At 34.5% G+C, this 124,847-nt stretch overlaps 4 protein-coding genes, 1 long non-coding RNA gene and 3 pseudogenes across 35 annotated transcripts; 2 read left to right on the forward strand and 6 right to left on the reverse strand.

The window, feature by feature from the left end:
- Positions 1 to 45,193: 45,193 nt before the first annotated feature.
- Positions 45,194 to 54,597, reverse strand: LOC146896638 (putative disease resistance protein RGA4). Of its 2 annotated transcripts, XM_085731569.1 has the most exons (4): positions 54,326 to 54,597; positions 53,950 to 53,997; positions 50,674 to 53,486; positions 45,194 to 45,502 (listed from the first exon to the last, which is right to left on the reverse strand). In XM_085731569.1, exons 1-3 carry the CDS (start codon positions 54,421 to 54,423, stop codon positions 50,678 to 50,680), a joined length of 2,955 nt encoding a protein of 984 aa, XP_085587695.1. In that variant the 5' UTR covers positions 54,424 to 54,597; the 3' UTR covers positions 45,194 to 45,502; positions 50,674 to 50,677. The 2 variants fall into 2 exon arrangements, with proteins under 2 accessions (XP_085587695.1, XP_085587694.1); XM_085731568.1 differs by lacking the exon at positions 45,194 to 45,502 and having other exon boundaries at positions 50,496 to 53,486.
- Positions 54,598 to 58,171: 3,574 nt separating this feature from the next.
- On the forward strand, positions 58,172 to 58,991 carry LOC146896639 (uncharacterized). Its single transcript, XM_085736329.1, has one exon. It carries the CDS (start codon positions 58,172 to 58,174, stop codon positions 58,919 to 58,921), a length of 750 nt encoding a protein of 249 aa, XP_085592455.1. The 3' UTR covers positions 58,922 to 58,991.
- A 4,371-nt stretch (positions 58,992 to 63,362) lies between these two features.
- Positions 63,363 to 66,556, reverse strand: LOC146896640 (disease resistance protein RPV1-like). The gene is made up of 5 exons (XM_085736330.1): positions 66,194 to 66,556; positions 65,986 to 66,137; positions 64,749 to 65,850; positions 64,282 to 64,557; positions 63,363 to 64,166 (listed from the first exon to the last, which is right to left on the reverse strand). Exons 1-5 carry the CDS (start codon positions 66,554 to 66,556, stop codon positions 63,363 to 63,365), a joined length of 2,697 nt encoding a protein of 898 aa, XP_085592456.1.
- Positions 66,557 to 66,627: 71 nt separating this feature from the next.
- LOC146896641 (disease resistance protein RUN1-like) lies at positions 66,628 to 90,568 on the forward strand (annotated as a pseudogene). Its single transcript, XR_015023125.1, has 7 exons — positions 66,628 to 66,668; positions 77,547 to 78,003; positions 78,546 to 79,639; positions 79,964 to 80,233; positions 80,352 to 81,131; positions 82,041 to 82,713; positions 90,313 to 90,568. The product of XR_015023125.1 is annotated as a disease resistance protein RUN1-like (transcript).
- Positions 83,810 to 85,255, reverse strand: LOC146896642 (F-box only protein 8-like; annotated as a pseudogene).
- Positions 85,367 to 88,414, reverse strand: LOC146896643 (lupeol synthase-like; annotated as a pseudogene). Its single transcript, XR_015021501.1, has 7 exons — positions 88,289 to 88,414; positions 88,112 to 88,168; positions 87,867 to 87,913; positions 87,522 to 87,665; positions 86,324 to 86,494; positions 85,597 to 85,677; positions 85,367 to 85,513 (listed from the first exon to the last, which is right to left on the reverse strand). The product of XR_015021501.1 is annotated as a lupeol synthase-like (transcript).
- Positions 90,569 to 94,227: 3,659 nt separating the features above from the next.
- On the reverse strand, positions 94,228 to 94,668 carry LOC146896644 (uncharacterized). Its single transcript, XM_085736332.1, has one exon. The coding sequence runs from the start codon at positions 94,666 to 94,668 to the stop codon at positions 94,228 to 94,230; it is 441 nt and encodes a 146-aa protein (XP_085592458.1).
- A 2,238-nt stretch (positions 94,669 to 96,906) lies between these two features.
- Positions 96,907 to 106,594, reverse strand: LOC146896645 (uncharacterized). Of its 28 annotated transcripts, none has more exons than XR_015023315.1 (13): positions 106,390 to 106,594; positions 105,659 to 105,775; positions 103,983 to 104,112; positions 103,759 to 103,830; positions 103,266 to 103,363; positions 102,789 to 102,932; positions 102,570 to 102,698; positions 102,328 to 102,448; positions 100,579 to 100,701; positions 100,376 to 100,462; positions 98,016 to 98,084; positions 97,542 to 97,620; positions 96,907 to 97,042 (listed from the first exon to the last, which is right to left on the reverse strand). It is a non-coding gene; the product is annotated as an uncharacterized LOC146896645 (long non-coding RNA). The 28 variants fall into 28 exon arrangements; XR_015023318.1 differs by having other exon boundaries at positions 103,239 to 103,363; XR_015023314.1 differs by having other exon boundaries at positions 103,292 to 103,363; positions 103,899 to 104,112.
- Between the last annotated feature and the right edge of the window lie 18,253 nt (positions 106,595 to 124,847).

A 124,847-nucleotide genomic window follows, 5' to 3' on the forward strand; every position in this document is an offset into this window, starting at 1 on the left:
AGGAGGAGAGGCCTATCAAGGACCTCTTTGTTGATGAGCACATCTTAGCTTTTACGATGGTGCCGTGGTTCGCGGACTATGCGAACTACATGGTGGGTAAGATTATTCCTCTTGACTTTAACTCCCAACAACGTAAGAAATTCCTACATGACTGCAAGTCATATGTGTGGGATGAACCATTCTTGTACAAAAGGGGGGTTGATGGTTTGTTAAGAAGGTGTGTCCCCGATGATGAACAAGAAAAGGTGTTGTGGCACCGCCATGACTCCGGCTATGGGGGACATTTTAGTGGAGATAGGACTGCCGCAAAGGTCCTTCGGTCAGCTCGTTTTGGCCTACTCGTTTAAAGATGCTTTCACCTACGTTAAGAAATGTGACCGCTGCCAACGCACAAGAAATATTTCAAAAAGAAACGAGATGCCACAAAATCCCGTGTTAGAAGTGGAAATTTTTGATGTGTGGGGGATTGATTTCATGGGACCATTCCCATCCTCATACTCAAATATGTACATTTTGGTGGCGGTGGACTACGTTTCTAAGTGGGTAGAAGCAATTGCCACGCAAACCAATGATGCTCAAGTAGTGGTTGCCTTCCTTAAGAAAAACATTTTTTCAAGCTTTGGGGTTCCTAGAGCTTTAATTAGTGATGAAGGCACCCACTTCCTCAATCGAAAGATGGAGGCGTTGTTGAAAAAGTACAATGTGCATCATCGGATTGCCACACCCTACCATCCTCGGACTAGTGGACAAGTAGAAGTGTCCAATAGGCAAATCAAGCAAATTTTAGAAAAAGCTTGTGAACTCGTCCCGAAAGGATTGGTCTCTTAAGCTTGATGATGCCTTATGGGCATATAGGACTGCCTTCAAAACACCTATAGGTATGTCCCCTTTTCAAATTGTTTATGGACAATCTTGTCATTTGCCCTTAGAGCTCGAACACAAGGCTTTGTGGGCAACTAAGCTCCTTAATTTTGATCTTTTTAAAGCAGGTGAGTCTAGAATTCTTCAACTCCATGAGTTGGATGAGTTCGGAACTATGCCTACGAGAATGCCAAAATTTATAAAGAAAAAACAAAGAAATGGCATGACAAAAAGATTCAAATTAGGGAGTTTAGAGAAGGGCAACTTGTTTTACTTTTTAATTCCAGGTTGAGGTTGTTCCCCGGAAAGCCGAAGTCAAGGTGGTCCGGCCATTCAAAGTGGCGAAAGTTTATCCGTATGGTGCTATTGAGGTACAACACCTAGATTCCGACAAGACCTTCAAGGTCAATGGACAAAGACTCAAACCATACTATGGGGGAGTCAGAGCGTTCAAGAGAGTCCATCTCGTTACAACCCACTTGAAGAAAGAAAAGTGGACCGTCAAGCTTAGGACGTTAAACCGGCGCTTGATGGGAGGCAACCCATCGTAGGTATATTTTCTTTTCGTTATCTTTGCATTTATTTTATGAAAATGTGGGCACTATAGATTTTAAGTCCCACACAAAAAATTCAGAAATTTCCTTTTGAAAATGTCAAAAATCGGTAGTCGTTTTTCACAAACGGTGACCAATTTTTGACACCAAAAAAACTTTTTCTAGTCTAGAAAAATCGGTAGCCGATTGAAAAAAATCGGTGGCCGATTTTCTCGCAATTTTTTTGTACAGTTTTTCTCTTAAAAAAAAATAAAAAATTTAATCGGTGGCCGATCCAAATCCATCGGTAGCCGATTTTGAAAGAAAAAAAAAAGGAGTTAGTCACCGGATTTTTCGGCGGCTCGATTTTTTAGCATTGGTGGCCGATTTGGAACGAGCCGGCACGCGCGACTCACACACACGAAATCGGTGGCCGATTCCTTCCCATCGGTAGCCGATTTCGTCCCTCTCTTTTAATACCCGGCCATTCTTTCCTTCATTCTCAAAGTCCAAACTCAAAGTTATGCCGTCCAAACTTCCATGGGTACCGAAAATTGGCCTTCTCACTTCATCTTCACCATTCAAACCAACCTACACCTCAAATCTTCATCCAATCTTCATCTTCAATCTTCATAAACCATTCACCAACCCACACATCTCCATCTCTAACCTCACCAACTCATAAACCCTCATCAACACCACCACTACCCATCACCCATAACCTTCACAAATCACTTAACCACACCACAAATCTTCATCTAATCTTCATCTTCAACCATTCTCTAACACCACAAACCCACAAATCTTTATCTCTAACCTCACAAACCCATAAACCCTCATCAAAAATACCACTACCCATTACTCCTACACCTTCAAAAATTCTTCCCAAAAGCACAAATCCAACACAAATCATTACCTATAATCAAACCCACACACCTTAACCATCAAATTTAACCCAAAACTCTTCAATTTCATCAAACCCTCACTTTACCCCCAATTTCACATACCCATTCAATTCATCAACACCCATGGCTAAAACAAGGAACCAAGGACAAGAACCACCACTACCACCCACAAGGAAGAGGAAGAGCAAGAAAGATTCTCGCTTCCTCCTCTCAACCACCACCATCAAGCCCTCCACCTCACCCACAACCCATTAACCCACCACCTTACCGACGGTTTGTTTCCGACGAGGCCGAAGAACGGTACAAAGCAATTAAGGGGAACACTTTTACCAAGGAGAGGGGATTCGATTTTGAGACACTCACGCGGTATCCAATTTTTGCCGAAAAGGCGAAGGGTTGGCAAGGAATTGTGGACATGGTAACCGTTGAAAGTAACCAAAGTATAGCGTTGGAATTTCGGCTAACGCATTTGTTGGAGGAGACAATGGTAGGCATGCAATGGTACGAGGAAAGAAGGTTAGTTATGATGCTAATAACATAGCAAGAGTTTTGGGGCTAACTAGGCCGGCCGAGTGTGGTGTTATGGTTCGAAGATAAGAGTTAGGAGGGGCAAGAAATGCAAATGATTGGGATGATTTACTTGCTGGTTTTATGAGAGAGGGGACTAGTTGGAAGGGAAGGGGAGGAAATCCTCGCCGGATTGATGTAGTGGATTTGCTACCGATGTACAAAGCATGGGCGTCCTTCATTCTTACTACTATTGAGCGGACTTCGGTAAGGCCGAGATGACACGTGCTCGATTTTATATTCTATAGGTTATCCTCTCTGATGATGATATTGATGTAGCTAAGTTGATGTATGAGAGTTTGAAAGAGCTTGTGGGTAATTCCCGGTCCACCGCCGGACATTGCCGTGTTTGATTAATGCTCTTTGCGGGACAAACTTGTTCCTTCGAGCTCGCTCGATATCTATCTAACATCACGGCTTCCAATTTCAAACAAGACTATGGTATTATATGAGAGGGAGCAAGAGAAGTTTGAGCGCGAGCGGGCGCGACAGATGGCACAACGGGGTCGGCCTCGGATGATGGAGGAGGATCGGGCACACCGGATACCGCAGATGCCTCGGGTGCAGCCACCTATGATGCGGCGGCAGCAGGGATACATCCCTCCACACTTTGCACATTATACTTATGCTATGGCCAATCGGGCCATGGATATCTCATCCCGAGATCGGATGCCGCCACCAGCCTTCCATGAAGAGTTCATTATTGTAGCCGATGACTATCGTCGTGGTCCCGATCCCATAACTAATGCATATAACAGCATTTGCAAGCCCCGAGGACATGGAGAGGTACTTTGATGAGGAGAGGGCGAGGGGAGCCGCCAGAGAGGCTAGCATCGTAGAGGAGTATTACCGGATTCAGCCGAGCAGCCCTAGTACCGAGGAGCATCCACATTACTACCCATTCCCATCATCGGGAGCGGGGAGGATCACATTGACTTGGGCACCCGGTCTAGCCCAAGCATTTTATCTTGTTTTTCGGTATTTTTATTTTTGTTATTTGATTCGGTACTTTGTTTCGATTGTATTTTGATTTGAACTTGCGTAGTGTCCCTTATTTGTACTTGTTCTTGAACTTGTTTATTATCAATGAATTTGTTTGTTTCGTGTGACCTATTCCGGTTTAGTAACGTTGATTTGATGAAATGATATTCGAAAGTTCAAAAAGGAGGAGTGACTTGGTTCTTCAAAGGCGAAGTGTACGGCGTTGCTAGGTAGTCACAACTCCCGTAAATCTCGGCCATAAGGTTCATTGCCAAACTTTGTTTTTCAATTTACTTATATGATAGATTAGATTTCCATGCAACTACATTTCTAGAACTTGCATTGTTTCTCTACCGTTGATTGGTCTTTGTCATTTACACACCGAGGCAAAAGTGCTTGGTCCCGTGAGCCTTTTTGAAGCCTACCCTATTTTGTTTACTTTTGCTTTATCCATTTTAAGCCAATTTGAGCCGGTAGGCTTAGAACTTTTGTTCGGTGACAAACTACAAATGAAGCCTAGAGCCTTTTAGGATGATTAACTCGAAATTTTATTTTTGAGTTAGGGTATGTAGAATGTTGCTAAATGATAAGTTTGGGGTTGCCTTTGGAATTTGCAACCTAATAAGTTTGGGGTGGGGTACTAGAGAACAAGAAAGGAAGAAAAAAGAATGAAAAATACACACAAAATGGTGTATCAAAAAGTTTGAAGAAAAAATGAAAAAAAACAGAGAAGAATGAAATTGAAAAAAGGGACACACGTTGCTATATCCGAGTAAACTTCAAACTCGAAGGGTCCCAAGTTTTGAAAATGTTCTCTAGGTACCTAGAATCATTATTTCAAAGGGGAATTGGGGGATTGAATTTTGTTTATCACTTGTAGGAATGTCTAACTCAAATTTTGTGTAGCCTACTTATCCAAATATATCCCACCTTTTACCTAAGCCCCGTTACAACCCTAAAGACCTCAAAAGTGTGTAATGACTTTGACTTTGATTAATGTTTAGAAACTTTTCAAGCGTATCGTAATATGTAGACCTGCATGTCGACCGGTAGAACCCTATTTCATAATTTTTGCGTGGAGTTGTGAATTGGTGGATGCGAACAAGTCAAACTAGCTCATCTTTAGCTAGAGGGAGATTGAACTTTTGGGTACTATCATTTCATCAGTAATGTTATTTTACCGTCGTTTGTCACCGTTGCAAGTAAATTCGTTGAGGACAAGGAATAGTTCAAGTTTGGGGTTGTGATGACACCTTGTCATCTTAGTTTATTAGGCACTTTTTATGTAATGTTTGGATCATTTTTGATGTAATTCGGGAGCTAGAAGCCACAAAGGAGGAAAAACACAAGTTTGAGGAAGTCGAAATCGGTCACCGATATTTTCAATCAGCCACCGATTTTGCCGCTGAACTTCCAACTTTCAACATTGGAAAAATCGGTTACCGATGGCCGAAAATCGGCTACCGATTACCCGCATGTTACGGATCGCTATTTTGGGCTTAAGTGGGCAATCGGTTACCGATTGGATGCCATCGGTAACCGATTTTTGACGGCTATATTTAAAGGAACTCGGTCTCGTACCGAAAAACACGATTTTTTGGAGATCAAAAGGCATAGAAACACATAGGAGAGCGATTTGGAGCGACTTGGAACATCATTGAAGGAGTTTTAACAAGGTTTATTCATGAATTCACCTTGTAATTCTTCTTTTATTGTTTATTGCTTGATTATGTGTAACTAAACCCTCCTTTGTTGGGGATGAGTAGACCTAGATGAACATGTTTATTATGACCTAGTTTATTTTATTGATTGAAATTCATATGATTGTTTCTCTTATTTCCGTTCTTAATGCTTTTTATTGTGCCGGCCGCCTTTAAATTGATTTACGGTTTATTTTGTGATACGAAAGTGGAATTGATAAACGCTTTGAAATAAGATATCCTTGCCTTTGTAATCTAGGAATAGATACAAACCCTTGGAATCATTAAGAGAATTCTTGTTCGTTAATGCTTAACCCTAATCTTCAAATTCACAAAGGAATTAGGGATTATTTTAGGATTAAAGATTTTGTCACTAAGGAATTAGGGCAAGAATAAATTAGATAATTCGGTAACAATCATATGTGTCGATTCAATAGTTGAGACTAAGTTATTAGCTTTTCATGGTCATCTAGCGAAACTCATCCCTAGCATCTTTCTCCCATTAATCTTAATCACTTTATTTTCCGTTATTTTCATTATTGCACTAAAAACAAATCTCGTACCTTTTTGTTCAATTAAGTCTTATATACAATTCAATAGTATAACGCAATCCTCGAGTTCGATACTCGGTTTTACCGTTTTAACTTTACTACTTGAACGATTTCGTACACTTGCGAAAATCGCCATCAAAGCTTAGGTTAGAAAGAGTTTACCAAAAACCGCTTTTTGGAAAAGAGGAGAACAAGAAAGAAGAGAAGAGAAGAGAAAATTCAAGAGAAGAGGAGAAGACCTTAGGAAAGAAGAACGTTGCCGCCGATTCGTGAATTAATCTAAGGTGAGGGTGAGACTATCTTGCATTAATATTAAGTTGTTAAATCATTAGATTACATCTAACAAGTTAAATCATTAGATTCATGGGTGGCTGCCCCTTTTCATTAGTACTTAGCTTCGTCCCCGTACTTAACATATGATGTTACATTACGGTATCAAGGACGATGTCATAGAAAATTATGTTATGTGTAACGCCCTCCTTTTATTTAATTATTTTTATTAAGTTAGAATCTATTTATGTGATTTATTTTAAATATGTGAGGTGCTAGTATTTTATTAAGTGACATTATTCTATTATTTATTAGAATATGAGAATTATTAGTGTAAGTAGAATTGGAGGTTAGAATAGAAAGAAGAATAAGTTATTGGGCCTAAATAGATTTAGGAAGAGTGAGTAGTATTATAAATAAGGAAGCTTAGGTTAGAAAGAGTTTTTACGTTAAACCGCTTTTGGAGAAAGAGGAGAAAGAGGGGAACTCGTAGAGAGAGAGAACCCTACGAACGAAGAACGCCGCTTTTGATTTCGAAAAAACAATTTAAGGTAAGGGCGAGACTATCTTTCGCTAATATTAAGTTTGTAGATCATTAGATTGCATCTAACATGTTTTAGGATGAGTTTGTGAGATTATGAGGAATTAGGGTTTGAGTGAGAATTGATAATTAGATGATGGAAAGCTGAATTGATGTATGGGGAAGTCTCTATTCACATGAGGGTTGTATGAACATATGGGTAGTGAAGAGTTTTGTTTTCCATTGTTTTCATGATCTTTTAATGAATTCATGTTAAATTCGTGTTCTAATTTGTCGTTGTGATTTTGAGTATATTTCTTTCTCTCTTAACTTCACTATTATCTAATTACTTATTTCACCGTGATTTACATCGGTTAATCAGTGTTGTTGCATTTTTTTTATCACGGGAAAGAATTTGCACTGTTGTTATTCATTCCAATCTGCCATATGATAAACTTGACTATGCCTTATTTGTTTTTTTATTAACTGGCCGTGTTTTATATTTTGGTGGTAATAACTGATTGTGTTTTATATAGTAGCATATATTATAGTCTATATCATATAGATATGTATGTTGTTGTTGCTTACTTGTCCGCCAATGCAATTTTCTTTGACCACTATGCAAATAAAGTTTATTTATTTGTTATTATGTAATTTTTGGCAGCTGCATGTATGTGACCTTATAAGTTCGTGACTATTTTAACTGATAGTTCGAAAAAAATATTCTGAATTAGTCACTTTTGATTTATAAGTTTAATGTATTCATGCACTAATCTCTTTTGCTTTATCCATATTTTTATCGTGTAACTTTTAATAAAGATTAATTAAAATCAACATTCCCTTTTATTGGGTATATATCTAATTGAAATATTTGGTTCCAATTCATGAATAAGTTTTAGGTTGTGCTCATGTTTGATCTAGTACAATTATTATGAATAATGAATTATTTGATGAGGTATATTGATGTGCTATTTAATGATGTAGTTGTTTTATTATTTGACGATGTGTTATATAAAGGATGTGATGTTTGACGATGATGCTATTTAAAGATGTGTAGTTGTCGAGTTATATAAAGATGTGCATATGTTGCCGTCGATCTTATTTAAGATGTAAATGTCTGTCTAAGTCAAAGAGTTTGTTAAGTCGTCGAGTCGTTATGAAGTCATCAAGTTGTTAAGATGTTATGTTGTCAAATGTTAAGATGTCATAGATGTTCATGAAGTTTCTAAGACGTAAGATGTTGAGTCCATGCATACTCATTTAAAGATGAGGGCTCATGCCCCGGAGCTTTTGCTCAACCACGACGATGGAGCTTTTGCTCAACCACGACGATGGAGCTTTTGCTCAACCAGAGACGAGGGCTCATGCCCTAGGAGCTTTTGCTCAATAGCGACGAGGGCTTATGCCCTAGGAGTATATTTATGCTCATAAGCGACGAGGGCTTATGCCCTAGATTGGTACCACATGCATTTGCATTTTCATGATGATTCAAGATGGTTTAAGACGTTAAGAGTTGCATAGTCGAGTCTAGATGCATTGTCAAGTCAAGTTGTTAAGTTGTGATGTTTTAACGAATTACTTTGTGATGCCTTTTAGTAAGATGATATGTGACGATGATTGTGACTGCTATATGATGATATATTGCTAAGATGAAATGATGATGTCTATGTATTTGATTGTAAATGTTAAATTATAAGATGTTTATATTGTTAAATGTAATTTATGATTTATGAGCTTAATATTATTGTTTGAGAAATCTCACCCCTTTGCTTGAAAATGTTGCTCTTCGTATGGGTAACTTGCGGGTAACCAAGATTAGTTGCGGTCGTGAGTGGACTCCTCACAAGTGTGTGTCTTAGGTGCTCGATACGTAACGGGATGGGAATTTAGTTGTTGTTTTCTATTCCTTACGTATTATTTTTGAAGTTTTCAAGAATTATTGTTGAACTAAGATTTATGAGATTTTATGTTGAGGCCCTTGTGCCAAAGATTATTTAAGATGTTGAAATAATTTCCGCCGCGAAGTTTTAGATATTACATTGTTGGATTTTGAAGGATAAATTATTATTTATTCCATTTATGATTTTTAAGAAATGTAGCATTCCGTTTAAGTTGTTAAACTACTGATTTTTATTAAGAAATTTTTACGTTGGGGAAACGGGGTGTTACATTATGGTACGGTACCAACGTCTATGATTCTTAATATTATGAAATACTATATGACAATCATGACATTCATCTAAACTATTTTGTTACCTATTACCGTCAAATATTACTTGAGATCTCTGATCTCTTATCTCTTATTTATTAAAGTTAAACTTGGATGCTAATCGTTGCCCTAATTTTAACCTAAATTATACGCTTACTTTTACCGTATTACCCCTGTTTAATTAAACCTATTTAATTTAATTAATTTAATCAATTTAATCAAAATCTTATTTTCAAACGGAGAGATCTCTTATCTCTTATTTATTAAAGTTAACCCGGACGCTAAATGTTTCATCCTATAATCGTTGCTCCTATTTTCAATTCATCGTTGCTACTTTGTTTTTACTAAACAGAGTCCATCCTATAACAGCTTTCCTCCTATTTTGTTTCCCTGCTCCTACTTTGTTTGCAAGATAAACAATAACAAATATATATACTACTAAATCTTGAGGTGTGGCGGTACTTGAAATTTTTAGAAATTGCAACTTTAGAATATAATTGTTCTTGAATGTATGATTTAGGGTGTCTCTATCACCCCTAATTTTCCAAATGTTGTTGGCTTCTACTTGGAAATAGGAATAAAACTTAATAGACTGATCAATTCAATATGCTATATTTATTATAATAAAATAATATGAGTGGATGGTAATAAAAAAGAGAACATGAGTGGACCTTTAATTAAAAAAATAAAATTTAATATAAGTGAACCAAGTGGATATGAAAGCATGGGTGGCGAACGATTAATATGCACATGAGTCCTATATGGGCCCTATATATTTCATGGGTGGCGGCTGCCCCTTTTCATTAGTACTTAGCTTCGTCCCCGTACTTAACATATGATGTTACGTTACGGTATCAAGGACGATGTCATGGAAAATTATGTTATGGTACGGTACTAACGTCTATGATTCTTAATATTATGAAATACTATATGACAATCATGACATTCATCTAAACTATTTTGTTACCTATTACCGTCAAATATTACCCGAGATCTCTTATCTCTTACTTATTAAAGTTAAACCGGATGCTAACTTGTTGCCCTAATTTTAACCTAAATTCTACGCTTACTTTTACCGTATTACCCCTGTTTAATTAAACCTATTTAATTTAATTAATTTAATCAATTTAATCAAAATCTTATTTTCAAACGGAGAGATCTCTTATCTCTTATTTATTAAAGTTAACCCGGAAGCTAAATGTTTCATCCCATAATCGTTGCTCCTATTTTCAACTCATCTTTGCTACTTTGTTTTTACTAAACAGAGTCTATCCTATAACAGTTTCCTCCTATTTTGTTTCCCCGCTCCTACTTTGTTTGCAAGATAAACAATAACAAATATATATACTACTAAATCTTGAGGTGTGGCGGTACTTGAAATTTTTAGAAATTGCAACTTTAGAATATAATTGTTCTTGAATGTATGATTTAGGGTGTCTCTATCACCCCTAATTTCCCAAATGGTGTTGGCTTCTACTTGGAAATAGGAATAAAACTTAATAGACTGATCAATTCAATATGCTATATTTATTATTATAAAATAATATGAGTGGATGGTAAGAAAAAAGAGAACATGAGTGGACCTTTAATTAAAAAATTAAAATTTAGTATAAGTGAACCAAGTGGATATGAAAGCATGGGTGGCGAACGGTTAATATGCACATGAGTCCTATATGGGTCCTATATATTTCATGGGTGGCGACTGCCCTTTTCATTAGTTCTTAGCTTCGTCCATGTACTTAACATATGATGTTACGTTACGGTATCAAGGACGATGTCATGGAAAATTATGTTATGGTACAAGCATCAACGTCTATGATTCTTAATATTATGAAATAACATATGACAATCATGACATTCATCTAAACTATTTTGTTACCTATTACCGTCATATATTACCTTCCATATGACCCGTGCATTAGCACGAGTCGATGGTCTAGTAAATTTAATTATTATTATTTAAAAAGTAAAATGTTCACTTTCTCTTTCCCATCTACGATGCTCCGTAATTTAGTTGTTTCATCTTTGCCAACCATCCTTCTCCTTCATTGTCTTCTTCCAACTAGATCCCGCTCGGTCTCACATCGTTGCCCATGTGAATTAATCCATTTCTCACATGGTCATATTTATCCGACCTTCCTAGCTGGACTACCACACACGAATGAAGAAAATAATGACACGGGTAGAATTAATAGACAAAAACGTAATATCCTTGTGGGTCAATGAAATGCAAATTACCATTGAAAAAATTTGAACAAAGAAACCATAAATGATAGCAGTAGTTTCAATACTCATTAACTACAAAATGCAGGGTTGAGATTAAAAATTTTGTCGAAGAAAAAGCAATCTATTTAAGCACTAATTGCAAAATACATGGGAAGGGGATGAAGAAAATCAAGAGTGGGAAAAGGGCGAAGAACAACAGTGAGAATGAGGAAGAGTGCATGTTAGTTTTTAGTGGGATATTTTAATCTCAACCGTACACTTTGTAGTTAATGGTTAAGATTTATTCTCGCATTCTCATATAAAATAGGTATTTTCATATGATATGTCCTTCCGTATAATATAGTGTTAATTATGTTTCGCATCTCTATAAATAGGCGCATTTCCAACATTAGTCCTTACTTTAATTTTAATAAATTTTTGGTCCCCAACGTTTTTTCCGTTAACAAATTTGGTCCCTACTGTCAAAATTTTGCTGACTTGACAAACGGAGCACGCCATGTAGATGCCACTTGGGATGATGAATTGACTTATTTCATGAAGTGGCATGCCAATGTCATTAACATTTTAAAAAACTTATTTAAATTAAAAATCAAATATTTATTTTATTTGTTAATTAAACAATTAAGAATTAAAACTAACAAAAAAAAAAAACAATTAAGAATTAATATAAGAAAGCTCATCACTTCATCTTCACGAGGAAGATTAAAACCCCATCTAACACCAACATCATCACACTCACTCAGCCACCATCACTTGAACCCAACACCCTTCATCAACCGCAATCATCTTCAAGAGAGTTTCATCTTTGCCATCACCCTCAATTTGTTAACCCTCTTCTCAAAATGTTTTTAGAAAAGGAAAGAGATGGTAAAAAATGACAAAGAGGAAGGGTGCATGTGCGAGACGAAATGGGATCAGACGGCCTTCAAGATAGCGCAATTGTGGCTTGATCGGAGACAGAGGGGGAGCCACCTTCAGCGGCGGTGGAAACTGCAGATCGGAAAAATATTAGGGATTTGAACATAACTCACCATCAACACCACCTTCAGTGTCATTCAAATCCACTTAAATTGAAACCCAGTTGTTAGTAGTGATACTCTACAGGAACAAATACGACGGAAGCATTGAATTGAAACCCACTTGGCAAAACTCTCCACTTTCAAGATTTTGGCACTATTAACCCTTTGTTTCGGGAGGTCTGATTGGGTGTGGTAAGATGGTGCTTAGTTGCTGTTTCGGCTGTTTGTGCTGCCTGTGTGTATTGGGGTTCTGCGGCCTTGTATTCTGGCCTTCAGTGTGTTAATTTTTCATTTTTGTTCTGTACTGGTAGTTTGGAATTTGGTGGCCTGTGCCTTTTTTCTCTCCTGTATTGGCTGTGCGCTCTCTTTGTCGTTCTCTTAAATCCCTAAATCCCCAAACTTTGATTTTCTTCTTCACTAAACTATGAATTGGGTTTCATCAATTTTTTCTCCTTCTAATTTTTGTTTTTAGTTTTGAGTAGTAGGTGTGTTGAGTAGGTTTGGATAAGTTTGTTAAAGAGACTGAAGATTAGGGTGAGTAGAATCTCAGTTGTTTGATGAAAGGTGTAAACGTTTTTTTTTATTAATTTTAAATTGTTTTATCATTAAATAAAGTATATATTAGATTTTAATAATGCTTTTTAAATGTTAATGACATTTGGCATGCCACGTCATGAAATAAGTCCATGCAGCATCCCATGTGGCATCCACGTGTCTATCTCTGTTTTCCCAATCAGCAACAATTTAACGGTAGGGACTAATTTTGCTAACGGCAAAAACGTTATAATATATATAGGGATCTCAAACATAATTAACCCTATAATATATATTCCTGTTTTTCAATTATCTTTTATTGATTTATTTAAGTATAAAATGGTCTCTATTCCTTCCCCATCTATGGTAATTTCCTACTTTCTTACTTTGGAATGAGGAGTAGTTATATTTTTTTGTGATGAACAAAAGTTATATAAAGGAGGGTAGTTTATCGGATTTGATTTCCTAATCCTAAAGTCTAAAAGAGACTCAACAGCTTCAACCAACCTAAATGGTAAGTGTCAAATTTAGGTTATTTTGATTAGTATTTATTGACTTGTTTTACAAGTTATCTATTAAAAACTCCTAATGTTTTTAAAAATATTCATATGATTAGAATTATAGACCAGAATGTGGCTATTTCACGTTACTATTTGTAGGATTTTGACATGATTACAACTAAGCAAAGAAATGTAGCATAAGTACATTCATTGAACAAGATAAAAACGAGCCAATTTAGAGAGTTTCAAAGAAAATTAGGCAAGGACCTTCGTTGGACGAGCCAAAGTCAGAGAGTTTCAAGCTTGTGGATGTTTCTGCATCATCAATCATCTCTTCTTTGTTAGTTACTCCTACTATGGGTAACTAAACTCTCTTTGTGTATGAAATTAAATGTATCTAGAATTGTAATGTATTACTCATAATATGACTATTTGTATATGATCTATGAATTCAAGATAATCTTTGGCTTGAATATGTGTTTAATGCTAATGTTGACGAGCACTCTGCAAATGATATTTGGATTTAGCAAGTTCGAGACATCGACTTGTTATCAAAGGATCTGTTTTAAATCATGTATAGATGTTAATGTTTAGACATATGACATATCCTATGAGAATGACTATTTTATATGAGATAATGAGAATAATTATCAACTATTAAATTTAAAATAGATGGTTGAGATTAAAAATCACAAATAAAAACTCACTTACCTCTCCTTATTATATCAAGGGTTAAATATGTTTTTGGTCCCTATAAATATGTCAACTTTTCGTTTTAATCCCTCTAAAAATTTTCTTCAACTTTTGGTCCGTCTAAAATTTTCCATCTTCACTTTTGGTCCCTCCTTTAAAGTAAACTCATATGTAAAATTCATATTTTTGAATAAAATTTTGCAGAAAAATTCATAATATTATAAGAATCTCTCCTAAAAAAAAGTAGAATTTTTTAACAAAACATGAATTTAATATGAATTTTTATATTTTTGATGGTTAAAAATTCATATTTAATTTGTGTTTTGTTAAAAAATTCTAAATTTTTTGAGAATTTTTCTTTACAATATTCTACACATTTATGCACAATTTCATTAAAAAATACTAAAAATATCTTAAAAATAGGGACAAAAGTAGTGATTGAAAATTTTATAGGTACTAAAAGTTGAAGAAATTTTTTAGAGGCACTAAAACGAAAATTTAGTATATTTATAGGGACCAAAAACATATTTAACCATTATATCAATTTTTTATTACCTTTTCATCTTCTTCCCCGAGTCGGGATTTTTGTTACCATCTCTCTTATGACAACCACCTCTCTCTCTCCAACTTTTCCCGTTCATTGCTAAAGAAAATGAAATTAATATTAAACTAATTAAATCATCTCAAATGCATAACCAATTGAATTCGATGGAGAAAACGATACCGAAACTTAATTTGTATAAAAGAATATTAAACTGAACTAAAAAAATTGTTTATACAAGTGAATTCGAATGCATATACAAGTGAATTTGTATATTGGGATAAATCAATTAAATTGAATTAAAAAATTGAAAATATTCGGGAGGATGAGATCTAGGATATGAAGAAACCTTCGGATGAATGAATCGAAGGAGGGAAGAGAGTAACATAATTTTTTTTGTTTCAAAGCGGAGAAGAAGAAAGAAGAATCAATCTTCACAGGAGATTGAACGGTACAATTGGAGAGAGGAGGTTGCGGAAAGAGAGATGGCGGCATAAATTCGATTGTGGGGGAGAAAAAGGTTTAAAGATAAATGAGTTATGAGAATTGATATAATAAGAAGAGGTACATGTGTTTTTTTAAATGTGACTTTTCTCAATCATATATTTTTAATCCGATAGTTGATGGTGGCATTTAACATGGGTAACCTTAAAGCTTTCCGTTCATGGAAAAGTTGTGTTTTGACCATAGATATAATAAGGCTTAAATATGAATTTCGTCCCCGTAATATAGGCGTGTTTTGATTTTCGTCCCCGTAAAAAAAAAGTTTGAATTACGTCCCCGTAAAAAATTTTTTGTTTGAAAATGGTCCCCGGGCCCACCGTAGCGCCGATGTGGCATGGCATTCACCACGTGGCGATTCTTGGTGCAACTTTTGCCACGTGGCACCGACGTGGCGTGCCACATAATATTAAATTTTAAAAAATATTTTAAAAATTCTGAAAATTGTTTTTAAAATTAAAAAATATGAAAATAATTTTAAAAGTCATAAAAAATTACCCAAAAAATTCTGAAAATTATAAAAAATTTCCGAAAAATCTGAAAATAAATTTAAAAATCATAAAAAATTTCCAAAAAAATCTGAAAATTATAAAAATTTTCCAAAAAATCTGAAAATAAATTTAAAAATCATAAAAAATTTCCGAAAAATCTGAAAATAAATTTAAAAATCATAAAAAGATTTCAAAAATTTTAAAATTTATAATTTTTAATTTCGAAAACTTAAAAATTTTAAAAAATTTCGAAAATTTATAATTTTTAAAAAAAAATTGAAAATTTTCGGGATTTTTCAGATTTTTAAATTTTTGAAAATTTCGAAAATTAATTTTCGAAGAATGTGAAAAAAAATTCCGAAAAATATAAAAAAATGTGAAAATTTTCGAAGAATGTTGTAGCTAAGAATTAATTTTTTTCCGAAAAAATTTTAAAAATTAAAAATTCGAAAAAAATAAATTATAAATTTTCGAAATTTTTTTTAATTTTCAAAAAAAAATTTAAAAATTATAATTTTTTTCCGAAATATTAAAATCAATTTTTTCTAAAATATTAAAATAAATTTTTTCATAAATTTTTTATTTTCTGAAATATTAAAATCAATTTTTTCTGAAATTATGAAATATAATTTCTGATTTTTTTCTGTAATTAATATATATATTCTGAAATTTTTCGAAAAAACTGAATATAATATATTAATTTCAGAATATATATTATATTTTTCTGAAATTATGTTTTTCGAAAAAATTTAATATATAATTTCCAAATTAAAAAATCTATTTTTCGAAATTTTTTTATGATTTTTAAATTTATTTTCAGATTTTTCGGAAATTTTTTATAATTTTCAGATTTTTTTTCAAAATTTTTTATGATTTTTAAATTTATTTTGGGATTTTTCGGAATTTTTTTATTGTTTTTAGATTTTTTATGATTTTTAAATTTATTTTCAGGTTTTTTTAAATTTAAATAAATTATTTTCAGAATTTTATTTTTATTTTTTATTTTTTAATTATGTGGCACGCCACGTCGGCGCCACGTGGCAAAAGTTGCACGGTCGGCAAGAATCGCCACGTGGCCAAACCCTTGCCAACTCAAATTTGAACGGTGGGCCCGGGGACCATTTTCAAACAAAAAAAAATTTACAGGGACGTAATTCAAACCTTTTTTTTGACAGGGACGAAAATCAAAACGCGCCTATATTACGGGGACGAAAATCATATTTAAGCCATATAATAATATAAATATTCAATGGTTCGAATCTTTTACTTGCAACCCTTACTTTGCTTTTTGGTTCTACAAAATTTTCAAAAATTCAGACCCCACCTTATCTTAGTTTAATGTAAATTATTTAATGGGCCAACAACTTATATAGTTATGGGCCTATATGATTGGAAACAAACTAGCCCGAATGAAAACAATATATTAACACCCCCTTACAAGTTTCGTAATTGAAGTGTTTGGTAAAATTAGCGGTTCAACTAACTAATAAACGTAAAAGGACATAATAAAATCCACAAAAATTGATATTTAAAATAAATTGTTTTACAAAATATTTAGAAACTTAAAATTTAGTAATTTAATATATATTTTATATATTATTATTATCAAATTAATTATTTTCCCCTAAAGTTTTATTTTAAACTTTTATTCATTTAAGTTTTATAACGTGACAAAAAAAAATGTTTCTTTCTATCCATTTTAAACTATAAGCCTATGAACAAAATTATAAACTATAAACTTAATAAAAAGAATGTTAAATTTGATTGAAAAAGAATGTTAAATTTAACTAACAAAGAAAATTAGACGTAATTTTTTTAACTAACAAAGAAAATTAAACGTAATTTTTTTTATACGAAGAAAGGTTGGCTTTGGTTGTGTTGTTCTTCGGCCTTGTTCTTCGCATTATGTTTCACACCAATTGACCCCCCACGTGACTCTCTTTCTTTCATTAAATGAGAATTGATTTTTATTTTTCCGGTGTAAGAAGTAAATTTTATTAAAAGGGGGTGTGATACCAACTTCAGCTTAATATTGCATTATAAGTTGTTTGTCCCTTCCAACAAGCCAAAAATAAACAGATCAACCGCCACTGTGGGTCAAAACACAACTTTCCCATGGTGGGAAAGATTTCAAAGTTACCCATGTTAAATGCCTATTGATAAGTATTCTCGTCATTTTCATATAAAATAATCATTCTTATGAGATATGTCACACTACTAGAAAAAGCAAAATTAGAGAGGAAAATTAGTGACGGAAAAAATAAAATTCCTCACAAATTCTTTGGTCGCAAAATTTAGTGACGGAATTAGAGAGGGATTTCATGTTTTCCCTCTCAAAATTTCCCTCACTAATTTTTGCTTTTTTAGTAGTGTCATCTCGCCTAGACATAGGGTTATGTTTATATTCATAGGGAAATCTTAACTAGCCCTTGTGTCACTTGTTAAAGAATTATAAAAGGGAATTGTCTTGAAAATTGTGTATTATACTTTTTGAAAGATAAAAAAATGTTTTTTTTTTTTTTGTGATTTTTTTCTTTCTAATTTTATGTCCTTAACTAGTGTCCCGGGGGGCACGGGTTAACAAGACTCATATTCATATTCAACTATTCGGTCAAAAGTCATTGAATCAATCACTATGTTAAAATCACTTTTATTTTAATTCGTAACAAACGGACCCTATATCCGAATCATATAAAGTATACATTCGGTTAAGAGAACCATTAAATGAGAATTACCGAAGTCTAATCATAACACAACTCTCTTTATACTTATTAAATTGTTATTTAGAATTTTGTAAACAAACAAACTTTTCTTGACTTGATTTAGAACTTCTACAATTTCAAGAATGATCTAAACTAAAAGCGGTCTATTCATTGTGTGAGTGGATACTAAAATCCACTCTTTATCACTACTAGATCGCCGACCCGTGCGCCGCACGGGTCTTATGAGCTGAAATATTTTGATACTCAATAAAACGTAATATTTTGGAATGGAACTTAAATTATTAAACTACGTAAAGAACATTACCAGAGTCACAAAATGTATCGTTTGGTGAAATATCATATCGCCAACCAAGAATGTTACAACAAAATACATAATAGGAGGTATTACACATTTCAAAATACTTCTTCATACATGACGTTAGACCGGATGCACGGGAAACTTTAGTATTAATTAAATTAAAAATAAAATATTTTATATTTAAATTTGTTTGATGGAATTTAAGATAAGATTGGTAAGTATATTATAAACTTGAAATTTCAAACACATCACATCAAAATAAGATAATTTTTAAGCTCCATGATGTATCTAAAATAAATTTAAAAAGTCATAGCAAAAGATGTGTAAATAATAGGGACGATAATGATAATTGTGTTCTATAGATGTTGGTGTTCAAAGATGAAAATACCTAATGCATATAAATTGGAAGGGAGAAAGAATGATCCAAAAGCACAACAGAGAAAATCAAATACATGTACGTACTTGTTGTATACATTAGAAGTTATGATACAAACCGGAGAATTGGTCTACAAATGCAACAAATTTACTTTCCTAGAACTGTTCAATGAGACATATTTAGCAAAAATGTCGAAAGAATTAGGGCCCACACGTTAAAATATTGCATGAGAATTATAGTATCAATCAAGTGAGTTGTAAAATATATTCTTCAAGCAAATAAAAACATTTTTTTTGGGGTCCTATAAATGTGAAATTTATAGTAACTCTTGCGAGAAGATAACAGAGAAATTACTCCCGCAACAAAGCAATACAACCATGATTTTTCGTTACAATTTCTATGTTCATAGCTCTAAAAAATGTGACTGTCCAAAACCAAAAGTTAGTAGTTAATATATATGAAAAATGCAAAATCATAAAAAGTTTACCTATATACAAAGAGATACTCACAAACTAAGGACAATGCCTAATGAAACTATCCATGCAAAAAAAAAAAAAAAACAAAACGAGAAAATGACAATTATATTGATAAGCACAAAGAGGAAAAAGTTTAATGTTGTAAAAAAAACAAACCACCGATGTTGATATGTGAGGATTTTCATACAAATATAATGCTCAAGCAGCCAATTATAGAAAATTGAATCTAAGATTTCGAAATTCTACTATGCGGTCTCATGATGATCCATTATACAAAGAAGGTAAAGAGTTAAAACATAGTAGAGTGTGGTTGCATGTGCAAGTAAGTAAATAATTAGTCACTCTTTAATTGAAAATAAAAACACCAACCTATGATCATTATTAATCAATACCAAAAAAAAAAAAAAGGAACCGTAGTCACATATAGATGCTTCCAAAAATAGTTGCAAAACCCCATTGCCATAACGAGTTGGAGATAAACCCGGCAGATCTCTTGCCCAATTTTTACGCAAAACATACACAAAAGAACTTACTAACCAAAATAGATGTTGCATATGAAGCGGACTATGCAAAATATACACAAAAGAATTTATATAATCATTAATCTCCATGTCCAAAAATGCACCGAACTATGTATAGTTGACATCGGATCAATTATAGTTAACCAATTATACATTATTTTCTCTTGTCAATTTCTCTTTGATCTCCTTCAATTTTGAAATTCCATTAGTTGGAAAGCTGCAGGTAATTCAACTGTTGAATCCCTTATTTTAGGTCTAGAGCAAGATCCATGTTTGGGAGCTTCTCAAATACCCGACTTCCATTAGGAACGGAACCCACACTATCAAATCAAATGAAACATAACGAAATTACAAAGTATACAAAAAAATCATATGTTTTCATGAAGTGAAAAGTCAAGCACAACTCAACTCACATTCTTTTTCGGGTGAAAATAGAAGGATGAAAAACACAACATCATGAAAAAATAATTATCTTTTTCGGGTGAAAATAGAAGGATGAAAAACACAACATCATGAAAAAATAATTATGTATTGTCTTATTAGATAAAAGTAGAGAAGAATACAAACATAAAAACAACACTAATATTAGCTTATTGCATGCATTCTTACAACATTATCATGCAGATGCTCAAATGAACTATATAAAATTCTTTTAAGAGAGTTAAAATACTGTTATCCCAATGAACAACATCATTCTGAACTTTGGTATTAGAATATGATGAACCACCATGAACTTTGGAACTTTGATCTATAGAATATGATACCGTGAAACCCGGTTGCTTAGTTTCGGCGAAGCGGCAATATCACGTAAAGGCAAGATGCCAATCATCCCTTTCTCTTCTCTTTGCCACAGTTCTTGTTCCACCAACTTCACACTACATTCATTAAGGAAACAATCTCAGAATCCACTATTACAACATTTTTCGTGAACAAAAAAAATCACTTTTTTAAACAAAATAATCACTTTCTAAAAACTTTTAATGCCCTTGATACATATTTTCCACAAAAATATCGGATATGAAACAGAAAGATTCATAATGTCAAAAATACAACGACAAATTTTACTAAAATTGATATTCAATAATTGTATGAAGTAAATTAGCATAACTAAAAAGATAAAAAAAAAAACACAACTATATCAAATTCATCAATAAGCGAGAAGATTTTATTTTTAGAGAAACCATACCCGGATGGTTCAAACCATGATTAATGAATAGCCGCAATCATGAGAAATAAATCTCCATGAATTACGTACAACACCAAAGAATCCAGACCGGATTGCGGCAAAAAAAATCAACCACTTTCCTCTCGCTTTCTCATCTCAATTGAACAATCACATTGACATTCACAAAGAGGGACAGCCACCGTATTAGCTTCCTCAAACCCGGCGATCAAGAAATATGATCAACCACACTCGATCTCATTCATTTTAGCTTCGTTATGATGTCAATTCATTTTCAGCCATGCAAATCGCGAGAGAGAGAGAGAGATATGAATATAAAAAATTTCAAAACCTAAACAGATCGGTGCATAACCCCGCAAAATCACGTTTATTCAGTTCAATCTAATTACATAAACAATCAAAATCGAAATGAAAAAAAAATTGAAAACAAAATCTTCGAATTGAAGAACACACTTATTCAGTTCAATCTAATCACATAAACAATAAAAATCGGAATTTTTTTTGAAAAAAGAATATATCCGAATTGAAGCTACATGAAGAACACACATATTCGTTCAATCTAAATGCATAAACAATAAAAATTGACCAAAAAAGAATCCGAGAATTGAAGAACACGAAGATTATTGAACCGCACCGATCGAAGATTTTTCGGAAGAAATCACGGAATTGACCGAAAGCAAATAGCAAACCGTAATTAAAATATGTTGTGAGATACGAATTGCTATCATCTTTGCCGGAGAGAGGAGGCGGTGGTTCGCGGCGGCTCGCGGCGGCGGTGAGGGATCGTAGATCCGAACTCGAATTGGTGAGATGGTGGGAAGGATGTGATTGATTTCATGCAGAGAGAGGAAGTGAAGAGATAATTTGGGGTATGGATAGATGGAGCGATAGCTCTCTTTCCTCACATTTGATGAGAGAGAAATTGAGCATTGGAAACTATCACGGTAAACAAAATGCTAAAACCAAGTTTAAGTTAATAATGGCAAGGCAAAATTTGAAATTCAAATATAACGAAGGAGGGAAGGTTTTTAGGGTTAACCTAATTGGCAATTAATGCGGCAAAATTAGAGGCAAAGTTGTAGGGTTAAGCAATTGCAATGCGTAACGGCTTTTAAGAATAAGGGATATTTGTAGAATTTTTTAACCTCTACCTTGCAATTTTGTTTTCTACATACCGGGTAATTTTTTTGGAATTAAAATTTTGATTTCACTCTTTAAATGTTTAAAGATGCGTAAAATTAATTTAATAACAAATAAATATTTCTCTAAAAAAACAAATAAATATTGTTTAGTTCATGATTATGTGTTTAACTTCGGGATAACAATGGGTACCCTATGGGTAGGGTACTACGTTGCCCTTCCCCATACCCGCATTTGTAAAAAATACCCGTACCCGTTCTCGTACCCTCGTGGGCAACAACTTTAGTCCCCTTCCCCATACCCTATGGGTACCTAAGTGCCCATACCCGCACCCATTACCCACACTTTAACTATGAAATGACAATAAAAACATCACAATTGAAGTAAAACTACAAATTCAAATTTTTTAAAATTAACTCATAAAATAGTACGATCATAGTATTTTGTCAAATAAAAAACATCCAAAATATCCCTAAAAAATTGTACACCGGCATGATGGAGTTGTTATTGTATTAAGAAGTTTTTTGGTTTAAGTTTAGGTTTAGGATTAAAGAGCTAAATAAATAAATTAATTATACATCAAAAATAAATAAATTATTTATGATATTATATAGATATGTATATGCGGGGTTGCGGGTCTAGGCGGTATAGTACTGTAACATCCCGCTCGTTAGTTAATGGAAATATTTTATGATATGTCACTTAATACGAGTTAAGTATCGTAGACGGATGTAGCACGCTTGAGGCAAGGGCAATTTGGTAATTGCGCGGGAAAGGATATTTATTTGGAAAGGCACCAAAATATCTTATTTTCCAATCTTCTTTCTCTCTCTCTTATGCCAAAGACTTTCTTCTCTCCTTCCCTCTTCTCTCTCACGCCCCCTTTCTTCTTCTTTTCATCAATCTTTTGCAAATCTTCTTCCTCAATTAGCAAGGCTCTAATCCTTGTCCTTTCAAGATAACATGGTCATGTGGAAGCTTGGTTTGGCTTAGGGTTTGGAAGATTGGTTGAATTAATAAGTTAGGGTTTTGGTGAGGAAGCTTTGGGTTGGAACCAAATGATCAAGCAAGGATCATGAAGCTTTATATTGCAAGGAAACAAAGAGAAAGATGGAAGAAGTGGGATTGATGAGCTTAAGCCATGGTTTTGTGTTGAATCAAGAGCTAGGGAGTTGTCATGCTTGAGCTTGGAGCTTGGAGCTTGGAGCTGTTATGAGAAACAGGCTAGGTGAGTTCCATAGATAGAATACCCACCTTTGGGTTTGTTTAATCTTGTGAGGAATAATGATTTATGTTAGTTTGGTTTTTATGAAACTTTAGTACCCCAAGCCAATCCTAGTTGATTATATGTTAAAAATTGCCATGAGTTAAGTTTAAATGATGCTATACATGTTGTTGTATGAGTTTGATGCATTACAGGGTCGAATTGGACGAGTTTTGGGTCGAAAATGGCGAAAACCCGTAGCCGAAAACACCGAAAACGCAACAATCGCAGCGCTGCGCCTGTACAAGGGCGCTAGGCGCCCACACACAGGGAGCCAGCGCTAGGCGCCCCAACCCTGGCGCCAGGCGCCCCAGACAGGACAACCTCCGCGTTGTTCTGCGTTCGGGTGCTTGGGGGCAGTCGTGTGTGGGTCCGTAGCGATCGTTTCGAAGTGTTCTTTCACTGTTTTCACTTATTTTTCTACTGGAACAAGTTTGGCTTTATCAAATCATAGAATTTATAAACGGCTTGAAACTTGGGTTTATGGCATTTTCGGTCTCTAGTAATTAATGAAACTTTGCACGCATCGTCAATTGATCCTTGCATCATTAATCATGGCAATCTTAGCATGTATTACAAGGATGGCTCAAGAGAGTTTTAGCCGAATTATTCGGGTAGCAAGGAACTAGGCATGGGATGAAAGTAGAGCCTTGACATAGCTTGTCAAGAACTAGAATAGTTAGAAGAGAATAGAATGCTAGACATGAGTAGTATGTTTGAATAGACACGAAGTGATATAGAATATTATCTTCGCATAAGAGCTAAGTGTCATACGAGTATGGCAAGACGTGAATTGATTAGATATCTCTTCACATAGAAGGTTAAGCAATCACATAGTTTACCTCTAGTCGGATCGTATAGACATCCGGGGTAAAAGAGATAGCTAGTAAAGATTTAATACTCATGCATATATTTAGACCAAGACTTTTAAGTTAAGGTGCCATGTCTCTTGTGTCCACACTAGGTTGGTTCAAGAGGTTTCCATTAGGTGAAACGGGGATTAGCCGTAAGGAACCCGCATGTCACTTAGTAAGCAAGAGGTAGTGTCGTGTCTCTTGTGTCCACACTAGGTTGGTTCAAGAGGTTTCCATTAGGTGAAACGGGGTTAGCCGTAAGGATCCCGCACGTCACTGCAGGAGTGCCGTTGGTTATACCTTAGATAGGTTTCCATCGGATAGATAGGGAATGCGCTCGGGGTTACTCCACTCGGGGCTTTCCGTAAAATGAACTCGTATAATGTTTGATTGTTAAACGCTAACTCTATGAATGAATCTGACCGTGCATATTTATTAGATATATTATGTCATGTCATAGAGCCTTGACGTAGATCGTCAAGAATTAGTAGAGCCTTGACGTAGATCGTCAAGAATAGTAGAACATAGACGTAGATCGTAGAAACTAGTATGATAGCAAGATAAGATACGTTGTTAGAAACATCGTATTATGCATTAGAGCAAATAGAGAAAGATATGCCGATGACGGTCTTAGGTTTCCCCTAACCGTCCGGTTTAGAATTGTGTCATGATTATAGTATGTTTAGGCCTTGATACGTAGAGCGTATTCTTGGCATCGCGGTTTTAGATTCCCTCGACCGCCATGACACATATAGGAAGTGAAGCCTATAACGGTGAGATAAGACTATGACGGCCCTAGTATGCACGACCGTCTAAGTATGCAAGTCCCCACACACGTATAATCAACCGTCGGGTTGTATTTTAGACACGTGGTGACCGTAGGTTTCCCCGAGGTTGCCTATAGCCTAGGATTTAGGGGAACTCACCGAGACATTATGTCTCATCCCAATCCTTATTTGTTTCGTATAAACAGGTTGGATTAGTAAGCTAGTAGCTGAATGGATGTTACGACAAGTGTTCGTTCGTACCCGCTGCAGACAAGATGGTTAATCAAGGATGCATAGAAAAGATGAGTTGTATTATTATGTACGAACACATTTGGTTGTATATATATTCATTCGTAGTTGTTTTGTTGTAAAATTTTAATGTATCCAATACTAAATTTAACGCACGTGCTAGACATTCTAGATACGTCTAGTATGGGTGTTACATTTGGTATCGGAAGCGAGTCGATTCGGATCGTGCCTTGGGTCATTAAGTTACAACAAAGGTAGTGGGACCATTGGGTTCCAGGTAAATGTTCTAGTTGTTGTTGTTAGTTGAGCTTGATCAACTCAATTTAGTAATCGACGATTAGAATGGATGCCCGAGAGCCGAATAGGACCCCGGAGGGACGAAGTATGTGAAGAAGATGCACCGGAAAGTGTGAACTTAGAAGCAAGAACTCAGAATGAGTATTAGTAAGAAGTTAATCGTGCCGGTAGGTGGTCGGTGAACTAAGCAAGTAGAAGTATGAATCCTCCGGGAATGTAAGGAAATGTTAAGAAAGGATGTTTAGACGGCGTTGGGTAAGTTGTTGTTGATACTTCATATACCCGTAAGTGAAGAATATGGAAATATTTTAGTAGGACCCGAAGCTTCGCAAGGGTCGTAGTTAGTACGGAATTGTACTCCGTAACGTAAGCGCAAGGCTACAAGATAGATAGCAAGTCGACGTAGATTGACGGGATTAGTAGACTCGGGATTAGCGTTATGTTATTGAGATTATGGACTTGAATGTTCAAAGTGAACAAGGTTCTAGTGTTCGGGAAGCTACGTTAAGCGGTAACGCAGGAAGTAAGCTACTCGTAGTAGAAAAGGATTCGGTGAAAGTTTTATGTTATCCGGAATGAGGCATTAATTTCTAAAGTGCCAAGAATTGTATCGAATTAGGTTGATGCTTGCCATGCATATGTAGTAGGATATTTTAGATGTTGGGAATGACTGATGTGCATTGATTTACTTGAGAAATAAAAATTTATGCAAAGTATGTTTTGAAAAATTGAGTTGAAGAAACTCATCAATAGCGAACCGGAGCGAAATTTTTCGGTTCGTCTCTAGGGAATGCGGTGACTATTGGAGAGTTGTCTTCACCATCTTTTATGCAATGAGAAATTGTTTTTTTTTATATATCGAGTGACGAATGCATATCACCTCCTAAAGTTTTCAAAAGAGAAAAAGGCATGGGCAACCATCGACAAAAATCGATCCGGTTTAACGTGACTTTGGAAGTTAATGTGTCAAGAAATAAGAATGAGTTTGGACCAAGAGTTTAGAGGCACCAATATCTAGAATGGAAGTCACAGATGTGAAGGCATAAAGTTAGGAGTTAAAGTGATGCAGAGTCATATGAAATCACGAGGATTTTGGATTTCGCAGAGTTAAGAGTACCCCTCGAATCTATGTTTTGCTTGATGAACTTGTGAAGGCTCGTTAGGATGCTAAGTTGTAAAGTTTACATGATTTTAGAAAGACATACGCATATGGGTGATTGAAGTTGATATTTTTGAAATTCAAAATGAAATTTTGTAGGTACCGGTTTGTTACGACTCGTGTAGTTTGGGCTAAACTCACTAGGACTAAGATTTGATGACACATACGTGTTATCAACTCGTCTGGGATTTTAGAGTAACGATTGGGACCTAGATTCGGTATATGTTTTATATATAGTTGTAAATCATCAACGTCAATGACCCGTGTGCTAATTTACGAAATTTTCTTAGACGTAAAAATTAACGAGCAAACATAGGAAGGATTAAGCAAAACATAGTATGCGAGAGACGAAGATACAATGTTAGATGCATAAGGAAGTATGTCCGAGTGCAAGATGAGTCTACCATGGGATGTTGTGAGAGCGTTTCGTGGAATAGTAGTTATGTAATAGCGAGAGATGTGCTCCTTGAGTTAAGTTGCTCAAGGATAAGAGTAAGCATGACATTGATATGTCCAGAGGTAAGTTTCCACGAGATTCAATCTTACCAACAAAGAGTAGAGCGAGGTTGCAGAGTAGCATGCAACATAGAAGTATTGAGCGAGTTCAAGCGAGACATTAATGTAATAATAGAAGAAGAATAAAGTTTATTCGTCTCGACGGATCGAGTAATGGTTGATGGCAACCGATGGGAATCGAGTAGCGCAACGGAAGTTAATTAATTAATTAAGTTGCGAACGGTAGCCATGGAACATGGAATTTTGCGGTAAGAATCTTTGTGAAAAAAAAAATGTTCGAAATAGAGATACCATTTCGGTGAGAAGTATTATGTGGAAAGCGAGGAGTTCTCGTTATGTTAAGTAAGTATAGATGCTTATGCAGCCGGTAATGATTAAAGTAAAAGTTTAAAGAAAGCATCTTCACTCGGGTAAGATGAGAAAGACTAGAGTTAACACAAATGAATTAATCGAGTTGCGTTTTGGTGATGTCTAATTCGTAGAAGAGCCGTTGGTTAGTCGAAAGAGTATATGCTATGTTAATGGCGTACGATTGATGAGTTATGCTGACGAAGTACATACCCTCTTATACCATGCTTGTTAAATGATAACGATACCTTCTAGAATGGTGTCAAGCCATGATTTTATAACTTTTAAGGATAAAATTGGTATTGAGGAACTTGGGAACGATGTTTATTTTAAAAACATGAAATTTCACATTGTTAAACCGATGAGATACGTCGTAAGCGGGTAAGCTCACTTAAAACGTACGGACTTCGGGAACCGGCTTATTAGAGACAAGTGTGAAGGAGAGTCATAAAACCTTTTTTTCGTATATAGAGACTCGTCCCGTGGTTACCGTAGTACTAGTATAGACTCGCTTTAAAATGATATTTTCTAGTCATGCATCTATTCGTTCCAGGAACCTATGTACCAAAGTTTAGAAACTCTTAGAAACAAAAGCTAGAATGAGTATCGTTATTAAATAACAAGCAATGGCGCTAGAAAGTATGCCAATACTAGAAGATAGAATTTTATGAATGACAAAACCCATGTGATACTCATGTCGTACGAGATGCACAGATTTGTGCTTAGAATGTCCAATGCAAGTGTAAATGGACTTAGTAGAAAGTTTTAAGAGCGTGCAAACGTCAAGATTGGTTAATAGATTTTCAGGTGAATCGGTGTATATGGTTTCACTTCTTCATACCAAGTTAGACAAGTTACCCACCGGATTCGGGTGCAAGAAGACCGTGAGAGATAGAAAGGTTTCTTAAGATTTCGAAAAGAGAAAATAGATTTGCTGAATCATCAAGATGAGTAGCATCATTAAGAAGCATAAATCGCAATGTGCGGTAAAGCATTAGGTATGCATGATAAGATGTATACATGGAAGATGTGTTAGATACAAGTAAGCACCGCAGGCAACCTGGATATCGGTAGAACCCCCGAGTTTAAAGGAAAATCCCGAGTGATTTAGATAGAGAAAAGTTACTTAGATGCAGAGTTCTGCTAAGCGAGAGAAGGGATAGATCCGAGACAAGCAATCCTCATGTAACAAAAGTTAGTTTTAATCACTATGTTCTCGAACGCTTCCGTGATTTTGATAAAGATAGTAAGATTGAAGAGACCATATTCAATCATATGCAGAATAAGAAAGAGGAAGAATTACATGTATTGATAAGGAAAGTATGCTTCGAAACTCTTCGGAGTGATGCCGATCGATTTGGTATAACCGAAACCAAAGAAGGCGGGTTCTAGTCGCGGCGATTGGTAGTCGATCTCTAAATTTCGAGGACGAAATTTCTTTAAGGGGTAGAGTGTAACATCCCGCTCGTTAGTTAATGGAAATATTTTATGATATGTCGGCTTAATACGAGTTAAGTATCGTAGACGGATGTAGCACGCTTGAGGCAAGGGCAATTTGGTAATTGCGCGGGAAAGGATATTTATTTGGAAAGGCACCAAAATATCTTATTTTCCAATCTTCTTTCTCTCTCTCTTATGCCAAAGACTTTCTTCTCTCCTTCCCTCTTCTCTCTCACGCCCCACTTTCTTCTTCTTTTCATCAATCTTTTGCAAATCTTCTTCCTCAATTAGCAAGGCTCTAATCCTTGTCCTTTCAAGATAACATGGTCATGTGGAAGCTTGGTTTGGCTTAGGGTTTGGAAGATTGGTTGAATTAATAAGTTAGGGTTTTGGTGAGGAAGCTTTGGGTTGGAACCAAATGATCAAGCAAGGATCATGAAGCTTTATATTGCAAGGAAACAAAGAGAAAGATGGAAGAAGTGGGATTGATGAGCTTAAGCCATGGTTTTGTGTTGAATCAAGAGCTAGGGAGTTGTCATGCTTCGAGCTTGGAGCTTGGAGCTTGGAGCCGTTATGAGAAACGAGGCTAGGTGAGTTCCATAGATAGAATACCCACCTTTGGGTTTGTTTAATCTTGTGAGGAATAATGATTTATGTTAGTTTGGTTTTTATGAAACTTTAGTACCCCAAGCCAATCCTAGTTGATTATATGTTAAAAATTGCCATGAGTTAAGTTTAAATGATGCTATACATGTTGTTGTATGAGTTTGATGCATTACGGGGTCGAATTGGACGAGTTTTGGGTCGAAAATGGCGAAAACCCGTAGCCGAAAACACCGAAAACGCAACAATCGCAGCGCGGCGCTCGTACAAGGGCGCTAGGCGCCCACACACAGGAGCCGGCGCTAGGCGCCCCAACCCCGGCGCCAGGCGCCCCGGACGGGACAACCTCCGCGTTGTTACGCGTTCGGGTGCTTGGGGGCGGTCGTGTGTGGGTCCGTAGCGATCGTTTCGAAGTGTTCTTTCACTGTTTTCACTTATTTTTCTACCGGAACAAGTTTGGCTTTATCAAATCATAGAATTTATAAACGGCTTGAAACTTGGGTTTATGGCATTTTCGGTCTCTAGTAATTAATGAAACTTTGCACGCATCGTCAATTGATCCTTGCATCATTAATCATGGCAATCTTAGCATGTATTACAAGGATGGCTCAAGAGAGTTTTAGCCGAATTATTCGGGTAGCAAGGAACTAGGCATGGGATGAAAGTAGAGCCTTGACATAGCTTGTCAAGAACTAGAATAGTTAGAAGAGAATAGAATGCTAGACATGAGTAGTATGTTTGAATAGACACGAAGTGATATAGAATATTATCTTCGCATAAGAGCTAAGTGTCATACGAGTATGGCAAGACGTGAATTGATTAGATATCTCTTCACATAGAAGGTTAAGCAATCACATAGTTTACCTCTAGTCGGATCGTATAGACATCCGGGGTAAAAGAGATAGCTAGTAAAGATTTAATACTCATGCATATATTTAGACCAAGACTTTTAAGTTAAGGTGCCATGTCTCTTGTGTCCACACTAGGTTGGTTCAAGAGGTTTCCATTAGGTGAAACGGGGATTAGCCGTAAGGAACCCGCATGTCACTTAGTAAGCAAGAGGTAGTGTCGTGTCTCTTGTGTCCACACTAGGTTGGTTCAAGAGGTTTCCATTAGGTGAAACGGGGTTAGCCGTAAGGATCCCGCACGTCCTGCGGGAGTGCCGTTGGTTATACCTTAGATAGGTTTCCATCGGATAGATAGGGAATGCGCTCGGGGTTACTCCACTCGGGGCTTTCCGTAAAATGAACTCGAGATAATGTTTGATTGTTAAACGCTAACTCTATGAATGAATGCTCGACCGTGCATATTTATTAGATATATTATGTCATGTCATAGAGCCTTGACGTAGATCGTCAAGAATTAGTAGAGCCTTGACGTAGATCGTCAAGAATAGTAGAACATAGACGTAGATCGTAGAAACTAGTATGATAGCAAGATAAGATACGTTGTTAGAAACATCGTATTATGCATTAGAGCAAATAGAGAAAGATATGCCGATGACGGTCTTAGGTTTCCTAACCGTCCGGTTTAGAATTGTGTCATGATTATAGTATGTTTAGGCCTTGATACGTAGAGCGTATTCTTGGCATCGCGGTTTTAGATTCCCCTCGACCGCCATGACACATATAGGAAGTGAAGCCTATAACGGTGAGATAAGACTATGACGGCCCTAGTATGCACGACCGTCTAAGTATGCAAGTCCCCACACACGTATAATCAACCGTCGGGTTGTATTTTAGACACGTGGTGACCGTAGGTTTCCCCGAGGTTGCCTATAGCCTAGGATTTAGGGGAACTCACCGAGACATTATGTCTCATCCCAATCCTTATTTGTTTCGGATAAACAAAGTTGGATTAGTAAGCTAGTAGCCGAATGGATGTTACGACAAGTGTTCGTTCGTACCCGCCGCAGGACAAGATGGTTAATCAAGGATGCATAGAAAAGATGAGTTGTATTATTATGTACGAACACATTTGGTTGTATATATATTCATTCGTAGTTGTTTTGTTGTAAAATTTTAATGTATCCAATACTAAATTTAACGCACGTGCTAGACATTCTAGATACGTCTAGTATGGGTGTTACGGTACCCTTACCCGTGCCCATACCCATTTAAATTTGTGGGTATTACCCGAACCCGTGCCCAAACCCATAAATGCGGGGTTTTACCCTACCCATTGTGGATATTTTTTGCGGGTACCCATAGGGTCCGGGTTCAATTGCCATCCCTAGTTTAACCGATGTTTTACGTGCTAAAATGACTCAATGTCCACAAGGTCACTCGACTCATGTCTCGAGGTTTAAGATAAAGTATTGAAAAACAACAAAAAAATGACTATAAACAATTTTTTTTAAGCAATAAAAAATAACAACTATTTATTAAAAAGTTACATCTGTAACGCTCGTCTTAATTATTTAATTAATTCAATGAAGTTTAGAATATATTTATAAATATATTCTTATATGATTTATGATTTAAGTGATTTATGAGGTTTACGTGATTTTATGAGAGGTATATGATTTTGTGAAGTTGTTATGTTGGTGTGACTTATTTTATTATTAAATAAAATAAGATATGATAAATAAAATAAAAATATTAGAAGTTGGGTTGTGAGGTGAGATGAGTAAGTTTAAAGGTGAGTAGAGTAACATGAAAAGATAAATAGGGCATACATAAGTTAGTAACACAAGACGTACGTTTTTGGAGAAAAAGGGAGAAAAGTCGAAGAGAGGAGAACTCGAGGAGAGCTGCGATTTTCTCGCAATAACCGAGTAAGGGTGAGACTAACTTTCAATATAATTAAAGGTATGATTCGAAAAATGAATTTAGCATGATTAGGTTAAGTTTTTGTGAGAATTGAAGATTAGGGTTAATGACCGATTTGAGGAGTGAACCATGAAAAGATGTTAGATTGATGTAAAATTAGTGTACGGACCTTAGATATTACCTAGGGTGATAATTAGATGCTAATTGGATGAAAGAACCATGAGGATAGATGAAAAGTTGTGATTTTTAAGTTTCGGCCGTACCGACATTCATCGCTCGCAACCGCGAGCAACAACACTCGCAACCGCGAGCCGCAACCCATCGCTCGCCACTGCGAGCAACATTACTCGCAACCGCGAGTAAGACCATGAACTCACAACTGCGAGCAGCATCGCTCGCCACCGCGAGCTAGACCATTGAGCTCGCCATTGCGAGCAAATTACTCGCCATTGCGAGTTAAGCCGTTAGTTGCCCAAAATCTGTTTTCCATGCGATCCATTCGCACGTGTAGTCATGAATTGATCTTAGAAGTAAGAATGAGGGTTGTTTAGGATGTTTCCAGATGTTACGAAGTCCGCTTATATGACCGAGATGATTAGTAATGTTGCATGAATAATGTTATGATGTTTTATGATATTTATGTTGATGTAATTCATTCCTTAAATGATGTTGAGACATTCCAAAGATCGTTATATGTTGTAAATTTGTTGCTGTTCATTGCCGCCGACCTTTAAAGTCTTGAAGTTGCATGAGTCGGTCTAAGTTGTAAGAATTTAAGAAGTTGTCCATGATTATGGAATTGTATAAGATGTTCACGTTGTTGTCTAAGTTGTAGGAAGATTGAGTCCATTGCATACTCATTAAAGATGGGGGCTTTAGGCCCGGCGGCTTTATGCTCAAACTACGTTGGGGGCTTTAGGCCCGGCAGCCTTTATGCTCACTTGTTGAAGAGCCTAATTACGCTCATATAAGTTGCCGAATGGTACCACATGCATTTGCATATCAAGAAGTTTCACGATGGTTTAAGTTGTTAAGTTGTTAAGAGTTGCATTGTCAAGTTGAGTCGTGTTGTTGAGTCAAGTGCTAAGTTGAACATGATGTCTTATGATGATTATAAGATGATAAATGATTATTGTTGTTGATGTTTATGATGCGCCGATAATGATGTTTGTTTATGATTTGATATGATGCTATGTGATAAATGTTTGATATGTTAATAATGTTTTATGTTGTTAAATGCATTTTGATGAATTATATGCTTAATTTATTGATCGTGAAATCTCACCCTTCGTTGTAACGTTGCCCTTATGTTGGTAACGCGCATGTAATAAAGACTAGAGGCGTTCGTGAGTGGACTCCTCACCGTGTCTAGGTGCTCGATACGTAACGGGATGGGGCTTGCCTTCTTATCTATTCCTTACTGTCTTTTTATGAATAAATGTTGAACCAAAGTTTATGAGATTTCCTAATAAGACCTGCGTGCCAAGACTTTTATCATGTTGAACTATTTCCGCCGCGTAGTTTCAGATTTTATGATGTTAAAATTTGAAGGATAATTATTATTATCTATCTTATGATTTTCAAGCGTATGTGACATCCCTTTTATGAACTAAATACTCGATTTATGATGAAATTTTTATGTTGGGAAAACGGGGTGTTACACATCCTCCGGTCACTAATATAAACAAAAGTTAACATTTTAGATTCATTCATTAAATGTTGTACGTGGTCTATAATAAAGACCACATACATCATTAATTGAATGAATGTGAAATGTAAATTTTTGCTTATAATAGTGATTTGGAGGGTGTATATCATTACTTCATCCGTTCCTTTTTAACTCGTCTCTTTTGAAGAAAAATGTGTTCCTATTTAATTGTCGGTTTCTAAGTTCAATGCATTATTAAATGTTGATTTACCAATGTTACCTTTAGTTATTTATAGCAAAGAGAGAAATATATGAAATTAAATATTAAATGAATAAGACTATTATAATAAAAGTATAAATTATTACTCCCTCCGTCCCTTTTTATAGGAGTAGTTTACAAAAAAAAATTGTTCATAAATATAAGATCATATACAAATTTCTAGATGCATTAATTACTTCTTTCCAAATATACCCTTATTAATACTAACAATTTGTCTCGGTATATGAAAAGTTAACATTAATATATATTTAATTAAGGGTAATTTAGTAATAGTCACACACATTTGAGACAACTTTATTGTCCAACAACTTTTTAATACATGTGATTTTTGTAAACTAGTCCTATAAAAAAAGACGGAGGGAGTATATCGAAATATTATAAAATACACAAATTTCAATACAAACTATTTTAAATTTCTTAACATGTGTAAATTTACACATGTTAGAAAAACTCTTAAAAAAATGAAAAGCAATTTTTTTTTAGGTTTAAACGCACTTTTCACCTCTTAAGTTTTAAAGTGTAGCGATTTTGACCCTCTATTAAAAAAATGGCCAAAAACCCCCTCCTTGTTTAACACATTTTGAAATAGTAGTCCTTTTGCTTAGTTTTGACCAAGTGGGGCTACCACACAGGAGTAGGGTTGGGAATAGGTCGGGCCGACTTACAGGGGCCTACGGCTTGGCCCGACTCCGACCCGACCCGACTCCGTTTATGAAAAGGTTAGGCTTAGAATTTTGAAAAAAACCTATTTAAGTAAATAGGCCAGACTTTGGTTATAAAAAAAACCTACGAAGCATGATAGACCGGGCTATTTATGCATATTATTAAAATTAATTTATAATCTATATTAGAATAAAAATTAAGAAAAAAAACTCAAATAATAGACTTTTTAAATAGGCTTGGAAGCCTTACGGTAAAATAGGCTTTTAAGGTATTATAGCAATAGACATGCCTTACGATGAAATTGGCTTTAAGGCCAATTTGGTTTATTTAGAAGTATATAAAATTTTGAATATTTAATGACAATTATTTTTGACCATTATTTTTAATAGATGACAAAAATCACTACACTTTAAAATTTAGGAGATGAAGAGTGCATTTAAACGAAAATTTTACTTCTAGATCAAACGACGTGAGGGTGATACGCTACCGAAGCGCTTTTTTTTTAGTAGAATACTAAGCGTGTGTTTGGTTGTGCGGTGGAAAAAATTGATTTTGATAGAATTGATTTTGTAGAATTGATTTTTGTTAAAAGTGAGTTGAATGTAAAGTGATTTATGTTTGGTTACCTTCAAAACAAAAGTGATTTGTATGAAAAATATTGTTTGGATGTTTTGAGTCGAATTGCTTTTAGATGTGTAAAAGACCAAAATGGGCTTGTATATGTATGTATATACATCAAATTTTACATTTATTTAGTTTTTTCATCCTTCATTTTTTTTTATTAATTGACAATAAAATTACTAGATTAATACTCCCTCCGTCTCTTAATGTAACCCCCTTTGCATTTTTCACATTTCTTAAGAAAAGTTGTCAGTCTAATTAATGTGTCTGTTTTGTGTATTTATATTACCAAATTGTCCTTTGTTTGTATGTGTATTTTTTGAACAACTGTTTGTATGTGTATTAAATTTGAAAAGGGGGTTACATTTAGGGACAAAAATAAAATCAAATGGGTGGTTACATTAAGGGACGAGAGGAGTATTATCAAATTTTACATTTATTTAGTTTTTCATCCTTCATTTTTTTATTAATTGACAATAAAATTACTAGATTAATATTATTGTTAATCACATAATATTCAAATAAAAATACATGTAGGGAATATATATTAAACATGAAGTACTCATTAAAATTACAAATGGATAATATAATATAATATAAAGTGCAATACAAATTTGAAACATTACAACAATCATCGTCTTCATTTGATTCTTCATTCCAATAGTTCATTTTGCAATGAGATTTGGCTACCGTCAAAGGTAAACAATTAGTAATGAGATTTGTCTACTCGTCAAAAATGGCGGGGCAAAAAATAAATCTTAACAAGAGGTGGTAAAATCTAAAACAACTTCCCGATAAGTATGATCCGTTTAATGTTCCCGGTAACAATTAGTAATGAGATTTGGCTACCGTCAATCATGGCATTACAAAAAACATAGCTTCATGATATTAGCACTTCAATGTTCCAAATAAGTATGATCGAATCGTAATATAATATAAAGTGCAATACAAATTTGAAACATTACAACAATCATCGTCTTCATTTGATTCTTCATTCCAATAGTTCATTTTGCAATGAGATTTGGCTACCGTCAAAGGTAAACAATTAGTAATGAGATTTGTCTACCGTCAAAAATGGCGGGGCAAAAAATAAATCTTAACAAGAGGTGGTAAAATCTAAAACAACTTCCCGATAAGTATGATCCGTTTAATGTTCCCGGTAACAATTAGTAATGAGATTTGGCTACTCGTCAATCATGGCATTACAAAAAACATAGCTTCATGATATTAGCACTTCAATGTTCCAAATAAGTATGATCGAATCGTAACATCCTGCATCGCTTTCAGGATTGCCAACTAACCCCACAAACCAACACGAGTCTTTTCGGCATGCTTTGTCCTCACTCACATGCTTACGGAAACTTCCCGTAGGTCACCCATCCTAGTACTACTCCAAGCCACGCACGCTTAAGCTGTGGAGTTCTTATGGAATGGGCTACCGAAAAGAAGATGCATCTTGTTGATATGGGTAGTACCTAACAATTCTTATAAGCCTTCCTTCAACCATGTAGTCCAATACCTACACGGCCTCCGGATCCCTCTCATTCCGATGTGATTCGGTTCCTCTTATTAACGTGGGGTCATCCTTACGGATAGTGCCCGTTCCAACCGGCGGGAACCTTTCGTATCCAACTTGCGGGATATCGAAAGCCACGACGTGGGTGTTACATGCCCACCAGGCTTCCGCCCGGTTCGTCCCCGAACCACACCGTACCGGGAGAGGTCCGCTCGATACCATTTTGTAACATCCTGCATCGCTTTCGGGATTGCCGACTAACCCCACACACCAACACGAGTCTTTTCGGCATGCTTTGTCCTCATTCACATGCTTACCGAGAAACTTCCCGTAGGTCACCTATCCTAGTACTACTCCAAGCCAAGCACGCTTAACTGTGGAGTTCTTATGGAATGGGCTACCGAAAAGAAGATGCATCTTGTTGATATGGGTAGTACCTAACAATTCTTATAAGCCTTCCTTCAATCATGTAGTCCAATACCTACACGGCCTCCGGATCCCTCTCATTCCGATGTGATTCGGTTCCTCTTATTAACGTGGGGTCATCCTTACGGATAGTGCCCGTTCCAATGGCGGGAACCTTTCGTATCCAATCCGGCGGGATATCGAAAGCCACGACATGGGTGTTACAAGAACAATAATTCCTAACACAATTCTATATCAATAACTTCGGTTCCAAAAGATAAACACTTAGTCTAATCCATTCAATGAATCAGGAGCTATCTTGAATGTCAAAAGGTAAGTAATTAGAAGTTAGTCCATACGAACCCATAAAACCAAGAATTGGACTTTGATAGATTTTTCCTTGGTTTGAAGATAGTTTAAACTCTATGCATGAGTGTGGAAAACAATATGCCATTGAAATGTTATAGCAAAAAAAGATGCCGTAAAATAGAAGATCAGGCTAATACTAATAACTATAAAACTCGCAAAAAAAAATGCATGAGTCTAGGACATCTATCTATTCTCACCGCTAAAACAATTTCAACATTTGAATGCGAATGAATCCAAGACATTCTTGCCAAATGATTCATTCGGTGCTTAAATTTGTCTACTCAAACCATCAACGATGTCTCAATCCACAAACATAAGAAATCATGGCATTGCAAATAACTATGATCGTAACAATAAACCACCAAAAGCTGGACCAAAAAACCAAGAAAACCGAACCAAAAGGGTGGTAAAAACTGAACAAGAAAACCGCAAATCGAGCCAAAATACCATTTAAAACCGAACCAAAAAATAGAGCTTATATATAACCAGTTAAAACTTAAATATAGAGCTTATGGAGGATAAGTGAACAACAAATCGAAGCAAAAATCACAGACATCTAAAACTTGTTGAGAGTAAATATAAAGCACTCACACAATGCAAATAATATTCATCAATCTCATTATCTTTTGATGAAAAACATAGAAGCTATTTTCAAACTCCATCAATATCATTAATATTTCAAGCAAAAAAAAATAAACAATCATAACTAAGGTCAAGGAAAACAAAAGAAATAAATTGTTTTTTATTTAGGCATTTTATCAAACACATCAAATGCAATGTTATCAAAACTGAATTAATAGACAAAAGATGAGTGTTTGAGCTTACCCTTGAGTATCAAACACCGCAACTATTTGGCCATTTGCTTGTGTTCATTTTCCGCGTGTTTAAGAATGAAAGAGTGACAAATGAGCCAACCTATATAAAGAGGTTTGTATGAACAGAGAGTAACTACATAGTTAATGAATTCGATTAGATGGAAAGTCATGAGGGAGGTGAAAAGCAAGACAAATTATTACATAATAAGGAAGAAGAAGATAACTTGCGCGGCAAGTTACCTAGTTAGCTTAGGGTTTAGTTTCAATCGTAGCATGCATAGCTTTCTTATTGTATGCTCTCATTTACATATAAATAAGTGCGTAACCAACTATTACAATTAATGGAAAATCACTTTCTTCATTCAACAGCTTTTAGTTTCATGATATGGTATCGGTTTCTCTCTCCTTAGAGAGTTTGTTACGATCCATTTTCCGATTCCTAACCGTTTCCGCCATTGAAGTTTGAAGCTCAAGCTTCCTCATTTCTTCTATTCTTCTCCTTTTTCACTCGATTCGTCTGTTTTGCACGAATCTTCTTGTTCTTGTTCTCAATTTCTTCATTGAGATTTCTTTCTTCATTTTACGTGCGTGATTCGTTGCAATTTTTCTCAAATTCATTTCTCGCTTTTTGTATTGCTTCGCCATGGTTCGCAATCAACAAGCTAGTCAAGATACTCGAATCTCCCTATTACGTTCATCCTAGTGAAGGACCTCACTTTGTGTTGATTTCTCCTAAATTTGACGGTTCCAATTATCTTGCATGGAGCCGGTCAATTCAACGTGCTCTTGGTGCTAGGAACAAGCTTTCATTCATCAATGGAACTTTTCCTGTTCCCGATGATGACGATCTCAACAAAAACGCTTGGGAACGTTGTAATCATCTAGTTTAGTCATGGCTTATAGCCTCTGTTTCGATTCAATTGCTCAAACGGTTGTTTTCCATGACACCGCTTTTTGAAGTTTGGCAAGATCTCAAGGAACGTTTTTCCAAAGTTGATCGTATTCGAATTGCCAATCTTCGTTCCTCCATTAACAACCTTAGACAAGGATCAAAGTCTCGTTTTGGAATATTTCACCGAATTGAAAGCTTTATGGGAAGAGTTACATTCTCATCGTCCTTTTCTCGGTTGCACTTGCCCCGTTCAATGTAGTTGTGCCGCAATGCGTGCTAACAAGAATTACAGAGTGGAGGATCGGATCATTCGGTTCCTCACCGGACTCAATGATCGCTTTTCGTTGTGAAAACTCAAGTCCTTTTACTTGATCCTTTACCATCTTTGAACAAGGTTTTCTCTTTAGTGGTTCAAGAAGAGAGTAACAATGTGTTGATTCCTTCTCTTCCTTCTATTGAAGATGGTTCTCGCTTTGGTTAATACATCGGATGCAAGAAGACCTCAAGGTCGTGGTAGAGGCTCTTTCAATAAGCCTTCTTCCGGATATTGCACTTTTTGCAATAGATACAATCACACAATTGAGTTTTGTTATCAAAAACATGGTTTCCCTAACAAAAATCAAGCTCCCGCTCGATCTCGGACAAATGCTACTTCAAAGACAAGCTTCGATGTTAGTAATGCTTACGGTGGTACCGGTTTGGCTCGGGATAAGATTGATCAACTTGTGTTATTGCTTCAACAAGCAAATTTGTTTGCCTCGGCTCCCAATGCTTCTCCTGGCCCCACCACCAATCATATAAGTGCCTCTCCTCAAATTCATTCCGGTCACATTGCTTCCACTTCTTCTGCAGTATATTCAATGTCAATTCCTCGCTCTTTACCTAATACTTCACTTTGGTTACTTCGATTCGAGGTGCTAATGAGCATATTTGCACCACATTGTCTCTTTTTGACTCCATTTACACCATTAAACCTGTTTATGTCACTTTGCCTAATGGTTCTAATGTCACTCTCACTCAAGCCGGCACTATCATTTTCAGCCCTCACTTTTATCTTACAAATGTCTTATATTCTCCCACATTTACTTTAAATCTTATTTCGTAGCTAAAGTGTGTCAAGCTTTATCTTGTGTGTTTCATTTCTCTCGCTAATCAATGCATTATACGGGACAAGAAATCCCCGAAGATGATTGGTTTGGCTAGTCAACATGATGGCCTCTACAAGTTTCATAGTTCTAGTTTATCTTCTGTTCACGCTATTTGCGGTACAATAAATGCACCTAGTGCATCTGTCTCTTCAATTTCTTGTAATTCAAGTCATTGTATTCTGTTAAAGCCCTTTGGCATTTTAGATTGGGACATTTATCTCATCAAAGAATGGATAAAATGTCATCTTTGTATCCCTCTATTACTAATGATAATAAAGCAACATGTGATATTTGTCACTTTGCAAAACAAAAGCATACTCCTTTTACTCCTAGTATGTCTCATGCCTCTTGCAATTTTGAACTATTACATCTTGATATATGGGGTCCTCTATCGGTTTCTTCTATACATGGTCATAAATATTTTTTAACTATTGTTGATGATCATGGTAGGTTTTTGTGGACTATTTTACCGAAATCCAAATCGAAGTTTCTCATCATGTCAAGTCTTTTATAACCATGATCAAAAACCAATTTCATGTTACCCCAAAATTTGTGAGAACTGATAATGGTCCCGAATTCATGCTTCATGATTTCTATGCTTCTCATGGCATCATACACCAAAAGTCTTGTGTTGAAACTCCTCAAAAAATTCTAGAGTTGAGAGAAAACATCAACATATTCTTAATGTTGGGAGGGCACTCCTTTTTCAATCCAAATTACCATCTTCATACCGGTCTTATGCTATTCTTTATGTTGTTTTCCTCATTAATAGAATCATTACTCCTGTTCTTCAACATCAATCCCCTTTTCAAGTTTTATACAATCAATTACCCGATCTTTCATCTTTGAAAGTGTTTGGTTGTTTATGTTTTGCTTCTTCTCTCCATGCACATAGAACTAAACTTCTCTAGAGCCGTAAAATCAATCTTTCTAGGCTACACATCAGGTTATAAAGGTTTTACTTTGTTAGACATACACTCTAGGGAAGTATTTGTGTCAAGACATGTCATTTTCCATGAACACATCCTTCCCTACCCTAGCAATCCAGATTCTATTACTTCCCAATGGGAATATTTTTCTTCTACTACTAGCAAACCTATTTCCACTTTGCCGTATGTTGTTTCCATTCCTCCTCCCATTATTGATGATCCTCCTCTTCCTTTTCATGACACTCTGATATCCCTTCACCTACCCCATCCGAGTCCGTTCCACTTAGAATGTCAACCGAAATTTAACCACTCCCTCTTATCTTCAAGATTATGTGTGTAATAATATTCATGCATCTCCTTATCATATATCTAAATATGTTTCTCATAATAATCTGTCGACCAACACTCTTCTTTCATTTTTTCCATACATTCAAATCCCGAACCTACATCTTTTACCGAGGCAAATAAATTTGAGTGTTGGAGACAAGCTATGCAAGTTGAGCTTTACGCTCTTGAGTCAACCGGTACTTGGAAGTTGGTTGATCTCGCCAGAGCATGTGAAACCTATTGGTTGCAGATGGATATATAGGGTTAAATATCATGCAGATGGGTCCATTGAAAGATATAAGGCAAGATTGGTAGCTAAGGGATATAATCGGATTGAAGGGCTTGACTTCTTTGATACATACTCACTAGTGGCTAAAATGACAACGGTTAGATTGGTTCTTGCTCTAGCTTCTATTCATTCTTGGCATCTGCATCGACTTGATGTCAACAATGCCTTTCTCCATGGTGAATTGCAAGAGGATGTTTACATGACATTGCCTCCTGGTGTTTCATCCTCTAAACCAAATCAAGTATGCAAGCTACCGAAATCCCTTTATGGCCTCAAACAGGCAAGCGAGAAAATGGTATGAGAAATTGACTTCGTCTTGCTTCAGGAACATTATATTCGGGCCACATACCGACCATTCCTTATTCATTAAGCAACCGCATCATCTTTTACCGTGTTGCTAGTATATGTTGATGATATTATACTAGTGGAGACACTTTATCCGAATTTGATCATATCAAATCCATATCGCATGCTTCTTTCAAAATCAAGGATTTAGGTCAACTTAAATATTTTCTTGGCCTTGAAGTTGCTCACTCTAAGCTTGGTATTTCATTGTGTCAAAGAAAATACTGCTTAGACCTTTTATACGATTCAGGCAACATTGGTTCCAAACCCGTTTCCACTCCATCGGATCCCTCCATCAAACTTCACAATGATTCCTCCCTCCTTATGAAGATATTTCTTCCTACGAAGATTGGTGGGCGGCTTCGTATCTCACTACTACAAGGCTCGATATCACTTTTGTTACACGGCAATTAAGCCAATTTCTATCTAAACCTACTCGGACTCATCATCAAGCTGCTCTCGAGTTCTCAAGTATCTTAAAGGTTGTCCTGGCAAGGGTCTTCATTTTCCCGAAGTTCTTCTTTATACTTGCAAGGCTTCTCTCGATGCCGATCGGGCAAGATGTATTGATACCAGAAGATCCATCGGTGGCCAATGCTTCTTCCTTGGCAATTCATTGATTTCTGGAGAACCAAGAAGCAATTGATCGTATCCAGGATCTTCTTCGAAGCCGAGTATAGGGCATTGGCTTCGGCAACTTGTGAACTTCGGTGGCTCCTCTATTTGCTCGAGATTTACATGTTCAATGTTCCAAGCTTCTGTGTTATTTTGTGTTAACCATAGTGCTTTACACATAGCGGCCAATCCAGTTTTCCATGAGAGAACTAAACATTTGGACATTGATTGTCACATAGTCGGGGAAAAACTTCATGCGGGCATTCGAAGCTTCTTCCCGTCTCTTCACAAGATCGGTTGGCGATTTCTTTACTAAACCTCTCCTTCCTCAACCTTTTGCTATATTACTATCCAAGCTGGGTTTGATTGACATTTATCAACCTCCGGCTTGTGGGGGCTATTACATAATAAGGAAGAAGAAGATAACTTGCGCAAAGCAAGTTACCTAGTTAGCTTAGGGTTTAGTTTCAATCTGTTGTAGCATGCATAGCTTTCTTATTGTATGCTCTCATTTACATATAAATAAGTGTGTAACCAACTATTACAATTAATGGAAAATCACTTTCTTCATTCAACAGCTTTTAGTTTCATGATACAAATCAAGGGCAAAAAAGAGATTTTGATGGAAGGCAAACTGCGGTTGAAGAATCGATTTTCGAAGCTAGGAATAGCGACTTCACCTAGAATTGATTTTGAGTAGGGAACCGTACGACATGTCATCACGTTGGGAGAGAACCAAACAACCCAAAATCGCTTTAAGTGAACCGGAAGTGCTTTTTGGCTTTTTAACCGTGCAACCAAACACCCACTAAAGCGCAATTTAACCACGGTACTACCATACTTAAATTTTTGAATTTAATGACACTTCGTTTAAATTTATTGGGTCATTCATTATTGTGGTCAATTATTGCATGATGTAGACTTAAATATGGTTTGTTTTGTTTGTAGTATGACATATAATAATTGAATTATACTCCATTTGATCAATGATTATAAACAAAAAAATCTCTTTTTTAGATTGTTGAATAATTGACGTATTTGATATATACTATATTGGTTATTCAATGAAACTAAAAATATTTTTTTCTTCTTATAGTCAATGCACCATATCTCATGCTTTACATTTCCTTTGTATTGTAACTTTATTACGGAATGTTTTTATAATATTATGAATCTAATCATGCAATTGTGTAAGTTAAAATTAATTGCTTACTATTTATATTTATGCAGTTTAATAATTTTAAGTTAAATCTCAAGATTACTATATAATTCTAATTAATTAGATAGTAGTCACGATATTTTGCAAAAGTTTCAAACCCTTACGAATTTAAAAAAAAAAAATCGTAAATTATCCCCTAGAAATTTTCCAAAAATTGCAAATTGGTTCCCATTTTTCAACTTTAATTTTACCCAAAACTAATAAAATTTATAACAGCAGCCCCAAAATTAATTTATAAAAACAACCCAAAAATGTTGACTAATGTTTTTATTACTCTATCCAAACAAAAACATTTAGAAAGGAAGGCAATTCAATCAAATCTTTGAACTTAAATTTCCAATTACCTTATCCAAATATTATCTAAAGTTCATTCTACGGTGCATCAATTGGTATCGGTATTTCAAGTATGCATCAATTATGAATATTTTTTCCACCTATGATGTCAAATGTAAATAAGACAATACTACTTTCACGCTAATCATGAACACAGTTCCAAAACCACCAATGGAACATGGAATGGAAAACTTAATCAATCAGCTTCTTATGTGCAAGCAAGCACATTATGATTAACGAGACAAAGAAAATCAGCAATAAACTGTCAATAAATTTTAAGTTTTAGCATGTTTAGTAAGAAGCAATTAAGGTAGCACTCTGCACATTTTCATGCATCTCAAGTCCTGCGTTTAATTTTTTACACATTTGCTGTCATCTCCGGCAAACAAGATCATCTCCTTGCCTGACAAGGTCAACCACTAAAAAAGGCTCGCATTTCTTTTATTGAGCAAGCCTAGACAATTCCACTGTAGGTATTTGTTTAGCACAATAAGAGAAACCCTGACAAATAATATTGAGGATATTGTTAGAACCCAAAGACACACTTCACGTGCTATTGATTTATCACAAAATATATAGAATTAAGGTTCAAATAGTATTCACGATTGAGAAGCTAATAGACAGCCGATGTATGCTTTTTATCTAGGATGTATCGCTTATATCACACAATTCTACTTGTTGTCTAATATCTTATTGATTAGTTTATGAAACGATTAGTTTTTTTTTTTTTAAAACCGGGTATCCTTCGTGCGCACAACTGCAGGGATTAATCTCGGGATTAATCTCTTAAGTCTTGTGGGACCCAAATGAACGACAAACTCTCCCTAAGGTTTTGTTTGGGAGTTTGGAGGGATGGGGAAGGAAAGATTTGAGGGGTGGAAAATATGAGAGAAAAATGTAGAAATCTTTAAAAAAAATTAAAAGAGTAGTTTTTTTAGAGAATGATAAATTAATGCATATCATTACTATATTTTTAATTTTAAAAATATTATAACAACATAGAGTAAATTTGAATAATTCATATAAACCCTTCAAAACCTCCCAAAACTCTCCCCTCTCATTTTCCTCTATTTCTTCCACTTGCTCATTCGTTTTTTTCCAAGCGTTCCCCTCCTTTCTCCTCCAAACTCGCAAACAAAACTTAAAAGTTTGAACGTTGATACATGTCCAAAACTGTATTTGAATCCAACGCCTCGGTAAATGGTTAGTTTTATGACTAGCAACTTAGATATAATTGTTGTAGTTTTTAGGGATGTCAATTTGCACTTGAAAATGGGATCTCCAAAGGAAACACATCTCTCACGTATCTGCTCGAACGGGGACGAGAGAAGAAAATCACCTCAAAGGCACTTCTGAGACGGGGCCATGTCCCGTACCCACCTTCAAAAAGATTATAGGAATACCATTTTATAGTGTTAGCAGAGTGGTAAGAACATGATTTTACAACCTCAAAGGGTATGTTCAAATCCCACCTAAGACGGCTGTAAAATGGCTACGCTCATAGGTATGGGTTAGCACGGATAGTTGGACCATCCGCATGTACTAGTTGTGACTTGGGTTCAAATCGGTATGCTTTAGGTAAGTTTTATCATAAACCATTACTGAGCTTAGGGGTTCTCCCTAATCTTACATGGGGTGTGTTTCATCTTGTCTAAATTTGTATCTATTTAATGAAATATGTCTACTGCCAGTCTGCCACCTTGGAATACAATAAGAAATTTTTTAAATAAAATAATATAATACTAATTCTATTTTCATATGTACTGGTCTCAACAAATATCTAATTTTATTTATTCTAGTCCATCAAAAAATTTTGTTTGTTTTTAGTCCTTACGAATATACACTTTTTTGTCTTTTCTCCTGGTTGTTTTGTTTTAGTTTATGCTAGAATTGGTCCTAGAAGTATGCAGACCATATTGATTTTAGTCCCTCAAAGGGGATGCTAATTTACACCCATCCCAAAACACTAAGGTGCAAGTTAGCAAGTTACACTCATCTAAAATTATTAAGGTGCAAGTTAACAACCTACACTCACTTGATTATTTACATTCATTTTTATAACTTTTAGCAAATAATTTGCACTCACCTCACCGATATACACCCACTTTCATCATTCAACATGTTTCCTTAAAAAGTTTGTCTCACATAATACTAAAAAAACATGTAATTTTTTTAAATCCAATGCATGGTAAAAATAAAATGCAGACACATAACAAATTTTTTTTTAAATCATAGTGTTAACATAAAAAAAAATCTGCAACTAGCCTGCATTTTTTTTGTAAAATCAATGTGTCATTAATTAAGTAGAAAAAAATAAAAAGCTTTGGTTGATATTTTTTTGTTTTTGCTACAAAAGCTTCAATTGATTTTTTTCCACAAGTTTATTATAAAAAAAGCTTCAGGCTTAATCGATAAAAAAAAAATTATTAGTGTCTTTGAATATGTATGTAGGCTTCATTTTACAAAAAAATATGTATGTAGGATTCACAAATCAAAAGCGTGACACTACCAAAAAGATACAGCACTACCAAAAAAAAAAATCAAAAGCGTGAAAATAGGAAACAGTTACGTGTTTTTTTTTTAAATTAAAATTGACAAAAATATCCTTTCATTTTAAGTGACATATAATAGTGGAGATTAGTTTTTTGGTAAAACGTGTTGGTGCAAGCTCCTTGCTTACACTCAACCGATAAGAGAAAGAGAGAGTTCAAAACGTTACGAACTATGATGAGAATAGAGAGGATGAAGAGGGTTTTGTTTATGGTGAAAATTGTGTAAAACTATTATTGATTATGATACAAGACACTTAGTTATATCAATCGAATACAAAAAAGCACTTATAGGCTAAGTTGAGTAACTTGCACTACAAGTCACTAACAAACTAACTAACTAGTTAGTTACTAACCAACCAACAAACATAGTTGGATTTATCCACAACAAAAAGCAAGTGGGTGTAGCTTGCTTTGCACCTTAGTGTTTTGAGGTGGGTATAAATTAGCATCCCCTATATATATATATATATATATATATATATATATATATATATATATATATATATATATATATATATATATATATATATGGACTAAAATCAATATTGGTCCGGTTGAAATTGTCTTCAAATTGTGAATGTGTGAAAGTTACAAATCGTGACACAATTTGTGGATAAGGTTGTCGTACCTTGGGTCGTACGTTACGAATCGTGACACGATTTTGACGATTACAAGGTACTATTTAAGCGTATCAGTTCATTTTTGAAGTAGAGCCGAAAGAGAGAGAAACTTGGGTTTACAAAGGAGATAACTTTAAGGTTAAGTTTCTTTAATTGTAGTGAAGTTTTCTTGGGTTTGGAAACATTGTAAACACCTAGTGAGATTTCACCATTGGAAGGATCAAAAAGCTTCCCTTTGTGTTTTCTCCTAGGATTCATTAAGAGTGTGGGTGACTTGAAAAATGGGTAGAAATTAGGTTTTGTTCTTTGTGAGCTTGCAAACTAATTTCTTGTAACCCCTTTGTACCACTTTCATCTTAGTGGATTGGAGAGATGCTCTCTCCCCGAGTATGTCATATTGGACCGAACTAGGTTACCATCTTGGTGTGTTTGTTTTCTTTCTTGCTTTCTTATCTTTATTGCTTTTGATCATGTTTGTGATGTTGCTTTACACTTAGATTTAGGTCTGTTTGTTGTTCTTCTTTGCTTGAGGCTACTTTATCCATTGATTACTACTTCCTTTACTTCACACATCTTTGTTTTTCATTGGTGTGATTTTGTCCGAATTCACAATAGGCCCTTGACCAAAATTTTTTTTTTTTGATATTGACCCATATTAACCCACTTGGGATGGCCCGAGACCATGGAGTGTGCTCATCTCAATGTCTCATGTTCGATTCTCCCCGATTCCAATTTCGGTGGCTAGTTTGGCTTTAAAAAAAAAAATTTGGCCCTATTACATAGACTAAGTCAAACAAAAATATTACATGGACTAAAACAAAACAATGACCAAATGAAAATTAGTATATTTGAAGCGACTAAAAGCTAAAAAAAATAAAAAGTGCATGGATGGTTGACAGTGCCACTTCAGATATATGACCTGAAAATTTATTTATGTAAATGGGAGACATCTTTCACTAACAAGCAAATTTTGTAGGGTTGAATTAGGTCTATCAAAAATTACAAGATGGTATATTTTAGGGACATGAATTACATGTAAGCCTATTAAATAATTAGTTTTAAATTGTACCAAAACACACTTGAAAATGATATTGTAGTTATTTCTGTGTAAACCATGTTTGCTTATTTATTTTTTGGGTCATGCTAACTTGTGTCCAAAGGGGACAAGTTAAGATTCTAAAAAGGAATTAAAACATAAATTTTGTATTGAAAAATTTAATTTTAAGCTTTTAAAATATTGAATGCACAATTTCCAACATTATGGTTCTATATTTTGCTTTTTAACTTGTGCCCTCTGGATTATTTTAATTTTAGCTACTTAGTTGGGAGCTTTAAGTTTTCTATCGTAACTAACAATTGCAGCTAATTTTGAATTTCCTCTACTATATGAGTTTGCATTGCAGAGAATAGTAGAATTATAAATAATCCACAGCACTTTCTCTGAATATAACTCTTATATATATTTGCTCAAAAAAAAAACTCATATATATATATATATATATATATATATATATATATATATATATATATATTCTTCCTTTCTATGAAAAATGGGGCTCATTATTTGTAATTTGAGCCCCATTTCCATGTGAGTTGGGGCTCAAATCTTCAAGGCCCCCTTAAATTGACAGCTCTATTCATAAATAATCCACAGCACTTTCTCTGAATATAACTCTTATATATTCCTTTCTGTAGTTGCATTTTCTATTGCAATACAATTTACGATACTATCTTTCAGGAAAATAAAAAGGAAACGAAAAAATCATATAGTGGATTAAGGAAAATTCTGTAATAAAAACTGCATGCAAATATCATCATAGGAATGAGAAGTAGAAAGGGGAGAAAGTAGCCAAAAACAATCTAAGCCAAAAAACAATCTAATTTATTTATTTATTTTTGCATATTTAAATCTAAATAACTATTTATAACTAGTTAAAGTTTTATCAAAAAAACAAGTGAAGATAACGACCAAACTCAAAGTACCTAAATAAGTGATGCATAATATTATGAAAATCCGGCAATTTAAGAAGGTCTTCAGTATCTCAAAAAAAAAAAAAAAAAATTGCTATCAAAAGATGCTACAGAGATACAGCAGATGAATTATTGATTCTTCCCATTTTCATTGGCCAAACCAGAAGTTCTGTTTTTTCATTATTTTGCCATTTTCACAGTTAACATAAACTGCTAAAACAGCAATTTAAAAAATCACCTTCAACTTAAAAATGCAAATGAAAACGCTTGAATAAGTGAAGAGAAGAAAATACAAGTGTGAACTATTTTTTTTAAGATTTATCAGCTAGAAAGAAAAGAAATGTGAATGAATTGAAACTAGCAAAAAAGATTTCATTAGTTAAACAAGTAAATGCAATAATTACTAAAGTCTCAAGGCAATAAGGGAAAAAACAGAAATAGAAAGTAAAAACATTATCCTGGTTACAATACTGAAAGCCATTTACTTTTGAAAATCCGAAAAATAATTGTTTGTAGAAGTAATGGGTACCTTTTTAATGAAGAGATGATAAGATTATCTTTGGGACATGGCCAATATTGGGGCAAGTTTCACAATTTTGCGTCTGGCATTTTTCAACTAAGATAGGACATCCAATGATTTCTAGGGTCTGTAAGTTGGTTAGACAAGGCATTCCTTCAGGCAGTGATGCCAAATTAATGCAATCATACACCCTAAGATGCCGAAGCGATGAGAGATTGCATATCCAATCTGGCAATACCTCTAGGTCTTCACAATTATGAAAGGCTATTGTTAGTAGAGAAGGAAGACACTTGACGTCATACTTAAACCAAGTTTCGATTTCCCGTAATGCTTGACATGAAAACCAATTAATTTGAAGAAGCTGGAGAGAAGTCAGATTTTGCATCCAAACATTTGGGATACTTTTCACATCCAGTCTCGCTCCATCAATGTGCAAGGATTTGAGCATGGAAAGAGGAGGGAAGTCATTCAAACTTTTTACTGCTACTGTGTTCAATGTTACTACCAATGTTTCCACCCCACTATTAGACAATTTCAACCCGTTCTCAAGATTTGGAAAGGTAGGCATACAAGTCAACATCAGACATCCTATGATTGATAATTGAGAAAGACGAGGAAAGGGAGGCAATGAAAGATTTTGTGAACAGTTAGTATTGTGGAAACCATCGCCCATCCTCCGCCATCCCTTCAACTTGTAACAAAGCTGCAAAGAAAGGCTCTCCAAAGATGGAAAGAATGCTGAAGTAAAATCTTGCTCATAATATATGTACTCCAGTTCTTCAAGGAAACTTATATGAAGTGACTTAAGGAATGGGAGGCGCTCCAACGGTGGGAGATACTGCAGACTTCCGCACAAAAAGAAAGATATTTCAACAATATTTGTGAGTGGAGAAAGCCAGTTTGAAAAAACCATCCCTTCATATAGCCAAACGCTCCATTTAAAAAATCCAGATGGTGTCTCATCTCTGGAAGCTTCCCAATCAGAGATGTGAAGGTTTCTCAATTTGATTAGTTTTGATACAACCGTTGTAGAAATCTCCACCTTTTCATTAGGTGTCAATATTAGTGTTTGTAAGAAAACAAGACAGCTAATGGATTTGTGAAGACTTCCCAGTCCTCTGCAGTGCGATAAGTTAAGATACCTTAAATGTTTCAAATTTCCAATTGAACCAGACAACTTGCTTAAAGAACAATATGACAGCTTCAGGACACGTAAGTGCTTGAAATTTAAAATAACTGACAATTCATCCCCATTCAATACCTCCTCCTCATTGGAAGACAGAAAAATCAAAGTTCGCAACCTGCTTGCATCTAATGAGCCCAACAAATGAACTGCACTGGGTTCCAACGATACATGCATGGGTTTTTGAACATATCTTTTTGCCTCGCTTTCCATGTAACAACAGTCATTGCCAGCTACTTGCGTTGCAAGATCATGCATTAAATCATGCATTTTGAAGCTAACAATATCACCATCTTCATCCACTTTTGCATCTTGGAAAAAAGACTTCATCAAGAAAATCTTCACGAATTCGTTTCCAACATCTTCCAGGAGTTGTTTTTCATCTGAGCATTCAAGATAACCATGTGCCATCCAAAGTTGAATCAATAGATCCTTCTCGATTTCCCAATCCTTAGGAAATAAAGAGCAATAAGCAAAACATTGTCTCAACCGAAGCGACAAACTTTGGTAACTCAATTTCAGGATGGACATGATGCTTTCTTTGTCTTCGCATAATTCCCAAAAGTCGCCTTGTAAGACATCGGTCCATTCGCTTTCTTCCCTTGTACTCTGTAATAGGCCTCCCAATGTTCTAATTGCTAGTGGAACTCCCATGCATTTTTCTGCTATTTCTTTACTAGTTGATTCAAGTCTTTGAGTCACTCCACTGGTTTCATTCCCAAATGTGATTTTCTTTAACATATGCCAAGATTCATCTACAGTTAAACCATTCAAAACATAGAGGCTGCTTGCTGACACAATTTTACTACGAGTTGTCATTAAAACCTTACTATCTTCAGCACCACACATCAAATAAGTTTTCAATTGAGTCCATTTTTCATGACTAACATTGCAAATGTCATCCAAGACTAGCAAGTACCTTTCAACAGTTAAATTCTCACGAAGTGTATGTTGTATGTAATCAAATGATAACTTGTCATCAATTTTGCTATTGATTAATGATTCCAACATTTTCTTCACAATAGTCTTGACATCAAAGTTATTAGATACACATACCCACATTTTCTTTTCAAAATGGTTTTGCACTTCCACATCATTATATATGCACTGAGCAAGAGTAGTCTTGCCTATGCCTCCAATACCAACAATAGCAATTGACGAGATATTTCCACATGGTTGCCTCAAGAGATTTATAATCTCATTTTTATCATTTTCTCTTCCATAAATATTTGATTCTAACAAAAAAGAGAAAGAGTTGTTCCTAAAACTATCAGTTTGTTTGACCACCACATCTTTTGGGCTTAAATTCAATTTAGCCATTTCTTCCACCACATCATCAAAGTTTTGTTGTATTTTTTCAAATTTAAGAACCATTTTTTGGTGAAGATAAGTATGTTTTGAAGATAATGAACGAAATACCCATGTCCTTTTGTATTTCATACCTTCAATAATAAACTCATCTAGCAAGTCATCCGCAAGAAGAAGCACATCTTTGAGCCTTGTTATCCAATTTTGTTCCTGTTTCTCCTGGGCATCAAGGAGCACAACTCTTATGCATTCAACAGAGTTCTTAAGCCTTTCCAACTCATCCATAACACCATAAATCCGTCCATGTTCACAAAAGGTTGCAGAAGCCAACCTATTAAAACAAAAAAATTAGTGCACTAATTAATTGTTTTCATTTCGACACTTCTCTCCTATTCAAAAAAATAAATTGTAAAAATATTTGTATATGCTATATATGATAGGTATAATATTTAGGCTTAATTGCAGAATTGGTCCCCCTATTTTAAAATTCGAAAGTCTTGGTCCCTCCGTCATATTTTTGAACTATAAAAATATGATGTGATAAATTTTAAATGTCGTGGAATATGATACGAAGATAGAAAAAGATCAACATCATTGAAATTGTAACTAAATTCTCTTAAAAACTTCATTGAAAACATATCCTATCACAATATTTTAGACAAAATATGTGATAGAGGGACCAAAATTGTCGAATTTTAAAATAGAGGGACCAATTTTGCAAAATGATGAAAATAGGGGGACCAAAACTGTAATTAAGCCTAATATTTATTATAAAAAAAATAAAATGTATTCACCTGTCAAGGAGGCTTTCGGCCACAGCATATGGAATTTGATCGGCCATCCTTCAAAGAGAGCAGAGAAGACAAAATGAGGTGGTGTCTAATATGGGGAAATGGCAAGCTTTGCTAAACATGGGAAATACTTGTTTTCATATCAAGGATTAATGACTTATAGTTATAACCTATATCTGAGTTTTCAGTTTATACACACAATTTTTCATATTTACAGAAAGGATCTTAATGAAATAAAATTTTAAAAATAAAACATGCCAAAAAATAAAGGCCAAATGAGATGGATTTAATTATTGAAAATGGAATATTTTCATTCAAACAACCAATACTCCTAAATAAATTTTAAAATACTACTATCAAATGCAAAATATTTTTTTACCTTATGTTGACATCAACATCATTCACCAAAGTCCCTTTCTCATCAGCATCCTCTGATTGATTCAGAATTTTCTTGTATCTTTTACTTGCTTCATCCATATCCCTTTTATTATCACACCTCGAGGGACCACCTTTAGACTTAGCATCAACATCAACTTCCGTAGTAATTGACTGGTCATATATTAGATAGACAGCTGTCTCCTTTACAATCAGCCCATGCCCCAAAGATACAAATATCTCCGCATTGTCACCAGGTCCTAGATTTGATGTTATGTTCTTCCAATCTTCGTCATTGAAGGCCATTATTGTATCCCGCTTGTATATGTGAACAGTGAGTTTTGTATAATTAATTATCAAAACACTAGCGAGACATTCAACTTCCATGTTTTCAGATGTTGCTGAGTAAACAACGCGTAAAGTTATTCCCTTCATGCAGTGAACACTATCCTCAGGCACTTGCAAATGTACTGAAGGTCCTTCACCTGTATAGGCTAACCAAGAGGGATAGTTGTCACCCGGAAAGTCAAATTCACCAGAACCATTGGTTGCTAATCCCTGTATCATGAGCATATGGTAACTTAATTATGTAATTCTACTATTCTAATGAAGTTTTGGTGAATGTCAAACCAAATTCCAAAAGGTTAATAGGTTTAAGAAATTAACAGTGTACTACATAAAGAAAAATATAAACTAAGAATATAAATAATATCTTATAATATCTTTGATATACAGCATCTTAGTTCATGTTCTTAGATCAGTATCTTAGATTATCTCCTAGGATTAGTTTCATGGATTAGTTTCATATTTATCAGTATCTTAGATTATCTCCTAGGATTAGTTTCATGGATTAGTTTCATATTTATCGGTTATTATGGTTATTATCTTAGATTATCTCCTAGGATTAGTTTCATGGATTAGTTTCATATTTATCAGTATCTTAGATTATCTCCTAGGATTAGTTTCATGGATTAGTTTCATATTTATCGGTTATTATTGTTGAAATTTGGGGCCTAACTCATCCTTACAAAACCGGCTTGTAAGGTTATCAAGAGTCATATCTAACCGATGTGGGACTAAATCCACCCCCTCAAAGCCAAGCCAACATAACACAAGGCACCTGGGGGCAGATCGCAATTAAGGCAGGATTACCAACGCACCCCCTCACACTCAGGGCGGGATTTCCAACAATCATCATGACTTATTTTCAGATTTATGTATTTATTCAGGATTTGGAGTCTTCAATGCCTAAAAATAGGGATTAGAGCTTAGTATTTTGTACTTTGAAAATTGTTGATATTAACTTGACTTGAGACAAAAGACTAAGTTCTAATCCCTAAAGCCTGGTTCAATCCTCTGTGACCTTTCTCGTCACTTTCTGTCACTATTCTACTGTCGTGTTCACAAATCTTTGGGAATGTAGTAATAGTTGTATTCAGAATTTATTTTACCAAACCATCTTTTTCTTCTTTGTTTCAACTAGTTGTCTCCTTCTGTCGCCACCATGTCATCCTTTTCTCTGGCATGTTTTCAGCTTTTCGGGCTCTCGAGCTGCAGTCACCTACGACAACTGTTGTCACTGTCAAATCTGGCAACAATCACAGTCACTTGCAAGGGTCTGTCATCACAAGCACAATCTACACAGGCATCTGCCCCTACAGTGGTTGCCAGTGTATCAACTGCCATGGGAGCAACCATGGCTATGCCAGTTTCGACGGAAATGGGAGTAATTACTCCTGTAACCGTTCCCACAACTGTTGCTGCAGGGACACAACCAGAAATGGGGACTTTTGCGCCTCCATTCACTGCTGGTATGCACTTTCTGATGACATTTTCCAATGAAACCACCACAATGTAGATCGTGGTGAACCGATCTGCCTTGTCCTAGAATCTCACACCAAGTGCATAGCTAACGCGCCGTCATGTACTAATCTCAGCCGCTGCCACTTCAACCTTGCATAGCCGCATATGAAGCGATGTTTCCAGAAGATTCTTTCTGTGTTGATGTCGCCTCTTTCTCCTCTGCTAGGATATGTTCTTGTTTGGCTATGGTTTGACTATGAGACACGACTTAATATTGTTACTAACGCATTGCTTTTTATTCTTATGTGCTTGTTATACAATTCTTTTGTTTGAATTATATCACTATATAAGTGGCTTATATTCCCACCGACGATCATTTAGTGGTGACTCTTTTCCCAGAAATGAATCATATTAGTGGTGATTTATTTTCCTGTTGATGGTTACTTTTGTTGGTTATCACTCACGCTAGCCCAATAATTCGTCCCAATAACTTCAACAAGGTTGCTGTCCATTTTCTCATGTCAGTCCACTCGCCTTTCATATCGTCTTTATGATTCCCACTTAGAGAAAAGTTTGACCATCTCTATCCATAAGATCGATCTATAATAATTACATCGTTCAATATCTACAAGGGTTTTATTGTCTAAGACTTGAAAATGGGGGCATCCTCTATTATAGCTGCAGAGCATTATCTGTATTGTGCCCTTTATTTCCTACTGGCTCTACCACACAGCCATATGCTTCAATTGCTGCAAGTGCATCTTCAGACATTTGTCCTGTTTTTCTTAGTCATCCTAGCTCACTCATCATCCATCTATTGCTTTCTAAACTGATTTGGGTTTTAGTATCTCGACTGCAAGTATTATATAATTTTTATTGTTGTTCTATTTCTGGAAATCACTGCAGTTCTATTTCTGACTCCATTGCTTCAGTTTTTACTTTTCTTTATTAACTCATTATATCCTTTTTTGATAATTATTGGTTTGTCTGATTTATGTGATAGGTGATAAACTCCAAGGTTTTCCTTGATTTCGACAATTTAAATCACATGCTGATTGAGAGATTAATCATTTCCCTGAATCCCTGTTGAGGTATTTTTTCTCATAACCCTTTATATTCTATTCGATTACAGCTCGGTATACCTCATAGATTTTTCATGTCTGTCCTGCTCAAAAACTCGTACTTTTCACAATAACAGATGTTATAGTTTCTCTTTGTATACAATTCCTCCTACAGTTCTATGAACTTATTGCTCTATGTGGATGAAGTTTTATTTATTAACATTAACTGTTTCTACCACAGATTAATCAGAAAATTAGAGAATCCCATTATTTATTTTTTCTTGTCATGCATTCTCTTTAAAACATTAGGCTCTGCACGGTCGTCAGTTATGTAGAATACCTTGTTTGCTTTGCTTCACATTGTCGACTCTAGCAACTATATAACTTCTTCCTTGATATAAATAGTAATGATATAGTAATACTCGATGTGGGTTCCTACTAATATTGAGAGAAAAGGAACAAGTGAACGACAGACATTACCAGTTTAATTGTCCACTAAAAAACAATCTCGGAACTCAGTTCTTGTGTGATAGTAGTTACATAATATGTCCAAAAGCTTATAGCACTAAAAAAAGATTTTACAGGGTAACAACTTGTTAGTAGACCTCCTATTAAAAAGGTGTATGTGAGGAATAAGTTTAAAAGCCCAATCAATTAGGCCCAATTGAGGTGGCTAGTTTTGCTTTAAATAGAATAAGAGTGACATTTTTAGTGTCATCAGTTGTTTTATGGTTTGGGTTTGGTTTGGGAGATTCTAGGCTCTGTCCCAGAGGTTGATTAATTTCCAGCAGTTACAGATTGTAATCTCTATCAGTTCCATTCCTTTAATTATAATAAATATCTCTGGGCTATTCAACAGATAACAAGAAATATAGTAACCTTCTCAGTATACCCTTTTCATATTCTGTCATATTATTCTATATTCTATCACTGGTATCAGAAAATCGATCCTATTCCCCATGTGCATGGTCCAAACACGCTCACAAATGGAAGCAAGATTGGAATTTCTGGAACGAGCATATGAGGATTACAGGGCCACGAGTGAAGAGGTAAAAACCTTGCGAAAACAACTGGAAGTGCAACAGGCTGAAGCACAACGTAGAGTGGAAGAATTAACTGAAACTGTTAACGGTTTGTCAATACGCCGTGAACAGGGATCGACGCAGCAGATTCATAATCCAGATGACAAATGGAGGAAGTTAACAATTCCAATTTTTGAAGGAGACGATGCTTTTGGCTGGACAAGTCGTGTGGAGCGCTACTTTGAATTGCGACATGTAACTGAAGCAGAGAAAATTCAGGCAGCCATGGTAGCTATGGAAGGAAAAGCATTGACGTGGTACCAATGGTGGGAATTTTGCTCTCCTAATCCCACATGGGAAGATTTCAAAGCAGCACTTCTTAAAAGGTTCCAACCTTCTATGCTCCAAACTCCTTATGAATTGTTGTTGAGTTTGAAACAATCAGGGTCCGTGGAGGAGTATCGTGCACAATTTGAATTGTACGCCGGTCCATTACGTGCTGCAGAACCAAAATATCTCAAGGGGATTTTTCTGAATGGCCTCAAAGAGGCTGTGAAGGCGGAATTAAAATTACACCCGGTCTCTACCTTGCCGGAACTGATGGATTTTGCTCAACGCATTGATGAGAAAAACACTCTATTGAACCCAAGCAATTCTCATGCCCCAAAAACAGGCAGTTTCACGAGGAACTTCCCTTCTAACCGTACTTGCTAGTACATCCATCACTGCTGCTGCCACCGCTGATGCTAATACAACATCTCAATCAGCACCTTTTCGTGGTCGAGTATTTAAGAAACTGACCGATGCAGAGTTGCAGAACAAGCATGCTAAGGGTTTGTGTTATCGCTGTGATGAAAAATTTTCACCAGGTCATAGGTGTGCAAACAAGCAATTGCATACACTCATTTTGGAAGGGGATGAGGACGAGGCTGACACTACTAACCAGATATTGGAATCTGAAAGTGCGATTAATTCTCTTCAATTATCTATGTTTAGCATGTCTAGTCTTACTTCCAAGAAAACAATCAAATTATGGGGGGATTTGTTGAACCATAGGGTGATGGTGTTGGTGGATTGTGGGGCTTCTCGTAACTTTATTTCCTCGGTTTTGGAACAGAATTTGGACTTGCAGTTTAAACCAAATTCTTCTTTCACAGTTGAAGTGGGTGATGGAAGGAAGATTCCGTGTCTAGGGGTGTGCTCGAGTTGACTATCACTCTTCAAGGATTGCAGGTTCAACAAGATTTTTATGTATTTGATTTGGGTAATGTGGATATTGTACTAGGTATGGAATGGTTAGCACAGCTTGGCGAGGTTCGTGCCAATTTTAGCGATTTAATTCTCAAAGTTCCAACTTCATCGGGTTTTCATGTTTTGCAAGGGGATCCAACTTTGTCAAGAGAGCCAGCTTCTCTAAAAACCATGTACAAAGCATTGCAAGCTTCAGGTGACGGTTATTTATTGCAAGTTCAGGCGGTTTCTGACGTATCTGACCAACACAACACTGTTCACACTTGGTTAACAGAAGTTTTGAACGATTTTCAGATTGTTTTTAAGGAAATTCAAGGGCTGCCACCATCAAGAACACATGACCATGCCATTGTCTTACAGGAGGGTGCTGCAATCCCAAATTTACGCCCTTACAGGTACCCTCATTACCAAAAGAATGAAATTGAAAGGTTAGTGACTGATATGCTTAAGTCCGGGATTATTCGGCCTAGTGTCGGTCCATTTTCAAGTCCTATCATACTTGTTAAGAAAAAAGATGGGGGTTGGAGATTTTGTGTTGATTATAGAGCTTTGAACAAGATCATTATTCCTAACAAGTTTCCTATTCCGATTATTGATGAGTTATTGGATGAATTGGGAGGAGCAACCGTGTTTTCTAAATTGGACTTGAAATCAGGTTATCACCAAATTCGGATGAAGGAGGAAGACATTCCGAAAACTGTTTTCCGCACTCATGAGGGTCACTATGAATTTATTGTAATGCCTTTTGGTCTTTCTAATGCCCCTTCCACCTTCCAAGCTTTGATGAATGAGGTATTGCGTCCTTATTTACGTAAATTTGCTTTGGTTTTCTTTGATGATATATTGGTGAATAGCAAGGATGTAGAGCACCACAAACACCACCTTGGGGCTGTTTTGGCTTTGCTTAAAGAGCATCAGTTAGTAGCCAACTATAAAAAATGCACATTTGGCCAACATCAATTAGAATACCTTGGTCATATAATTTCAGCTCAAGGCGTTGTTGTTGACCAAAAGAAAGTGGATGTTATGCTTACTTGGCCAAAGGCCAAAGGATTTGAAATCGTTAAGGGGATTTCTTGGCTTGACCGGCTATTATCGTAGATTTGTTCGTGATTATGGAAGCATAGCCAAACCTCTTACTCACTTGTTAAAGAAAGACAACTTTCTTTGGAACGAAGAGGCACAACTTTCGTTTGACACTTTGAAGAAGGCCATGGCTGAATTACCGATTTTATCCGTTCCAAACTTTTCAATTCCATTTGTGATCGAGACTGATGCTTCTAACACAGGTTTGGGTGCGGCACTAATGCAGTAAGGCAGGCCAGTGGCTTTTTTGAGCCAACCATTGTCCGAGAGAGCCCAAAAAAACCGGTCTATGAAAGAGAATTGATGGCCATTGTGTTTGCAGTTCAAAAGTGGAGACATTACTTAATGGGCAACCATTTCATCATCCACACTGACCAGAAAAGTCTGAAATTTCTGCAAGATCAACGTGTATTGGGTGCAGATCAGTTCAAGTGGACTTCTAAATTGATGGGATTTGATTTTGAGATCACTTATAAGCCTGGCAGTGACAACCGAGCTGCAGATGCTCTCTCTCGTCGCATGACGTATGCAGCTATTTCTAGGATTCACTTTGCTGATTATGAAGAATGGGAGGCCGAGGTGATGCATGACAATAAATTACAGACCATTATTCATGATCTCATTGCAGATGGTGCCAATCATCCCAATTACTCTTTTCAGAATAGGAAGTTGTTTTACAAAGGGAAATTGGTATTGCCCCGTAACTCTTCCAAGATTCCAACTCTTTTGCAAGAATATCATTCTTCCCCAATTGGTGGCCATTCCGGATTCTTTCGAACATGCAAAAAATTGGGAGCTTTAGTGTACTGGGAGGGCATGAAAAAGGATATTCAGCAGTTTGTGGCCTCTGTGAAATCTGTCAACAAAATAAATATCAAACTTTGTCTCCGGCAGGTCTGTTGCAACCTCTTCCCATTCCTACTCAAGTTTGGAAGGACATTTCTATGGATTTTATTGAAGGGTTAACACGGAGTCACGGTAAAGACACTATCTTCGTAGTGGTGGACAGATTTACAAAGTATGCACATTTTATACCTCTCAGCCATCTATTTACGGCCAAATCAGTTGCTGAGGTCTTTGTTCAAGAAGTTGTACGTTTGCATGGATTCCCTGCCACTATTGTTTCTGACCGTGACAAACTCTTCCTCGGTCATTTTTGGACTGAATTATTCAAATTAGCAGGAACCAAACTCAAGTTCAGTACAGCTTATCATCCTCAAACGGATGGTCAGACAGAGGTGACTAATCGGTGTTTAGAAACTTACCTCAGATGCCTAACCGGTGCTAAGCCTAGATTATGGGTTAAATGGTTAGGGTGGGCTGAATTCTGGTTCAACTCAAATTACAACAGCTCCACAAGAACTACTCCCTTCAATGCTTTGTATGGTCGGGACCCTCCTCATTTGATTAAAGGTACAACTATTCCTTCATCTGTGGATGAGGTTAATAGAATAACTGCGGAAAGAGACACCATTCTTCATGACCTTCGTTCTAATTTGCTGAAAGATCAAGATCAGATGCGCACCTAAGCAAATAAACACAGGCGGGAGGTTTCCTACATTGTTGGTGATTGGGTTTATCTCAAACTTCAGCTATACAGACTCAAATCTTTGGCTAAGCGAATTAATGAGAAGTTGAGTCCTCGTTTCTATGGTCCTTATAAAATCATCAAAATTATTGGACAAGTTGCTTATCAATTGGATCTCCCTCCGGAAGCTAGAATTCATCCTGTTTTCCAAGTATCTTTGTTGAAGAAAGCTATAACTCAAACTGTCAATCCTCAACCTTTACCGCCTATGCTTTCAGAGGACTTGGAGCTGAAAGTGGAACTAGATTTTCTCAAAGATGTGCGCACTACTGCTGGCAGCCAAGTAGAAGTACTCATCAGCTGGAAGGACTTACCAAACTTTGAGGCAACTTGGGAGTCTTATGATGTTATTAATAATCAGTTTCCACTCTTTCACCTTGAGGACAAGGTGAAACTTTTGGGGGGAGTATTGTTAGTAAACCTCCTATTAAAAAGGTGTATGTGAGGAATAAGTTTAAAAGCCCAATCAATTAGGCCCAATTGAGGTGGCTAGTTTTGCTTTAAATAGAATAAAGTGACAATTTTAGTGTCATCGGTTGTTTTATGGTTTGGGTTTGGTTTGGGAGATTCTAGGCTCTCTAAGTCCTAGAGGTTGATTAATTTCCAGCAGTTACAGATTGTAATCTCTATCAGTTCCATTCCTTTAATTATAATAAATATCTCTGGGCTATTCAACAGATAAATAGAAATATAGTAACCTTCTCAGTATACCCTTTTCATCAGTGGCGGGATCTTGAAATTTTTTTCCGGGGGTGCCAAATATTTGAAGAATATATATTAAACAGTTTCAGAAAATATACATCATTGTAAACTGGTGTGGTGGTAGTATTGCCATGTTTGATGCAAGGGGATGCTGGTTCGAATCCTACCAGGACCTTTTTTTTTTATTAAAATAAGAAAAATTCGCATAGAATTATAAAAAGCAAGGTGCCAGGGGATCGAACACGCGACCTTTAAGTCGCTGGGGGGACCGCATAACCGCTGCGACGACAATGCTTTAGTATAATGGTATGCATAATATGAAATTTATATAAAAGCTGGGGGTGCAGTGGCACCTGGGGGTCTCTGAAGAGATCCGCCCCTGCTTTTCATATTGTGTCATATTATTCTATATTCTATCACAACTAATCTAAAATATTGACAAGGCCAAAGTATTGAGATATAAAGCATCGGTATGTATATGCTACATTATGTGGAGCTTTAGATTAAACATATTATAATAGATAAGGGTTAGAAAAGCCAAGAGGACAGGGAATGAACCTGTGATATGCTTTTGCTAAGAGTATCGATAACTCTGTGGAAACTTCCCACTCCAATCAAAGGTGATCTGAAGGAAAGATTTAAGATTTGTGATGCATGTGATGCTTCCACTTTGCTAAAACTAACATCAAATTGATCAGCAAGAATTCTTTGTAATTCCCGAGTAAGTTGAATCTTAGAGCGGAATTGTACCCCAATAATTCTCAGTCGTAAAAGCCTGCTAACCAATGGTGATAGAAAGCCCAAGTTATTTTTCTGTACATCGATAGAAGCTAGACCATATGAAATGTTCCAAAATGGGGAAATACGGGGTAGCGATTTCATGGTTGGTGACATCCAAGACCAGATTAGAGAAGGAAAAATATCATGTGATAATCCTTCATATCCACATAGGGATATATGTCTGATGCTTTTTGATCTTACTATTGCAAAGGGCACTTTTGTAACCGCTGTATTTTTTGCAACCAGTGTTGTCAAGGATTCCATCTGCTCTATGTCTTCTTCCAACTTGCCAATCTTCAAACAACCAGAAAGGATAAGAGTTTTCAAAGATTTCAGTTTATAGATCTTCTTTGTAAGATTTCTAAGACCTGCACAATCCTTCAAATTTATCAGAAGAATTCTATTGAGATCTCCAATGGATGGGTGTATTTTGGACAAACATGGACAATCCTTCATAATGAGCTTTTCAAGATTTGGTAATTTTGAAAAGTCTGGGGCTCTTTTCAAGTATTTTGAATGACTTATATTGAGAATTTTCAGATTCACCAGCACCTGCAAGAAAATAAATGTTTCAAATAAAAATTAGAGAGCAATGGAAAATGAAATGGTGGCAATAATAATAATTGTGATTAAATTTTCGATTCAAAAGAAAATGTTAATATTATACCTTGGTTTTATTCCATACTTTTTTAATGTTGCTGTGTTTTAATTCAAAAACAACTAAATTTCCTTGACGAAAGTCATCGGGTATATAGTTGAAGGTAAATCCTTGCCAATGGACCCATGTAAGTTTTTTAGAAAGGTTCCCATAATCTCCAGTGAGGTCAACACGATCAAGTTGTAGAAGTCTGAGTTTCCGCATCCTCTTGAAAGATTTAGTACTGAAGCAAACTCTTTCAGTTCTTGGCGACTTCCAAACCAACCCCTCTACAGCTTGTGTTCCCTACATGTGAGGAAAACATTAAACTAATGGGAAACCTTTTTCTTTGGCTAGAAACAAAGTGATGTATAAAGCTACGGTGTTGCAGCCTAAGCACACTTCTAAGGAACATGGCAAGGAACATGGCAAGGCAAAACAGTTAAGAAACAAATAAACAGTCTTATGGTATTGATAAGGGTGCTTAAAGTTCTTACAGAATTTTCAGTCAAAACATCATGTACATCCTTGTGAAACCACAATCGACTACGCTCCCCTGGCTCTATTGGTGAACTTTCACGAACAATTTCTCTTCCCATGTCTCTCATTAAACCATGCATTCCAAGCTTGTTATTCTTCTCAATTTTTACAAGGCTCCGCTCTATGAGGGTAGGTATTCCAATATCAGCATGAAGTCCACAGCCATTTAGTACTTTTGTAACATCGGTTCTGTCCTTGCCGATAAAGAAACAACATATGTCAAGAAATATATCCTTTAGCGTATAATCATCCAAACCATCATAGCTTATTCTCAGTTTCTTTTGCACGTGATCGTGGGGAATTCTCTCTAACTTCGATAGTACGCTTATCCATTCTTGTTTTGTCCTGTCTTGTAAGTGAGAACCAAGGACTTCAAGAGCAGCTGGTAATCCTCCACAATAAGTAACCACTTTTGTAGCGAGTTCACTAAAATCTGCTATTGGACTTGGTTGTTTAAAAGCATGCCAACTGAAAAGCTCAAGGGACTCATTTTCATCCATTTCCTTCACATTATACGCAAAATCGACCTTAAATGATCTAAGCAGGTGTAGATCTCTGGTTGTAACAATTAACACACTTCCTGGATGAAAGAATTTAGGATTTGCACATAGCGCATTTAACTGCTCAAATGTGGTCACATCATCAAGTACAACAAGTACCCTGTGATACCCAAATCTTTCCTTGATCTTGCCTTTCCCCACTTCAATGTTGTGTATCATCACATTTGTGTTCAGGATATCTGAAAGAAGTTGTTGTTGTAAATGAACAATCCCGCCATTTTCCCTTTCACAAAATTCTCTAACATTTCCAATGAAACTTGTATTTTCAAAATTCCCATGAATTTGATTGTAGATGGCTTTGGCTATGGTTGTTTTACCTGACCCACCCATTCCAAAGATCCCTATGAAGCAAACTTCGCTTAATTGATTTTCAATGAACTCGGTAACTTTTTGCACACGGGACTCCAGTCCAACTGGAAAGTCGGCAACAAACAAGGTAGTTTTGTTTAGCAATCTCGAAACTTTCTCAACAATTTCCTCCATTGGTTCAGTTTGATTCCTTGGATGGTAATAATAAATATAAAACACATAGAGTGAGTATACAACATACAACGTCAAAAAATATTCTTTATATTATGAAGGAAAAAAAAAACCAAACAAACCAGCAAGCAAAGCTATAAAAGTACTGATATACCTGTAACTGTTGACAACCCAACCAGCCAAATCAGCAGCTTGGGTGAGTGCAGTCCTCCAACCCAACAGCACATGTTCCATCTTTTCCTCTGCTCCTGGACGGAAGTATACTTTTGTTGCAGTATCTCTCAAAACTTGCCCAAAATCACCACTCTGATGTCGTACAGTGGAAGGGTCAACATCATAAAACACAGGAAAAACAAGCTGGCCATGAGTTCTGCGGCATTCCAGAATTTTTCAAGCTCGCTAAGGCACCATCTAGATTCAGTATAGCCTTTGGAGAAAACAATGAAAGATATACGAGACTCTTCTATTGCTCGCAAAAGTTCTGATCCCACCTCGGCTCCCATGCGAAGCTGATCGTCGATGAAAGGTTCGATTCTGGCTTTTGTGAGAGCAGCATGGAGATGAGAAACGAAACTGCGAGTGTCTTGTCCTCTGAAACTGATGAACACGTCGTGCATCGATCGAGAATCGGAGGATGAAGAGGAAAAAGAATCGAGAGAAGAAGTTTCGAACGAATCCGAAGAAGAATCATCAAAAAAATCGGAAGAAGAGTCGAAAGAAGACATTGTTTCGATTCGAATGGAACACGGGAATTGAAGTCAACGCTGAGAAGATACTAGATAGATAAGGTAATGAAATGCAGAGGAAAGAGAAACAGCTACATGTTCGTCTTGTACGGCATTATTATTAATTTTAAAAATGCAACACGTGGAACGCGATGGCTTCAACTAACTCTCCCATGGTTATTGCCAAAAAAGAATCCAGTGGCTCATGTTAAAGGAACTTAAATGAAAATTTTGTATTGAAAATTGTATAAAAAAAATTTTAAAAAAATTAAAATTAATGTTTTTTAATAAATATTTATCATTTATCAAATTGTGTTTTTAGCCACAAGTTAGTATGATTTTTTAGAAGAAAAAAATTGTGTTAACTAGTATATGAGAGGTAAGGAATCTATAAATATAAATTATGTTTTGAAAATATAATTAAATATCCAATTGGTCTCTTAACTTGATTTTAAGTATTGGTTTGGTCCCATAAGTAATAAAAGGTCAGTTTAGATCCTTTAACTTTATTTAAAGTATTGGTTTGGTCCTTTCGTTAATTTAATTCAAAAACGTTAAGTTTAAGGACCAAACTAATACTAATTAAATAAGTTAAGAGACCAAACTAATATTAATTAAATAAGTTAAGGGATCAAAATTTAACGTTTTTTTGAATTAAATTAACATAAGGGATCAAACCATTACTTTAAATAAAGTTAAAGGACCTAACCGGACTTTTTATTACTTATGGGACCAAACCGATACTTGAAATCAAGTTAAGGGACTAATTGATCATTTAAGCCTTGTTATTTTTTATCAAATAATAGGCTAAATTACACCCGGTCCTTTAAGTTTGAAGATTGTAACAAATTGGTCCTTTAAATTATTTTGGTTACACATAAGTCCTTTAAGTTTAAAGTTTGTAACAAATTGGTCCTTTAAGTTATTTCGGTCACACATAAATCCTTTAAGTTTGAGATTTGTAACAAATTGGTCCTTTAAGATGGTGTGGCGAAGGACTAAATCGAAAATGTTTAGAGGATTTATGTGTGACCAAAATAACTTAAAGGACCAATCTCTTATGTAACACCCCGTTTTCCCAACATAAAAATTTCGTAAATAAATCGAGTATTCATCGTAAACGGAATGTCACATTTCATAAAAATCATAAATTGAATAAATAAATATTTATCCTTCAAAATTATTCACTTAATCTTTAAAACTTCAGCGGAATTAGTTCAACAACATAAAAGTCTTTGGCACGCAGCCTCATCATAAAAGTCTCATAAATCTTAGTTCAAAAATAATTCTTAAACTTCAAAAGCAATACGTAAAGGAACGAGAAAATAGTATTAAAATCCCCATCCCGTTACGTATCGTAGCATCCTAGACACGATGTGAGGAGTCTAATCACGAACACGGCTAGTCTTTATTACCCGCACATTACCCACGGTCGAGGCAACATATACGCGAAGGGGTGAGATTTCACAGTCAATAATACTAGGCTCATAAATCATAAATTACATTTAACAACATAAACATCTTATAATTTAACAACTATAATTAAACACATAAACATCATCATTTATCTTAACAAAATATCATCATATAGCGAATACAATCATCGTCACATATCATCATACTAAAAGACATCACAAAGTAATTCGTTAAAACATCACAACTTGACAACTTGACTTGACAATGCATCTAAACTCGACTATGCAACTCTTAACGTCTTAAACCATCTTGAATCATCATGAAATGCAAATGCATGTGGTACCATTTTAGGGCATAAGCCCTCATCGTCGTGGTTGAGCAAAAGCTCCATCGTCGTGTTTGAGCAAAAGCTCCATCGTCGTGTTTGAGCAAAAGCTCCATCGTCGTGTTTGAGCAAAAGCTCCGTCGTCGTGTTTGAGCAAAAGCTCCATCGTCGTGGTTGAGCAAAAGCTCCAGGGGCATGAGCCCTCATCTATAAATGAGTATGCATGGACTCAACATCTTACGTCTTAGAAACTTCATGAACATCTTATAACTCCTTGACTTAGTCCGACACTTACATCTTAAATAAGACTCGGCAATATATGCATGGACACCAAGTAATGACTCAACAATGCACATCTTTATATGACTCGACAACTACACATCTTTAAATAGCACCATCGTCAAATACAATATAGTTAAATATCACATCAATTTTTCATAGTTAAATAACACAAAATATACACAATCAATTAATTTATGATAATATTAGTTGTCGATTTATTAAGATCGTGTTCCAAAATCATCCTTAATTTCGCTCCTCTGTTAGCATATTTCTAAAAGTATATTAATCTTTGAATTTAAGGCATTAGCTGAAATTCTTCTTTAGGAATTCAATTGAAACATATCCTATTAAAATAAGATATATCACACTCTGCTAGGGTCGTAATAGAAATAACTATAAAAAGGATAGTAAGACTTATTTAATCAAGGTCTATAAATTGAAGTTAAAGTGGATGGTTTCCATTCTTCTACTACTCATCTATAGTCCGCTATAATTCTAACTCGGCAGGTACAATTTAAAAACTAATTTACATCAATATAGATCATGTTCATGAGTGCCTACCCATACCTAGAAGTAACCAAGTCTTCTTGTATTTACCTTTACCCATACTATATGTAAGAGTGAAAACCAATTACTCTCACAATTGGAAAATTCTATTTTTATTAATTAAACCTTCGTACCGGAAGAATATATAGTTAACTTGTGTCCACTAAAAGGAAAATCTGCATGTTTCCTAGTCTTACACGGTATTCAATTACATTGAAATCACGTAATGACATTCTCTCCCTAACTTTTACAATTCGCACTCGTACATATGGGATATCCTATGATATATCCCGATATTTCCTCTAAAACCTAATTAAAATTTATAAATAATTCTACAATGATACACGGGTTACGATTACCAATTCAACGTTTTTCTAATCGACAACCATCACAAACAATTTGTTAAACACAACATATCATAACAATATTTCACTCACGAATTTAGCACATAAAGTAATGAATTAGGAGACAATAATATATCCTAAATCACAAGCAAATTAGAGAACGAATTTAACATGAATGCATCAAAAAATCATGAAAAACAAATAGAAAACAAAACTCGTTCACTATCCATATGATCATACAACCCTTATGGTGAATAGAGACTCCCCTTACAAACTCATCCTAAAGCATGTTAGATGCAATCTAATGATTCATAGACCTAATATTAGTGAAAGATAGTCTCACCCTTACCTTAGATTGTTTTTCCGAAATCAAAAGCGGCGTTTTTCGTTCCTAGGGTTCTCTCTCTCGAGTTCTCCTCTTTCTCCAAAAAGCGGTTTAACGTAAAAACTCTTTCTAACCTAAGCTTCCTTATTTATAATACTAATCACTCTTCCTAAATCTATTTAGGCCCAATAACTTATTCTTATTTCTATTCTAACCTCCAATTCTACTTACACTATTAATTCTCATATTCTAATAAATAATATAATAATGCCACATAATAAAATACTAACACCTCATATATATAAATAAATCACATAAATAAATTCTAACTTAATAAAAATAATTAAATAAAAAGGAGGGCGTTACATCTTACAAACCTCAAATTTAAAGGACTTATACGTGACAAAAATACCTTAAAGACCAATCTGTTACAAACCTCAAACTTAAATGACCCTTTTGGTGTAATTTAACCCAGATAATAATTACATCATCATCAATGCCACTAAGACACCTTTTAGCATTCTCCTATTAAATTATTGGGGTAGTAGTCACTTTGATCCCCGAATGTGTAGCAAGTAGTCATAATAGTCCTTCAATATATCAAAATTCTAAAATAGTCCCCGATTGTCCACTTTGTTAGTCAAAATAGTCTCTAACGCTTAAATAATCCTTTAATACTCACAACAACTCTTTGTATATAGGGACTAAAATGACAATAAGTAAGTACGTATAAGGACTAATATGATAATAAGTAAGTCTATTGAAGGACTAATATGACAATATTAACGAAATATTTTAATATCAAGGGCTATTTTGAGTAACAAAATACACAATCAAGGACTATTTTGAATTTCGATACATTGAGGGATTATTGTGACTATTCGTTCCTCATTCAAGGACTAAAGTGACTATTTCCACTAAATTATTACTACCTCTCTTCCACGATAAGTGAGATATGTAAACATTCATCTTGCGTCATGCTTAGAGCCGTTAAAATGTATGAAAAAAAAAGCATGAAAAAAGTGTAACACCCCGTTTTCCCAACGTAAAATTTTCATAAATAAAATCGAGTTTTTCATCATAAAACGTAATGTTACATTCTTTTTCTAAAAACATAAACCGAATAAATAAATATTTATCTTTCAAAATCCAATATCATATTATTTTAAACTTCGCAATGGAATAATTTCAACAACTTAAATAATCTTTGGCACAAGGGCCTCAATATAAAATCTCATAAAACTTAGTTCAACATCAATTCTTGAAAGATTCATAAAGTAATACGTAAGGAACGAGAAAGTAAAGACACAATCCCTTCTGTTACGTATCGAGCACCTAAGACACACTTGTGAGGAGTCCACTCACGACCGCAACTAATCTTGGTTACCCGCAAGTTACCCATACGAAGAGCAACATTTTCAAGCAAAGGGGTGAGATTTCACCAAACAACAATGTTAAGCATATAATTCATCAATCACATTTAACAACTTAAACTTCATCAACTAGTATTATTAATCTTCCTACATTAGTCATAAACTTCATCTTATATTATCATAATAAATAATCATAAACATCATATATCATCTTAATCATGACATCATATATCACCTTAATCATAACATCATATATATCATCATAAATATCACGAACATCATTGTAACGCCCTCCTTTTTATTTAATTATTTTAATTAATTTTAGAATATATTTATATGATGTATATGAGGGATATATGATTTGTTGAGATTAGATGTCTTTTTATAATTTAGTCAATATATTTTGTTGAGTGATATTTTGTTATGTTATATGTTGGTATTTACTAGCATAATATATTTGTTAATTGTTATAAATATATATTTGTTATTTGGTGTATTATTATATATTTCGTAGAGAAATATTATTTATTAGAATATGAGGATTATTAGTGTGAGTGGATTTGGGGGTTAGAATAGAAAGAAGAGTAAGTTGTTGGGCCTAAATAGATTTGGGAAGAATATTTTAATATTATAAATAGAGAAGCTTAGGTTAGAAAGAGTTTACCCTAAAACCGCTTTTTGGAAAAGAGGAGAACAAGAAAGAAGAGAAGAGAAGAGAAAAGTCAAGAGAAGAGGAGAATACCTTAGGAAAGAAGAACGCCGCTTCGATTCGGGAATTAATCTAAGGTGAGGGTGAGACTATCTTGCATTAATATTAAGTTGTTAAATCATTAGATTGCATCTAACAAGTTGGGGAAAGTTTGTGAGAATTTGAGAATTAGGGTTTTGAGAGAGATTTGATGATTAGATGATGAAAACTTGTTGAATTGATGTAGAAATTGTATACGGTCCTTAGATAACCCATAGGATGATTATTGGATGTAGTTTTGAGGTTAGAACCATGGAATTAGATGAGATGTTGGTGAGTTTAAGAATTAGGGTTTAATAATTGTAATAGGTTGTTAATAGATTTGAGAACCCTTTGAATTTGCATACGGTAAGTTGATGAATAATTAGTGTTCTAATGATAAGAGTTGTTAAGTCGTCAAGTCGTTATGAAGTCATCAAGATATCAAGATGTTAGGATGTCATAGATGTTCATGAAGTTGTCTAAGTTGTAGGAAGTTGAGTCCATTGCATACTCATATACGTTGGTTGGGGGCTTGATGCTCTGGAATGCTTAGTCATTCACACGATTGGTTGGGAGCTTGATGCCGTGAAGAGCCTATTTACGCTCATATAAGTTGGTTGGGAGCTTGATGCTCTGTATTGGTATCAAATGCATTTGCATATCAAGAAGTTTTAAGATGATTTAAGATGTGAAGTTGTCGAGTTGTCAAGTTGTTAAGTTGTCAAGATGCTAAGATGATTTGAGATGTTAAGAGTTACATAGTCGAGTTGAGTCGCATTGTCGAGTTAAGTGAGGTTTGATTATGAAGTTTGATTGTGATTTGATGATTATGATTTAATGATGATGTTTGTTTATGAAGTTGATTATGAACTTGATTATGAAGTTGTTTTCGATAAATGCTATGTTTTGATAATGATACTTATGTGAATTATATGATGATGCTTACGATTATATTTGGTGTTAGATATTGATGTTTATGATCATGATTTAAGATAAGATGTTTTATGAATAATAATTGAGATTACTTGATGAAGTATATGACTAATGTAGGAAGGATAATGATACTAGTTAAGGAAGTTTAAGTTATTAGATATGATTAATGAATTATAAGATGTTTAGGTTGTTGAATGTACTTTATATGATTTATATGCTTAATATTATTGTTTGAGAAATCTCACCCTCTCGCTTGGAAATGTTGCTCTTCATATGGGTAACTTGCGGGTAACCGGGATTAGTTGCGGTCGTGAGTGGACTCCTCACAAGTGTGTCTTAGGTGCTCGATACGTAACGGGATGGGATTATGTCTTCTATTTCTATTCCTTACGTATTACTTATGGATTTTTATGAATAAATGTTGAACAAGACTTATGAGATTTTTATGTTGAGGACTCGCGTGCCAAAGATTATTTTTATTGTTGAACTAATTTCCGCCGCGAAGTTTTGAATTACTTATGTTAAATGATTTTGAAGAATAAATTGTTATTTATTCAGTTTATGAATTTTTAAGAAGTGTAGCATTCCGTTTAAAGTTGAAAAACTCGATTTATTTATGAAATTTTTACGTTGGGAAAACGGGGTGTTACAATCATCACATATCATCATTAGTAAACATGTAGCATCTTATCATAAATCGCATAGCATCTTATCATAAACAACTTCATAATCAATCATCATAAGCATCATAATCATTCGTAAAACACTTTATTAATAGCTCATCAACTTGACATCTTAACATCTTAACAACCGGACAACTTGACATTTTAACATCTTAACAACTTGACATCTTAACATCTTAACAACTTTGACTCAACTATGCAACTTCAACTTCTCAAATCATCTTGACAAATGCAAATGCATGTGGTACCATTCTAGGGCATAAGCCCTCATCGTCGTGGTTGAGCATAAATATACTCCTAGGGCATAAGCCCTCATCGTCGTGGTGGAGCAAAGGCTCCATCGTCGTGGTTGAGGAAAAGCTCCATCATCGTGGTTGAGCAAAAGCTCCATCGTCGTGGTTGAGCAAAAGCTCCAGGGCATGAGCCCTCATCTTTAAATGAGTATGCATGGACTCAACATCTTACGTCTTAGAAACTTCATGAACATCTATGACATCTTAACATCTTGACAACATAACATCATAACAACTTGATGACTTCATAACGACTCGACGACTTAACAACTCTTATCATCTTAACGTCTTAACATCTTAACATCTTAGCATCTTGACAACATATGGATCACATAAATAATTCATGTCATATCATAATATAACAATATCAAATGATAATAAACAACATCTTAAAACATCATATTCATCAATCATAAACAACATCATATAACATCGTATTTAAACATCAACAATAATTCACTATGTATCTTTGTAAAAACATAATAAATTATCCACAACATATTTTCATGTCAAACCAAAGCTACTGGAAAGGTATCACAAATATCAACAACTTTCATGTTTACAGCAAAGATCAATTCAAAACGAAACATATGAACAAAACGCAAAAACATGAAATAGAGAATGCTGTCACCGTGCAATTTCGCTGAGACCTCCCTGTAGTATTTTCATCATAACTCAAAGACCAAATATCATTTTCAAGTCAAACCAAATCCACTAGAAAGCTAACAAAATTATCTAAGACTTTCCTGTTTACGCCTAAGACCAATTCTGTACCGATCAATACCAGTTTTCATTTTAAATTTGGAAAAGTTGTGCTGAAAGTCCATAAAAATTCACCGTGACCTACGTGCAGTAATTTGACCATAACTTAAGTTCTATAAATCGTTCTGACGTGAGACCAACGGAATTAGAAAGATAACATCCATACCTACAACTTTCGTGTTTTTACCTAAGACCAATTCCGCACCGATCAATACCAGTTTTAATATCAAAATTCGGGCGTAATGCAGATTTTCTCCAAGTTTCACCTAATCTCATGGTTCTAACCTCAAAACTACTTCCAATAATCATCATATGGATTATCTAAGGTCTGTACACAATTTCTACATCAATTCAACAAGTTTTCATCATCTAATCATCAAATCTCTCTCAAAACCCTAATTCTCAAATTCTCATAAACTCAACCTACAACATGTTAAATCTAATTATCGAATTATAGACTTAATATTACCGAAAGTTAGTCTCAACCCTTACCTTAGAATTATCGATTGACAGCCCTTCTCTCTCCTCTTTGTCTTCTCTTCTCTTTTCTTCTCTTCTCTCTAAACCTTGTTTTCTCCAAAAACCGATCGTACGTTCCATGTCTTTCTAAACCTAACTTCTCTTACACCTCAAAATTACTCTTTTCCTCGTAATCTTATTTATTTCTAAATTAAATATATATCTCTCCCACTTAATAATATTAATACACCAAATAACAAATATACCTCTTCACCGAATAACAAATATATTTCTACACCAGATAACATATATATTTCCACACAAAATAACAAATATATTTCTAAACTAAATAACATATATATTTCTACACAAAATAACAAATATATTTCTACACTAAATAACATATATATTTCTACACAAAATAACAAATATATTTCTACACCAAATAACATATATATTTCTACACAAAATAACAAATATATTTCTACACCAAATAACATATATATTTCTACACAAAATAACAAATATATCTCTACATCAAATAACAAATATATTTCTACACAAAATAACAAATATATCTCTACATCAAATAACAAATATATTTCTACACAAAATAACCTCACAACTTAATATTTATTTTATTTTCGAATCTTATTTTATTAAACAATAAAATAAGTCACAACGTCTCATAAATTTCTCTAAAATCATATAAATCACACTAATCATATAAATATATTCTAAAACTCATTAAAATAATTAAATAATCGAAACGGGTGTTACAAAAAGCATGAAAAAAGACCCCGTATTTTTGGGCCGGTCCATCGGGCCTGCATTTTAGATGGCCCGCCCGGGTTGGTCCACTGTGCTTGCGGGCGTGCCCTTTAAAAAATAGTTTTATTAGGTAAGACTGAATTATTTTATTATGTAATATTGATTTTTGTTGTCTTCAATGTTCACTTTGTGAGCTATGATAAATACTCTACTTTTGCATTGATTCTTTTGTGCTATTTATCTTTATGGATGTTGATTTAATAGATGTTTTATATATAATTTAACTACCACAAAAAAATATTATATAATTTAACTAAGTGTACGAAGACATGTGATTTATTTGATGTATAATAATTTATGTAATATGTTTCTATTATTTTTTTTTTGATATGTAGCTTTATTGTTCATTGCACGGATTTTTTTCGAAAAAAACAAATTAATAATACATTTTGAAATATGGACCAGCCGACCCATTGGGCCGTGTAGCCCACTACTAATTGGGTTGGGCTCAATTTTGGTAGCCCATGAATCAAATGGGCCGACCCACTCAAACCCATTTTGGAAAACTCCGGTCATGCTAACATATGCTCTAAAGGTACTTGTTAAAGTTTTTATAATTAGTAAGTGTTTACCGAAAAAAAAGTTACGGTCTTGCTAACGAGGTGCTCTTTAGTTAAGAATTCAAAAAAGAAAATAATTGATAAATTTTATATTGAAAAAATTACTTTTTAATGTTTCAATGTGTTGAATAAACAACTTTTTCAAGATAAACCTTCCACATTAAACTTTTTATCAAAAGTTTTCCAAAAAATAATTATCAAAAGTTTGAGAAATCAAGCTGACACAAGTTTCGGTACATAATTTTCATTTACGATACCTTAACATATGCCATAAAGATACATGTTAGCATTTTTCTTAAAAAAATATAAATGAAAATGACAAAACGAATATTTTTATCAAATATTGATGCATTCACCTTTATTTTAAATGCAAAGTAGACGATACTTCCTCTGTCCTAAAAGATACTTCCTCTAGTTGTAATTTAAGACATTCGAGACTTTTTTGTTTATGGAATAAAGACATCGAGAATTTATTTATGGAATTTTATAAACTTTAGAAATACGACAAGTTTTACACATTTTTATGGCTATTTATTACTCCCTTCATCCTAAATTATATGTCTCTTTAGAAATAAAATTTGTTTTAAATTATATGTCACTTTACAATATCATTGAAACATTAATATTACTTTTCATATTATATCCTTATCTTTTTGTTACTGTCTTTTCTTTTAATTCTTTAATTTATATTTTCCATATCATTTATTAAAAAAAATTGTAAAACAGTTCATAATATTTTTTCCATACAAAATTGATTAAATTTCTTAATACGTATGAAATACTAAAACATCATATAATTTAAAACAAAGACTACAAAAAAAAAATATAATTTAAAACAAAGGGAATATATATTTATATAATTAAAGACTAATTTTTTTTGTCATTAAAAAAGAGTGTGATAGTTTAAAAATAAATTGTTATTAATTTCGTTTTTGAACAAAATTAAAAGTTAGAACATTCCCCTCCAAAAAAAAATTGAAAGTTAGAAAATTGAATAATGCGAGTTATTTATTTTTTTAAAAAATAAATTGGTTTAAAGATATTGAATAATGCGAGTTATTTATTTACTATTTAATTTTCTTCATGTTTTATGCGTGGTTAAATAATTTTATTTTTGTTTGTGTTTAGGCGTTTTCATCAATGGATATACGACGTTTTCATCAATTTCAGGGGAGCAGACACTCGTGGCAATTTCGTTTCTCACCTCTATGCTGCTCTCACAAATGCTGGGATCAACACTTTTCTTGACAACCATAACCTTAATAAGGGATTTGAACTTAGACCAGATTTATTGCGAGCAATACAAGGTTCTCAGATATCCATCGTTGTTTTCTCTGAAGACTACGTTAATTCTAGATGGTGTCTTGACGAACTCATACAAATCATGGAATGCCACGCAAATAAGGGTCAAGTTGTTATGCCCGTATTTTACAGTATTACCCCTTCGAAAATACGTCACTATGCTTTGCAAAATTATGGAGAAGCTTTCAATAAGAGCACAGATGAGTTAGTTGGTTCAAGTTATTTATCTGGCACTTGCCCAGGCTTCGGGTTTGGCTGGTTGGGATATGTCTATTCTGTTTTGGTTTTGTTTCATTTTTGCTAATTAGTACTCGTATTGCAATTTATGATTTTCTTGTTGTTGTGCCACTAAAAGATTTAGTGAAGTACAAGGGAGTTTATACCACCATCTAAAGCTTTATGCTATACTTATAGAGTATTTGAACTTGATTATGTGTGTGTTTGATCTGATAAAAAATAAGGGACACACCACAACTTAAGTTGTAATGTGTTTGATTGTAAAATTGTTTACAATACAACTTTTTCTCTCAGGTACAAGTTGTCTAAACTTCCAAAATAACATTTTGTCTACCAAACATTGTATATGACAAAATTGTTTGATATCGTAAAAGTTGTCCTATGTTGTTCTGCTTTGGGTTGTGATGTTTAGTGCTGTTTTGTCCAATACCTACCTTTTAGCAGATATAGCACACCCTTATGAAATTGAGTTGACTTTTTAGGAAGTTAAGTTGATTTTTTGGAAATTGAGTCAAATGTATATATTTTACGCTTCTAATCCTTCATTTTTATGACCGTTTTTGTTTTTGGTAATATTTATTGTTGCAGTGATGAAAGCAAAGTTGTAAAGGAAATTGTTTTCCAAGTTTTGAAAAATCTAGACAATAAATACTTACCTCTGCCAGATTTTCAAGTTGGATTAAAACCCCGTGCAGAAAAGTCGATTCGATTTTTAAGACAAAATACAAGAGGAGGTTGTTTAGTAGGGATTTGGGGGATGGGGGGGATTGGCAAAAGCACTATTGCCAAAGTCATCTACAATGATCTTTGTTATGAATTTGAAGATCAAAGCTTCGTTGCTAATATTAGAGAAGTTTGGGAAAAAGATAGGGGCCGAATCGATTTGCAAGAACAACTTCTTTCAGATATCCTCAAAACAAGAAAGATAAAGGTACTTAGTGTTGAGCAAGGAAAAGCTATGATCAAGCAACGATTTCGCACAAAACGCATACTTACTTTACTTGATGATGTTAGTGAGCTTGAACAATTTAATGCACTATGCGAACGAAATAGTGTTGGTCCGAGAAGTATAATAATCATCACAACCAGAGATCTGCGTGTACTTAATATCCTAGAAGTTGATTTTATCTATGAAGCAGAGGGATTGAATGCTAGTGAGTCCCTTGAGCTTTTCTGTGGACATGCTTTTAGGAAGGCGATTCCAACAAAAGACTTCCTTATTCTCTCAAGATATGTAGTTGCCTATTGTGGTGGAATACCACTAGCTCTTGAAGTCCTTGGATCTTACTTATTGAAGAGGAGAAAAGAAGAGTGGCAGAGTGTATTATCAAAGCTTGAAAAAATACCCAATGATCAAATAAATGAGAAACTAAAAATTAGCTTTGATGGTTTAAGCGATCGTATGGAAAAGAATATATTTCTTGATGTCTGTTGTTTCTTTATCGGTAAGGATAGAGCTTATGTTACAAAGATACTAAATGGTTGTGGACTTCATGCTGATATTGGAATAACAGTGTTGATTGAGAGAAGCCTCATAAAAGTTGAAAAGAATAAAAAGCTTGGAATGCATGCTTTGCTACGAGACATGGGAAGGGAAATTGTTCGTGAAAATTCACCGGAGGAGCCTGCGTACTTGATTGTGGTGTCATGAGGACATAGTTAATGTACTGGCAGACCATACCGTAAGAATTTCTCTACATTGCATTTTGAATGTTTGCCATCTTTCACTATCTTTAAATATAACAAAAATTATGTTTCAGAAATGTTTTTATTTTTTCAATCTATTGGCTGAAAAATGTGGGATTTATTCTCGCACAAGTGTCTGTCCATGCACAGGTCTTCATGTAACAACTCAAGTTTTTGGAGAAGTTAGTTCATGAGAATCATGTCATTTTATATATAATTGGGCTTAGGCTGCAGTTTTTTGTATTGCATTTTAGTCACCTAACAACAAATTAAGATTTCCTTTTTATTTTATTTTTCTATGGTCTTTCATTGTGTCACAGGGAACAAAAGCCATCGAGGGATTGGTTTTGAAGTTGACCAATAGAGTTTGCTTTGATACAATTGCTTTTGAGAAAATGAAGAGATTGAGATTGTTGCAACTTGATAATGTACAAGTCATCGGAGATTACAAGTGTTTTTCAAAGCACCTGAGATGGCTTTCTTGGCAAGGATTTTCATTAAAATACACACCAGAAAACTTTTATCAGAAAAATCTAGTTGCTATGGACTTAAAACACAGTAATCTCACACAAGTTTGGAAGAAGCCTCAGGTACATATGAGAATAGATTTTCCTTTTAAAATCAATGGTTAATGGAAACAGATTTTTCCACGGTTTCATTTTTCATTTTATTCTCTAACTTTTATTTAAAACATTTATTTTCTTGTAGTTGATGGAGGGACTGAAGATCCTAAATCTCAGTCATTCTAAGTACTTGAAAAGAACCCCTGACTTTTCAAAATTACCAAACCTAGAAAAGCTAATTATGAAGGATTGTCAAAGTCTGTTGGAGGTACATCCGTCCATCGGAGATCTCAAGAATCTTCTTCTATTAAATTTGAAGGACTGTACGAGTCTTGGCAATCTCCCAAGAGAGATCTATCAATTGAGAACAGTGGAAACTCTCATCCTTTCTGGTTGTTCAAAGATCGACAAATTGGAAGAAGATATAGTGCAAATGGAATCCTTGACAACTCTAATGGCAGCAAATACTGGAGTCAAACAAGTGCCCTTTTCGATAGTGAGATCAAAAAGCATTGGATATATATCTCTATGTGGATATGAAGGATTATCACATGATGTTTTTCCTTCTCTCATTAGGTCTTGGATGTCACCAACAATGAATTCCTTACCACGCATTCCCCCTTTTGGTGGCATGTCAAAGTCTCTTGCTTCCTTAGATATAAAGAGCAATAATCTGGCTTTGGTCTCTCAATCACAAATACTTAGCAGCTGTTCAAAACTTAGAAGTGTTTCGGTACAATGTGACTCAGAGAATCAACTGAGACAAGAATTCAGAAGATTTCTTGATGATCTATATGGTGCAGGTCTTACTGAACTGGGAACATCAAATGCATCCCAAATTTTGGATCTTTCCTTGAGATCTCTTTTGATTGGAATGGGAAGTTGCCACATAGTCATTAATACTCTTGGAAAGAGCTTATCACAGGTTCCTTCTCTATCCTCTCACATAATATTTTATCATTACTTAAGAGAATTTGGAATTATTTTCCATTTGCATGTTTTTCTTTAAATGGTAAAGATTCATAAATATACATATTTATTCAAGTATCTATCAGAAACTAATATGGATGCTAAGATCAGACGTTTAACATATAAATGAAGTAAATATTTAGTAATTATAATATCCTTTTTTCCTTTTTCTACATATCATTGTTTTTAACTTTATCTTCATTTCGTTTATTTGTTAATGTCTATTTTTGTTGTATTGTTTTAGCTTATTCATATTCAAGGATAGTTGAATAACTATTGAAGTTATTAACAGGTTTAGTCCTTTAGATATAGAAGGAGAAAGAGTAACAGAATAATAAAATTATATTTTTGTTGATGTGAATGATATATTGGATCTTCTTACTACACAATACAAATCACTAGTTCAACAATTGTTTTTGAAGTAGTTTTAGTATATAACTACAATCTAACAAGAATTAGTTAAGTAGATAATTTTTTTCAAATACTGAGTTTTAGTATATAACTACAATCTAACATTTAGTTTCTAGAACCGACTGTGTGTGAAAAGGAACAAATTATTCTACATAATTGAAAAGAATACTATTCCTTATGTTTTGAAGAGAAAATAGCTGGAAGGCATAAAACTGTTGGATTTTCTAAGATGTTGATACTAGGCCTTATATATGTTATTACAATGGTTACTGTGAAAGATGAGTTGTAGGAAAGTGGAAAGAAACTATATTGCCATTTCCATTGAATCAGTTTCCTTGTTTATATTTTTTTACACTATTTTAATTTTTAACACAATAAATTGCAGAAGTTGTCCATTTGCATAGCATAATTAGAATTGCATAAGTAAGTAACTAAGCATATTTTCATGATACAGGGATTGGCAACCAATTTTTGTGATTCTTTCCTTCCGGGTGACAATTATCCTTCTTGGTTAGCCTATAAAGGTGAAGGACCTTCAGTACTTTTCCAAGTGCCGGATGATAGTGATCCTTGCATGAAGGGAATAGCTTTATGTGTTCTTTATTCATCAACACCTGAAAATTTGGCAACTGAATGTCTCGCTAGTGTCTTGATTATTAATTACACAAAATTCACTATCCAGATTTACAAACGAGACACAATAATGTCGTTTAATGATGAAGATTGGCAAGGCATAGTGTTAAATTTAGAAGTTGGTAACAATGTGGAGATTTTTGTAGCTATTGGGCATGGATTTACTGTTAAGGAAACTGCTGTTTATCTAATATACGATCAATCTATTGCTATGGAAGTTGAGCCATCAAGTACTATTGAAGTTGACCCATCAACTAGCACAAATATTGAGCCATTACATGAAGTGGAAGTGCAATCATCACTTAGTGTGAAAATGGAGGCATCGGCCGAAGAGCAACTACAACCATCACTTGATGTGAAAACGGAGGCATCAGCTGAAGAGGATGTACAACCATCACCTAATGAGAAAACAAAGCCATCAGCAGAAGAGGAAGTAGAACCATCACCCGATGTGAAAATGGAAGCATCACTTGTTGTCAAGAATAAACCATTACCGAACACAAATAGAAAAATCTTTACAAGACTTGCAAAGAGAGTGGGAGAATGTTTATGCTTGAACCAGAAATGAGTAACAACTTTTTGCTTAATTAAAATATGGAGAACATTAATAATCTTCACTTGCCTTTGTTTAGAACCTATTGTGCCAAATTACTTGCCTTTGTTTCATCTTCAAATACACCATTTGCACGTCTACAATTTTGAAGGAATACCAATTACATGAATGTCATTCTTTGGTCAATTGGTTCATTTGGTTCTTGATTCTGAAAATGTGACTCAGTTGTTATCTTTCCTTCCACCGGACTGGTTCTTATTTTTCATTTCTTTTACCACTGGTAGCATGTGTTGGATCAAATTTAGATTCTCACTATATTTGAAATTTCCATGGAGGGTAATATGCACTGTTAGTCTGTTACTCATGTTAATCCTAAACTGAGATTCCTATATTGAGCGCATAGTAAAATTTCAAGTAAAAACGACCATCGTAATTAATGAAGTAAACTGGAGAATACAAAAATAGTACATTCCCCTTAAAAAAAAATAGTACATTTCACTAAAATCCAAATAAAATTATCGAAGGAAAAGAAAACAAAATTTTGAGTGAGATACATATTCTGTTTCAAATGATTTTGAATGGTATGAAGCGCCAGTGCTTTGTTATATCTTGGTCTTCTTCCAAACTTGTTTAATACTACCAAGTTTTAAGTCAACTAGATTTCCCTAATAAAAGTCATCAGGTATATTGTTGAAGGTAAATCCTTTCGAATGAGCTCGTCTCAGATCATTAGAAAAACACTTAAAATCTCTAGTGAGGTCTACATGATCAAGTTGAAAAAGTCTCAGTCTCTTCATCCCTTTGAAAGAACCAGTACAAAAGCAAAGTATACCGCTCTTTGCAACTTCAAAACCAAACCCTCTACAATTTCTGTTTCCTAAAAAAACAGAGAAAAGTAAGGCGAACTGTCTCCAGTTAATACAAAATCAGAACCGCACTCATTAGCATTCTCCTAAACTTTATTGAATCTATCCTAATTAATGAGATAGAATAGAATAAAATCAGAATATAAACTATAAATATGAGTGCGTGCACCATTTGAATAACTAATGAGATAGAGTTGCTTCTTTTTCATTACATGGTAGGAGTACAGATAACCAACATCAGTAATGGTGTATTGCCATACCATTATGCTCACAAAGTAAAAACTAAAATAAAACAAGACTTGTATCTATAGCATTATTATACATGCAGAGCAATACTTTTCATTTAAAATCTAATTGTTTTTTCTTTCAAGCGGCAGAAGGCTTTCCTTATAAATCATTATCCGGCAACACAAGCCACCTTTAACACCAAGCTCTTCAATTCTCTGGGTGCTTAAATTAAACCAAACTAGCTCATTATCTTTTTTCTGAAGAATATATCGCCCTTCTTGCCAATTCCAATAGGATACTCAATGTCAGGCAAAGGACCTACAATAAAGAGTTTGGTCCATGAATCTTTGACCCCAACTTCACCTAAAATTGATATGTGGAAAGTACCGGTCTCTGCATAATTTGAAATCCATACAATTGATCCATTTAACACGTTTAAGTGTCTAAACAATATTCTAGAATCAATATCATTATCATCCATATTTGAAGGTATGGGTGTTTTCACAAAGACCTCATTGATCAATTCAAATGACACCAAATAAACTTCATCACTTTCACTCCACCAGTGACACACTCCATCCATGTACACTTGAACACCCACAGCACTATTATATTGTCTAGGCATATCTATATCAACTTTTCTCCAAGAATTACTTTTTAGACAATATATCTCCCACAAGGAAGAGTGATATCCATCTTTCCATGTCTCCTCCCAATCTGCGTCGGTCATAGGAAAAAACATTACATGGCGAATTACCTTATAGTCATCTCTAACTTGGTCATAACCAAATCCATGAAGATCAATCATGGGATCCCAACATGGAGATTCAAATGCAAAGGGACTAGGAGGAGTGACTTTGAATTCACCGGTAGTTGGATTCCACAATACAACTCTCCCTAATTCTTCAATGCAATGAATGCCCCCAATTCTCCCAGCGTCTTCAATACAAAGAATACCATTAACACTAGCACAACCATAAATATTAAAATCAAATTGCTCTTCATACGGATTTGGCCAATCTAATGTGACCCTCTTCTCGAACCTCTCCCCGAAAAGAGAATACAACAGGTATTCATCATGCAAGAGGAGTGATGTATCATTGTAATAAAAATGATTCTCGGATAAGAAATTTCTTCGGAACATGTCCATGAAATAAAGGTTTTCAAACAAGAGAGACCATGATTTGCGCACACAACAAAATCGAAACAAAGATTTGAGAGGTAATTTAGACAGAATGACGAAGGCAACATCATCATATATGTGATTGCTAACCTTTACTGTCGCTGAAGCAAATGATATCTCCATCTTGAAGGAGTTGAGAGAAGCCGCGCTCAAGCTCGTTGCTGTCGTTGTGGAAAACTCGTTGTAGCAAATGAATTGGATTTATTAGATTTAACGGTATTTAACGGTATACGTCAATATTAACATGTTAACATGTGTAAAGTGGTTAAGCTGCGACATGTATTTTGAAACGGGGGAGTAGGATCTAAGTTTATTCTAAAATAATACTTTGAAAAATATTAGTATGCTTTTATTGAATCATGTATAAAAATAATAATTACCTGTTGTGGGAAGTCTCCATCGTCCATTTGTGAATTGATTAGTAATTTCATTCCATGGTGTATAGGTGTAGCATCTATTTCAGTCTTTTTAAAACATCAATTCAGAATCAATTACCACATTAATTAACATAGTACTATGAATCTACTAAGAAACATTGTTTACTAACCTGCCCTGCACCAATAAGGGACAACAAAGCCCACGAAGTTTGAACCAAATTTGCACGATTGTCTTCTAGATTTGTATAAACCTATTTAATAAGGAAAAAGAAGTGATTATAATTCGTTTTCATATATACAAATGATTTTTTGTAAAAAAATGTATACAAATGACATTTCTTCACATAATCTCGAACAACATTTATTCAAAGCAAATGTCTACTATTATGTTACATAGTTATGAATGTTAATTAAAAAGAAAAAAACATCAATGTTAATTTTATTTAAATATTTTTAAGCATTATGATTAATATAATACACTCATTCAACGATTACATTGATATATAATATGGTGATTTTTAAGTAGACTAACCGTAAAGAGTTGTAGATAAATAAATGAATGTGATAATAGTTATTTTGGTCCTTGAATATGTAAGGAGTAGTCCTTCAATGCACCAACCAAAAGTTAAAAAGAGTCCCTGATTGTGTTCTATGTTGAAAATATTTACTTATTGTCATATCAATCCTTATAAATGCTTAATTACCGTCATATCAATTCATATATGAAAACAGTTAATGTCAAAATTGAGGGACTATTTTGATTCAGAGACTATTTTAATTAACAAAGTATATAATCATAGACTATTTTAGAATTTCAATATATTGAGGGACTATTGTGCCTACTCTTTACACATTCAGGATGAAACCGACTATTAACCTATAAATAAATAGATTCACCTTGTTTTGGCATGACAAGTAACTTTCTCCCCATCCCCCATTAGGAAGCTGCTTTGACAACACAAATTTAAAAGCCTTTTGCAACTATTATGGTAGTTCTTTCCACAAGCTGATAACCCCTCCACTGCAAACCATGTACCGTACAAATAGCAAATTCCCCAACATCCGTACCTAGGGGTGTAAGTTCTTGTCAGTTATATAAGAAAGTTCGTTTAATACAAAACGTCATGTTAACTAGAACTTCTAAGACGAAAGTTAAAAGTAGAATTTTTATCATTAAAACAAACAAATTCTTGTGATATTTAAAAGTAGATTGCTTAGTGTATATAAAGATGACTTAGTGGTTGGAAGAGTTATGAAGCGGATTGATTAGGAGGTTGAGGATTTGAACACTACTCTCAACCTAATGCTAATAATTACTACAATTATTTTTTTTTTGTAAAATCACACCAATCGTCCAGTACTTAAATTAAATTAACATTTTTGTCTTTTATTTATTTTCTTCTTCCCACTTAGATTCATTATTATCTAAAATGTTAACATCGTTATCTTCTTTTACATAAAAAAATCCAAAAACACGACAATTTCATTAGAAAACCAACAAAACTCATCAAGAAACCCAGAAACTGATCAAGAAATCTAGATCTTCATCCAAAATTCTCATAAACCCAAATTTCATCAAATTTGTTTCTCTCTTTCTCTTTCACACAAAGCCCCAACACACTTCTCCTCTTTATTCTTCCCTCTCTTATCTTCTCGAACCCCGAATCCCCACAAATAAAAACAAAGTTCACTTCTTCCACAGCCCCCAAATCCCAACAAATAGAAAAATTGCATTAAATTATTTCCGCTACATCATCATCTGCACAACTAATAAAACTTGCATTCCAATCTTTTGTTTCAAAATCTATGATTTTATTTTGAAATGAGCTTTTAATGTTCAAATCTTTTGTTTTTCACTCATGTTCTCATAAGTTTTAAGATGTGATGCTTGTAATCCAAAAAAAAAAAAATTGATGCTTGAACATCATATACAAACGGACCAAAAGGACGATAATGACGTGTAAAAAAATAAAATGCAAAATCGTTATATGAAATTAAATTAAAGGATGACTAGTGTAATTTTACCTTTGATTTTTGTAGTATAAAGTAGAAGCATAAATTTAATAGAAAAAGGATAATAGAGAAGATATAGTACCAGGAACCATCAGGATTTTGTGTGTTTTCGATGTAACCGATTGCTTTGGCAATGGAGTTGTGTATTTCCTTTGTTCTATGTTTTGGATGTATTTTTGTGAAGAGAGCAAGAGCTTGCAATGCAGATCCAGTGCATTCAACGTACCTATTTTATTCAAAGCAAGAAGCACATACATAGAGCAAGTGTCAATTGCCAAATGTATATATTTACTGTTTCCATAATGAAATATAAGTAAACTTTGATTAAATTAATATTCATGACTACAAAATATGAGGAAAATGTTACATATAGTTAACTTCAGTGGCTGATTATACATGAGTGTAATTAATAATTTTCTTATCTTACTCCTTCTCAACCAGGCTATCTTCAAAGACTTCACTTGGATTGAATTTCTGCAGCATACAAGTAACCATTCATATAAATAATTAATTTATTATTTGTTAATTTGAAAGAAAATGGCTAACACATGTGCCATAAGGAACTACACATAGTAAATATGTGCAAAAAAATTATTTTTGTGTTTTTTAACACGTGCCGTTAAAACACATGTTAGCAAAACGCTAATTTAAATCATACGAGTTAGTTCTTACCTCTAACCAACGATATGCCTTTTGAGGCTCCCAAGCGGGGAACCCGCCATTACCACTCTGTATTTAAATGGGAGAGACAAATGAATATCATTTATATGTGAGACTGAGAAAAGAAACTACACAAAGAATCAATTCATTATATGATAACATGAATTAGAAAAATAAAATTATACATACTTGTAGAGAGAGGATGACATTAACAGCATCGTACAATCTTTCTGTTTCCAATTTTTCTCCAACAAGATCACTTGGCATTTGTGACAACAAGAGTGCAGCCTGCATGTGTTGTTTTTGAGTTGTCATGATCGCAGTTAACCACTTTCTACATATCATTTTTTTTAACTTTATCTTAATTACGTTTATTTGTTAATGTCTATTTTTGTTACATTGTTTTAGCTTATTCATATTCAAGGATAGTTGAATAACTATTGAAGTTATTAACAGGTTTAGTCCTTTAGATATAGAAGGAGAAAGAGTAACAGAATAATAAAATTATATTTTTGTTGATGTGCATGATATATTGGATCTTCTTACTACACAATACAAATAACTAGTTCAACAATTGTTTTTTAAGTAGTTTTAGTATATAACTACAATCTAACAAGAACTAGTTTAGATAATTTTTTTCAAATACTGAGTTTTAAAAGTGTTGGTATATGCTATATTTTGCCCTTCACATTAGTAGGAATCCATAACAATAAGCTAAATGTTGCTACAGAGATACCCTTAATTAGAAAACAAAGTGTCTAGATAGTTCATACGTTGGCTCACAAGCCTTTCGTATTCATAAAGAAGTTTTTTACTGTTAGGAACATTTCTCTTGGCATAAGAAAGGATTCCCAAAACTGGGCAGATTTGAATCAATAGAGGAATAATTCTAACTAGAATAATGATTGCAAATCAATGAAGGATTTTCTTTTTGATAAGCATGAAGGAACTTTTTATTGATGTAGTGAGGTTGAACTTGAACGAGAAGATACAAAAGGTATATAGTGAAGATGTTAACCTCTTTCACACTATAGCATTCTCTAGTCACTAAATTATTCAAACGTATCTTTCCCTTCTACCATTTAGGGCTATTTAAAGACTTTTTAAAAATAACCGAAGTAACAACTCTTAACAACCTCATAGCGAACTTATCAACTTACTTAAGTAACTTCTACTTCCTAACTCTTTACTATTCTTATTCAATATTCTAGAACCGACTGTGCGTGAAAAGGAACAAATTGTTCTACATAATTGAAAAGAATACTATTCCTTATGTTTTGAAGAGAAAGTAGTTGGAAGGCATAAAATGGTTGAATTTTCTAAGATGTCGATACTAGGCGTTATATATTATCAGACACTCTTCAAAGAAAGGAATAAAGTAATAGTAACGTGCAAGTAGAGCTAGTTAATGAAAAATATTTGGTATAGATTGACAAGATTGTAGAACCCAGGGAGAATTGTAGCCAAACATATATATATATATATATATATATATATATATATATATATATATATATATATATATATATATATATATAATTACAATTGTTAAAGTGGAAAGGAACTGTATTGCCTGTTTTCATTCGATAAGTTTCCTTGTATATATATATATATATATATATATATTTTTTGTGTACACTTTTAATTTTTAACTCAATAAATTGCAGAAATTGACCATTTGCATAGCATAATTAGAATTGCATAAGTAACTATGCATATGTTCATGATACAGGGATTGACAACCAATTTTGGTGATTCTTTCCTTCCGGGTGACAATTATCCTTCTTGGTTAGCCTATAAAGGTGAGGGATCTTCGGTACTTTTCCAAGTGCCTGAGGATAGTGATTGCTGCTTGAAGGGAATAACTTTATGTGTTCTTTATTCATCAACACCTGAAAATCTGGCAACTGAATGTCTCACTAATGTTTTGATCATTAATTACACAAAATTCACTATCCATATTTACAAACGAGACAAAATAATGTCGTTTAATGATGAAGATTGGCAAGGTGTGGTATCAAATTTAGGAGCTGGTGACAACGTGGAGATTTTTGTAGCTATTGGGCATGGATTGACCGTTAAGGAAACTGCTGCCTATCTAATATATGATCAGTCTGATGCTACGGAAGTTGAGCCATTAACTAGCACAAAGATTGAGCCATTACGTGAAATGGAAGTGCAACCATCACGTAGTGTGAAAACAGAGGCATCAGCTGAAGAGGATGTACAACCATCACCTAATGTGAAAACAGAGTCATCGTCTGAAGAACCATCACCTGATGTGAAAATGGAACCATCACTTGTTGTCAGTAATGAACCATCACCGAAGAAAAATATAAAAATCTTTACAAGACTGGCAAAGAGAGTGAGACAATGTTTATGCTTGAACCAGAATTGAGTAACAATTTTTTACTGGGCATGCCTATATTGTCCTAATATGGAATTCCCTTGTATGTGATTGATTGCAGGATCATGATTTTCTTTTCTCCTATGGTGTTGGATGTCATCCACAGTGAATCCCATGTCATTTATTCACTCATTTTGGCGAATGTCATCAACGTCTCTACAAATACTTGGTAGCTGTAATATCCATCCATGAGATATTTTTTAAGCAAGGGGTAGAATTGTAATCTTGCCACTCAAGATTTTTTTTTTTTAGTGGAAAAATCCACAATGAGTAAATAGGCAATTTCCCCGAAATTGCAAGGTTTGTCAACTACCCCCGTAGTTAACGAAACATCAATTACCCCCCGAAATTGCATAACGTTAATCAATTTACCCTCCGTCAATTTTTGTGTTATTTGTTTACGGTTATGATCAATTACCCCCGAAATTTTACACTTATGTGCAAAATGCCCCCGAACTTGAAAAATTAAAAAAAATTGAAAAAAAATTAAAAAATTCTGGAAAAATGAAAAATCAATAAAAAAAATTGAAAAAAAATATTAAAAAATTCTGGAAAATTGAAAAATTAATAAAAATGAAAAAAATCTGGAAAAATTAATAAAAATAAAATAATCTAATAAAATGAAAAATAATGAAAAAATTCTGAAAAAAATAAAAAAGATTAAAAAATTCTGGAAAAAAATAAAATTTCTAAATTTCTAAAAAAATTAAAATTCTGGAAAAATGAAATTTTCGAAATTTTAAATTTTAATGAAATTACTGGAAATTCTCGAAATTAAAAATTCTGGAAAATAAATTTTAATGAAATTTTAAATTTTCGAAAATAAAAATGAAATTCTGGAAAAAAGAAATTTTATTGAAAAATTTTCGAAATTTTTGAAATTTTCATTAGTATTTCTCAAAAAATTTTCGAGAATTTTTGTGTATTTATAAACCGAGAATAAGGGAAAAAATATGTGTATTTATAAACCGAGCTTAGGTTTTTTATGTATTTTTCGAAATTTTCATTAGTATTTTTTCCGGGAATTTTTGTGTATTTATAAACCGAGAACTTTTTGTGTATTTATAAACCGAGAATAAGGGAAAAAATACACTGAAAAAACCTAAGCTCGATATATATACTAATCAAAATTTTGGAATTTCGAAAAATACATTTTTTCCAATTTCGAAATTTCGACATATATACTAATCAGAATATTTTTTATTTTCCAGAATTTTTTTCATTATTTTTCATTTTATTAGACTATTTTATTTTTTAATCATTTTTTACTTTTATTAATTTTTTCAGAATTTTTAAATTTTTTCAGATTTTTTTTGTAATTTTTCCAAAATTTTTAAATTTTTTCGATTTTTTTATTTTTATTAATTTTTCCAGATTTTTTTAATTTTTTTCATTTTTATTAATTTTTCAATTTTCCAGAATTTTTTAATCTTTTTTTTCAATTTTTTTATTGATTTTTCATTTTTCAAGAATTTTTTAATTTTTTTTAATATTTTTCCGAATTTTTTCAATTTTTTTTAATTTTTCAAGTTCGGGGGCATTTTGCACATAAGTGTAAAATTTCGGGGGGTAATTGATCATAACCGTAAACGGTTAATAGAAAAATTGACGGAGGGGGTAAATTGATTAACATTATGCAATTTCGGGGGGTAATTGATGTTTCGTTAACTACGGGGAAATTGCCTATTTACTCAATCCACAATTATCTCCATTCTTCTACACTCTTCCTTCACCAAAAACTTTCTTCTCTTTTCTCCCTCTCTCACGTGAACCTCTCAAAAAAAATCACCAATCACCACAATTATCCAAATCAATGAGATATCAACAAGCAAATAAAACATCATGATCCTTGTGATATTCTACCACTTTACTCTTTCAATTCATCCCTTTCCTCTCTCAAACTCTCTTTGCCGAGCCTATACCTCTAAGGGACTGAATTGGAGGTTGGTTTTAACTCACATATGGAACTGCATGTGCTCTACGGGTATGGGTTATGCACTATTTTGGTAGTAGGAAGCTTGGATATAAACTAGAAATAACTTGTGTGTATGTTTAACTCTGTTATGCATATTGGCACTAGTAGAATCAAGAGTGAAGCTTGGTTAGGGTTCAAAAAAATTGCTAGAAGTGGTATTATTTCGTTTGAGTGAAAAAAATTAGAAATAGAAGCAAGAATCGAGAGATTGATGTAGGAATTACAAGTTGTTTGGGTCGTAACCTGTGCTGATCAGAAGCGAGTAATCCTGGGATTTATGGATTCTGCACGTAATTCCCTTCAAATCGGATATAAATTTTGTGTGATTTGGATTAGAAACGAACTCGAGAAAACCCAATTGAAGTTTGGTAAAATTCTGCTGGAAATTTGGTTTCGGGTTCTGGGACAGGGCTCCATTAAAACAGTAATAACTTTCTCTCTGTAATTTGGAATCAAGTGATTTTTAATGCTATGGTTAGCTAACGAAATTACGGACGTTTTAGTACCAGTTTCACTAATTTTGGTTCAGTATTGAGGTCTGGAGATAATTTTGAAGTAAGAGGTCAGATGCAGATTTTGTGCAGAATATGAGTCTAATTGTGTTAGCTCACCGAGCGAGCATGAAACCTCGCCTAGCGAGGAGGTGCGAAATGGAGTCGAGTTCGGACGGAACTATGTACAAGCTCCGGAGAATGTTTGTGATTCGGTGGAAATCGCTACGGTGGTTATTTGGAAAGGCATCGCTAGGAATTGAGTTCTTTCGTCATATTCGTGAGTTGATGACGATCATTATCACTTATTTTAATTATCGTTATTATTTATATTTTGGTGATTTTATAAGTCAAAGTATTTATCAAAACGGGAAGCACACCCTTTGAGCATTTTTCTTGTCGTTGATATTTATGTTTAAGGTCGTGAATATTAATATGGTCTCTATTTGAATTTGTCTATGATTTATTGAGCAAAGGTTTTGCAATTGAGGTTTGGTTGCCTATACACTACTAGAAAACTCGGATTTAGCGACGGCAATTTTCCGTCGCAAATGAGCAAAAATCCGTAGCAAAATGATTTTCTGACGGATTTTGCGACGCGGCAGAAATCCGTCGTAATAATGGGGGTCGGAAAATATTAGCGAGGGAAAATTTATTCCGTCACTCATTGCTGCGGAAGACAACCGGTCGCGAACACCATAAATCCGTCGCAAATCCGCTCATAAAATGGATGTGTGTCACCCAGTTTTCCGTCACAAAATACCAACGTTTTATTTTTCCGTCACAAATTTCTGAGGGATAAAACTGTTGCAGATTTCTGAGAGAATACTTCCGTCGTAAAACTTCTGGGAATTTCACTAGCGTCGCAGCAATGGCGGACGCTACACGCTACTATGCAAGACAAAAATTTTATGACTCTTTACAATTCCGTCACAAATAAGAAGCTTTTTTTTCCCTCTATAAATTAGATTAGGAAATTTCTCAATTTCTTCTCAAAACACTTTTGGAATATAAAAAAGGTGATGAAAAATTACAATATAAAATACATTAATATGATAAGATATGATAAAAATCACATTAATATTTGATAAAAAAACCTTTTTGGTTGCGTTCACAAAAATCACACTACTTATCTTTTGCATGAAAATATATTGAAATAATTACTAAATAGTATTAGAACATTTACTTTAAATTAAAAGTTATACTAAAATTCTCAATAATATGATAAATAATCAAGTGGACATAGATGTTGATCCTAACTCAAACGATGAGGTCGATAAGGAGGTAGATGTGAATGACCTTGTTGAAAAGACTCCATGAATTTCGGAACCGCTCTCGGAGCAATCGCGAATCCTCCTGTGATCGTTGATCGCTCTCGAGCTAAACGTGACTCCTCCGGTGATGCACGAATTAATTCCTCATTAGTCTTCAACCGCTCCTTGAGTTCCATGTTTTCAATCGACATTTTAGATATTGCGGTCCTCATATGCTCATATTCGGATGGTGAGATGCCGTCGGATGATCCGGATGAAGAAGGCTTGTATTTTCTGTCTCTCGTCCCCAAACCATATATGCGTCCTTTCTTGTCGACTCCTCCAACTACGTCCAAGAAGATGAAGTTATCCGACCGATGGTCATTAGACACATCATCCCCCTCTCGTTCTTTGTGAGTTCCTTTCAAAAATCTGTCTTTCATATTCATCCTACAAAATTAGAGTTCGTCTTAATTCTTACGGACAAAAATATAAAATTAAATTAATTGCTACAGTTAAATTCATATATAAACCAACCAATAACAACATAAACAAATTAAAACTAGCTTTTAATTAATAACTAAGTTATCATGACTTCTTTCCAAGTGAAGAAACATAAGATCATCATGTTCGGATGTCGAACACGATGAACAATAATAAGCATGCATAACGTTCAAAACTATGGCACAAAAGCATGTAACATACAACAATAAACATGATTAGATAACCAAAAACAATTATAGCGATTGATGGCGAGTTATAGTGTAGCGGCATGCATCAATACACATGAGGACAATTATAAATACTAATTTTAAAGTTTTTCCAATTACCTTGACTTTCCACCGGCATACAAAGTCCACCAAAGGATATAACTAATTCTAGAAAATTTTCAATTGTTTTATGTTTATTTGACAAAAGGCTGGAAATGATAATCTCATCGAATTGTAACTTACCGCAACCATCCGAGATTTGGAGGATACCCACTTTGATGGATCGCCTTTCATTTTGTGTGTCTTTAGATACACCTCCTGTGACTTGGAGTCATGTTTGAGTCGGTTTTTTATAGTACAAAACAAATAGATTAGTATTATTGTTAATTTAAATCACTATGCTTTACTTGCAAATATAATTTGTTTACTTACTAATCTTTTAGAATGCTCGGTTGTTGGAATTGACCCACAAGTGTGCAACGGACCATCGAGAGGATCTTCTATTTTGATTATTAACTGCCTTGTCCTTCCATTTACTATCTTCCCAATTTAGTTCCAATTTTTCACGCAATTCAACAAGGATCCATTCGCCTTTGTCTTTTCCTTTTCGTACCCGATACATTGTATTTTGGTACCCACTAGATGCCTTATGATGATAAGTCTTCTTTATGTCTTGCTCATGCTCGGGAAGCCACTTATATATCCTCTCGCAATACAAGCAATGTAAATAAGATAGGATAAACCGAACATCAAACTAGGAGCTTTGCTCCAGGAACTTGTAACTTTTTTGTGAGTTAATAATATAGGATAATATTCACCATTATTCCCATGTTTCTATTGATTTACTCTGTTTTATTGGCTCTACTCTATCAAACGTGTTCTTTAAAAATTGCTCCTTTCACTTTTGAAATTGTTTTATCTCCAACTACCGTTGACCCAACAACGATTAACCACCGCCGGACACTAAATAAGTTTATTGAACAATTAAAAAAGTACCGATGACAGTTGAAAAAAAGATCAATTTCAAAAACGAAAAGAGCAATTGTCGTGTTCTTTAGACCTCCACGTTGTTCACATGCCTTCCAAAAATTTGAAAAGGCTGTTATACATAACTATCAGAAGTTGTGTTTCAATGTTCTTGGAATTATATTTCCATTGGTAGCCTAAATTATAACTTGCATATTTACTATGGCTACTGCAAGACACTACATCTGCTATGCATTTTCTACTTCATTGCCAAAAAAAATCATAGGATGGTGCTCTTTTAAAAATGCTAGTTGGTGTCGATTAAGAGATTAAGAAAAGGGTGGTGCTCCTTTGGAGAAGCTATACTTAGTGCCAATCAGAAAAGAGGTTAAGATCTATAAAAAATGCTTTAGTGTTTTTTTCTTATCAAGACAAATTAGACAATGCTTTAGATATACTACTTACTACTTTATACAGTTTCTATATCAACTAAAATTACAATATATCACTATTTATTAGTTATACAATGTCATAACTTGACATATAAAATAAAGTTACACGTAAAACCAATTCAAATACTCCCTTTGAAATGATAGAGAAGTAACAATATTAAAAAAAAGCATAATCTAGCTTAGGGTTTGTATTTAATTCAAACCACGTATTCTACTCCGGCTTCTCCCAAAAACAACATCACCTTAGGGCTGTATATATGTTAATTGGTCTAACTTTTCATTTTATAATTTTGATAAGAGACTAATAACATATTCCATTCCATACCCTCCAAAATTGGGAGGGAGCCAAACATGATGGTAGGCAGTGTGGTGGAATAGAATATATACCGGCAATTCCAAATAAAAAATGGACTAGAGATAACTTCAACCGACAATTCCAAATAAAAAATGGACTAGAGATAACTTCAACCGACAATTCCGGATAAAAAATGGGTGAGCGACAAATCTAACATCGAGGAGGTTAAACATAAGTTGGAGGAAGAGAAGGACAAGACTGAAACTTGTTATACCCTAAGTCCGCAAGATCCTTGTCATATTTCTTTATCTCTCCATAAGTTGCCCAAGTCCCTTGAAACAGGCATTTCATAATCTTTGTAATGTCACGTAGGGGCTGAACAGTAGGCTCAAACCTATAAAAACAAAATTAAACAAGTAGTAAAATACAAGGATACAAGTTATTATAGAATTAAACGGAAAATCTTATAAAAATCTAACGTTAGCTTGTGGTCCCGAGATAGATCAATATACGCCTATCGGTAGGACTTGTACACCCGGCTATCGGATACGAATCATCACATGATGAAGATGATGCAAGTGGATCACTACCAGATGGTAAATGTGGCGGGCTATGTGTAGTAGAAAGATGTGGACTTGCGGTAGAGTGGGGAGATTGGATATTTGCGGGTATTTGAGATGTGGGAGCATGAATTGTAGACATTTGTGGACTTGGAGTAGAGAGGAAAGGTGGGAAATTTGTACTTGTTTGAGATATGGGATGATGCGTAGGTTGCCTTGTAGATTGGGGTTGTTGGGTATTTGTAGGTTGCCTTGTATAGTGAGGTGGTTGGGTGTCTGCAGGCCTAGGTGCTTGAAATATAGAAGAATGTGACAAAGTAGTTTTATGCTTACCTCTCCCTTTTCCCCTAACTTTGTTGATGCCTATACCAACACCTCTTCCAATGCCTCTTGTATTATCATTGTCATCCATCTATATACATATAAAACTAGGTAATTAACTACTGTACATAAAAAAGCTAAAAGGCACACAAAATTAAACATGGGCATAAACAAGTTAAAAGGCACACAAAATTAAAACATCCAAAATCTGTTTTCCCTAATTACTAATTAAAAAAAATTAACTATCAAAAATCCATACACTAGTTTGAAGCAAACAAGGATTCAACCGTAAAAGATAGACCATAAAATATTCACTAACTAAAACATATAAATCCATAAAACAATCCAAATCACCAACAAATTGACAAAATCCCAGAAAGAAAAATCAAAACCTTAACAAATAGGCATTCAAATTGTGCATACCCAATTCAGGTTAACATAATTTACGACATAAAAACAATAAAAAGAGATAAAATAGTTTGGAACCTGTTTGCAGCAGCCAAGTGAGATGAGATAACTGAGCAATGGGCTGAGCGAAGTGAAGGATTTGGGAACCTGTTTCGACAGGAACGTAAGATGAGCGATTAGCTAATCGAAGTGAATTGATGCGTGAAGGTTTTGGCAATTAGATTGATGAAGTAATGGTTTAGGGTAAATTAGATTAGGAACCGACTTGGGGACCTGTTTGAGAGTTAGGACGAATTAGATGAATGGATTTGGATTTCTGAATATTTGAATTTTCGCTCAGGTTTTTTGTGTGTTTTGTTATCTATTTGTTTGTTATAAATAACGAACAGTGTGAGGGATAAATTGAGTTTTTTTTTTGACAAAAGATAAATTGAGTTTTGTTATTTTTTTTATAGAATAATAATAATAATAATAATAATAATAATAATAATAATAATAATGATAATAATAATAATAACAAAATAATAATAATAATAATAATAATAATAATAATAATATTAATAATCTATCACAGTTTATAATTAGGAGCATGAATGTTCTATTTTTTGTTATTGAAAAGATAAAAAAAATTATTATATATTTTTTAATAAATAGTTTTTATTATATTTGTTATATTATTATTAAAAGTTAAATACTTCAAAATAGCTACTGTATCATATCTGATACGCCCTGATACTCTGTCAATATGTATCGACGGAGTATTCGATTTAATTATTTATTTTTTAAAAAATAAAATAATATCCGATTTAATTATTTATTTTTTAAAAAATAAAATAATTCAGATACGTCGTTGACTCGCGGCGATACACTGCCGAGGCGATCCAACTTTGAATCAATAACACTGTCTAGTCTAGTATGACATAAAAACATTTTATGTTTATATAAAAAAAATTATTATATATTTTTTAATAAATAGTTTTTATTATATTTGTTATATTATTATTAAAAGTTAAATACTTCAAAATAGCTACTGTATCATATCTGATACGCCCTGATACTCTGTCAATACGTATCGACGGAGTATCTGATTTAATTATTTATTTTTTAAAATTATTTATTTTTTAAAAAATAAAATAATATCCGATTTAATTATTTATTTTTTAAAAAATAAAATAATTCAGATACGTCGTTGACTCGCGGCGATACACTGCCGAGGCGATCCAACTTTGAATCAATGACACTGTCTAGTCTAGTATGACATAAAAACATTTTATGTTGTTTAGTTTTATATTTTATTAAAAAATAAAATAATTCAGATACGTCGTTGACTCGCGGCGATACACTGCCGAGGCGATCCAACTTTGAATCAATGACACTGTCTAGTCTAGTATGACATAAAAACATTTTATGTTGTTTAGTTTTATATTTTATGTTTATATGTTTAGTTTTATGTTTATATGTTTAGAATTGGATTAAGTTATCTTCTTTTTCTTCTTTTTGAGAATTACATTTTGCGTAGTGTTGAAATTTGGGGCCTAACTCATCCTTAAAAAACCGGCTTGTAAGGTAAGGAGTGCCTCCTCTTTATAAACTCCGATCAAGCTTCCAATCTAAGCGATGTGGGACTAAATCCACCCCCTCAAAGACAAGCCAACATAAGGCAACTTGGGGCAGATCGCATCGCAATTTTAAGGTGGAATTACCAACCCACCCCCTCACATTCGGGGCGGGATTTCCAACGCACCTGAGGTGGAATTACCAACCCACCCCTTCATATTCGGGGCGGGATTTCCAACACCATAACTTTGATTTTCTATAGTTGGTGTAATTTACTTTTCTTCATATAGCCTTAAAAAAAATTTCACATATTTTCCACCTCTTTGATTTAGGTTTGGTTTTGTGTAAAGGAGCCTCTTCGGCTAATTTCTTGTCTAAGTAGTTTTCTGAGAAGGTACTGAAAAAATGCTTATGATTTTAAGCAATTGCTAGATTCATCTTGTAGATTCTCATTTTTTTCTTGAAAATATGTATCAAACTGGTATAAAAGTGGTCAACTCAGACGTATGCACCCTTACTCTTAGTGGTAATGGACGGTCTTATTATGTATTACAGATTTCAATTCTCCAAACGAAGATGAATATTCAATACATGTTCCCTTACCAAACCGATTAGAAGTAAGAAAAAGAAAATAAATAAACCAATATGGACTTATCAATGATAGACAAGATTAACTAACAATTACTTCAGAACCATTTTGAATATGTAATTAATGATTTTATATATCAAGAAGTTTTGTACTGGAATAGGTAGCAGCTGAACATAGATCCATTCTCTAAAGATCATTGAAAATATTTGTGGGGTTGATTGAATAGTGAAATAAAAGATAAAATCTGGCTTTTATTTATAAAAAGAATCGAAAAATCCAGGAAAAAAAGTACCTGTTGGGCAATAATGTTCTTTCTTTCCTTTTCTTTAACTTTCTTCTCATATTTTGCTTCAACTCTGTCTTTTATAAGCTCATCTACCTTGCTCGTATATTCCCGAATAGACAAAGGAAAAATTAAAAATCATTATTAACAAACGGAAAAAAGTTTGTCCTTAATAATAATTGTAAGGAAAGAGACCATTGTGAAAAACATACCTATAAGAGATAAGGGAAGGAAAAATCCATCATATTGTTCTTCCAGGCTAGCTCTAATGCAACATCTGACTGTATTAGATTATAACAAGTGGAGAGGCACGATACAAAACACTCTTTCTTCCCCTGAAAAACAAATACATAAAGAAAGCATGACCAAGTAAGTAATAATGAAGTGTAGAAAGAATGAATATAATTCATAAGGATGAAGAGGTCACATTGCAGAGTGTGATAGGGCCTAAGAGGTCAGACTTCAAAATTGTCAATCAGTTCATAAGGATGATAAACATGTGTTGGTTCACTTTTAAACTTCTGATCCATTTTTTATTTTTCTTATTGCAATGAACTCTTAAGCGTCAAATGTTTATGGACAGTTGCAAAAGCTCATTATCATGAAATATAAAATTTGCAAATGTCGTAAAACCACTACTTGGAATTTGACATCATTCTACACAACAAAATGTTGAATGCAGATTTGAAACACTCTTCATACCTCCCACAAGAAAAAAGATTTCTGAAAAGACCTGATTGGACTAAAATTTCAAAAACATTTTTTTTCAAAATATATTGTCTCATGCTTGGGTCAAGATCTCAAAATTAAACTCTTCAAAAACATTTTTTTTCAAAATATATTGTCTCATGCTTGGGTCAAGATCTCAAAATTAAACTCAACCCAAGACAGACTATTAAGAGCAATAACATTGTAACTCAATTTAGCAGATTCATTTCACAGGCAGCTTCCTTTTTGAAACTCGCAGCTAGAACATCTGATGAAATTGTAATACAATTGATAGTGCACCACCCATTATGCATGGGTTAAGTTCTTAGGAGGTGGATGACACAGTACAGACATGGCTTAGAAAAACGGAAGAAGACAATTACTGCTATAATTTCCTCAAAACTTCGCCTCTATGATTCAAAAAAACCCCTTTCCCTAAGTAATAGAGTTCTATCATTTCCCTTTACTAAAGGTCAAAACCAAGAAAAACACAAGCAATGACCATTTCAGTACACAATTGTTCATATTTTCTATTGTTAAGCTAGTGTCATGAATCAACTTATCAACAATCTCATAATCCTAAGCTATTACTAAGTGAGGATACTTGAATGAAGTTATATGGACGTCTCTGACACTCCCTCTCACATGAGTTACTTGGGTTTGAAATGTTGCTAATGTACAGCTCTCCCTATCTAGTGTTGAAATTCAATTTCTCATAAAATGGAGACTTAAAATCAAACAAGATTTCTTATTGAAAGAAGCTATGTGGTACCATGTCATGAACTAACTATCCTAAAAGAACTAATAGGTGAAGGCGTATGAATGATATTTTTGACATCTCAACAGCCAATACCAAGTAGAAACCAAGTCTATAGGCTTCTCTCATTATCCGAGAAGTTATGCTAACTACTGTTTTTACTAGAGTCAAAAATACCTTCATTTAATTGAAACAATAACAACAATTTCCCAACCTATTTTATTGAGAGCAGATTCTTCATGAATAGGATATAGAAATAAAAGAAACATAATGAAAACACTATGTAAGATACATATCATTATTTGAGAAGTGTCTTCGAATAATTTATGTTAGCGCAATGTGAACTTCAATTCACAAACAAATGATTTGTAAAGTAAATATGTATTTAAGAGTACTGATCAGGGACTTGATAAACTAAACAAATGATCAGGTAGATAAAATTAATATTCTCAAGCCATGAAATTGAATCGAGTTGGAAGAGATAAAAAGCTCCAACCTGATAATCTGGCCTAAAATCATGCTCCCATTGGCTCACACAGTGAGCCTCATCAATTACAATCCTTGAAAGCAACTTATGACCATGTAAACTCTCCAATTGTCGCAAAAGAATGTCACTTCTATAGTCAATATACAAAACAAAGGCATTATAAAATGAAAAATATTGTTCTTAAGTGAAAATGTATGTATAGCAAGACAAATATGTTTCAAAGAATAAGTAGCATCAACAATGGCACTCACATGGCAACCTTTTCAGGAGTCACATATAACAACTTGTATTTACAGTAATCAGAATTAAGTTCTCTAAGAATCTCCTGCTGTTCAGCCCATTCCAAATTTGCAACTTAAGTAAGAAACAGGTATGTTTGCCTATTGGCAAACCAGAAAGAGCAAATAAGCACAAGTCTATGAGAAAAACACATGAAGAATGAAAGCATATAACTTGAAAATTGCTAATACCTGCAATAGGTGCATTATTTGATCTTGAATAAGGGACACAAGGGGATAAATTACTAATGTTATGCCAGGATTAATAAGAGCTGGTAGCTTTATCACAAGAGAAAGGCCTGAAGGAAGATCATATTGTGCTAGAAAGTTCAGCAGCTGTAACAGAAAGATGAGATTGGCTAAGCCCTTTTTTTATTGACAAAAGAAAAGAAAAACATAGTACATCATATCATAATATAACTCAATATTTTTAAAAACTGGTTTGGACTGCCGGATCAACTGGTTGAACCGGGTACCAGACAGTTCGCAGGTTGGTTTGGTCCCGTTTACATTGCAGTTAGGTTAAACAACGACTGAACCAGATCAACCGCAGTTGGTTCAACCTGTTTTTTTTATATCATTTTTCTATACTACTTTTAAGATTCAAAGTATTCAAAGTTTTGCATACAAAGATTCAAATACCTAATTGTGACATCTGACATAACTCACCGCAAAATATCTTCATATGTTTTTACCTCTTCAACAAAACCACATGGTTCACAAGCTCTGGTGCTAGAGTTCCTTCAAGGCAAAGGTCTTACAAATTCCTAAGAAAATAAACAATTCCTCTTTATAAGAAAGAAAGCTCTCAAGTTCAACAACATGAAAAATAGTGATTTTCATTTGATATACGAGACTAAAATAATAAAAAATTAAAATGTTAAGTGATCATAAGGTTTTGCTATATAAACTAATGTATAAAGATTCAAAATGTGGATCTCTAATTTGATGATACATGTGTAACAAACAAGGGGAAAAAATTGATAAAAAATAAGAAGCATATTCCTATTCTTCTTTTTCCTTGTTGTTCGCTAAGAAAAAAGCATAATGTACAAAAGGGTCAACACAACAGATAGCAAAATCAATCAGTACTTACAAGACTACAACGTTTCTATCTGAACATTCAACTCCAAACCAATCACAAGGATCAACAGAAACCTACCATCAACCTAATTTGACTAAGCACCAAAAGGGTCACTAATTATTCTCTGCTTCAACTTCAAAAGACTATTGCCTGCACAAAGAAGCCATATTTTAGTATCTATAGCCAAATATATAATTAAGATTCAAGTTTTCCACTACCTTCATTCAAAGAATAGCAGCAAAAACTCAAGTTAAGAATTCATTAATTCCAATGAGCACGGCAAATGGGGCAAGTGACACTACCGTGTCAGACATTGGAAGAGATGCAGGCAAAATGGATTGCATGAGAACACTGAGCAGTAAATATAGCTTGACCTGGACTGCTACCCTTGCTTTGGTAACTCAGAGGATCTAAGCATATATCACAAAAACCCTGCAAGAAAAATCATTGTTACAAAGTGACCACTGCTGCAATTTAATTTTGGAATAAATGAATCAATAAAATGAATGTTTTACCCTTAGTGAACAAACCATACTTAAGACCTATTGGATCAACTAATTTGAACTTATCTATTAGTATAAACACTTATAAGACTGTTTGAGAGAGCTTATGGGATCAGTTTACAACATGTCAGTAAGCTATATTCATTCAGCTCATTTCCATAAGCACTCTAATATAGCTTATGAAAAAAGCTTATATATTATAAAAAAACTACTTGAATTTATTTCATCTTTTGCTATTTAAATAAATCATACGTAAGCACTTATATGATAAGCGCTCGTGCCATAAGTTCTTAATTGAGCTTTTATCCAAATAGGGCCTTAGTTTTCTTGTTTGATTGGACCTTTTAGACGTATATATTGACAATTTTACTTACAACAACAATGCACATTACATAGAGAAAAAAGGATAACTTCCCTATTCAATTTTCAAAAATGGTTATATGTTGGAACAAAAAACTTTTATTAGAAGAGTGGCCTGCAGCCAAAGTTTGGCGGAAGCCAGATGAACATGTGAACAAATGCTAGGGACCGTTTGACCTAACTTATTTTTTACTGCTCTTCTCCTTAAAAGAAGAAGTTAGGCCAAACAGTATTTTTAAAAACATCTTAAATTTAAAAATGAGCTTATCTTTAAATTATAAAAACTAGATATAAAGAAATACTTTACAGTATTTGAGAGGAATTTTTCAATTCTTATCTCACTCTTGATCAATTGATTGAAGTAGGGGGAACATGCAATCAAACTTGATGGACATCGAAAAAAAGATTCCAATTCCACACTAAAGTGACAATAGATTGTGTGCATCAAAAAGTTCACTCCCTTCATTAGGAAGCTATTGGACATGTATCTTTAATTTGTCCATAATGGTTTTCACAATAATTGAATGAAAAGCATGATCATGCATGTTGTGGTAGATGAAACTTCCTAATGTAGGGTATGCTTTGATAAAGAATTGATTTTTGGCTTCACTTATGCGCCATGTGCTGGTGTATCAAACATACTAGTATCCTTTAATTACTACTTTTCTATTCTAAACAAATTTCAGAACCAAAATAAGTGCTTTAACATTGTGCTTCTAACTCACAGAATGAGAGAAATAATAAAGCAAAACATTTGTTCAAAGGAAAAATTAAGCATCTCATTAAAAAAAGTTCAAGTAAAAAAGCAAAACCATTCCATAAGGCCAATCATTAAGGCTCATTGGATTCTGATGTATTAAAAGATAATATGATAAAAAGATCAAAGATAAGAATCCAAAAAAGAATAGAGTGCCAAGATGTGAAAATAGTCAAGAGATACTTTTAGCTGAGAAATTGTCTTCAATCATTTTTTTTGACAGAAAATTGCCTTCAATCATAAACTAGTGAATTTGTTGATAATATTAATGCATACCAAGTTACCTTTGTAGAATGTTAATAATACCAGACAAAAAAAAACTTATGATTGATGTTAGTAGGAGCTGTAAGTCAGTTACCTTACTATGAAGAACATTGTTGTTGATGTTAGTAGTTATACTTGAATCTGTTTCTTCAATTATCTCCCCTGAGGAATTTTTCATTGTAGATGGAGACACAAAAGAGAAATTTGAGATCTGCAAACATACTAAAAACCAAAGTAAATAACAAACTTTCTTGTTACCTACGAAGCACATACATAAACACAGACACGTGATACAAGCCGAACACACATACGTCGACACCTATAAACAAATAATAATTTGACAAAATGACATAATTCAATACAATCACATTTGTCGGTATCGGTCATCAAACACGCCTTCGATCAAAAGTGTCAGCGCTACAAAGCTTGTTGCAAATCTTCATATGGCATGTATTAAGAGTTATGATAAAAATCACACTCAATTAGAAAGTGACTTCATAAGAAAAATATAACGGCAGTACCAATAAACACAATAAATTCATATGCGATACAAATTACCCTTTAACTAACCACACTATCATCACCAAATCAAAAGTATTATTAGTGGGAAAAAAAACAAATGGGAAATTTTGTACATAATGGACTAACAAACATAACTAGTAAGAAGCATCATCAATTCCAAAATGTCACATTTCTAAGACATGATAAACCCAATTTAGAAAAATTGCAGTTCATTCTAAAATGAAGTTAAAGTTTGCAACTTTATCCAAAATGCTTAAAACCCACGAAGTAAAAAATGAATTTTGATAGAAAAAAAGTACATACAGTAGCAGATAGAGCACAAGAAGTGTCAATGGTAACTAGATCCACCATTGATTATCTTCTTGTTTATGAACCACATGCGTATGCTGCTGCAACTGGAATACGAAGATGTTTTTGTTTGAAGATTCATTTTTTAGGAAAAAGAAAGAAAGAGGTCTGGGTTTTCGTTTTTGAGGAGAAACAGAGAAAGGGGTTTGGGTTTCTGGGTGTTTGGTAGTGGATGAAAATGAAAGGTTTTAAAAAAAAAACTGTTATAAAATGGTATTAATTAAAACAAATTTAAACAATATCATAAGAGCCAGCATAGCGCGGTGGTCAAGTGCCTTGTTTGTGTTAACAAGGTCAAGGGTTCGAGTCTCAGCTCACCCATATATTTTAATAAAATTACTTTTGCATCATTTAATATAAAAAAACGCGAAAATCTCTGTGACGGGATAAAAGGACGTCACTAAGGATTAAGAGATTTTACAATTTACAACGGATTCATTGACGGAATATTTAGATATGGAATTATACCGTCGCTAATTCCCTCACAAAATCTGATCCGTTCAAATCACTGACGGAATTTGTGACAGAAATTTAGGGACGGGCGTATCCGTCACAAAATGCGTCACTAATAGTATAATTATTAAAACCCTCACAAAATCCGTCACAGTTTGCGACAGATAATATCTCCTCACAAAATTCTGTCGCAAAATCCGATTTTTCTAGTAGTGATACTATGACATGAGTTTTGAGAAATGAAGAAATAAGGTTTTGAGATATATGTTCTCGGGATTTTCGATATTAATATGCGTTTACGAAAGGTTTGATATTAATTTGTACGCGATTTGGATTTTGAATTGGATTTGAATTTGGATTTACTTATGTTTATAATTAGTAGACTTTCGATTGAGTATTGATGATACATATTTTGAAATAAGTTGCGCTATGTTGTGAAATATGGTTTTAGCATTGTATTTTAAGAATGGTGTTTTGAAAATTACGGTTATAATGACGACGACCTAGGTGCACCTAGTATGTTATTTCAATTAGGTAGTTACTCCATTAGATGGAGCCGCCCCAATGGAAAGGCCGCCATTAGGAGGAGAGGGCTATCAATGAGAGGTAAACTCCCTAATTGAAAATGTTTTACACTTTGTTTTGAGTCGAGAGAAAAGAGCTATCCGTTATATGGAGCCGCCCTATGGAAAGGCCACCATTAGGAGGAGAGGGCTATCAACGAGATGGAGCTAGTTCTCGATTCACCCATTTTGATTATTTTCATTAAACGGAGTTTTCTATATTTTTACACTTTGTTTTGAGTCGAGAGAAAAGAGCTATCCGTTAGATGGAGCTGCCCCTATGGAAAGGCCACCATTAGGAGGAGAGGGCTATCAACGAGATGAAGCTAGTTCTCGATTCACCCATTTTGTTTATTTTCACTAAATGGAGTTTTCTATGTTTTCTTTAAAGGTTATTTATCAAGATTTTCGGCAATATCTTTTAGAGGCTCTTATTATGATTTTCGGCAATATATTTTTAAAGGCTTTTATTTTGATTTTCGGCAATTTATTTTAAAGGCTTGTAATGTTATCTTCATGTCTTTACAATGTTGGATTTTTCGTTGAAGTATACCTATTTGATTGGAAGTATATACAATGTGTGGATTTTCATGCGTATTAAGGTTTGCGAGATTATTAGAATTTTAGACGGTTACTATTTTTGTAATTGACAATAGATTTGATAAAGTAAATAATCGTGCCTGTGTGTTTCCCTTCTAGTTGGTGGTGGTTGTTGTCTCTCACTAAGTCCTTGTGGCTTACTCTTTCGATTTTTATTCTTTTTCGGATTTTCAAGCGACTAAGTATAAAGATGCTAGTAGACTTGAAGTTCATCTGTGTCACTCTTTGTGGTAGGTTTCCTTGATGAATGTCTCTTTTGCTTATGTATATGTTGAATCGAGTATCTGCGGCTATTTGGAGTTTAAGAATGTTTTATTACGAGATGTACAAAGATGTAAATATGTCATTTGAAACTCGAATGAGAATACGGGTTTTTAAAACATGATTTATATCTTGGAAATGTTGAATTTACAGAGGAAACTCTGTCGAAATTTCGGTAAATATTTTTTTTGAAGTGAAAACTGAATTGAAATTGTTTTCATTTTATAGTTTGTCAAGATAAACCAATAGGCTTGCCGGCTAGAATGTTCTAGTTCGTGCGCCGGTCACGATAAGTGTTTTTGGGTCGTGACGGTAGCTTTGAAAAGCTTCAAAGTTTTTGGGTGCAATCGACACGTAATCTCAACTATCTCAAGAATTGAAAAGAATTCTGGATGGAATACCAATTACATGTATGTCATTCTTTGGTGAATTGGTTCATTTGATTCATTTGTTGTGTTTCCTTCTTTCTATTGGTTCTTATTTTTCATTTCTTTTTCTACTTGGTAGTGTGTGTTGAATGAAATTTAGATTCTCAACATAGTTGAAAATTCCATGGAGGGTAACCTTAAAAATAGACTCCTATGATCACCCTTCCTACCCAATCCGATAGGATGCTCAACGCGAGGAAAATGACCCATAATAAAGAGTTTGGTCCATGACTTCTATAATAACAGTTTTAACAATTTTTAGTTTGGTTTAATTTAAACACCACTACTAGAAAAAAGACTTTTTAACATCATGGTTTTGTTGAAGCAATGTAGTGGCTATAGCTTGATGTTTAGTTAATTTTGATGAAGCAATGTAGTGGCTATAGCTTGATGTTTAAGTAATGAGAAATGATATTTGTACAACCATCTTTTTACAACTTTTGTACAATTTTCTCTCTCATACTCACATTATATTCTTATTCTCTCTCTTCCTTTTTCTCTCCATTGTTTTTGACCAATGAGAAGAGAGAACAACAAGGTTGTCCCAAAAGTTGTACCAAAATAGTTGTTCAAATATCATTACTCTTACGTAATTTTGTCTTCTCTTTGATCATTATACACATGAAGTTGTACACATTTTGCTTTAACATGAGCTTTATAAGATTGTTGATGTTAAAACATTATGCTCAAATTGGATTGACTAATATAACCATTTAAATATTAATATTTTTAATTTAATATAAATGAAATGAATTAATGATGTAGATTTGGTGGTGCAGTTAGCTTTCACACGAGAAAATAAAAAAAGAAATCGGTATTTTCACACCGGCGGGAACGTCGGCCGATGTAAAATATGAATTTGAATAAAAATTGGAACTAAAATTCACATCGGTGAAACTTATATACGATGTGAAATATAATTATTTGACATCGGTTACAATCGTACAACAGTATATAAAAACCTCTTATACGATTTTTAATAAGGCCAAATACCTCCCTGGGTCCTTTAAGTTTCATGTTTGTAACAGATAGGTCCTTTAAGTTTTTTAGGTAACGAGATAGGTCCTTAACGGAGTTGATATGAAGGACCTATACGAAACAAACTCGAAACTTAAAGGACCTATCTCGAAACCTTAGAAACTTAAAGGACCTATCTGTTACCTAAAAAACTTAAAGGACCTATCTGTTACAAACATGAAACTTAAAGGACCCGGGGAGGTATTTGACCTTTTAATAATCACATATCAAATTAGTATTTTACGAACAATGTGGAAAAAGACTTATCACAACGGTTTTGTACCGGATGTGAAATGTTACGGATATTCAAAGTCACCTTTAGTGCTGGGACCCGATGTTAAATGTCATTTACGTAGTAGAGAATTGAAGGCTTTTCTTATACATAATAATTTTCTGTCGGATCTTGTTAACGAGTGCCCCGGGGCACTCTTTAAGCATTCAAAAATAAGCAATTATTCTTTAAAAAAAGTCAAATATTTCGATTTTCAAAGCAATGATTACATGCATTTTTAAAAATACTTACTACTTTATGGGTCTTAAAGAGTGCTCCGGGGCGCTCGTTAACATTTCCCTTTTCTCGTTTGGTTCATTACTCCTTTATAAAAAAAAAAATATTCTAATTAATAACATCAAATTATAACATCAAGCCGGTGACGGATCCGAAATTTTGAATAGTGGGGGCACCATTTAGTGTACGTGTGTGCTATGTGTTTTGTAATCTTTGCTTTCCTGTATTTTGTTTTTATTTCAATGAACAAACCATCAATTGAGTCTATAAATTATCATTCATTATCCAATTAAGTCCATAAACTATGTAAATATAACAATAGTCCTTAATTTATATGAAATTCGTCAATTTAATCACTAAAATATATAAAACTCCATCAATTTAGTCACTAGCATCTCAATAACGAGAGATTAAATTGACGGATATTAAATACTTTAAGACCACTTATTATACATATATAATTTAGAGACTAAATTTGAAAAAGAGTGATAGTTTAGAGTCCAAATTGATGATTTATTCTTTATTTGAATGTTTTTTTTTATATTGGGAAGCAACTTCTAGAAAAAAACTTGTGTGATTGGCCCTCTCTAAAAAAAACTTGTGTGATTGGATGAATTAAGGTAGGTAGGTTATGTGAAGGGTGTGAGAACATACCCTTCTTCATAGTATAAAAACACATATATTATACCACTAAAAAAAGAATTGTGAAAACTTTGTGCAGGCACATGCCTTCTCACAGTTCCATATACATCCGTCCCTACGTCAAGCTAATATTCAACATTACCAGTTTCAACAATTTTAGCATTTTCAACATTTTGTGGTTCTTTTATAATAAAAATCAGTTTCTCTATAATAAATATCTTGGGTCGATATCCAATTCAATAGCAATTTCATTAGTATTATCCAACACGTTATAAATGATTAGTTTCTCTATACCCTTCAAAATTTGAAACCAACCACTTTATTTTTATATTTATTAAATAAAAAATATGTATTTTGATGCTAATAATATTTTACAATTATATGAATATGTAATAATACTAATAAAATAAATTGCATCATATACGACGATTATCATTTAAAAAGAAATTAAAAACACTTTAACACCACTTATCGTGACGAATGACTAAGTCATAGTTAAATAAAAAAACATAGTTCAAACGTGACTTTTATCTACATACATATACACATTTACCTATAAACAATGGATAATTGACAACAAAAATATTGTTTTCCGGCCTTTTACCCATGTACAAACTACATTACATTTAATTTAAGAGTATTACTTTTCCCACCCTATGTCTTTCCTCGCGCGCCCTATTTTTTTCCAAAATTACCCTCGGAAGCTTTCCGGATTTTATAATCCGGAATGATGTTTTTCCAGATTTTTTTTTATTTTAAGCTTTCTATTGTTGTGGAATTGGTTGCTAACCCTTCAATCATCTTCATGATGAACCAACATCAGGCCTTGATGCTAGAGCCATTTGCTATTGTGATATGAACTGTGAGAAACACGGTAGACAAGGGAGAACCGTTGTGTGCACAATTCACCAACCAAGCATTGATATTTTTAAGCTTTTGATGAGGCAAGTTAATTTGGAATTTGAAATCTTTACAATTCATGACTCATGATTCTAATGCTTTGAAGTGAGTATTGAAACTTTACTTTTCTCATTCATCACAAGAGTTCTGGATATGTCGGCTTCATACTTTGATCATTGTTATGTAGAGAAATAAGTACTCCAACACCGGGTTCCAAGGATTTATTCTTCCCGGCAAAATATCCCAACCATTTTTTATGCAATTCAAAGCTTGTTTCGAAAAAAATAATAATATTGGTCATACTAGAGAAATCCTCCATATAATCACATTCGGATTATAAAATCCGAATTGTTTTAACGCATTCCGGATTATGTAATCCGGAAACATCATTTTTCACCCTATTTGTTGACTTTCAATGGGGTGATTTACATATTTCGGATTATATAATCCGGAATGTGTAAAAATATCCGGATTATGTAATCCGAATCCATCCATTGAAAATTGAAATCAACAAATTCCTTCATATGGATTAACCAAGAAAATAGGAATGAGACTTCCACTTCGATTAATACCAATAATCAATCTTCTAGTGGAGCAAAAGCTAGGTCGGAAGCTAGTGCAAGCACCTCAAGTTATGGTCCAGCTAACAAACAACAAAAACCTAAGAGTGTTGAATCTACTCAAGCACCAACTAGTAAACCATCGGATTCTTTAGTACCACCAAGTAAGTTCCTCCGGTACAAAGCAACACTAAAGAGTAGCAACGGTTTGTAAGATCTTACAAAGCCTTTGTTAGAGAATGGCAAACAGGGGTATTTGATTTGAGGAAGAAGATGGGGAAGAAATTGGAAGAGAAAAAGCGTCATATTGAAGAAAAGAGCAGACCACTTGTCATATCGATTTTGTCGGATTTTAAAATCCGGAAAGCACTAACGGGGATATTTTTGGAATTTTTGCGGGGCGCGTGAGAAGACGGTAGGGTGGGAAAAGTAACACTCTTAATTTAATGAAGGATTTTGTCCATAGGTGAAAAAAACAAAATTTTCATGAATTTTGCTCTCCACCCGGCACGTTTTGCTCCCACCCCGCAGCCCTTCCATATTTACCCTTGCGCATGTTAACTAACGCAAGTGTAATACTATGCGTTAGTTAACATGCGTTGCGCAACTTAAGTAACGCAAGTGTTAAAACACTGCGTAAGTTAACTTGCGCACTCATTAATCCTTTGCGTGAGTTAACTCACGCACCCATCACGCACCCAATTGCACATGCGTGAGTTAACTCACGCACACTCTGTGCATACAACCGGAAGAGGCGAAACCTCTTTTTTCCCTATTTTTTCAATCATTCTTTCATACATTCATTCAAGAACAGAATTTTCATCATTCATTCAATAATACATTCAATCAACGGCAACTCATAATTATATTACGAAAAATAACGGGATAAAATAAGCGAATAAGATAACGTAGATAATGTCATAAAAACGCTAAAAAGCGTAAGTGTAATAGGAGTACAACGAAATCCAACAAAATGTCAAACAAAAAATAAAACTACACAAGTCATAAAACATAAAAGCCAAGTCATGCTGGTCCATCCCATGGACTCCTACTCCTCCTCCGCGGTGTCGGCATCCGCTCCGGCATGCTCCACTCGCATCGTATGCCCCGTATGATCCGAAGAACCTGCTGGATTACCAAACACATCCGGATGCCCAAGTGCACCGTCCACTCTAGCCCCGATGTTGCGATGATCCGGTATGGGTCCGGAGGATGTCCGGCCCATCGTCGCTCAACAAGAACCTCCTCGTAAGCGGGGACGGGACGAGGAGGGGCATCACCGCGTAGTCAAGAATGGCCGCAGGGGGTTCACAATAGGATGTGATACTCTAACGAACCATTTCATGTACCCCCTAGTATGAAACCACGGCTGGTTATACGGAACCGGATGACCCCTCTCGCTGATGGTTGAGGACATGTAGAGCAAACTCGGTGAAGGCACGGGCCACATCATCCGCCGCAAGATCCTCTATGTCCGTAGGAGGCCCGGGAATTCTACTGGACATACCCGTACCGCCTAAGAACCCGCTACGGCAAGTGACGGACCATCCCGTCTCTCGCCGGCCATGATCCATCCCGAGTACCGGCATATATCCCGAAAGGGCGTTAGGTGCCGTCGTCTCTCATACGGCATCCGGGTGACATGAGAAAGGTCCATCGAATCGATGGCGGCTACGTAGTGACGAGGATCGCAAAACCCCCGGGAGGTTTCCATTGACTCACAAGTGGGGAAAACAGGTAGGGTCGTAGGCATCATCATCAATCCTCGGAATGATGTTCGAGAAGTGCGCCAAAGTCCATCCATGCATACACAAAGAAACAAATATTTATATCACCGCAAGAATTATACAAACAACTAAACATTTACGATCCAATAAGTAAAAAGAAGAAAAACAATTATTACCACAAGCAATGTCATGTAACCGCCAATGGAGGCTGATATAAGTTTGGCAAGTGCACCAAATATTATCGAAGTAGTAAAAATATCGATCCCACGAGGACCGCTTTTTAACTTCAATAATTCAATCGCGTTATAAAAATAGGATGTATAAAAGTTTATTTTGTTTTGCCACTAGGCGAGCAGATTTGGTTTGATTTTAATTAAATCAAGTAACGAGAAAATAAAGATTTGATTAAGAAAATATGAGAGAGATGAGATCAGGATCCTTCGAATCCTCTAAGTTCCCCTAATTGGTCTATTGCACCTATTTGTTATGAATCCTTTTCTAATTTACGATGATTAACAAAATAGCTCTAATCAATCCCTTGAGTTAGAACCCTCTTCTCAAACTACAGCCCCCAATCCCTTGAGTGATCTAATAATTCTTGAAGGTTTTACCGAACGTTAACCTATTATCACTAACAAACGATTATCTATTCCTAGACTAACCCCGTTTATTAGAACAATTCAATTAGGTCTAAGTCGAAAGCCATGGTCAGGTGGTCATTCATTCTCACGAAATCAAGTTATATGTGATCAAGATATAAAAAGCATTAAGAACAATTGAATTGAATAAACTAGAATTGAATTCATAAACAAAATAGAGTTTCACGGCAACATGTGTCAATTAGGGTTACAAAGATTCATCTCGGATCTAATCTCTAAGAGATTTAGCTACTCATAATCGAGTTTACAAATAGCATAATCAATGATTGAAATAAAACATACATGAATTGGTAAAAGGTTGAAGAAATCGCCCTTCTAGCCGTCTCCGATGTCTTAAAATCGCACTTTGCTATCCAAAATCGTAACCACTTGTTCTTCGGGATTAGTGCGGTATTTATAGAGTTTTGGGCTCGAAGCCGCAAAATCGCGCCGCGCCTATATATTGGCGTGCCGCGATTTCCCTCAAACAGGGATGTTGTCATTTTGCTTCTAAAAATTGCGGCAAGGCCGGAAATTGGCGTGGCGCGATTTGCTTCGAACAGTACTTCAATATTTCGGCTTTTTGCACTCCCGAACGGTATAATTTGCATGAGAACTCTATCAAAATGTCACAATAAGTCCTAAAAATTACGTAATGACGGCATGTCATCGAGGCCACAGATGAGTCGGAGGTAAGAGATAGCCGCTCATATAGGAAAGCAAGTCCCATCCCACCCCATGACCGGTTGTCCAACTCGTCCATATCTTGCGGCGCAAGCGGCCAAAGCAGATTAATGTTTTTGCCGTTCTTGGCGGAAAAAATGGTCCGGCCAAGCAAGAGCAACAGAAACGCCTTAACGCGAGGCTAATCTAACTACAGCTCGCTCGTTCTCCTCCTCAACCGTGTCAACCTCAAGAAGCCGATTACACCTATTCAAGAGCTCCTCATATCGCCTCTTCGGTACACCAAAACCGATGGGAGAACCACCTGTTTTATCGGCTCCTTAGCGGCATCCTCCTCTCGTAAACGGTAGGTCCGTCCGCATCATCTCTAACCCCTCCTCACGTGTTAACTCTCAATCGGGAAGGAGTCTCCCGGTGATGGGAATGCCTAGGAGACACGCCACATCATCTAGTGTGATGGTCATCTCTCCAACCGGTAGATGGAAGGCTGTAACACCCCGTTTTCCCAACTTAAAAGATTCATATTAAATCGAATATTTAAATCATAAACGGAATGTCACATACTACTCTTAAGTCATAAAATAGATATTAATAAATATCCTTCCAGGTTCAACATCATAAAAGTATGGAAATACGCGGCGGAAATAGTTCAACATGAACAAAGTCTTGGCACACGGGCCTTATCGGAAAATCTCGAATTTAATTCAATACTTATTCGTAAAAAGTTCATAAAGACACGTAAGGAATAGATAAGAAAGCAAGCCCCATCCCGTTACGTATCGAGCACCTAGACACAAGTGAGGAGTCCTCTCACGAACACTTCTAATCTTTATTACCTGCACATTACCCACGGTCGAGGCAACATATACGCGAAGGGGTGAGATTTCTCAAACAATAATATTAAGCGAGGTAACTCATAAACTACATTTAACAACATATACATCATATAATAGTCACCAACAATCATCACATAACATCAATATTAATCACAAACGTCACCATATTTCATCAAACATTATTTATAAGCATCAACATCTAACATCAATAATCATTCGTCTTAATTCATCATAGCACTTCATTAATAACTTATCAACTTGACATCTTAACAACTTGACAACTTGACATCTTAACATCTTAATAACTTCGACTCGACTATGCAACTGCTACTTCTCAAATCATCTTAAATCATCTTAGACATCTTCAATATGCATGTGGTACCACCGGGGCATTAAGCCCCCTTCGCTAAGGTCATATTTGGACTGTCGGGCATTAAGCCCCCATCGCTAAGGTCATAAAGGACTGTCGTGCATTAAGCCCCCATCGCTAAGGTCATATTTGGACTGTCGGGCATTAAGCCCCCATCGCCGACTATGCAACAACACAACTCTAAATGCAACTTGGACAACAACGTGAACATCTTATACAACTCCATTAAAATGGACAACTTCTTGCGACTTTACAACTTAGACCGACACTTACAACTTTATGACATTAATTGTCAACAACGGCAAACAACAACAAGTGCGGCATATAACAACTCTTATATAACACATCGTCATTTAGTAACATCACTATATAATCATCTTCAATTATCACATCAATTTTACAATCATTGCATAATTCATAAATTGCACATCATTAAATAACACATCAGTTTCTCATTATCAAATCAATCACAAATTACACTTAATCAAATAATTCATCAATTACGCTTTGTTAAATGACATATCAATTTCACATCATCAAATATTTTATCATCTAAAACTTATTATTTCAGACACATTTAAATAATCAAAAGATCCAAACAAAACCAACAATAATAATAAAAAAATATAAAGGTTCAAGATAATTTGGGGAAATCAACCCGTTCCTAAACCCCAATGAAATATGAAAGTAACCTAAAACTCCTTGATCATAAATTCAGTAATAAAACTTAATCACAATATAACTATGCTAAAAAAAGAAATCATAATATAACTTGGAAGTTATAATAGTAATTAAAACATAAGACAAAATATACGATTTCCAATTGAAGCAATTTGTTCTAAAATAATTTCTTTTGACGGTAACATAAAATTATAAAAGTAGTTGGACTTCTTGCTTTTCTGCCGTGCCTATATTACTTTAGCAATATATGAAGTAAATTCCAAATTCTTAAGCAGAAAGACAATCGACACAAATTTACCTTATGTATATAAACCTTATAAAATAAAGCAAAACATTCTCGTCAATTAATCTAATTAAGAAACATAGAATTTCCTTCAATTTGTTAGCTTCAGGAACAAGCAAGAATTGAGATAGAAAAGAAACCACAACATAGAGCTAATCCAAATTACTTATACCGTAAGGAAGATAAAGGGTTCAATATTCACTTATTTTAAATTAGGGTTCATGCAAAATTTAGGGAAAGAACGTAAAACTCATTCGGAAGCAAAGACCGTAGATAAATTTCAATAATTCAAACATGAAACATCACAATTTCTACATCAATTCAACAAGTTTTCATCATCTAATCATCAAATCTCTTTCAAATCCTAATTCTCAAAACCTCACAAACTCAACCTAAAACATGTTTAGATGCAATCTAATGATCTACAAACTTAATATTAGTGAAAGATAGTCTCACCCTTACCTTAGATTGTTTTTCCGAAATCAAAAGCGGCGTTCTTCGTTCCTAGGGTTCTCTATCTCCGAGTTCTCCTCTTTCTCCTCTTTCTCCAAAAAGTGGTTTAACGTCAAAACTCTTTCTAACCTAAGCTTCCTTATTTATAATACTAATCACTCTTCATAAATCTATTTAGGCCCAATAACTTATTTTTCTTTCTATTCTAACCTCCAATTCTACTTACACTAATAATTCTCATGTTCTAATAAATAATAGAATAATGCCACATAATAAAATACTAACACCTCACATATATAAAATAAATCACATAAATAGACTCTAATTTAATAAAAATAATTAAATAAAAGGAGGGCGTTACGAAGCTGCCGGTCTCCGCATGCCATCTCTCTGTCATGGCACAAACGAACCCGTGAGATATGTTCTCGTACCCACTAGTCGGGAGGGAGTCGGACCGGACATATTCACTTCATCCCAAAACCACCGATTTTGTTCCCCGGAATAGGCAATGCCAAATTTTTAATGCTCGGCTTCTTCCCGTGGGAGATACCTTTCACCCTATGTTTTCTTCGAAACTCGAAATACAAAAACAAAACACAACAAACAATAAGTCGTTAGATAAATAATAAGTAAAACAAACATTAAATATATGCTACCATAAATGTTAATTCTAACATTAAATAAGTAAAATAATAATTAGAATAAGTTGTATAAATAGTAAAAGAAGTAAAATAAACACTTAGAAAGAATAGCATAGTACGGGATGATCTTGCGTCGGGTCCATAGTACGGGATGGACCCGTACGCGACGTTGACCCGTCTGCAGCGTCATCTCCATCTCTAGCAAGTCTCGTGCCCCCACCTCTCCCTCGACCAGCCATAGGAGGGCGTAGTGCTTGCTTCTCCCTCCGTGCACTACTAGTAGAATTCTGCACTCTCCCTAACCTAAGTACGTCATTCGTCACCTCGGGCGGCCTCCGAGACGTATTCCTCCGAGACATATCTGCACAACATTTAAAGAAGCAAAAAATCAATGACACATTTTCACACGGACATTGTGTCATTTCTAACAATTCAACAACAACACTAATATTTCGACAGTGTCATTTCAATCCGTAAACTACCACATTGCGAGTCAAACATGTTATAATCAAAATTAACAAACCATGTGCTAATTAATTTGTTAAGTCACAATCCAAAAAAACAAAATAATTACCATTGAGACATTTTACCAAACACATGGTGTGCAATTTTCAAACAACTACCTTAATCTAACAATTTGTAGACCCTAAACTACCACATTCTACTCTAAACAACTTCTAAACAACAATTCCTAAGTTAATTCGTCACTAACAATCATCAAAACTAACATGCGAAACCAAATTTATAAAAACCTAAAAATGTCATATTTCTTAAAAAAAACTAAAATTTCTACAAGTTAAATGCAATTAAGTAGGGTAATCATCACTTACTTGATAATGTGGGAGAAATTGGCTTTGAATGGTGCAAGAATGATGAAAATCGGATATGGGGGAAAATTTTCGAAGTTGAGAAGTTGGAGAAATGAGGGAAATGTGTTTACGTGTTGGCGATAAATGACTTAACTAACGCCGCGCAAGTTAACTTGCGCAACGCATGTTAAGTCACGCATAAAATATAACATGCGCAAGTTAAGGTGCGCAGCGTGACTTAACTTGCGCGGGGGTAAAAATGGAAGGGCTGCGGGGTGCGAGTGATTTGTGTTGGGTGGAGAGCACAATTCAATTTTCATAGAGGCACCACATGAGGGATTCTTGTTGGCCCAACGGTGGTGGGATAACAAACCGTTGCACTTCTAGCTAATATGCCAAGTGAGCCTAGCTACTTGAACTACCACTATTTTTGCTATTGAGTTGTTGTTCTCCTTGTTGAAAACCCTAGTGAGCGGTGGCGAGAATCGGCAACAAAGGTGAGTTAATAATCAAGTAAACCATTAAATTAGTCCCCAGCTTAGTACACCACTCTTAAATAGATCCCTAACTTTATGAATATTTTGAAAAGGTGTCCAACTGTCAAATTTTATTTATATATTAGCCCTTCGAGAGAATATGCTAGGGACTAAATTAATAGTAAGTAGATAAAGTTAGTGACCAAACTAATAGTAAATTGTTAAAATATATGGGATTAATTGATAGTAAGTTGTTAAATATAAGGACCAACTCGACAGTTGAATCGTGTCAATGACCTTTTTAAAATACACATAATCTCAAGGACGTACTTGAGAGTGCACTACATAGTTAGGGACTAATTTGATTGTTAACTCCTTAATAATCCTTCCGAAAGGCGCGTTGGATAGGTCAATTTGGTTTTAGCTAATCTGATAAAAATCAATTATCTTCATTGTTTGTCTATTTTATGGCGATTTCACAGAGAATTCATTCTCCCACTTTTGCGTTTTATTTGTTTCATGTTTTCTTTCTACGCTATTCAAAAATCATTTTAATATATTCATTCTCTAGTTAGCCTCAAGATACTTATCATTCTTATATCCGTAAAAAAAATTATAATTTTGAGTATACTTGAATCGATCTTATAATTTCCAATTAAATTGCTTTTGTATGTGCATTCCAAAAAAATTTCATTAGTAAATTATACTTTAAATATGGTCTCCCTAAGCGTAATTCTTGGCTCGTACAGCTATATTGAAGGTGACAGAATGTATTTGTTTTTGCTTATAACGTGGACATCATAACAATCGTTGATTTAATTTAATAATGTAATAATATAATAATACACAACTTAAAAAAAGAATCTCGTAGAAAAGTTTTTTTGGAGAGAATCTCGTAGAAAAGTTAAACACAGTTTCATAGAAAAAGAAGTCTAAGAACGAAGCGAGTATTGAAAGAGAAAGAATGATTGAAGCTAACGCGTCCTATTTTGTTTGTGTACTTTAAAATAGTTAGGGATGAATAAACAAAGAAGGTAGATGACTTGTATAATTATTGTACTCATTGTTTTGTATTTTGTGTTGTAATAATAATAGACTTGAGTAACGATGTCTTCCTCCGATCATCCATGGATCTACGACCTGTTCAACAACTTCGGGGGAGGAATTTTTTTGAACGTAGATAGATTTTTAAAATTTTGCTGGAAACAGAGTAAAGAAAAGAAATTTATTGAAGGTAGTTATTGTAAGTATGACAGTTATCATTTCCCTTTTATATATAAACCTTTATTTACACTTGAATAGAAGGCAAGCGGGTAACAAGCTGCGCCGTTAGACCTTTTGGAAGGCAAAAGCAACCCTCGTGAACACAACATTCATAGACCTAGGAGACACGACATTGCTATGCATGACCTTTTGAACTCTATATAGAATGTCAACAACCTCTGGTGTTAGGAAACCGAAAGTATCAAAAGCAAATGGTATAAATGCATGTTGATTATCGTAACACGCTTTCTCATGTTTGCCACTTTGCTTGACGCAACTTTTAATGCTGCTTGTCCTACGGTAAAAGGTCCGACACCTAATCCCACAAGTGGTGAAACCCCAGTCAAGTCTACACAAGCATGTTTTCCACCTACCCATACGTACACCATAATGATAGGGCCAAACCGCAAGTGCACGGCCTATCGAAGTAATAGTAGTAAGAAAGAGTATCGTTCCGCTAGGGAGTTGTTCAACTTAATTAACCTTTAAAGAATGATTAGAGGAGAAGAAAGTTTGATAAAAGGAGGTTTGATTGCTGAAGGCAAATAACAATAATAATAAAGAGCCTTGGGATTATTGGTTTGTCATAATAACAAATCTTTGACTAGATAAGACTTTAACTTCTAATTCCATGGCTTACACCGTAATTTCTTAAGGCTTGGTTTCCCTTTAGCCCCTCATCTTTTCGATGAAAGTCCGGTGAGAGTTTACCTCTAGTAACCTAGCCTATTTCGCTGACTTGATTACTAGAGGATGCTTATAAGGTTTGAAACTACTTGTGTCTCAATAATTGCAAAGACTATTTATTTGTCTTTGCAATTATTGTCTAGATTCACTTGTTCCAACATCAAAGTTCCGCTCTCGCTTTATGAATTGATGTTTGGGATGATGGATTAACAATTATCAAGCTTCTGACTTGGTGGGAACATATTTTTGTTCCGTATCTTCGTATTTTCGTACCGTATTTGCTCCAGTCCTCTTTCTTTTGCTCCAAGACACCTTCCACCATATATTCGTTCCTAAAATATAATAAAAAACAATTGGAAGTAAAATATTCAAAAAGGAAATAAATATGCAATAAAATAAAATCATATCTTTATAAAACTAAACTAAATAAAGCAATAAAATAGACTAATTAATGACTCATCAAACTCCCCCACACTTGAATCTTTGCTTGTCCTCAAGCAAAAGGCAATGGACATAGCAGCAACTAAAAGGATTAATTATGGCAATGCAATTGAAAACACAAGTCTCTTTGAAGGTTTTGTTCCAAGTACACTAATCATAATTTCAAACATTCCTCGTGAACCTATTCAACCCAACATCAAGTCTCAAGTGAGTGTGTGTGTGCGGTCCAACCTTTTTCTTGCTCCCCGTATGAGACGGATATTATGAGGAATAGGTTCTATCCTTAATGCTAAAGTAACCGAGAAAAGTCCTTTCTTCATTTCATATAAGAGTGATGGGAATTTAAGTTAAAATTGAATTAGATTAACAATTAAGCACGAAGGGGCTGCAGATGCTTAGGGGTTATCTATCCTCATAGGAAGTCTTTTTGGATGTAATTGTCCTTTCCCCCTAGATTTAAAATCACCCTAAGCAGTGCTGCAAAATTTTTCTTTTATTTCATCTCCGCGTAGGAAGTCTTTTTGGATGTAATTGTCCTTTCCCCCTAGCATTGATGAATTTATTTTTCTTTAAGTTCAAATTAGGGAGTCACCACCACAATTAGGAAGTTAGGGATTGTCCTTTCCCCCACATGTTGGTGCCATTCTCCCGCCCCATTTAACTTTTAACAATTAAGAATATAACAATATGGCACAATTGATTAATTTCCCACACAAACTTATACTACTTTTACTGCTGAAGACTTTTAAGGGTCTAGGTTAACACTAAAGATAGAACGTGCTCCTTAAAATACCTACTCATACATTTGCTCAAAGATTGCAACTGGGTGCTTTTCTCATTGGAGAATTTTTCACAATAAAACAAGATATGTGTATAGCAAGAACACAAGAAACACAAGAACTACTTTCATGTACAAGAAACAACCTTTAAAGAAGAGACAAAACAAAAATTTATGCCATATTTTACATTAAAAACAAGCTACTTAATCATGCCTTTCGCTATAAAAACAAAACAAATGAATAAAGTTCAAGGGAGTTTGGAAACACTACGACTCTAGACACTTTATTAGGCCCCCCACACTTAGGGGAAGCATTGTCCTCAATGATTCAAAAGAAAAAGAAATTAAAAGAGAAGAAGAAGAAGTAGAAGAAGAAGAAGAGTAGGAGAAAGAGAGAAGAGAGAAGGGAAGAGAGGAAGAGGAAATCTCACAATTTATTGAGGTCCATAAGGAGGACCTTGGAGTTGTAGGTGTTGCATCATCCGGCGGAGCATCTCATTATTTTCTTGAGTTAAGCGGTTTCCCCTTTGAACATCGTTCCTTAGTCCGGCGATTTCAACACCTTGCCTTTGTTGCTCGGTGCTCACTCTTTCAACTTCATTGTGAATCCATGCCCATCTTTGATCTTCATTGAGCTCACCGGCTTCATGGTCATGGTACTCTCTCTCATGGTGCAAGTTAGCACCTTCTCCTTCCTCTTGGTGCAAGGTAGCACCTTCTCCCGCATCATGAGCTTGCTCACCAAGAACATGTCCCTTTGCTTGTTGTCCTTGAACTGGATCCCATGATTCTTGACTTGTGCTTGCTTCTTTGAGGGAGGACCGGAAGAGCTTGCTGGTTCCTTACCACTTCTTCTTGAAGCCATTTGACCCTTGTTTGAATTGGTTTGAAGGTTTAGGGTTGGGGAAGATTTTTGGTGGAAAGGATTGGTTTAGGGTTGGGGTTGATGTGTAAGTAAGGTTTATGGGTTTAGTTATGGAGATTGGGTGAGAATATGTGGTGTTTGGGTTAGGTTTTGAAAGATTAGGGTTTTGGTGAATTATGGGTTTGGGTGGATGAAAGTTGTTTTTGATTGGTGGTTTGTGTTTGGAATGAAGTTTAGAATTGTTTGAAAGAAAGAATGGAGTGATATGGTGAAGATTTGATGAAGATATGAAGGTTTTAGGGTTGGTGGTTATGGAGGTTTAGAGAGAGGGTTAGAAGATGAAAGAAGGTTGTAGTTTGAGAATGAGGAAGAAGATAGAAAATTTTGAAGGTTATACCACTATAGAGATCGGGCACGGCCGTGCCACCAATTGGCACGGGCCGTGCCAACTTTACGACTTCATGCCTCAATTTTGCTCGAAAAACTGGCACGGCCGTGCCGGCCTTAGCACGGGTCGTGCCGGCCTTAGCACGGGCCGTGCCAACCTTCGGTCTGGGGGCTTCAAATTTTTCAGTTTTCTCGAATCATACTTGGACAATTACCTACAAAACACTTAAAAACAAAGGAAAACAAACACAATAAAGCAAATAAATGCGTGGGTTGCCTCCCACGAAGCGCTCTTTTAATGTCATTAGCTTGACGGTTAGAAAGGGTCCTTAGAATGGATCAAAAATATCATATTGTGTAGATGACGCTATAAAACGATCTTTCACAACATGATCTTTAAGCATGCAACAAGAGTAAAGAGCGGGACCTTTCATAAAGTTTTCCAACTCAAATCCTACCATT

This window comes from Medicago sativa, chromosome 8, assembly GCF_051527215.1.
Source record: "Medicago sativa cultivar Bolivia chromosome 8, Bolivia_mono, whole genome shotgun sequence".
NCBI classification, from domain to species: Eukaryota; Viridiplantae; Streptophyta; class Magnoliopsida; order Fabales; family Fabaceae; genus Medicago; species Medicago sativa.

Coding starts and splice junctions, on each gene's coding strand:
- LOC146896638 (XM_085731569.1), bottom strand. CDS start 54,423: ATGGATGAAGCAAGTAAAAGATACAAGAAAATTCTGAATCAATCAGAG. Junction 53,998..54,325: donor GATGTTGATGTCAACATAAG/GTAAAAAAATAT, acceptor CTCTCTTTGAAG/GATGGCCGATCAAATTCCAT. Junction 53,487..53,949: donor GCCGAAAGCCTCCTTGACAG/GTGAATACATTT, acceptor TTGTTTTAATAG/GTTGGCTTCTGCAACCTTTT.
- LOC146896640 (XM_085736330.1), bottom strand. CDS start 66,556: ATGTCTTCTTTCGACTCTTCTTCCGATTTTTTTGATGATTCTTCTTCG. Junction 66,138..66,193: donor GGAATGCCGCAGAACTCATG/GCCAGCTTGTTT, acceptor GTACGACATCAG/AGTGGTGATTTTGGGCAAGT. Junction 64,558..64,748: donor ATGTTTTGACTGAAAATTCT/GTAAGAACTTTA, acceptor CCTCACATGTAG/GGAACACAAGCTGTAGAGGG.
- LOC146896639 (XM_085736329.1), top strand. CDS start 58,172: ATGGAAGCAAGATTGGAATTTCTGGAACGAGCATATGAGGATTACAGG.
- LOC146896644 (XM_085736332.1), bottom strand. CDS start 94,668: ATGAAAGACAGATTTTTGAAAGGAACTCACAAAGAACGAGAGGGGGAT.